Below are 128468 nucleotides of genomic sequence, written 5' to 3'. Positions count from 1 at the left end.
CTGAGCTGCCTATGTATTTCCTTCAAATCTTCTGTTTACCAACAGGCACCCCACATGGAGACTGGCAGAGGAGCTTTCCTCCCCTCAAAATAAAGGAAATCAGAGGAGTGGTGAAGGGTATAGATTCATAGATTCTAGGACTGGAAGGGACCTCGAGAGGTCATCGAGTCCAGTCCCCTGCCCGCATGGCAGGACCAAATACTGTCTAGACCATCCCTGATAGACATTTATCTAACCTACTCTTAAATATCTCCAGAGATGGAGATTCCACAACCTCCCTAGGCAATTTATTCCAGTGTTTAACCACCCTGACAGTTAGGAACTTTTTCCTAATGTCCAACCTAGACCTCCCTTGCTGCAGTTTAAGCCCATTGCTTCTTGTTCTATCCTCAGAGGCTAAGGTGAACAAGTTTTCTCCCTCCTCCTTATGACACCCTTTTAGATACCTGAAAACTGCTATCATGTCCCCTCTCAGTCTTCTCTTTTCCAAACTAAACAAACCCAATTCTTTCAGCCTTCCTTCATAGGTCATGTTCTCAAGACCTTTAATCATTCTTGTTGCTCTTCTCTGGACCCTTTCCAATTTCTCCACATCTTTCTTGAAATGCGGTGCCCAGAACTGGACACAATACTCCAGCTGAGGCCTAACCAGAGCAGAGTAGAGCGGAAGAATGACTTCTCGTGTCTTGCTCACAACACACCTGTTAATACATCCCAGAATCATGTTTGCTTTTTTTGCAACAGCATCACACTGTTGACTCATATTTAGCTTGTGGTCCACTATAACCCCTAGATCCCTTTCTGCCGTACTCCTTCCTAGACAGTCTCTTCCCATTCTGTATGTGTGAAACTGATTTTTTCTTCCTAAGTGGAGCACTTTGCATTTGTCTTTGTTAAACTTCATCCTGTTTAACTCAGACCATTTCTCCAATTTGTCCAGATCATTTTGAATTATGACCCTGTCCTCCAAAGCAGTTGCAATCCCTCCCAGTTTGGTATCATCCGCAAACTTAATAAGCGTACTTTCTATGCCAATATCTAAGTCCTTAATGAAGATATTGAACAGAGCCGGTCCCAAAACAGACCCCTGCGGAACCCCACTCGTTATGCCTTTCCAGCAGGATTGGGAACCATTAATAACAACTCTCTGAGTACGGTTATCCAGCCAGTTATGCACCCACCTTATAGTAGCCCCATCTAAATTGTATTTGCCTAGTTTGTCGATAAGAATATCATGTGAGACCGTATCAAATGCCTTACTAAAGTCTAGGTATACCACATCCACAGCTTCTCCCTTATCCACAAGACTCGTTATCCTATCAAAGAAAGCTATCAGATTGGTTTGACATGATTTGTTCTTTACAAATCCATGCTGGCTGTTCCCTATCACCTTACCACCTTCCAAGTGTTTGCAGATGATTTCCTTAATTACTTGCTCCATTATCTTCCCTGGCACAGAAGTTAAACTAACTGGTCTGTAGTTTCCTGGGTTGTTTTTATTTCCCTTTTTATAGATGGGCACTATATTATATAAAGGGTCCCAAAGCCACAGAAATGGCGTGTGGGGGAGGGAGGGAGTAGAGCCAGTGCAGCATTATACACCTTCTCCCTGAATCTGAGATGTGTCTCCATGCAAACACTGTAGGTCTGGAGCAACCTGGATTTTGTTGGGCATAGGTGGTGAGGCACTGGAGAGCACCAGCTGTCTGGTGGCATGCTGTCCTCCAAATCTGGTGCATTTCCAAGCATAAATCTATGCATGATTTAATGCTGCTAGTTGCAGCCTTAACTCCCTTTCCCAGCTTTTGACCCCTTACCAAACTGTAGGGGGTGATACCTAAAGGAGGGCGCATCTGACAGCACAGCTCCTGACAGGGCTGAGCTGTTTGGGCAAAGGAGGTACAGAACAGAGGTTCCAAAATTTCCAGGGATGGATCTGGATTTCCTCATTGATCCTCTGGTTCTGCATGGTTAGAAGGCCGTGCTCTCTGCCCTCTCTGTGTGGCCCAAGCCCCTCTTTTAGAGAGGAGAATGCTGCAGAAACTGAGTTATTCCAAAAGTTGTGGAATTTTCAGAGCACATTGACTTTTCTGTGAGTTTTTCCACAGGTGGGGAGAATATAGCCCAATATTTTTATGACATTCCCAGATGCCTTGGCGCACATCTAGGAATGGCATCACCGCCTCTGCTGGTTCCCAGTGCATTAATGCCATGATTTCCTTTGTGAAAATGCCCCTTTTTGAGACAGTACTTCCAGGAGTGATGGCATCCAAAATGGTGGTACCTTTAGGTGCAGAATGGGGAAAAATAAGACCTGTCCATGGACCTCCAAACACCTCCAGATCCAGTTACCTCATGTGCACTCCCCTATGTTGTCCCATCTCTAACAATTATCTAGATATCTTTTAACATTTAAGGTCTGTTGTATTTTTTAAAGTAAACATGACATATGAACAGCCATGGCTTATATAATGACAAGGTAGTAAAGCAGTTTATATTATCGTATAAAGATGCATTGAGGCTTGTAGTACAGTCCCTCTGCACCCTCCTTTGGCTGCAGTGCAGTCTCTTCACACCCCCATCCAGCACAGCCTGTGGTTTTGTGGATAGGTGCTGGGTTTGTAAAAGTTGTGTAGGGGGCCAGGAGTCAGAGGGTGAAGCCTTCAGTGGGGGTATAAGGAGCAGAGACCCCTATACTTGGTAAGGCCTGGCAGAGGGGCAGCTGGGCCAAATTTGAGTGTCATTGTGACCATTTGCACCAGATCTCAGTGCCAGTCAGATTTGGTCCAGTCAGGCAGGTAACCACGGCTGGGGATGGGCCCGCTTTCCCCATGAGTCCACATAACCTGGCTCCTATGGCTTTATGCCACAGTCTAGTCCTTTATGTCCAGTGATTTAAGCACAAGAACTCCTGAGTCCTAACCCTGACTTCTTCTGTGGCCTTGGGCAAGTCATTTAACCTGTGTGCCTCAGTTTTGCCATCTGTAAAATGGCAGATAATAATACTTATTTACCTACCTCATATAGGTTTTATGAGGATTAATTAATGTGGGCCAAATCCTGTTGTACTTACTCTTCTCTTTTATTAGGCAAAACCCCCATTGATAGTCAATGGGAATTCTGCCAGTGTAAGGACTGTAGGATTTAGACCTTATGTAATGTTTGTAAAGCACGTTTGACAGGTGCTCTGTAAGTGCTAAGTATTATTATTATTATTTTATTAGCACTGTAAAATGTAGCTCATTTTATGAGGTATCTTAAGCACAAGCACTCTCGGCAATGCACTTCAAGTTTCATTTCCAATGGGCTCAATCTCATGTCAGTCATCCATTAGACGGTTCAGATTGAGTCCTTCCCTCAGCCCACTGTCCTCAGCACATTTTCATTAGCGCATAGCCATTTTATTTGGGCTTTATTCAGTTTTATAGGATTAGGTCCACAGTGAGTAACAGTTACTCACAGTGTACCAACAACCATCAGATTAAATGATCAACCCTAAATAAATCATTTTGGTACATTAAAAATGAAGTTGTTATAAATTAATTGTCACAGGATCAATGTCTCTTGCTTGACCTAGATCTTTATCTTCCATGAAGTGCCGTTCCATTTTGCCTTTGCTTTAGTGCCTCATCCAAGCCCACTGAGACCCTTGATTTGCACCACATCAGCAGACCATTATCCTGTGACACTGTTCTGTTCCACTGTCATCTCTTGCATTTAATTTAATTGCATAGGTTTTTTTTAAATCAGATTTCTTCCCCTACTGAATTCTGGGAATTTTGCCACTGTGTTCAGTGTGAACAGGTTCAGACCTTTATTTTTAGAAGTTCTTTACAGGCTGTGATGACACAAACTTTTAAAAGGAACATGTTTGATGTAAACCATACATTTATCTTGACTGTTTCCTGTGGCAGACTAGTTTAGATTGGAACCTTTGCTTGGAATTTCATTGTAATAATAATCACTGTGGCTAATTTAATTTTTCTTTGTTCACAAGTTGAATGTAATAATTTTTGAAATTTGTTCATGTATCATGTTGTTAGATGTATTGATGGAAGAATAAGGGGAAATGTCTACTAATATGGTATCTTATATTGTAATGGATTACAGTAAAAAAAGTTACTAAACCATTCAGGTAAAATATGTATTTGACAGGTTTTTGTCAGACTTGCCATCACGTGGTCTTCATAATCAGGTGTACACTTCCTAACATATGCTAGTTTTTTTGGGTGGTTTCCCTGTATTTTTTAACTGACCCGTATATGCTCTTACAGCACTGTCCAGCTGCATTTTATAAATTGAAATAAATAAAATGAAGAGTTTTCAAAGTAATGTGCAAAATGTACATACACACTCCCATGCACCCATGTAGATTTTGCAGGAAAACTTTGAAATCTCATCTCATTATTTTACCCTCAAAACACATTTAAATTAATTTTAAAACAAATATTTCTGAGAGTTTGGGGACAAAATTCACTACTTTCAAATCCAGAAACATAGTCAAGTGTTTTCTAATGCTTTTAAAATAATTATCAAGAAGCTTTGTGTGAGAAGTGGATATTTTCTTTCTAGCTATGAGTAGCAGATATTTACTATTGGCATTTCATTCGTATATTCTTAGGAATGGATAGGGTGATTTTCCTACTTATAAACCAGGTTTGGGGATTTTACCACTATCTCCACCAATCTGGAGTCCTGGCTAGCAATTCCTACTTAACTGACAGAAACACTCACTTCACTCATGAAGCAGAACTTTTCCCTTTGAACATCTCGTGACTGACTCCAGTGAATTCTTTCCATGATAAATTGCTTAAAGAAACTTGAACAATTAACTCCCTACAGTTCTTTATCATTACAAATCCATCCACAACACACCATTGGGGAAAGGAAGGAAAAAATGATCTCACCTAATATAACTAAGGCCACCACCTACAATATGGCAGGCCTTCAGATTGGTGGGGGTAGGGACTTTCGGGATCCTGTTTTACAGGCAGGAAAATTCCATTTCTCATTATCTCCTGAAACCAATCTGGGACAACAGGCCTTTTACTTCAGTGTTCATATCCAATGAGCGAGAGACCAGGTCAGTACATCTACTGAAGGTAATGTCTGACAAGGGACTGGGGAGACTTCTGTGTTGCCAGTTGATAGATCTTGCCTACAAAGGTTGACTCGCTTTCTGCCAGTCACATGAAGACACCCTCAGTGGAATGAGCATTGACTGGTAACTGTGGCCTCTAAAGCAGTTTCATCACACCCCATAAGTAGGGACTTGTGTAAATTTAAAAAAAAAAATTATTTTATTTTTAGAAAATTAATGACAATGCAAATGGCAAAGTATTGAATTTCACTGAGTTTGTACAGAATGAATTTAACATTAGTCAGTTCAAAGGATGAAATGAATTTTACAAGTTAATTTAATCAATTTTACAACTAAAATGTATTCCATCCTAGAAACTGACTAACGTTAACTTGTAGAATTCATTCCATCCTTGGAATTGACTAATGTTCAGTTTGGGAGCATTTTCACAATTTCGGTGCCCTCTATGAAATTGTGGTTTACACAGGGCCCAATCCATAAGGCACTGGTGTGTCTGGAGCTGCCAGAGGCAGAATGGAGACTGGGCTGTCTGCTGAAGCTACCAGCCAGGAGCCCCTCCATGAGAAAAATTCTGCTTTGTGATCAGCCCAGCTGGGCAGTGGAGAATGCTCCACCCCTCTCCTGGTTCAGACTCAGAAAGAAGGAGGGGGGCATGATGAGAAATATTGTGGAAACTGGGTAACCGTTTTTACTTTGTAGAAACATACTAAATAAAGGGCATTCCTGGTCCTAACCATTTTCTAACAATAATGACTGTTTATGGAGCCAAATCTCACAGGTCCTACTTACTCCTTACAGAGGGCCTGATCCACACACATGTGGCCCTGTATGCATGGATCACACCCCTCCCCTGAGCGAGTGTGTGTGGGGGGGTTCTCACCCCCTCTCCATACCAACCTCCATCCCCTCTATTCTCCCCCCCCCCCAGTCTTTCAGAGAGCACTCTGTGCATCTGGGAATCTACACAGTGGGTGGGCTGGTGTATCATCTGTCCCTCGCCCTCCCAGTGGACCCTGTAGGAATCAGGGCAGAAAGAGAAGACAGCTCCCAACTGTGTTATCTTTCTAAAAGTTCCTCCTCTATGGTGTAGGCCATTAAAAGAGTTCCCCAGGCAGTCATCAGATGCAGAAGTGCTGGCTCTGGCTACATGGCTCCAGTAAAGCTAAATGGCCAAAAAACATGGTGCCAAAGACACTCAGCAAAAAAACCGAGGAGTCCTTGTGGCACCTTAGAGACTAACATTTATTTGGACATAAGCTTTCGTGGGCTATAACCCACTTCATCAAACTCTGCAGAAAAAACCCTGGCCACCATTGTATCTTGAGGGATTTCAGGATTTGCAGATTGGTACTGCAGCCTATTAAATGGGCTGAAAAGACTGGACTCTCCCCCCCACCCCCCCAACAGAATAATCAGGGAGAAAGCTCTTCCTCCCATTGGTTTTACTCCAGGCTGAGGCAACTGGGCCCTAATTTATGGCCCAATTTATGAATTCAGGAATTACTCAAGTGAATAGCAAGATTAGAGCCAACCCTATGAGAGAAGAGTGAGTAGGGACTTCAGTATTTGGCCCACAGAGATTACTTCTGATCTGCTATATTTACAGGAAATTCAAGGTAATTCAAAATACCCGCTCATGTTATTAATTAGTAACTGTATATGTTCATTTTTACAAATAAGTTGAGAGAGTCTGAATTAAGTATTTACTTACCACACCTTTGAGTCCATCTATAAGCAATACATAATAGGAAAAACAAGACTCTCTGTGAGACCCAGCCGGAGCCCTCAACCTCCCCACACGCCAACCCTCTGCCCCAGCCCTGAGCCCCCTCCCACACTCCAAAACCCTTGGCCCCACCCCCACCACATGGATTTTGTTATGTGCACCAATATGGAGGTGATGTGTCCATATTGGTGCACATAACAAAATTCATTCTGCACATGTGTGGGAAAAATTAGAAGGAACTCTGCTGCACAGTTCTCTTTTTTAGTTCTATAGCTAGATTAAAATAATCTGGACGAAAACAAAAGGAAACCACTGTCCATAGTAAACCCTTAAGGGAGACGTGTAGAATGGGTAGAAAAAATAAAGAGGTCTCTTTGTAAGACCTGTACATATCCAGCTGCAAAAAACAATGACAGATCTGTAACAGAGTATCAAACCACAGTACTGGAAACCCCCTGCAGCACTAGTGGAGGAAAGCAAGAATGTTGTTGGTTTAGCATAGTTGATAGAATAGTAGCACACCATGAAATTTGTCCAAGCCATGCTAATTTAAGAGCAAGTGCTGGCTGTCACAGACTGCAACATCTTGGCATAAAACAGTATAGTCAAAAGCATATCCCTAAGTCTGAATTTATTCTTCATTTATCAAACTTTATTTGATGCATATATTTATTTATTAAGGTTAGAACTATGATCTCTGCTGCTAAAAATATAAATATTCATTATAAAATAATAATATACAACTTTGTTTTGGCACTTGCTATCAGATAATTGCTGAATATGTAGCACCTTCCATAGAGTTTGTAAACATGTTGACTTGTTAAGGTTGACAGGCTATAATTAGGCTTGAGAGAATTCATTTTTTTTTTTTTTAATTTTGATGGATAATATTGATGTTTATTTTTAAGCATTTTCCAACTTTTATCGATTTAAATGTTCACAGTTGTGCAAAATTATGGGGTTTAAACTTTTTTTTTATTTGTATCCATTTACATTTTCACAGTTGTTGGAAATTATGGAGGGGTGTCAGACAATACGGCGGTCAGGAAAGTAATTATTTAATGACAGTAGATGTTGAGATTCAAAAAATTAAAGCTTGTAAACGTTAAAACACAAATTGTCAACATCCCATGTCAAAATATATAAACTAAGTATCCTTAAATCAAACTAATACATTCTCAGGCAGCATTTTTCTTACTTGCCTATCTGTAAACTTCAATTATTATTGATGGACATTTTTTCTTGTTGGTTTGTGTCATACAGTGAAATTTATGTTTACCAACTGTGATGTCTAATTAAAATATGACCATGCAAATCATTATTGCTACCACTGTTATATAATTGCAACGAATCTTATACAAAGTGTAACAATTGGCAGAACGGGTTAAGCACCATGCAGGCTATATGACCCAAAGCCAACCATTAAAGACATGTTAGAAAGTATAAACAACAAGGAGTACTTGTGGCACCTTAGAGACTAACAAATTTATTTGGGCATAAGCTTTTGTGGGCTAAAGCCCACTTCATCAGATGCATGCAGTGGAAAATACAGTAGCAAAATATATATATACAGAGAACATGAAAAAATGGGTGTTGCCATACCAACTCTAACGAGACTAATCAATTAAGGTGGGCTATTATCAGCAGTAGAAAAAAAAACTTTTGTAGTGATAATCAGGATGGCCCATTTCAAACAGTTGACAAGAAGGTGTGAGTAACAGTAGGGGAAAAATTATGTGAATGGTAATTAGGGCCATTCCCTGCTAGATAGGCTAGAACTTTGAAGTGCAAACCTGTATTGTTAAAGAATTAGAGGTGATACTAATTGTGTGTGTTTACTTATATCTTGTTTAATAATTACCCATGTAAACAGACAGTTCCTGTCTGTCACTATAGCTATTGATTCAGAGATCAAACGGGAATATTAACATTTAGCTGAATCTTGAATGCAATAATGTCATTGTCTATATGTCTCTTTAAAGTTTGTGATAGACTGCCTAATGGATCAACTATCTTATGTTAATCCATGTAGTTAATTACTGGTGAGGTTTAGGAAACAGAAGGTTACATCAAAAGCCTATTGTTCACCTAGGACTGTATGGTCAAGTGGCTTGGGTCCTGATCCTGTCATCTCAGATTCTACTTGAGGCTTCATGCAGGGAAAGCTTAAGCCATAAGGACTGAGATCCCAGTCCTGATTGGACCATCCTGAATATAAACATTAGACTATAACCTATGAACAATTTTTGAAAGAACTCTTTGCAACTACACAGCTCACCATCTCTGCTATGAATCTGAATCTCAAGAATTGTACTCAGTCTGTATGTATACTGATCTTTTAACCAATTCTGTCTCCCTTTTCTTTTTTAACAAATTTTAGTTTAGTTAATAAGAATTGGCTGTAAGCGTATATTTGGGTAAGATCTGGAATATTCATTAACCTGGGAGGTAATGTGTCTGATCCTTTGGGATTGGTAGAACTTTTTTATATGATGAATAAGATTTTCAGTAATCCTCATCATATTTGACTTGGGTGTCTGGGTGGAGGCCTGAGGCTGGGTTACTTTAAGTGAACTGTGTTGTTGGCTTCTGGGTAACCAGTGAGGTATTATAGAAGCTGTTTTGTGCTGGCTTGGTAAATCTAGATATTGGAATATCCACCAGCTTTGGGGATTGTCTGCCCCATTCTTTGCAGTTCACCCTAATTGAGTGACCTCAGTTGGCTCCCCTGGGACCCCAGTCACACCAACATTTACTGGTAAAAGAAACGAACAATTGGCCAAATTTTGCTTTCATTTACACTGTTGTAAATCCAAATCAGATCTCTTCAAGGAATTTGAGATTTACACTGGTCTAAATACAAGAATTTGACCCCCAGCTTTTAGCAGTTTTTAAAGATGTCCTCTGCCAGTGAGAGGGGGAATAAATAAGGAATATTTATTACACATAAAAGGGGGAAAGTATTGAATGAAGAAAAAACTTTTTTGGGGAGGTGGAGTTTGGGATGGATGAAACAGGAAAGAGAGGATGAATATTTTAAAGGCCCCAATGTTCATGGGAGTCCAATATTTATGAGCTTAGAACAGTTCAGAAATCTCTTATAACCTCAAGGATTACAATTTATTAGCCAATTGCAACAAAAATGGAACAAAAATATTTTATAAAGTAATAACACTTCAAGAAATACCATTATACTTTGGGTGGTTGATGGCATATATGTTGAAAGCATAGCAGAGGTATGCCAGCATTTATAAATGTGTTGTTTATATTACAGGTGGACAAGAACCAACATCATAGATATGAACACCTTTGAATTTTGAGGTGTTCATAATCCCCACCTATGCACAAATGTTGTAAATGACCTTTATTTTCATAATGGACAGAATCAGAACCCCAAATCAAACATGCTCACAATTCAGGGGTGTTTGAAAGCTGGACTGTAAATTGTGTGGCATGGGCCTGAATGTGATTTGCATATTAGATACTGAAACTGTAAAAATAAAAAATAAATTTGCTTTGTTTTAGGAGTTAGAAAGTTTTCAGCCAACCATTTTTTCATAATACACACAAATATGCCTAGATGATTCTTGGAAGAAGAGCACATTGAAAATAGGATTGTCTAATTTTCCTTCTTGCTTCCTAGCTTTCTTTCACAAACATGTTTTCAAAGATAAACCAAATTAACATATTCCCAATTACTATTGGTAGTCTGTTTTGTTTTTTCACATTCAGAAGTAGAATAACATAACACAGACTCTCAACTAACTGGGAAATTGTCACCATTAATTTTCATGAACGTTAGATGCTAGCAAGCTTTGCCAGATCAGATCACAGTCTTCTCTTTTGTTTCCAAGTCACCAGTGGATCTTCCTCAAGGCATATTGCAGTGAGATTAATAAAAGTACTCCTGGATCATTCTATTGGGTGAAGAGTCAACGGACTAGCAGATGAACCAACTCTCTCCCTCCAGGACACCAAGCCATGTGGAGGCAGATGAGACAGAATTATTTTGCCTTTTAGCCTACAAATTGAAGATGCCTGATCACTAGCAGATGTTGTCAAGGATGAGGCTTGTGAAGCAATTAAAGAAGAGATGTCAGCACCTGAGGCAGAATCTAATGGTTGCAACAGAAGAATTCTGTGTTTGCCCTGGAATGGGGTGATGGCAGCATATTGCAAAGATAATCATAACAGAACATCTTGACAATATCATATGTCAACCTCGAGGCAAAATGCCCTAAATTCTGCCCTTAAATGAAAGATCCTGCTGTGCAGTTGTAGCACATGCTGCTCACTGTCAACCCTATTTCTTATTCAAAGGGCTGGTCCACACTAACCCCCCAGTTCGAACTAAGATACGCAACTTCAGCTACGTGAATAACGTAGCTGAAGTCGAAGTACCTTAGTTCGAACTACAAAGTACTTACCGCGGGTCCACACGCGGCAGGCAGGCTCCCCCATCGACTCCGCATACTCCTCTCGCGGAGCAGGAGTAACAGCGTCAACGGCGAGCACTTCCGGGATCGATTTATCGCGTCTAGACAGAAGATTGATTGCTTACCGCCGAACCCGGAGGTAAGTATAGATCAAGAGTTTTAGAATCACCCTCTTCTACCAGAACATAACTCTTAACTTTTTGTTTGATTTCTCATTTCATCTGATGTAAGAATCCAAATCTCAAGCAGAATTTGACTGCATTATTACACCTTCACCTTACGTATGCTATCTTAGCATACATGCAACAGGCCACAGGTGGCACTTGACCAGAATTCATCACCGAATTTCATCCGTTTTGTTGGACCATTAGCTTCCCTGGCCCGAGTACTGATGGGGAGCATGATGGGAATGATCACTCCCACTGATCTCATATTTACCCACCTTTGTAAAGCATAGAGACATCCTCAGAAAGGTGCTACACAAAGGTTCAAGACTGCAACGTGCTGAATGCCTTCCATGTACCTAGGATCTTATCATGAACTCCCTTTACGTACTCAGCACCTGGCAGGTCTAGGCCCTTAGCAAAGAGTATTATTAGAAAATAGAGAAGTAAGAAATGTGTTTACATTTTCAGCAGAGTTGGGAGCAGGTTACTGTACCTGATTGGGGGAGGAGGGTGTCTACAGGATTCTATGCCCTGAGAGGGAGCAGAGGGTTGGTGAGCAGTTATGCTTCCATAGTATTGATTCACCTGAGGATCATTAAAGTTTTCCTTTTCATCCCATTTTATAGATGGGTAACTGAGGCACAGAAAGGAAGTGACTTACTCAAACCCAGCCTAGAAGTCCTGGACCACAGCTTTATCTTCTAGGCCCCTGGCCACCCAAAAAGGCAGAGCAGCACCCATGAGTCCTAGCACCTAGCTCTACCCACTAGGCCCCCTGACACCCCCAGACCAGAACCCAGGAGTCCTAGCACCTAGCTCTACCCACTAGGCCCCCTGACACCTCCAGACCAGAACCCAGGAGTCCTAGCACCTAGCTCTACCCACTAGGCCCCCTGACACCTCCAGACCAGAACCCAGGAGTCCTAGCACCTAGCTCTACCCACTAGGCCCCCTGACACCCCCAGACCAGAACCCAGGAGTCCTAGCACCTAGCTCTACCCACTAGGCCCCCTGACACCTCCAGACCAGAACCCAGGAGTCCTAGCACCTAGCTCTACCCACTAGGCCCCCTGACACACCCAGACACAGCAGAGCACCGAGGAGTCCTGGCTCCCAGCCCCCACGACCCTCCGGCTGCCCCTTCCCCTTCCGGGCCGGGCCACTCAGCAGACCAGTCCCCTCCCCCTCCATTTCGCAATCCGCTAGTGAGCCCCGCCCCATCCACTCTTCCTCTGCCCCCTCCCGCTCGCCCGCGCACCGCCCTAGTCCCTTCCCTTGATTGGCCGCGAGTTTGGTGACGTCGGCGGTCAGGGCCGGGTTCGGGCTATCGTGGCTTCAGGCTCGCTCGGCCTCAGACAGGTTCCTCCGCGGCGCGTCCCTGCGGGGTGTCGGAGCGCGGCGGCGCCCGCGGTGTCCCTCCGCCGCCGGGCCGGGATGCCGAAGCGCTCCTGCCCCTTCGGGGACACGGCCCCGCTGCAGCTGAAAACCCGCGTGGGGCTGCGGGAGCTGAGCCGGGGCGCCCTGGGCGAGAAGTACCGGCGGGAGCTCTTCGGTGAGGGCGCGGGGCCTGGCGGGGTGCGGGGAGGCGGCGGGGACCGCGCGGGGCGGGTTATAGCGCCCCCACGGCTGCCCCGGGCGGGAGTCCCCGGGGGGCGGGGCGGGCTTGTGTTGCTCCGGGCAGGCGGGGATTGCGGGGCCTGGGTCTGGCTCGGGGGGCGGCGGCCCCCGCTCGTCCCGCTCGGGCTGGGTTTGTGAGGTTGGAGGACAGCGCCATGGCGGGAGTGATGGGGGCGTCAGGCGGTAACTCCCTGATGGCAGCCGATGTTGAGAGTCAAAAAGTCACAGCGTTATAACCCCCGAAACACGCGCTGTCAACGTCACCTGGCAACACCTTCCTGGGAACTCCGCCCCGCAACCGCGCTTTTCTTCCCCCGCCCCGCCCTACATTGCAGCTGTCCAGGGAAGCGAAATCGACACTGACCCTTTACAAACTCCTCCTTCCAGGCCTAGGATGAGTTCCTAGTGTGCCCCTCTATCGGGCTGTCCTTAACGTGCCCCTCTTCTTCCCATCCCTGTTGCTGTCTCCCAGAGAAGACCAAGGAGCTACTCTTCCGAGGGGCCCAGGCCTACATGGATAGCATGTGGAAGGGAAACACAGCAGGGACCTGCACAGTCGCCGACTTTCCAGGGGCACTTAAAGATGCGCGGGAAACTTGTACAAGGGACAGTTGGAACGGACAAATGCTCATTGGGCAAGATGGAAAACTACTGAGGCATTCCCAAGCAATGGAGAAGAGTAAGTGGCATCTAGCTAATTATTTGTTACATCAGCAGGTATCTGCAATATCGTTGATGGATCAGCAGCATAGGGAAGTGGACTTCATTAGTCTCCTTCAGTGAATGCACAGAACATACCTTTTTCTACTAGAGTTGCTTAGCTATTGCTAATGAAATGTTTAGTAGATGTCATGTAGCTCCCTTTTTGTTTAAAATATAATTGAGTTAAGAACTGAGATCCTCATAATCAGTTTATAAATTAAATATAATCTGCTTGATAACCTAGGTGTGGCATGCCACAAGTCTGTCTTTAATGAAACTTAATAGGTGGGCTATGTTTTGTGCTGACACCCCCAGACCAGAACAATAATGCACTTTAGCTGTCAAAGTTTCCAACACCACCAATGCAATTGCAGTCATAACGTCAATATGGAGGTAATATACTCTCCTGAACCTTGTAGAACTTTAAACATCTGATGCTCAAATCTTCTGTCCTGGTATACGAATCTAAAAACGTATTTCTAAAACAGCTCCACCAGCGGGAGTTTCCAAAGCTTGTTCCTCCTGCATAAGAACTGTTGACATCAAAGAAGCTTGCACACAGTGTGATCGTTTCGTATGCCAGAGTTGCAGCAAACTCTGCAAGTGCTGTAATGCTGTTGCCTGTTCCTTGTGTTCGATTATTGAGTAAGTGCCTCATGCAGCTTTTTAGAATCTACTGTTTCAATAAGGGAAAGGATGCAGTATGCATCAGATTGTGATGGTCCATTCATATGCTGTGCCTTCACATACTGTATCTCCGGGGTGGGCAAACTATGGCCCGCGGGACCGTCCCAGTCCGGCCCCCGAGCTCCTGGCCTGGGAGGCTAGCCCCCGGCCCCTCCCCTGCTGTCCCCCTGCCCCCGCAGCCTCAGCTCGCTCGCTCCGCCGCTGGCACAGTGCTTTGGGCAGCGGGACTGTGAGCTCCTGGGGCAGTGCAGCTGCAGAGCCCGGCCTGACCCGGTGCTCTGTGCAGCGTGGTGGCGGCGGTAGCGCGGCCTGGCTCCAGGCGGGCGGTGCGGCTGTAGCGCTGCCAGCCACCGGTACTCCAGGCAGCGCGGTAAGGGGGCAGGGAGCAAGGGGGGTTGGATAGAGGGCAGGGGAGTTTGGGGTGGTGGTCAGGGGGCGGGGGTGTGGATGGTGGTCGGGGGGGGGGAAACAAGGGGTTGAATGGGGGCAGGGGTCCTGGGGGCAGTCAGGAAGGAGGGTGGGGTTGGATGGGGCAGGGGTTCCAGGGGCAGTCAGGGGACAGGGAGAAGGGGTGGTTGGATGGGGCAGGGGTCCTGGTGGGGCCGTCAGGAATGAGAGGAGGGGTTAGATGGGGCAGCGGGGGACTGGGGGCAGTCAGGGGACAGGGAGCGGGGGTGTGTGGATGGGGCAGGGGTCCCAAAGAGGCCATCAGGGAACGGGGGGGTTGGATGGGGCAGGAGTCCCGGGGGGGGGGGCAGATAAGAGGTGGGGGCCGGGCCACGACCCCCTCCCCTAACCGGCCCTCCATACAATTTACGAAACCCGATGCGGCCCTCAGGCCAAAAACTTTGCCCGCCCCTGCTGTATCTTCATGTTGTACGCAAGTGATCCTGAAACTTTCAGGGGGCATGTAGTTTTGTCATTAAACTATCTGAAATAGGAAAGGATATTGTGTATGACGTAATCTACTCTGACTGTAAGTGACTCAGCTTTCTATCCCAATGTTCTGGGAGGTGAGAAATGCATGTCTCATCTCATAGCTCTATAGAGCTGATAGAGGGAATACATACTTGTGAAGTAGCTGGAAAGAATTTACAGCACCATTAGTGTTGCTCTAATGCAGTGGCTCTCAAACTGTGGATTGGGACCCCATTTTAATGGGGTCGCTAGGGCTAGCTTAGACTTGCTGGGGCACTGGGCTGAACGCCAAGCCCTATCGCCCGGGGCCAAAGCCTGAGGGTTTCAGCCCTGGGTGGTAGGGCTCAGGTTACAACCCCCCCACCGCCTGGGGCTGAAGCCCTTGAGCTTCAGCTTTTGCCCCCCTGCAGGGGGGGCTTGGGTGGGATCAGCCTTCTGTCCCCCTGCCGGGGTCATGTAGTAATTTTTGTTGTCAGAAGGGGGTCGCAGTGCAATGAAGTTTGAGAACCCCTGATCTAATGTAGAGAAATGGTGTAAGTCTTAGTTCTTTCAGAAGTCTTTTGTTTATAGTGAGTTTTGAAGAAAGGAGGGGAAGCTTTATACTGTGTCGAAAATAGCATACACTCAATTGACATGTGACTGTTTGTTTCTCTTCTAGTTACAGTGATACTGGCGAGCAAGTTCTCTGCAATGGCTGCTCAATGTTTGAAGCCTGAAACTCTTAATGAACTATCAATACATCTTTATGGCTAAGATATCAAGTGCCATGAAGAACATGTTTATATCTGGATATCTGACCCTTCTAGTATGTGGAATTAACAATGGGATTTCTATGCATTTTTATGTGATATTTTTTTAATACTGTAGCTAAATAAACTTTTGTATATGTTTCGAAGAGACTTCTGAATTACTGATGCTGTTATCTGAGGCTACAGTTACCTTCAAGGACTATCTTGAGCTGGGTTCTACTGGCACAGATGAGCATATTTCCCAGCACTAACACATTTTGTGTCTGTTCAGTGGTTGCTATCTTTGGATACTGATTTATGGGTCAAAATAATATCAATTGATGGTAGTGCTTTTTCATAGGGGGATGGCATTGTTCTAGACACACAACCTTTCATCTGCGAGGTCTAAGCTCAGGTACTTGTCCTAGGTCACCCACAGGGCCGGTGCAAGGAAGTTTCGCGCCCTAGGCGAAACTTCCACCTTGCGCTGCCCCCCCCCCCCCGCGGCAGCTCCCCCCCTCTGCCCTGAGGGGGGCCCCCCCCAGCAGATTCCCTCCCCCCCCGGGAGCCGTGCAGCAGGTCCCCACCCCAGCTCACCTCTGCTCCGCCTCCTCCCCGAGCACGCCGCCCCCGCTCTAATTCTCCTCCCCTCTCCTCCAAACAGCCAATTGGCACCGCAAGCCTGGGACGCGGGAGAAGTGGAACTGCGACCATGCGCTCGGGAAGGGGGCGTAGCAGAGATGAGCTGGGGTGGGGAGCTGCCGAGGGGGGGGGGTGCCTTGGCGGGAGCTGCCGCAGGGCTCCCCACCCCAGCTCACCTCTGCTACGCCCCCTCCCCGAGCACGCCGCCCCTGCCGGCAATGACAATAATTGCTTGGAGCGGCCGCTGTGCTGGGAGAGGGAGTCTGAGCCGCACGTGTCAGCGCGCCGCTGGCAGCCCAGCCCAGGAATGCTGTAAAAAAAAAAAAAATTGGGGGCACCGCTTTTTGGCACCCCCAAATCTTGGCGCCCTAGGCAACCGCCTAGTTGCCTTAATGGTAGCACTGGCCCTGGTCACATAGCTCAAAGCAGAGAAGGGAGTAGAATTTGACTCCCAATATGATCTGACTTGTAAACATTCTCTCCCAAACACATTATTGGCTGCCTGAATCCTCATGGTTCCTTCTACCATAACCTTGATCTAGAAAAGATGCATACATCGTACCCTCCTTTGGAGTACACATCAGAAATCTAATTATTCAATAAGCAGCTTTGTATGTAACTATATCTGGACATTAAGCTTTCAGAGTTGCTGAAAGCCTTTCCACGCTGCAGTCTTTCGCTGACACGTGTAGCTACATACTGCAGTGTGGGCGCAGCTCGCTTTTCACTGCTGACACCAGTGTGTAGTGTAGCCTGTGTTGCCTTCTAGCTTCATTTCACCCCACTGAGTTGGCCTCACAGAATTCACCTTTTCAAAACAAAAAAGTAGATGGTTAAGATAAAGGAGATCACACATGGTAGTAACCTAAGTTTCTTGTCCCTGAGACCCTTAATGTGCAGTAAAGAAAGGGTATCTGGAAGTAAGTGAAATGCTGACCCTTTGTCTTTCACAGAAAACAAACTCCTTCCCCTGCTGTGTGATGTAGGAAAATTGTAATGTGTTCTTTAAAGGGCGTGGGTAAGCTGGCGGGAACATGTGCTGTTGACCTGCTGGCCCCATGGAGCTCAGGACAAGTAATACAGCCTTGGAGACTATTCTACTGTTGAGGACCATCACTGGAAACTGCAATGCAGCCTTACAGCTGAGGAATGGGGCAGAGCCTCAATGTAGCCAGCTTGGAATACTTGTAGTACATAAGTGAACCCCGCATTCTCTTTGGCAGGGGCAAACCCATCATAGAATGAGTGGAGAACTTGGAGATTTTCTTTTCTACAGGCCCCTTGTGCAGGCTTTCACATGGGAGTGGCTAATCAAGCCCTATCTCAGGAAAAATGGTGTATAAAGGGAAAATCTGGTTATGCTGTACATTGATTTCTTTGGGATTGTTCAGCAAGTTTGCAGGGCACACTGCTTTGGATATTGTGTTAACTGCTTCTCACTTATGCTGAAGCAAATCAGTTATCCTACTATAAACAATTACAAGCACAGTTCAAAGGCTTCAGAAAATTTTAACATGGTTCATTGGATAGTAAATAAGAGCCTTAATTCAAATGGCAGGGGTGGTTTAGGATGGTTTCTGTGCTTTTTCTTGCAAGCTGTCCTTTGAATTTTATATTTTGTGGTAGCGGAGATGGACCAAGTGACCTAACAGATCATTTATTTTTCTAGATTCTGCGATACTGTAAAGATCGACTACTTCTGTTGTACAGCATTTTGTACCTTTTGCATTGTGTAGAGGTCAGTGTGTTAAAGTGGCTCAGATATCCTACAAACAAGCTGCATAGCACTTTAATTTCTGTATTGTAATGCCATTTGTGTTGCTAGCTCTAGCAATTTTAACATGAATTTTGCAATCTTTGGTGTTTTTTCTTAGGGCTCCAGCTCCTGGCGTCCGATGATTATGTGAGAACCTCAGCTTTTTTTTTTTTTTTTTTTTTTTTTTTTTGAAGCAAGTTTCTTGCCCCCATGATTGCAGAAAAAAACTTGGAAAAGTGACTGTTAAAGGCTCAAAAACTTGAAAAACAAATGAAAAGACTGAAATGTATTATTTTTAAAATCTCATGATTTTGGGGGGCATTTTTGAATGCTAATTCTTGAGGTTGCAATGCTGATTTTAAATGTATTTTATTTGTTCTTCTCTTCAGTTCAGTTATATATATAATTTTTTTTTTCTGTTCCACATTTAATAGTGTAAATTTTTCATCCCTACCCAGTGTCAATTTAAACTGGTGGTGTAGGTTGCTTGGTTTTATATAGTGGTAATATTTACTTTGTGTATGGATTTGTGCATTTGCTTTCAGCTATTTCCATAATTCTATTTTTATTCAAATGCAATGGTTGGAACTAGAAACCTATTACTGCTGGTTGGTGTTTGTACTTATTTTTGTAATCTTTTAATTTCTTCCTTTTATTCATCCTCTCAGAGGAATGCCAATGCAGGTGCTAGGCCAGCTCCTCAGTTGGTAAAACAGCATAGCTACATTAAAATCAGTGGAGCTATGCCAGCTTATACCAGATGAGAATCTGGCCCACTATGAATGGAATAGACTTTTTTTCACTGAAATATTAAACATGTTCAAATACACCTGTTGATCTGTCATAAATAAATAGGCTATTTCAACAACATTTGGTAGCAGTAAGATGTTTAAAAATGCTCCCATTATTTTCAGACCACTTAATGACTTAAGCCCTGATTCTTTAATGTGATCTAAGTGGATCTAGCCTTGCGCTCACCCCATTGACTGCAGTGGGGTTCCCTGCAAGCACAAAGGTCCAGCCACACTTCTTGATTGGAAGATTGGGGCCTATGATTTAAATTTTAAAAAGTTTCCAATATTTGAATAAATAGACGTGCATAATAGCAAATGCCCACTGTGCTAAAACTAGTTTTAGAATATAGCCACAAGGTGGCATTGCCTTGCAAGTTTTGCATAAATTCTTAATCAATATTCTGTTTTGTTTTGTTTTTCTCAAATTGTGGCAGCTGGATGGAGGCAATCAAGTCATGATTGGGTCAACAGTCTTAGTTTGTAAAAACATGCTTTTACAAAACCTACAGTAAGACCAATAGAAAGGGTTCCAGGAACTTAAAAAAATAAAAATAAATAAATAAAGTCAGTGGGGAGATAGTTATTTAGCAAACATTCCTCTGCAGTATTAACTTTGAGGGGACTACTCGTGTAAATAACTTTAAGCACATGCTTAGGTATTTTGCTGGATAAGGCTGGAGTGCTCATGTTAAAATTTTAATATGCTGTCATTTGTCCTAGCCCATGCTAGTTCCATTTTATAAGCCTGTTGTGCCCACTCTCTTACAAGCAGATTACTCATGTGCTACGGTTTTGATTTCTTTCCATAATACTAAGATAGTTTAAAGCCACAAATTAGACTCAGAAGTAGAGCTGGACAGGAAATGGTTTTCCCATTCTATGATCATCTTTGAGATTTCAATTCCCCCCCCCCCCCCCCCCGTTTTGTATCAAGATAAAACAGATCTTTTGAAAATTTTCAGAACAAAAGAAAGAAATGGTAGAGATGATTTCGCACCCCACCCCATCCCAGAATAGTCAGAGCAAGGACTTAGATGCAAGTCTTCCATATTCCATTTGAGTGCTCTAACTACCAGGCTACGGGCTATTCTGAGGAGAGAGCTCTCTCTCTGAGTGAGTGTGAGAGAGAAATTCCACCTGGTGCCTAATTCATGTTGGACTAATAGTATAAGGAATTGAAACATAGGAAAAATGATTCTTTCAAGTGTGACTATCCTAGTGTACATTCAAACTGAGATATTGTGATATTGTGCAAGACGATTATTTAAAAAAAATAATCTGGTTGTTGTCTTATAAACCACCTTTGTTCTGAAGATGAGTAAACTTCTTTCCAGGTGGTGATAGTTGTCAGTGTTACTGCTAATAGAGCTGCATGAAGAAACTTATTCTATTCAGTATTGGACAGATTTTCACAAGAGCTCAGCACCCAACATGCAGAACTCTTCAAATCTGGACATGCCTGTCTCAATGGAAGCTATTGTGTGCTGAGCTCTTGTGAAAATCTGGTCCTGACTGTAAGATAAAAACTGAGGCAGATAATCACCGTTTTTTTAAATACACACACGGACATTAATTTTCTCTATTGTTCAGACAGCTTTGGAAATATCCAGCAGATGTGTGGGAACTGGAATTAGCCCAAGAGCCTTAGATCTTTAGTAGTTTGGTGAAAGGTGTTTGTTGTTGTTGGGGAGAAGAGGGTGTGTGCCTGTCTGTGTGGTTTTTTGTTTTTAAACACCAAACCATTCAGAGTGATGACTGTGGTATTTCATGTTACTGAGAGAGAGTTTGCACCAGCACTAGAACCTATCTTCATGTCCTCAATCTATATTTAAACCTACCTCCAGCAGTCTTTAGTCTGGTTTGCTTAGCTGTGGGTACGTTCTTGGTAGTGGTTTATGTCTACTGAGAAATTTGCCGTTACTTACTGTTCTTATAAAATAGTACAAATTCTTATTCCATCCAGAATTTAGTGAGATACTCTTTCCAGTAACTCAATCAGCATTATTGTATTATAGTGCATCTTTTGTAGGCTGCATAGCAACTGAGAGCTCTGTAGCTGAATTGATGCTGGTACAAACCCAAAGGGCCAGATCTTCAGCTGCTGTAACTAAGTGCAAATACACACTGAGTCAATGGAGCTATGTTATTTTATACCAGCTGAGGCTCGGACTCTGTTTTGGCATAAAGCTCTGATGTCATCATAATTTGTTTAATGATAACAATGGGCTTGGCTGCCTACACATCACAAACCCTTACCCTGAAGAGTTTACAGTCTAAAAGGTCAGACAGAAGAAGCTAGGCTACATTGGAAAATCCAGGGATAGGGACGACAGTAGATTTTTGAAGTGGTAAACTCACTTCTTCTATCAAAGATGGTTGGATGGTTAATGCATGCTGTGATGTTTTAAATATCCAGGGTAAAATCCTGGCCTCGTTAAAGTCAATTGGAATTCTGCTAGTGTTTTCCTGGGGCCAGGATAATCACCCCTAAAATGTATATACCAGGATTCTACAGGAACTTCATCTACTCAGGGTGTAGTTCTATATAGTTGTTGTACAGCACAAAGCAATGCTACACAACAGTTTGGCCCAGGCAGGAAAGAATACTGTATCCAGCTGCCTTGGAAGGAGGAAGACCACGCTCTCTTGATCAAATTCTAACACACCTGCTCCTGCAATGAAGTGCCATGTGAACTTTTGAGACAGCAAGTGTGGAGACCCTCCATTTTACATGCTATTGAACAGTCAGTATCCTCATTGGCACCTTGCCCCCTTGTTCAAGGGCACTGGCTCAGCACAGACCTAAAGCGAAGGTGTATTGTGTTCGCTCTCTAATAATTCCACAGGGGCTGATTGACAACAGATCTGGATTTGACACCATGAAGGGGTTTGCCCCCACTGACATCACCAGTCTCTGCTGTGGGAGCAAAGATCAGCACTCCAATAGCTCTGCCCCAAGGCAGGTAGGACTGACAGGCCTGATGACAGATGCATGCTATCTGGCCCAGCAAGCCAGGCCTTGTGGTGTTTCAACTGCTGGGCCTCTGGTTTACCTCTGCTCATGTGGGGGGGAGGAGGGCTCGAAGAAAACACAGCTCTTACTGCCTCCTTTCTCTGTTCTCTTTGGGGTGGGAGGGCAGAAATGGCTCCTCTGTAAGTAGCCACATGAAGAGGGGACCTGCACAGTTAAGAGAATAGTAGTTGGGGTGGGGAGAGGAGAGAGCATGGACCAGACAAGATGGAGAGAGAGAGAGTGTGTGTGTGTGTTTTCTCAGTGAGAAATGAGTCAAAAGAAGAAAAAATACCAGTATAAAACATTTAATATTATTGAGAAAACTGAGGGAAAACAGGCAAAGACAAAGAAAGTTTTTAACACAACATTAATAAGTAACAGTTGGCTGGTCCATGTTTCTCTTCCAGTCCTCTGTATACAGGCAACACACAATGGGCCAGATCTGACTACATGGCAGCGGCAGCAGCAGCTCTGGGGAGCAGGGAAAGGAACTCATACAGGCAGGGGTAACTTTCATCTGCCAGTATGAGCTCCTTTCCCTGCTTCCCAGAGTGGGCCTCACGCTGTGGAGGGAAGGCAGATGGTGGGGCCAATGCCTGCCCTCTTGTGGGTTTGGTGTGGGGGGTTTTTGTTTTTGTTTTTTGCCAGATGGGGAGTTTGAGGCCACTTTGCACTGTCATAGCATCTCTTGGTGGCAGCTCTCAGCTGCTAGAGGCTTCCACCAGGGTCTGCACCCGCAGAAGCCAGCCTAAATATTGTTATATACACACACATGCTGTGGGTCTATACATCTGAATTCATGCTACTGTGGCTGTACTCCAGGAAAATATACCTGTGTATTTGGGACTGTAACTTTGGTGTATCTGGACCTGCAGTCTTAATCCCTCTTGCAACTGATATGTTTCCTCACTGACTTTTTTTCCTTTCCTGGAGCCTGCGGGTACACTGAAATTATTATTATGGAAAGGTTGCTTACGAGCACAGGGCTGTTGGCATCTGTTCTTTTTAAAGAAAACCTGAGTGACAGATTTTTAGATAGGAGAACCCCAGACAGTGCTATGGACATTGCAGCCGAGAGAGGGTAGGTCAAATCAGAGTGCTGCAGATTTCAAAAATGTCCTTGTAAAAATAATGACCTGCCCTGTTTTGACTTCTCTACTGCTAGGTGAGGAAAAGGAGTGCTGAGTAGTCACGCTTCAAGCAAGGTGGTTTTATTCACAACTGCATTTTAAAAATACACATTAGATGCTGCATTGCTATTTTTTATTTAGGGATTGTCTAATGCTATAGTTAAGGTGAATTTATTATGCTGGATTCCAAATCCATATATTGGGCATTCAGCAGCTAAACTTCTTATACATCAAAGATCCTGGACGAAAGATGTTTCCAACAGCATTAAACTTATTAGCCGTGTTGCTGTGTAAATGTACTGTTTGGTTAGGATGAGATATGGATACCTTCACTCTATTCACAGTGGACAATAACTAGCCTCAGTGCATCTGAATTCCTTTGAAATCAATGGGATCACTCCACCTGCATAAATAAACCCATTGTTCCTGTTCTCAAGCTCTAGCCTCTGCCTTATTTTCATGCTTTTCCCTCTAGTCGTCTTCTCCAGTTGCACCAAATGACCTTACAGGTCTCCTTCAAATCCTCTGATACCTCCCTCAGCTTGGACTCACCCTAACCTCTGCAGTGCCATCCCTTTTTACTATAGTGCCTACATTTTACTCTTCACATTTTGCTAATTTTTATATCTAAAAATGAATGAGGGTTGTTTGTGGCAACTGAATCATATGACAATGCCTATTGCATCCTTCCCTTGCTCTGCATTTTTATTATTCCAGTTTATAAAAATGCACCTGTTGTGATTTCTCTGCCCATGTACAAGTGCTATGAAGCCATGTGTGGGAGCAACATTAACTAATGAACTTTGCTACCCTAGAAAGGCTTCAACCTGAACCTCAAATCCCCTTTACACTTCAAGCCAGAATGAAGAGAAAGGCCTTGCAACTGTACCTCAGGAGTCAAACTTGCACTCTGTTGGACCAACAGGGCCGGCTCCAGGCACCAGCTTAACAAGCAGGTGCTTGGGGCGGCCAAGGGAGAGGGGCGGCAGGTCCCTCACTCCCTCTAGGAGCGAAGGACCTGCCGCTGAACTGCCGCCACCGATCGCGGCTTTTTTTTTTTTTTTGCGCTTGGGGCGGCAGAAATGCTGGAGCCGGCCCTGTGGACCAAGGTCAGAAGCTAAATTTCAGAACATGGGGCCCATTCACTGAGAATACCTTGCCTCACACAGCTAGGGACCTCCTGAAATACAATGAAAAAAGTGGTCTTCTCAGGTATATGGAATCCAAAAATTGTTTAAGGCTTAGAGATCAAATTGTTATTTACAAGTGTAGTAAGAAAGCACTGAAGCCCATGCAATCCATGTAGCACACATGTAATAAGCTTCATGTATGAATCCCCACTAACCAAGCTGGCAGCCACAATCTGTGCTAGGTGAAGTTTCTAAGTAGCCTTCAGTATTAGATACAAGAAAAGAATATGGAAGGATTCGAGGCTGGAGGTGACAAAACTGGAAAAACCTACCTCTCAAAGGAAAAGTTGCAAAAATGAGCCAAGCAAAGATGGGTGCTGCCTGGTTGCTCCTATCATGGCAGCTAGCTAAACATCCAGAAGCAGGCAAGGATCATACTGGAGCGCAAATCCCAATAAAAAGCAACCATAGTCCTTCAGTTGAAAATACCATGGGTGATATCTGTATCTCTTCTGTTCATTTCCCTTATCAGATCAGGATCAAATCTGTATTATTCAGATTCAACAGCAGCTAACTAGCTCCCATCTAAATCAGATGATCCAGATAAAGTGTCTATTAGATTATAAAATGCTAGAGGCAGCAGTCTGTCTTCCTACTGCTAAGTGCTCTCTGCCCCCCTGACTCTCAATAAACTATACATCCTCTTCCAGTATATGTGAGGGAGCTAAATACACCAGGAAAATACTCTGAATATAAAGGCAATTAAGCATGTTTGGAAATTGAATGGAACAGTATCCCTTAATTAAAACAGACGTAGTGTACATGAAATAAGTTGAGTAATACAACAATATGTATAGGATGAATGAGTCCAACACAATTAGACATTAGTTTGTACTTCTAGAAGCAGAATGAAGCAAGGTATACATATGACCTTTTCTCTCCATCAGATTTTCATGTCCACTCTAATCTATTCCACAAGGCAGTACACAAATCACTTCAATTTTGAGACATAAACAGCAGAGAGAGCAATAATGTATTAATACCCTGATTCAGCAAAGCACTTGGGCATGTGCTTAAAAATCAGGGCCTAAGACAAGAAGTTTGATATCCCTCCTCCCCCGTTTTCTTTAATCATTAAACTGAATGGAGATTTTATTGTAATTGTTGGCTTAGATTTCAAAATAGTCTAGGAGATTTAGACACTAATTTCAATGGAAGAGGTGTCTAAGTCCCAGACTGCTTTGAAAAATCACAACCATTATTATTTTGTTGAGAGCTGATAATTTGCTCAGTGCTGCACAAGAACAGAGCAGAAGCCACTCCTGCCACAAGGATCTGACAGAAAAGGCTAAATGCAGCACCAACCCCCTAAGCAAAAAATGCAGAATGTTGCAAAAAATAGTTCAGCTTTAGGGAGCTAGACATAATTTAGAAGTAACAAAAAATCATAACAGATGAGGTAAGGGCTTCCTTGTTCCTGTGAAGAACCTGACACACTTCTGTAGTCAGAGGCAATACAATAATTAACTCTTGTAAGGCAAGTGAATCGTGCTTAAACAAATGCATGGACTACCATAAACACACCTGGTCAATGAAAATGGATACAACATAGTACCTGCTCTGAAAAGCTTACAATCATCTACTTCAGACAAGAATTCAAGCACAATACATGGGATGAACATGTCAAATGCAACACGATGTTGCAATATAGTCAATGAGGAGATTGACATATGAAGGCTTCATGAAAAATGGGATTTGAAGGCAGAGAGGGGTGACACTTAGCACATTGGAGATTGTTCCATGCATAGAGTAGAGCATGAAGAATTTACAAAACCGAGAGTTGGAGGAAGAGCTGATGAGCAATAAGGAGAAGATACAGAGGACCATAGGGAGCGCTGGTGGAGTGGAAGATGAAATCTGAGCAGAGTTCTGAAGCACTGTGAAAATGACAAGGAGGGATTCTCATACTCAGAGACTCTGCTAGGCTGGAAGTCAGCAACTGATGGGTTAGTCACACCCATAAAACCAGAGACACAGCAGTCCATGGAGAAGAGTGAGGGAGTGGAGTATAGTAATGAAATGGTTGCTCTCTGACAGAGCAACTAGTCATCAGTTCATAAGAATGCAACACATATACCATTAGACTGAGCTAAGAAATGTCTGCACCCAGCAACATTTGGGATAATAGGCTGCTTATTCACTATAGGCGCTATGTGTCCTTTTCACAATTAACCTCCCTGTTATTAAAGAAGTTGATCTAAAAGGGACAAACTTGCTTGTTTGCAATATACACCACCCGGGGTGGGGGGGGGGGGAGAGAGGGGAAGCAAAATCTTTCTGCACAGACTGATTTCCTCAAATGAGCTTTAGTGATACACTGCTGTGAAACCTACAATGAGGTGGACCCTTCATCCTACATCCCTGCTTGTGGGGCAGAAATTTGCTTAACATATGTACCCAGTTCTTGTTAAGTTTGGCATGGGCAAGCAAAGGGCAGGATCCTCAGTCAGAGAAAAATATTCAGAATTGTTAATAGTACAAGTCTCGTAGTTACTTCTTAAAATAAATACATGTAAGCAATTCAAAGTGGCAACAAAAGGAAAATGTGTTCCAAGATAAAGCAAAAGTCACAGAGTTTAGGTAATCATGAGCTTTAGCCTTGAACCTTTAAAAGTCATGATATTCAATTTGGGGAGGAAGACATCTTGGATTCAGGTTCAAGCAGCAGGTGAGCTGTTTTCACTCTGGTTGGGAAAGGGGCAGTACCTGTGAAATGTGTGGAACCTAAGTATTTGTAAGATGAGAATGTATTGGAGGGGAGGAATGGGGCATTTAAGGGAGCTACTTTTCTCTCTGAGGTGCCAGTCTATAAAGTTTTGGGTGTTTGGAGACCTTCTAAATGCTGCAAGTGCCCACAGAACACAATCCTTTTTGCCCATGTTTGAAGGGAATACACTTTGGCATACACTAATGGAATATGCTGTGGTTTTCAGTTTGCCGGTAGGAGAGTAAAAAATGTGGTTTGCGTGACCCACTGGTTTCTGCCTGATCTAAAATTTATCCAACCCCGTGACATAGGCAGAAGCAAGGACAATGCATGCCTGCTTCCTTGCCAGCATTCTGAAGACCTGGTCTTGTCCTGGCTGTTGTCCTGGGGTAGGTAGAGGCCTCTGCTTCTCATTTGTAGTTGCAGTTTTTTCTCCCCCGTTTTTACTACAGTGGTTCCCAGTCTGTGGTCTGTGAACCACTGGTGGTCTGGAGAGAGCTGTTTATTACTTATTACTTGTATTACCATAGCACCTAAGTCATGGATCAGGACTATGCCGCACAAACAACAAAAAGACAGCCTCTAGCCCAAGGAGCTTACAGTCTAAGATGAGCCAACAGATGGATACAGAGAGATCGGAGATATAAGGAAACGATGAGACAGTATTGGTCAGCATGATAGGAAGTGGTCTCAACCCACCAACAGCTGAATCGTTGTCAAGCTTTTTGTAGGCATCGCTGCAAAGGAGAGTTTTAAGAAGGGGTTTTGTAGACGTTTATGGTGAGTCCCTCCAAAGCACGTGGGGCAGCATGGGAGCCTGTTTGCAAATTTAACAAATGGGAGATGGAGGTTGGCCTCATGTGCCAATTGGAAGCAAAAGTTGACACCCTGATTCTAAACGAAAGACGATAGATAGGGTGAGGATAGGCCATAAAGGGGCTTGAAAGTGAAGACAAGTAGTTATGTCTGATGTGATAGAGAAGGGATGTAAAGAGAGGGTGACGTGGACAAAGTGAAGGGCTAGGAAAATAATCTTTGTGACAGCATTCTGAATAGATATGACCATGGAAAGTAGCATTTGTGAAAGCCGAAGAGAAGGATGTTACAGTAGTTGAGATGATAAAAGCCTGGATGAGAGTTTTAACTGCGTAGAAGGATGTATTTTAGGGCTGGTTTACACTACCGCTTAAGTCAATGTAACGTACATTGCTCAGGGGTGTGAAACCCCCCCCCCCCCCCCGAGTGATGCAAGTTACATTGACTTAAGCGCTGTCCACACCGGCGTTACATTGGTGCGAGACACTCTCCCGCCAGCATAGCTTCCGTCTCGTGCGGAGGTGGAGTAATTATTCTGACTGGAGAGCATTCTCCTCTCAACAGAGTGTGTCTTCACCAGATGCGCTGCAGCAGCATCAGTGCAGCTACGCCGATGTAGCGCTCTAGCGTAGACTTGTCCTTTGAGACGTTATGCAGAAAGAATCTGCAAGACTATCTTGGATGTGGGGACCTAGAGAGAGGGCAGAGTCAAAGATGGGCCTACCAGGCGGGATGACAGGGTGTTGTCCACAGTGATTGACATGCAACTGACTCGCCTTGTCTTCATCTACTAAATCATAATGAAAGTTAAAAGATGTTACATTTCCATGTAAGCAAGTGTAATTGCTGTAGGGATGTTGCACAATCAGAGGCAAGATGGATGGTGTAATTGCAAATGGGAGGGGATATGATCCATGAGACACTCTATTAAGATGCGGACCGTACTGTGAAAAAAAATTGGTGACTTTTACTCTGTTAACACTGGCTTCATTAGTTGGTTCTTACTGATTTGCAGGGTTTTGTTGTTGTTCCGCTAAGTGGCATTTTGTGTGGTGGTATTGAGACAGAATCTATCGCCGCGGCAAACTGGCAAAACACCCGAGCACGACATAATTTTCCTCTGGAGCATCTGAGATGGATTACATTGTTTTGCTGACTCTATGTTGCTGTATTTGAAAGGCAAGGTCTCCCTTTGGGAGGTTTAACAAATAGAAGTTATTGCAACCTATATTAGGATGAATTATATATATGTTGGCTCAGAACTTGTCACAACTTGTGGAATCATAAAATTGTAGGACTGGAAGGGACCTTCAGAGAATTGTAGGACTGGAAGGGACCTTGAAAGACCTTCTAATCCGGCACCCTGACCTGCTCTTAAAAATCTCCAATGATGGAGATTCCACAACCTTCCTATTCCAATTTATTCCAGTGCTAACTATCCTGACAGTTAGGAAGGTTTTCCTAAGTTTTTCCCAAACCTAAACCTCCCTTGCTTCAATTTAAGCCCATTGCTTCTTGTCCTATCCTCAGAAGTTAACTAGTACAATTTTTCTCCCTCCTTGTAACAACCTTTTATGTACTTGAAAACTTATGCCCACACACACTCAGTTTTCTCTTCTCCAGACTAAACAACCCCATTTTTTTCAATCTTCCCTCCTATGTTGTTTTCTAGACCTTTAATCATTTTTGTTGCTCTTCTCTGGACTTTCTCCAATTTGTCCACATCTTTCCTGAAATGTGGCACCCAAAACTGGACACAATACTCCAGTTGAGGTGGAATCAGTGTGGAGTAGAGCAGAATTGCTTCTTGTGTCATGCTTACACTCCAGTTAATACAGCCCAGAATGTTTGATTTTTTTACAATAGTGTTATACTGTTGACTCATATTTAGCTTGTGATCCACTATGACTCCCAGATCCCTTTCTGCAGTACTCCTTCCTAGGCAGTCATTTCCCATTTTGTATGTGTGCAACTGACTCTTCCTTCCTAGTGGAGGAGTACTTTGCATTTGTCATTATTGAATTTCATCCTATTTTCTTCAGACTATTTCTCCAATTTGTCTAGATCATTTTGAATTTTAATCCTATCCTCCAAACCATTTATAACCCCTAACAGCTTGGTATAGTCCACAACCTTTATAAGTGTACTTTCTATAGCATTATCTAAATCATTGATGAAGATATTGAACAGAACTGGACCCAGAACTGATCCTTGCAGGACCCCATGTGATATGCCCTTCCAGCTTGACTGTGAATCACTGATAACTACTCTCTGGGAACAGTTTTCCAACCAGTTATGCACCGCCTTATAGTAGCTCCATCTAGGTTTTATTTGCCTAGTTTGTTTATGAGAAGGTCTTGCGAGACAGTATCAAAAGCCTTACTGAAGTCAAGATGTACCACATCTACTGCTTCCTCCACATCCACAAGGCTTGTTACCCTGTCAAAGAAAGATATTAGGTTGGTTTGACATTTGTTCTTGACACATCCATACTGAGTTACTTATCACCTTATCTTCTAGATGTTTGCAAATTGATTGCTTAATTATTTGCACCATTATCTTTCCAGGTACTGAAGTTAAGCTGACTGGTCTGTAATTCCCCAGGTTGACCTTATTCCCCTTTTTATATATTGGCACTATATTTGCCCTTTTCCAGTCCTCTGGAATCTCTTCCATCATCCATGACTTTTCGAAGATAATTGCTAATGGCTCAGATATCTCCTCAGTCAGCTCCTTGAGTATTCTAGGATGTATTTCATCAGGCCCTGGTGACTTGAAGACAGCTAACTTGCTAAGTAATTTTTAAACTTAGCCCTATTTGGTCTTGGTGTGCTGGTTGGATCCATTTCTTAACCCAAACCTAGGCACAGGTTCAAGAGCAATAGGACTGTAAGGTGTGTTATATCAGACAAATGGGGCATGCTGTCTGGCACAGATTGAAGGCATCCCTCTGAAAGGAAACAGACCCCACTCTGCCCCCCAACATTTCATGTGACCACACAGACACATGCTGATGCTCCTAGCCCACCTTGATGCTTAATAATCATTGCTTAGGTGGGTGAAAAAGACTACAAAGGCTTACACTCCCTGGTAAGAACTTGAGCTTTGGTGGACAGTAAACTCTCTCAGGAATTACAGCCCTTTACTTAAACCAAACAGATCTGGTTTGGGTGTTTAGTTGCTTATTGCACAGCTGCAGCATCCATGGTTAGCTTCAAATTGATTGTGTTTAAAACAATACAGTATGTTTTTCCAGCACTTAAAAGGAGAGAGAATACCCCTTTTAACAGGAGCCCCTGGAGTCAATGAATACTGGCCTCCTGTATCTCTGACTCAGGTGACTGGGGCAGGAAATAAAGATTTAGCAACACTCCTGCATGTCACACCTTTATTCTACTCCAGCCCTTTCTTGTTCAGAGAGCTCAGGTGTCCTGATCCTGCAGACTTTTAATGATTAGTCCCATTGACATCAGTGACAGCTCACGGACTGAACATGGCAAAGTGAGTCCCTTCCTTTTTCATCCCCACTAGAGAAGATCTTCCAGTGCCGAATGAATTATTTCTTTAACAATCTACTGCTGAAAACACCTGTTACTAAACCAGCAGCAAAAGGAAGGAGTGTAGGGAAGGCAAATTCTACTCAGAGGTGGAGTGCTTTAGAGTTTGGATCAGGGAACAATGGAGAGAAATTTGAGAACAGCTTTCACATTTCTCTGAATCCATAAAGATCCTATCAAAAGAAATAAGCACCTACCGTGTTTAAGCAATTTTTATTTAAGTATTTAGAGGGAAACTTCCATATCATAAGTAAAAATACTAGCGTTGAACCTTGTGTACAAAAAAAAAGTCACGGTGAGGGGCTCTCTGTGCTGGACCACAGTAGTTTATCGTGGAAAGGGGAAGTGAGGGTATCTGCAACACACTCTCTTCCAAATTAAAAAAATAAATGCTAATTAACTGCAGTACATTTCATCATTTTTATACAGTCAAGTGAATGAAAACAAAAAGCAATCTAAAAAAATGCAACCTACAATGGAATAAAGTCATTCGGGCAGGAGAGGCAGAATAAGACTGTTTTTACGAAAGTTACAAAGAAACATGATACAACCAAAAAAAGGGGATGGGGGAATTCTCACTAAGATTAAAAACAAAATATATTCACGTGAACACCCTATTACTCAAACACAGAGGAAGTTTCAACCTAGTTTTTTTTTCTTATACACGGGAAACACTGTTAAAGTGCTTCTTCAAGAGTCAGAAGGCACCACTGACAGTTGCCTGATACCTTGAATGCACACTGAAGAGTGAGGAAATTGTCTGGCATGATGCAAACAGTAATTGTTTATGTATCTTTATACAACTTCTCTTTAAAAAAAAGCAGCAACAAGTCATTACTTCAGTGCCAAAATTTACTTCTGTTTGGTTGATTCATTCATCCAGATGAATTTCTCCCTTAGAGCTGTGTGTGGCTTTTTATACACTGTACAAAGTGGGGCAATTCTGCAGTATAGCATTTTAGATTAGACTGGTAATCAGACTGTTTTCTAAGTTTTGAGCAGCCGATCCTGTTAAATACTCCTAAATTCTAGACAAATGGAATAATTAAATGCACTATCTTGAATGGAATACTCATCTGTGCGATGTAGAAATGGACTAGATTCCACAGAATTCAATTTGATACATAATGTCTTGTAGCAGATGTTATAACAAAATAACTTGCTTTTTGAACTACCTCACTGAGGCCATTAATGCTGTTCCTATAGTTGATTTTCTGGAGTAGGATGACACTTCATTGCTGTCCAAAGTGAGTTTGAACCTTTAACTCTCCAGAGTTTGTTCACTTTGTTGCTTATATTATTGCACTAGCTACTAAAGTCTTTATAGCTTCCTAAATAAATCTAATTGTTCAGAGTGCAGATTCTATATTTAGATAATGAACTGTATGAAATAAATAAAATAAGGGGATTTTTCTGGTCAGAGTTGCTGATATGTTGAATATCTTAATTATTTCTAATGTAAACCGTTTTGGTGCGTATTCTTAAAAACCTAGTCATTCAGCATAAAAGTTTGACTTAAACAAATCCATTCTTAAATGTTTTCTTCTCAAAAATGCATCAGAGAATTGTTTTAAATACAGAATCTGTGAGGCTTCCGACAAATTCATGTAAATTGTAGTACAAACATAGTTTGTAATTCAGATACTATAGACAGTTTTCTAGTGTCCATTGAAGTAAGGTCCCCAAAATGTAGTCTGTTTTGTTTCTGAATGGGAAAAAAGGCAAAACATTAAGCTGTTCCACTGGCTGAATAGGAGAACTGAGGAAAATGAGGTCTTCTCTCATTATCTACACAATCCATACTGTCATCTGCAAAGAGAAAAATAAATTTTACATACACTGAATAATGCCACCTACATTTTGATTTTAAACAGAGTAGAGATTAATGATTTTCATGTCTTGGAACACATGCATTGTAGCTTCCCCCATACACCCCAAACTAAAAATATAGCTAAAGCTAGTAACAGAAAGGCATCAAACTTAAGACCTGCCTTGACTCTTTTTATTTAATGTGAGTCACAGAAGAAGTTAATTTTCAGCACAGAGATGTAGCTGTGTTGGTGTCCATTTAACACTGCTGGAAGTTGTATGGCTGAATCCATATTCACTGTACTGAATTTTCACCCCTCCGGGTCTAGTGGTACAAAGTGAATGCTACGTTACCATGGAAATAAGAGTATACTTAAAATAAAAAAGCACATTAGCCATTATGCAACAAGTGTTTGTTAATATACATGATGTGTGTGCATATGCATTTCTAAGCTTATGAATATTGCTGGTTGGAAATTTTCCAACGGAATGTTTTTCTGTTGGAAAATGCCAATTCGTTGAAAATGAAATGTTTTGTGGAAACTTGTCAATTTGAACATTATTTTGCTTGGAAAAGAGCCAATGCAAAGTGTTCTGACATTTTCAGAATGAAGCATTTTGCTTTATTATTTTGAAACAACTTTTTAAAATTTTATTTTATATCAATTTTTGTAAAATGTCAAAATTAGAACAAAACTTTCTGATTTTACAAAACTAAACATTTCAACTGACCTGAAATTAATTTTTTTTTCAGAATTTCATTTTGTAAGATATTCCATATATTTTCTTTTAGTTCCATTTCAGAACAGAAACCAAATTTTGAACTGTCAGAACTCCCCACGACAAAAAATCCAGCTTCTACTCAGTTCTGTTTATGACGTTCTATGCCTGTGAAAGGCACTAGACTGGAATTCTCTAGTTAGCTATGGAGTGGGTACACACTTCCCCAAAACACTAGACTGGAGAGACCACCAGTAGGGGTTGAGAGGGCAATTCAGTTTCTATGCCCGGTCAATAGTTTTTGGCATTTACGAGGACAGGGACTCAGACCACCAGATCGAATCACAGCTCACTGAGCAGCCACTGGATAACAACTTTCTGGTACTATCAATTAGAGATGGGCCCAGGGTGCAAAATTCAGTTCCAGATTTGTAAACATCCCAAAGCTGGAGCTGGGATTTTGGTATGGACCCATCATTGCCACCTTCCCGGATTTGAATAGGCAAATTAACAGTGAAAAGCTGCATATTGGTTTACTAACACCATGATCAAGTATAATCATACAGTTTAATTACTGTATATGAAGAAACCCAGATGAATCTGAACAGACATTTCTTTGATCTTTTCTATAAGGCCAGATAACGCTACTGAATATTATCTTGGGGTGGGTCTAAAAGGAAAGTGAGAAATATTTAGAAAACTTTACCTTGGTCAGGTGGAGTGATTGTAATCATCTGTGCTGTAAATTCTTCATCAAAATACCTTGTGTCTGTTTCAGATGTAACTTGTGGTTTAAATGGAGGTATAAGCTGAAAGACGCAAAAATACTTCAAGCTTATAGTTTATTGAAATACATTCTTTATAGGTTGGCTTTGAATTTCAGCTATAAACCACAGTGACTTTTCCTATACTGCTAGTAAAATCCTGGCTCATAGGAAACACACAAATACAATACAAAATGTGCATTTGCTGTTTATGGGATGTGAAAGGCTTTATTTCTAAATCGTGTTTGCAGTAGAAAGAGTTGTGAGCCGTTGATGCTACTTCAAGCAATAAATAAATAGCTGATATTTACAGTTAAGAAATTAATAGTCTGTTTTTAAAAAATAATATACAAACTATAGGCCTTATCCCCTCTGCTTTAGGCATGGGAGAGGGGCAAAAGGAGCGGAAAGCCTGCCTAATTGCCCAAAATTGTTCAGGGGGAGGGGAGCTGTACTTCAGTGGCATCACAGCTCCCTCGTATCCCATGGAAACAACTTGATATAAACTCTGCACTTCTGGAGCTCTGAAGGTTTAAGGGAAACGGTCATGGTCAGTGGAGAGCTTCTTACATTGCATCCTTCTCTGGCTAAACCATGAGTAGCACTAATAAGACCCTACGCTGTGCTGTTGAACTCTCTTGGGTGTGAGGGGTAGAAATCAGCCCCGTGTAAGCAGGGAGTCTGGCAGTAGGACTCTAAGTAAACTGAGCTGCTTGAGTGGGGTGGGAGAGGAGGGAGCATGGGAAGTAGCACATCCACCATGCTGGTCTTATGCAGATGCAGCGTTCCAAAGGATTTTGTAATGTGCAGTTTTGGAAGGCAGTGTATCTGGTAGGCAAACCTTGTTCTGTTTCCCGCTGCATTATACAGCAGAAACTTAGAGTGAAATCACATTCTGTAGCCCTTCCACAGAGGACATGATGTTGGGCATCAATTCACCCACCACTGGGGATAAATCTGGCAGTCGTAATAGCAACTACACTACACTAGGCAACACAACAATTGGGGAATGGGATCAAGAAAGCATATTGTATCCCACTGAAACTGCAGGGAAAAGGTTAGCTAGGCAGAACATTAAATCACTCAGGCCTGGTCTACAATTAAAAGATAGATCTACATAGCTATGGTGCTCAGAGGCATGAAAAATCCACACCGTGAGCGCTGTAGCTATGCTGACCTAGTCACTGGTGTAGGCACAACAAGGTCAAACAACATAAGGACGGCCGCACCGGGTGAGACCAATGGTCCATCTAGCAGAGTATCCTGTCTTCCGACAGTTGCCAATGTCAGGTGCTTCATAGGGAATCCACAGAACAGGCAATCATCAAGTGATCCATCTCCTGTCGTTCAGTCCCAGCATCTGGCAATCAGAGGCTTAGGGACACCCAGAGCATTGGGTTGTATTCCTGACCATCTTGGCTAATAGCCTTTGATGGACTTATCCTCCATCAACTTGTCTAATTCTTTTTTGAACCCAATTATAATTATGGCTTTCACAACATCCCCTAGCAATGAGTTCCACAGGTTCACTCTGAGTTATGTAAAGTGCTACTTCCTTTTGTTTGTTTTAAACCTGCTGCCTATTAATTTCATTGGGTGACCCCTGGCTACTGTGTTACGTGAAAGGGGAAATAACACTTCCTTAGTTGCTACTGCAATACATACAATAAATAATATTAGGCCCCTTTAATTTTATTTCAGATTAGATTTAAAATTAAAGACAAAAATATGATCCACAGAGATCGAATCTGGCGATACTTCAAAGAAAAAACCTGAGAGGTTTAGAACCAACAATTCAACGTTATGGGAAGTGAGAATACAACTGTTTTAAAAATGGCCCTTATTATAAATACCTAATACAGTTACAAGATGCAAACAATATACATATTTTAAGCCTAAATTTTAAAAACTAACTAGTCATTTTGGGTGCCCAATGATACCTTGAAGGAGTCTGAGGATCAGATAAGTACTCAGCAGTTTCAGAAATTCAGGCCCCTTTAAGAGGTCTCAATCATAGGACTGGAAGGGACCTTGAGAGGTCATCTAGTCCAGTCCCCTGCACTCATGGCAGGACTAAGTATTATCTAGACCATTCCTGACAGATGTTTGTCTAACCTGCTCTTAAAAATCTCCAATGATTGAGATTCCACAACCTCCCCAGGCAATTTATTCCAGTGCGTAACCACCCTGGCAGGAAGTTTTTCCTAATGTCCAACCGAAACCTCCCTTGCTGCAATTTAAGCCCATTGCTTCTTGTCCTATCCTCAGAGGTTAAGAAGAAGAATTTTTCTCCCTCCTCCTTGTAACAACCTTTTATGTACTTGAAAACTGTTATGTCCCCTCTCAGTCTTCTCTTCTCCAGACTAAACAAACCCAATTTTTTCAATCTTCCCTCATAGGTCATGCTTTCTAGACCTTTAATCATTTTTGTTGCTCTTCTCTGGACTTTCTCCAATTTGTCCACATCTTTCCTGAGATGTGATGCCCAGAACTGAACACAATACCCCAGCTTTTAATAGATTGGCACTATATTTGCCCTTTTCCAGTCATCTGGAATCTCTCCCATCTTCCATGACTTTTCAAAGATAATCGCTAGTGGCTCAGATAGCTCAGATATCAATGTTAAGTACCCCAAATTATTGGACACTATTGAAAATGTAGGCTTTATAGTCTATATGTTATTAGAGGTACAGTACAATAGAAGGGAGCTCCATTTCATAAGATAACAATCCTATTCTCAAGTGATTCCAATCAGTATATTTTTTTGTGAGGATAAGCATCCTTTCTCCCCGATACTGAACCCCCAATATTCTGATCATCCATAAGGCAGTTTCTCCTCCGTCTAAGCAATAGCTTGGCCCTTTCTGTGTGTTCGTTCTATCCATAACCCATTTAGCTAATGGTGGTTTTGGCACACATGCTGCTCCCAGTCACTCTCGAAATTGTCTGCGGCACTGAGTCTCGGAATGCGTGAGTGATTAAGGGCTCGGGCACTGCAGCAGAAACCTAAACTCTATGCTAGCGAATGACTAGGAACCGCAGAAGGAAACAGAAAACAAGTATAAGAGGTGTTCTAGATTATTTTTTACAAAATGTTTGTAAAATACAATCTAAGACAGGGTGAGCTGCACCTACAAAATGAGGGAAATATTTTTGTCTATGGTCAGGTTTGGATTATTGAACTGGGAGGGGAAATGGGAGACTGTAGCAAGAAGCTGTGAGGTTAGTTTTATTAAGTGGATTTGTCATGTTACTGAACAGCTCTCACTGCAGTAGCTCAGCAGACTATGGTTGAGAGGTGCCACTTGTAGCGTAATGCTGCTGCATGCCAGCATGAGATACGTGGACTTAAGCTGCTTACTAGCCAAGAGAAACTGGTGAGAAGATGCAATTAAAATATCAACATTTACATAGAGTTTGTGGAAGGATGAAGTATTGCCCAGTTAAAATGCAGCCTTCTCCAAGGACAAACGGCAAAGATTTTCCGCAGGGATATTCTGATAAAGATTTTAAATTTCTGTGACTAGACAAACTCAGTCACGCCAAACTCCCTGTTGTTCAAAGCAAGGTCGTGTCTCCCAGGCTCAATTACACAGAAAATGTCCTTGTTCATACAAAACCTCAATTATGTAAACTTATTCAACATTTCCCAATGACACTGGGGAATCATGTCTGTCCCAGAGATTCATGTAGACTAATAGCATATTTCACTCACTATGGGGTGATATTCTATCACTTTCAGAAGGCCCTCCAGGCCACTTAAACCTGTCTCTTTGGCCTGCGCAGAGTGGGTATTTCTACAGTAGATAATGTCTTAGATCCAATTTCTGATTTGCCTGCTTGCTAGAAATGGGCCAAAGAGGTTGGGTTTTGGTTTTGCAAAAACTATGTCAGAGGTAGTCTTGATCCAGGTACTATTTTCTCCAAGGCAGCAAATGTCTGGAGGGATTGGGAAAAAATATCGAAGTTTTTGGCCCATCACCACTCTCTATAAGCTTCATGAAGATCATATTAAAAACAATATTCTTTACACTGAACTGTGTAAACTCTGCAGTCAGAATGCTGGCATGCAGAAGTCCAAGACCTGATAAATTTACTGCAGACATTCTACATGTGGCAGTCTCCTTTGATATCTGTTCTTAAAAAGGATATTGTCAAGGCTAGTAGATCTAAAATCAGACCTTCCAGACAGCTCTTTGTTTCCTGGCAGATGCACAAAAGGCAAATAAATGACTTGCTATCCCTCCAATTTGTTTGGCTGCCTTAGTCTGGTGAGCAGACAGGGTATGGAATATACACAACTCCTATTCTCTCAAGAATTGAGATACTTGTAAATTTCAGAACTCTGCTTTCTGACAAGAATAGGGCAGGCAGAATGAGAGGCGCCCAGTAAAACATGCATGTGTGATCATGAATTAATACAGTTCTAGGCTGTATTAATTCTGCTTTTTACAGATCCAGACTAACATGGCTACCCCTCTGATACAGTTCTAGGGTTTGTTTTCCACTTGCCCAGCAGAAGAGTTCGAGTTCTGTCAGTTACAAGCCTTTCTTTAGGGGAAATGACAGATTTTCCAGGAGCAGAAGGGCAGAGTTATATTGTAAGTATTAAAATGTGTATATTTACAACAGGTTAAAATTTTAGCCTGGCAACCTGGACGGTGTCCTTTAAAAGGATCAATGTATGCTGAATGATGCATAGGTATTCAAGTGTGAAGCGTACAATGCTGAAATATTTCATCAGTATTCAGATGCATCTCTCTCCCTTCTGTAAAATGATATAAAGGGGCAACATCTTTCCTAATACAAGAGTTTTCTAGTATTAGGAACGTGCGTGTCATATTACACTTTGTTTGCTGTATCTTTTGCGTTCTCCAGGGGACTATTCGACATCTTCATAACTTTATCAACAAGGAGAGAGGGAAGTTTTGGAAGGAGAAGATAGGGTACCCTTTGTACTCCAAATACAATAGGAAAGCCAACAATGTTAATCTCTATTGGTATGATATGGAAACTGCTAACATATTATGATGTTAGTTATACTAAAAGGAATCCAACAGCTAAAACCCTGAACAGATCATACATTTCTATTAATTAATAAGAGACTTTCAGGTTAAAAAGAAATTATTATTTATGCCTATTGGGGCCCAAAGTTGGCTCTAGCACTTTACAAAACCAAGGGAAAATATGACTCTTGCCTCCTAATTAAATTAGCTCTGATATGATGCAGGGAAAATAAGACAGTACGGAGGGCAAAGAGGGATAACACGAATAAGGTCACACAGTTACTCAACAGCTAGTACATGGCATGATGAAGTTGTTTCTCTTTTTATCACTAAATAGATGTCTGAGTTCCATGTGGGTGTCATGACAAAAGTGTTTGTGAGGAGGGACTTGAATGAGTGGAGGGAAATGCTCGGAAGAGGTAATCAAGGCAACGTGGAAAATGGCTCTAAGATAATGGAGGAGGAAGTGATTGAGGTCGACATCACTGACAGAGTAGTGGTTATGCCAGTCACATAGCAGCAGGTCAGTCTCTCTGACTCTAGGGGCTCCTGTTAGAGAACATGGGGGCGGGGCTTCAGAAAAGTAGGTGACAAACCATGAATTCAGATACTTAAAATTGTCCTTCCCTTCTTCGTCACAAACCCCTTATTAGAACTCAACTAACTTTAAAAAAAAAAAATCCAAGTTTTACTTCTCTGTGTTTATGCTATTTGTCTGATCTAGTCTATTTGCATTATTCAAACAGAGAGAAATGCAAAAAGCAAAAAACAGTTTCACTATTATTTCTGGTTAGTTTCATGTTCAGATTCTCAGGCACTGGTTCAATGAGCCAGTTTCTGGGCTTCAAGCATCTTAGGGGTATCACTGGTTAAAGAGAAAACTGTTTCAACTATAATTAAAACAAAATTCATGGAAACCAGTTTTGTAAAAGCTTGCGTTCACAAAAAACTAATATTTTGAGCCATTTTTGACTTAACAGAATCTCGTTTACTCTTATTATTGATTTAAATATGTTTTCTTTAGCAGGAATTTTTTAGTTAGAAATAAAGAACTATATTGGTGTAAGAACTATAACAATTCTGGCTTAGAAAAGCTGATTCAGAAATGTAGCAAACCTTTTTTATGAAGTAATCTTCAATAGCCAATGTAGGGACCACCTTAAACATATTCAGTTTCTCCACAAACCCACTTTACATCAGAGGAATTATTATAAGTACCTTTTTCTCATATACGTCTTGCCAAACAATGCCAGAAAAAAATTTGTGTTGCATAATCTCCTTTGCGTCATCAGAGCCACCACCTAACCTGTTTTGGGGCAAAAAAAACCATTTGAGCATATGTAGTTTTCAAATAAGGTTATTACTGAGAAGTGAGGAAGTCATGGGTTATATGGTTAAGTAACCAACAGTTTATCAGTTTCAGGTCTGAGAATGAGCCTTTACCTTGATGCATTTGTTTCGTGTACTAAGACTCATGAATACCGTTTGATTGTCCATTTCAGACTTCAACATGCTTTCAAAACCTCTAGTGGAACTATTTTTAAGAGATAAATTATTGATACAGAAAAAGATGCATCTAAAATTTGTGCTTCAAAAGATCTGACCTCAAAATGAAGTTCTATTATGTGACTTTAAAAGTGGGCTTCTCCTACGCAACATCTCTGCTCTAATTCATATTTGTTTTAGTGGGAAAAGTAAGTTATTACTTTTAGTATGCAGAGCTTGTGCATGCCTATGGGAGAGTGAGCTGGATTCTAGTCCTTCTTGTGCATTAAGTTTTACTGTGTTCCAATGAGAAGTCCAATCAGTTACACCTGGCAACTAGGAAAAGGGAATGAGGTTTGCTCAGGTGTAAATTAAGGCTAAAATCTGAAAATAATGGGAGTTATACCATAGAAATGAAGAAAGGCAGAATTTGACCTGCACAACCCTAATAATTTGTTGGAAGCATAACTTACAGGCCATCAAAAAACTCTTTGTGGAAATATTTGATATGATTCATAGATTCCAAGGCCAGAAGGGACCACTGTGATCATCTAATCTGACCTCCTGTATAATACAGGTCATAGAACTTCCCCAAAATAATTCCTAGATCAGACCTTTTCGAAAAACATCCAATCTTGATTTAAAAATTGCCAGTAATGGGGAATGCACCATGACCCTTGGTAAATTGTTCCAGTGATTAATTACTCTCACTGTTAAGAAGCTGTTATGGAAGATAATGAAACACAAACATAGAACCCCATGTTGCCATTTTAGTCAACTTTCAGAGAAGAGCTGAAGCTTAAAAATACATTTTGTAACAAGAGTTGAGTGAGCCCTGACTGAGCTAGCCAGCCTTCCTTCTAACTCTGTTACAAGGAGTAGTCACTTCTCAGTGTGCTGGGATATTTTCTTGGAAGCCCAACTCATCTTAACGACCAACAGTGAAAGACACAAGGTTTTTAAAAGAAACTGAATTATGCAACCTGATGTAAACGTAAATTATAAGACGACACTTGGTGCTATGATATCACAAATAAATAATAATATCAAGTTGTACACAAACAGTACCCTCCTTCCTGGATTCAGGGAAACACAATGGGTTTTCTATTGATTTAAATTATATCGAGATGGGGCACTTTTATTACGATAGAGTCTTCACACAGACATGACCCAACATAATTACAGGTATAAATTAAAACAACTTAGTTATTTTTGTTCCAGTTAACGTGTAGAGAAGCCCTGAGTCAACAGGAGTTTGAACTTTATTATATGGGTGAAATGCTTTCTCTTAAAGACTGAGCCACATTATCCAAACACCACAAAAAGCATGTTCTTCTGGAACAAAACACACAGAGATCAACAGGCTTCTCGCTCACCTATCACCTTCAGACAGGTGATAGATGAAATTCACAGATATTAAGGCTGGAAGGTACCATTACAATCATTATGATCATCTAGTCTGACCTCCTGCATATGGCGCCCACCACCATAATTTCTGAGCACCTCATCAACTTTAATGTTTTTATCCTCCCAAACACCCCTGTGTAGTAGGGAACTACTATTATCCCCATTTTACAGATGAGAAGCTGAGCCACAGAGCGGCTAAGTGACTTGCCCAGTCACACAGGAAATCTGGTAGAGCTGGGAACTGAACTCACTACTACAAGTCCCAGGCTAGCACCTTACCACTGGGCCACACTTCCCCTTATAACACAAGCCACAACACAATTTCACTCTGCAATTCTTGAAATCCTAACTATGGGTATAAATAAGACTATAAAAGCAATACACCATTAAAAGTTTACAGCGAGATATTACAACGATTAAATGAGAACAGAGACCTAGAAAAAACTATAGTCTAAATCAGGGTGAATAAAAATCAGTTTTTAAAAAAAATAAAACAAAAAAATCAGATTTTTTTTTATTTAAATTGGATTTTTTTGATAAAATGCTTTTTGAGGAAAAAACTAAAGATAAAGATACATTATAGATCAAAGATATCTCATCATGGAATAGGGATTATAAATTCTAATTCTATAGTATGAGACAATATATTCATGTAATGTTTAAGATAAATTTTGTAAATGAATTCCAATAGTTCATGGATTAGGGACCCAATTTTATGCGGTTCCAGGGGCTTCTGTATAGATTATTTAGGTTAATCTTTCTATCTACCCAATAGGACTCAGTGCTCAGTCTAGAAGATACCATCAGAGATGCTTAGTTTTGCAGTTCTCAAACTGTGGATTTATGTATCGAGAGATAACATTCTTGTTAACAGCAAAAATGATTTTAAATAAATAATATAGAGAGGTGAGAAATAACAGACGTCAACCCTATAGTCCCTCTGCAAATTTGTGTACACAGAGTCAATCCCTTACCTCTCTCTAAAAGTGAAAAGTTTCAAAAAGTTCAATGAATAGAAGATTGTTGGGGGCAGAATAGATCTGGACAAGGAGAAGAAGTCTGGAGATAAATGTGAGAAGGGAGGGACAGGCAGTGGAAACAAAAGTGAAACTGTTTGAGCAGCATATTCCAGAAGTCTTGAGGTTTTTCTGAGTGTAGCCTTCATTGATTTGAGATCTACCATACCATTCTCTCACTAGAAGGGAAAACCTATAATGGCAGCAGGCCATAAAAGAGACCCAGTTTGGGAATATTTTAATCAAGTTCCTCTACCTGTGGGCAAGACAGGGATGCGTCCAAAATGCAAACAGTGCAACAAAGAAGTGCAAGGCCTGGTTGCCCGAATGAAACAACATCATGAGAAGTCTTCCTTCTCAGGAGGAAGCTGCGTTGACGATGATGAAAGGAAGATGTCTGAACATGCAGGATCTTCAGATTGGTAAACTTTTTTATTTCATACTTCTTTCTTAAGGACTGCCTGTCTTCCTTCTGGACTATTCTTGAATTCTCATGTTTGAGCAAAAACTATAGTTGTTACTCTATGGTACTATCATTTTAGATGCAGTTGTGATAAAAAATAGATCGCTGAAATAGGCAGATCTTCCTGTTACAATTTCACCTTTAAAGTAGTACTGAGTGTCAGTGAATGCAATGGGTAATACTAAATGAGCAGTATGGTAATAATAATTAAATAACTGCATTGACTTATTTTGTTTAGGGGAATCCATCCTCATCATACAGGATTCTGAAAACTATCCACCTTCAAGATCACCATCATTTTCTATAGTTTCAGAGTTATCTGCCAGTGATAGTGTTTCAGTCACATCATATATGTCACATAGCCACAGTATATCACCTGTAGCAAAAAGAAAAAAAACCCTCCATCATCCAGAAACAACCATAGATAAGTTTGTGATAAGAAACAGCAGATTACAAAAAGAGGTAATTGATGAAAAAATTGCCCAGTTTATTTATGCAACAAACTCTCCTTTCCGTATGATTGAGAACCCACACTTCATAAACATGGTTCAGTCATTAAGACCAGGATACAGTCCACCCAACAGAGCAGATGTTGCATGCAAATTGCTGGATAAAGTGTATGAAAGAGAAATTGAGCAGTGTGCAAAAGGTCTAGGAGGGTGAAACTGTTAACCTGAGTCTTGATGGGTGGAGCAATGTCCACAATGGTCCTGTTGTATGTGCTTGTGTGACAACAGAAGAAGGGAGTGTCTTCCTTATAGAAACAATTGATACATCAGGAAATGCACACACAGCAGAATACTTACAAGAAGTAGTAGTAAAAGCTATAACAAACTGTGAAAAAATATTCAAATGTCTAGTACGCAGTTTGGTCACAGACAATGCTGCACATATATCCAAGATGAGAAGAAATTTAGAAGAGAGTGAAGAGAATTCCAAGCTAATAACATAAGGTTGCAGTGCTCATTTGCTGCACCTCCTAGCCAAAGACTTTAGTGTTCCAGAAATAAAGGCTAATGTTGTTGAAATTGCAAAATACTTCTGTAACAACCACTTTGCAGCAGCTGCTCTGAAAAGAGTGGGAGGAACCAAGCTAACTCTCCCACAAGACGTGCGATGGAACTCGGTAGTGGACTGTTTTGAGCACATATCAAGAACATCTTTAATTGGATGACAGTTTATGAACAAAATCGTGAAAAAATAGATGGCACTCTCAACATTGGGCTTAAGAGAAATGTTGAACACGTGCTGAGTACTCTGAAGCCTATTTCTGTAGCTCTGAACAAAATGCAGGGAAATAGCTGTTTTATTGCTGACGCTGTTGAAATTTGGAAGGAACTGAGTGAGATCTTAAAAAGAAATATGCAATGACAGAGTTAAATTACAAGCAATAAAAAAATGAATGGGACAAGCACTATCTCCTGCTCATTTTCTTGCAAATATTCTCAATACTCGGTACCAGGATCAAACCTTAACTGCTGAAGAAGAGGAGTTGGCTATGACACGGACATCCAGCAATCATCCCTCCTTAATGCCAACTATAATAAACTTCAGAGCTAAGGGTGAACCATTCAAGAAATATATGTTTACTGATGATGTTTTAAAGAAAAAGTCACACCAGTGAACTGGTGGAAGTCACTTAAGCACTTGGATTCAGAGACTGTTGAAGTGATAATCTCACTTTTAACAGCAGTAGCTTCTTCTGCTGGTGTAGAAAGAATATTTTCTTCTTTTGGACTAATTCCTTCCAAATTGAGAAATCGTTTGGGACCTGAAAAAGCAGGAAAGCTTGTTTTTCTTTTCCAGATTATGAACAAACAGGGAAATGAAGGTGAAGACGACTGAGTTAGCTACAGAAGCCAATATTTTAAGTTTCTCATGTTGACCAGGCTGACAGTCGATTTAATTTTTGTTTTGTTTTTTTAAATATTTCATTTAACTATTTTAGTTAAAAACAATTTTAACAAAAACAAACCTGATTTTAAAAAACATGAATGTTTAACTAAATTCAAAAATCCATATGCTTGTTTTGTTAAAATACTATATGTTTGCTTTTGAAGAAAATAATCCAGAATACATAATGTTGTTTTAGTTAAATAAAACAATTTAAATGTCTCTGTCAGTCAGCCCCCAGACTACTGCACTGGGCAGCACAGCATGGGGAGTTCAAAAGAGACAAATTATCATAAGGAAGGTGTTTAGAAAAACCATGAAACGTGCATTCTCTGAACTTATAAAACTACATGCAGCCTGGAAGTTATTTTAATGATCTGACTGCAAATATCTGTGCTCCAGAAGTGAAAGATAGACAGCTATCATTCTGAAGAGAAACCAAGCGCAAATACAGTAATCATTCTGCATACCTAAATCACTGACAGGGTTATAATTAGGGCCCTACCAATTTCACGGCAGTGAAAAATGTGTCATGGACCATGAAATAAGCCCTTCCCCATGAAATCTGATCTCACCTTTGCTGCTGGGAGTGCCCCAGTCAGGGGGCTCCTAGATGCGAGTCCCTGCTGGGCTGGGTAGGGACAGGACTTGTCCTTCCCTAGCATGGCAGCTCGGGGTGGGGAAAGGGGAAGATCAGACCCACTTCCAGGTACCTTTTGGATTGGGACCCCAAAGGTTACAACACCTAAAATTTCAGATGTAAACAGCTGAAAACATGAAATTGACCAATTTTAAAACCCTCTGCGAAATTGATCAAAATGATTGTGAATTGGTAGGGCTCTAGTTATAAAGAAACACAATAAAAAAGCTTACTGAATCATGGATAGGCAGTGTCATCTCAGCTAAGTCATCGATATAAGGGTTTAAACAATGCTGAGCACCCATTTCCATTCACAGTTTTAAAAAATATATAGTACTAGTTCTTCATTTTAACAACCTCAACTCCACTGCAGCATGGTTCTGATCCAGAAAAGCATTTAAGCATGTACTTAACTTTAAACATGCGAGTAGTCCCACTGATAGTGAGCTTGTGCTTAAATACTTTCTGGGCCAAGACCACACAAGATGGGATACAATGAGACTATCATCATCTGGAAGGTCTTTTACACCATTAACCACTAGGTTCTTGATTGTCTTCTGCTGGTTGCTCATTTGGGGTCTTCCCCAGTTACATTTTATCCAGCAGACTCTTAAATCACTTTATTCTCCAGTTGGTCTCCACTTATTTCCAATATATACTGTTATGCTAAAATATTTAGCAACTCCAAAATCTTCAACACAATATTTTAATATTCCCCTGCAGGGCTTTCAAGACATAACTCATTGTTATTAAAATCCTTATCAGTCACCACAATAGATATTCCCTAAGGTCCACCTTGCGTATAGGAAGATCTAATCATTGCTAGCACCAGGCTGATGTAGGTGTTAAATGGCACACTTTGTTCCTTCCAAATGCTCTTCGTTTCACTTGAATGCTGCAGAGAAGAATGACATTTTGGCAGGAGGCTTTCATTTTGTGGAACCCAAGGAGCAGAATTCCTTCCATTTCCAGTTTGTATTGTTGCTAGAATCCACTGCTTCACAAGTGTCTCCAATTCCTATGTAGTCCCAAATCAACACTAACTTAAGCCACCTTTCATTACTAGGTCTTACAGTGATCCCTCTGACTTTATGATAAAGACCACATCCTCAATACACCTAAGATTACAGAATCTGCTTCCTTCCATTCAAATTCTACCATTCCAACCCTGAAAAGCACTCTACACATACTGGTTAAACAAATGCATTAAACACACTGAAGTGCTGTGGAACTCTTTTGCCTACATTTTAACACACAAGGTGGGTGAGGTAATATCTTTTATTGGACCAGCTTCTGTTGGTGAGAGGGACAGGTTTTTGAGTTACACAGAGATCTTTTTCAGGTCTGGGAAAGGTACTGAGAGCATCACAGCTAAATACAAGAATAGATAGTTTAGCATAAGTAATTAGAATAATATGTGGGAAGGGACCTTCAAGGTGAAGTGGTCCATTAACACCCCTGTAGTCATAGGACAAAAAGGGGGGTCAGTGGGTTACGGATTGTTATAATAAGCCACAAATCCAGTGTCTTTATCAAGACCATGATTTTTAGTGTCTAGTAAAATTATGAATTTAAGCTCCCAGGCTCATCTTTTGAAAGTGTTGTGCAGGTTTCCTTTGAGGAAGAGAACTACTAAGTTAGATACAGAACGATCGCTTTGTCAAAAATGTTCACCCACAGGTGATAGGGTGTTTTTGACCTTTATCATTTTCCTCTGAGAATTCATTTGAGAGGTGTAGTGATTGTCTAGTTTCACTCACATAGTTGTTATTGGGGCATTTATAGTGCACTGGATGAGGTACACCACATGTTGCGTGGGATCCATGGATCTTGAAAGATGTGTTGTGGGGGGTGTTGATCATTGTAGCAGTGGAGATAGAACAACAGATGCAAAACTTGCAGACCTATCAGGGTCCGGTGCATCCTGATCTGTGGGGAGCTTCCTGGTGCTGATGAGCTTGGATAGGATGGGGAATTGTGTGAAGGCCAGAAGAGAGGATGCTGGCTCCTGCAGCTGGCAGTCTCATGATGACACAAAGTTCTAGCAATCATGTGACTTCACGGGGGGGAGGAAGGGGGAGAAGGAGAAGACTTCAAAACAGTTTCCTGTAGCCTAGTGGAAGAGGCACAAAATTGCAAGCCCAGAGACTATGAGTTCTAATCCTGGCTCTTCCACTGACCGCTGTTAGTATTTCGGTGCCCTTACAAAACCTCATTATTAAACAAGGTTTTAGGCTATTAGATAGGAAAACCGAGAGACTTATAGACCAATCAGCCTAATTTTAATACCTGGAAAGATCCTGGAACAAATTATTAAATAATCTGTAAGCAGCTAGAGATAATAGGGTGATAAGTAATAGCCAACATTGATTTGTCAAGGACAAATCATGCCAAACCAACCTAATTTCCTTCTTTGACAGAGTTATTGGCTTAGTGGATATAGGGGGAAAACAGCAGACATGATACAGCTTGATTTTATTAAGGATTTTGGACACAGTCCCACGTGACAAACTAGGGAAATCTGGTCTAGATGAAATTACTATAAAATGGGCGCACAACTGTTTAAAAAAATAAATAAAATAAAAAACCCACCATACTCAATGAGTAGTTATCAGTAGTTCACTGTCAAACTAGAAGGGCATATCTAGTGGGATCCCTGAGAAGTAAGTCTTGGGTCCGGTACTATTCAATATTTTCATTAATGACTTGGATAATGGAATGGAGAGTATGCTTATAAAATTTCCAGATGACACCGAGCGAGGAGGGGTTGCAAGCACTTTGGAGTACAAGATTAGAATTCAAAACGACCTTAACAAATTGGAGAATTGGTCTGAAATCAACAAGATGAAATTCAATAAAAGACAGGTGCAAATTACTACACTTAGGAAGAAAAAAATCAAATGCACAAATACAAAATGGGGAATAACTGGCTAGGTGGCAGTACTGCAGAAAAAGATCTAGGGGTTATAATGGATCACAAACTGAGTATGAACCAAAAATGTGATGCAGCTGCAAAAAAGGCTAATATTCTGGGGAGTATTAACAGAAGAAGTGTCATATCTAAGACACAGGAGGTATTTGTTCTGCTCTACTTGGTAAGGCTGCAGCTGGAGTAGTGTGTCCAGTTCTAGGCACCACACTTTAGAAAAGATGTGGACAAACTGGAGACAGTCCAGAGGAGAGCAACAAAAATGAGAAAAGGTTTAAAAAAGCTGACCTGAGGAAAGGTAAAAAACCTGGGAATGTTACGTCTTAAATAAAGAAGGCTGAGGGAGGAACCTGATAGTCTTCAAAAATGGTAAAGGGCTGTTCTAAAGAGGACTGTGATCAATTGTTCTCATGTCCACTGAAAGTAGGCAAGAAGTAATTGGCTTAATCTGCAACAAAGGAGATTTAGGTTAGATATTAGGAAAAACTTTCTAACTATAAAAGGTAGTTAAGTACTGGACCATGTTACCAAGGGAGGCTGAATCCCTGTTGTTGGAGGTTTTAAGAAAAGATTAGACAAACACCTGTCAATGATGATCTAGGGTATACTTGGTCCTGACTCCATGCAGGGGACTGGACTAGATGACCTCTCAAGGTCCCTTCCAGCCCTCCATTTCCATGATTCATGCTGCTATTTTAGGGTAGGTGACTATTACTCACCCCTTTCACCCATAAGATATCTGAGAGCTTGCAGAAGGTCACCTCCGGGACAGCTGGGAATAGAACCCATGTGTGGAAAACATGGGAAATGTCTATTATTTTTAGAAAATTGTGTGTGACTTCATTTACCCACTTGTACTGCTACCTACTTAGTTCCAGGGGATTAAGTTCTTTCCAGAGACCCTAACAATGGTACTGGTCCATTGTTAGGCCTTGTCTACACTACGAGAGTACTTCGATTTTAGTTAATTCGACTATGTGGAATCGATATTACTAAGTCGAACGTGTGTGTCCACACTAAGGACAGTAATTCGACTTTGTGAGACTTTGTGAGTCCACACTAACAGGGCAAGCGTCGACATTGGAAGCGGTGCACTGTGGGCAGCTATCCCACAGTTCCCGCAGTCCCCGCTGCCCATTGGAATTCTGGGTCGAGCCCCAAATGCCTTCTGGGTAAAAAAATGTGTCGAGGGTGCTTTTGGGCGCCTGTCGTCATCCGTCCGTCACTCACGCCCTCCCTCCCTCCCTCCCTGAAAGCGCCGGTGGGAAATCAGTTCGCGCGCTTTTCTGATTACTGACAGCGCGGACGCCACAGCAGTGCGAGCATGGATCCCGCTGCGACCATCGCTGCAGTTGTGGCAGTTCTCAACGCCTCGCAGCTTCTCCTCCACCTGTACCAGAGGCAGCTGCAGATCAATCATGAGAGGAGGCTACGGCACCACCGTGACGGCATGAAGTCGGACACTAGCTCCGACCTCTCTGAGAACATGAGACCCAGCGCCCAGGACATCTCGCTGTCACTGGGTCTTGTTGATACTGTTGAACGGCGATTCTGGGCCCGTGAAACAAGCACAGAATGGTGGGACCACATAGTGCTGCAGGTCTGGGATGAATCCCAGTGGCTGCGCAACTTTCGCATGCGGAAGGGGACTTTCCTCGAACTGTGTGAGTTGCTGTCCCCTGCCCTGAAGCGAAAGGACACCCGGATGCGGGCAGCCCTGACTGTCCAGAAGCGAGTGGCCATAGCCCTCTGGAAGCTCGCAACGCCAGACAGCTACCGGTCCGTCGCTAACCACTTTGGTGTGGGCAAGTCTACCGTGGGGGTTGCTGTTATGCAAGTAGCCAGGGCAATCGTCAAGCTACTGCTATCTAAGGTAGTGACCCTGGGAAACGTGGAGCTCATCAGAGATGGCTTTGCCGAGATGGGATTCCCAAACTGCGGTGGGGCTATAGATGGGACTCACATCCCTATCCTGGCACCGGACCAACAGGCCAGCCAGTACATCAACAGAAAGGGGTACTTTTCCATGGTGCTGCAAGCACTGGTGGACCATCGGGGACGTTTTACCAATATCTACGTTGGATGGCCTGGCAAGGTTCATGACGCTAGGGTGTTCAGGAACTCTGGTCTGTATAGACGGCTGCAGGAAGGTCTTTACTTCCCGGACCACAAAGTAACTGTTGGGGATGTGGAGACGCCTACAGTCATCCTCGGGGACCCTGCATACCCGCTAATGCCCTGGCTCATGAAGCCCTACACTGGCGCACTGGACTCAGGGAAAGAACTATTCAACTACCGGCTCAGCAAGTGCAGAATGGTGGTGGAGTGTGCTTTTGGCCGTCTCAAGGGGAGATGGAGAAGCCTACTCACTCGCTGTGATCTCAGCGAGACCAATATCCCCATTGTGATAGCTGCTTGCTGTGTGCTCCACAATTTGTGTGAGAGCAAGGGGGAGACCTTTATGGCGGGGTGGGAGCTTGAGGCAAATAGCCTGGCTTCTGATTACGTCCAGCCAGACAGCCGGGCGATTAGAAGATCCCAGCGGGACGCGCTGTGCATCAGGGAGGCTTTGAAAGCCAGGTTCCTGACTGAGCAGGGTCTCCAGTGACTGTTCACTTTGTGGACACAGATACTGAACCTGCCCCCGTTTCTTTACCCAGTTACTGTTGACTATCCTTCCAAGTTACATACCCCCTTCCCCACCTTCCCAACAAATAAAATCTGTTCCGTTTTGTTACTGAACAAGGTTCTCTTTCTTACTGTTTTCGCGGGAATGTTTTAAACCGGGGACGCAGACTGTGGCGGGGGGCTGGTTTATTGTTTTGATGCAAATGATGCTTCTAAACTCCGGGAATGACAGGCTCCGCAGTGCTGGATTGGTTGTTTCAACGCAGCCTGCCAGCAGTCCTGGGCGGGACTGCATGTATGTGTCGGCCAAGTGACTTTCTGGCAGGGGGCGGAGGGTAACAGATCCCCTGCTGCGTGGCTCTGTGATCCAGGATAAGGACCGCGGCAGAAGATCTGTAACTGCCCTCCCCCGCCACAAAGTCACAGATCAACCCCCTCGCACCCCAGAACATGAAAACCGCCTCCCAGACTGACCAGGGTAACTGGTGACTGTACTGTGTATGTGTCCTGATGCTGGACCTGCCCCCGCCTCTGTAGCCTGCTACAGGTGACTGTCCTGTCCAAGTAACAAACCCCTTCCCCCCCTTCAGACAGAATCCCCTCTAAAAGACACTCTCGGAAACAGTACTTAACAGAAACAGATGTTTTATTATGAACCGCACATGAAAAGGGGGGGAGGAAACTTGGACGTGGGCTATTGTGAGATGGGTAGGAAAGGGCTTTTCAAACTTTGGAACGAGAGCCTTCCATTGCTGCAGCAGTGTGCAGGGGCCGACTGAAAGTTTTAACGGCCCTTGCCGCCCCTCCTTCTTTGGACTTTTGGTGAGGGGGGTGTGGGACTTGGTGGCGGGGGAGGGCGGTTAGAGATAGACAGCAGCAGGGCTCTGTCCTCCTGCCTCCGGTCTTGCAGAACATCCACTAGGCGCCGGAGCGTCTCCGTTTGCTCCCTCATTAGTCCAAGCAGGGTTCGAGTAGCCTGCTGGTCCTCCTGGCGCCACCTCTCCTCCCGTTCCATGACTGCTCTGTGCATTTGTGACAAGTTCTCCCTCCACTGTGTCGTCTGGGCTGCCTGCTCTCGTGAGCACTCCATAAGTTCATAAAACATGTCTTCACGCGTCTTTCTCTTCCTTCTCCTAATCTGCGCTAGCCTCTGGGAGTGTGATGCCAGGCTGGGTTGGGAGACAGTCGCAGATGTGTCTGTGGGAATGGGAAAAAGGGAGTAAATTCCTGAGACAGATAAATGAAGTTGCTAACAAAGAACATAGTCTTTCTCTGTGAACAACACCATGCACTGGACCTTTCACATGCGCACACAGGACAAGGTCGAATTTTCGGCCCTCGCCTTCAGTGCCTGGGGTCTTGCAGTTGCGATCAGAGAAGCGTGGCAGGACACCTCTACTTTTGTTGCAGGAAAACATGGTAAGCCGTAGACTTGTGGCAGCTTAAAAATGTAATAGTAGCACTGGGCTCCTTTCGCACTGAATGCAAGGCCACTCTCTGCTGGCAGCAATCAGGGAAGCATGAGCTCTGCCCCTGTCCCACCACCTCGCGGCTGTCCCCGGGAAAGATCACTGTATGCTGCCCCTCTGCCGCCTCCACCGCGTGGCTGTAAAGCAGTCCCAATACTAACATTCCCCTCCCTAATTTAAAGCAGGGCGTCATGTGCGATATAACTCTAATGAGGATCTCGGAGAGCGAGAGGGGAAGAATGCTTCGGGAGACCATGCAGAGGCCAGGGCCGTATGCCGCCATGCTGTGCCGTGCCATGATCCCAGACTACTTACTGGACTCATGGCGTGGGAACGTGTGTTACCACGGTGGACCAGTTATGTTAAAATTACATGTTTAGATGTTTAAAGCACTCACTGCTTGATCCTTCCCCTGATTCGGTGTCCGGGGTAACGGCTGTGGATGGTTGGTAGGGGATCTCGGTAAGGGTGATGAAGAGCTCCTGGCTGTCGGGGAAATCAGTGGTGCAAGCGCTGTCGACTGCCTCGTCCTCCTCATCTCCTTCCTCATCTTCCCCGTCCGCTAACATTTCCGACGAGGAACCGGCCGTGGACAGTATCCCATCCTCTGAGTCCACGGTCACTGGTGGGGTAGTGGTGGCGGCCGCACCTAGGATGGAATGCAGTGCCTCGTAGAAACGTGATGTGTGGGGCTGGGATCCGGAGCGTCGGTTTGCCTCTTTGGTTTTTTGGTAGCCTTGTCTCAGCTCCTTGATTTTCACGCGGCACTGCGTTGCATCCCGGCTGTATCCTCTCTCTGCCATGGCTTTAGAGATCTTCTCGTAGATCTTTGCATTCCTTCTTTTGGAGCGCAGCTCTGAAAGCACGGACTCATCGCCCCACACAGCGATGAGATCCAAGACTTCCCGATCAGTCCATGCTGGGGCCCTCTTTCTATTAGATTGCACGGCCATCTCTGCTGGAGAGCTCTGCATCGTTGCCAGTGCTGCTGAGCTCTCCACGCTGTCCAAACAGAAAATGAGATTCAAACTGCCCAGACAGGAAAAGGAATTCAAATTTTCCCGGGGCTTTTCCTGTGTGGCTGGTCAGAGCATCCGAGCTCGAAGTGCTGTCCAGAGCGTCAACAGAGTGGTGCACTGTGGGATAGCTCCCGGAGCTATTACCGTCGATTTCCATCCACACCTAGCCTAATTCGATATTGCCATGTCGAATTTAGCGCTACTCCTCTCGTTTTCGAGGAGTACAGAAGTCGAATTTAAGACAGCTCTATGTCGAATTAAATAGCTTCGTGGTGTGGACGGGTGCGGGGTTAATTCGATGTAACGGCGCTAAATTCGATATAAACTCCTAGTGTAGACCAGGCCTTAGATGCAAATGATAGAAACGTCAATAATATAGCAGAACTGTTTAATAAATATTCCTGTTCTGTATTTGGGTGGAAAAACAGCTGATATAGTTATATCATATGATAATACTCTTTCCATTCCACTAGCATCTCAGGAGGAACTTAAACAGCAGCTACTAAAGTTAGACATTTTAAAATAATCAGATCTGGATAATTCGCATCCAAGAGTTGTAAAAGAGCTGGCTGAGGAGTTCACTGGACCAATAATGTTCATTTTCAGTAAGTCTTGGAACACTGGGGAAACGTCAGAAAACTGGAAGAAAACAAATGTTGTGCCAGTATTTGAAAAGGGTAAATGGGATGACCCAAGTGATTATAGGCCTGTCAGTTTGACATGGATCCCAGGCAAGATAATGAAGCGGCTGATATGGGACTCGGTTAATAAGGAATTTCAGGAGGGTAATATAATTAATACCAATCAACATGGGTTTATGGAAAATAGATACTGTCTAACTTGATATCACTTTTAGATGAGATTAGAAGTTTTATTGATAAAAATAACAGAGTTAGTGCAATATACTTGGACTTCTATAATGTGTTTGACTTGGTACCACAAGACATTTTGATTAAAAAACTAGAACAGTATAAAATTAACATGGCACACGTTAAATAGATTAAAAGCTTGCTAACTGATAGGTCTCAAACAATATAACTGTAAACAAGGAATCACTATTGAGCAGGTGGTCCTCTAGGGATTGGTTCTTGGTCCTATGCTATTTAACATTTTCATCAGTGACCTGGAATAAACATAAAATCATCACTGGAAAAGTTTGTAGATATCACAAAAATTGGGAGAGTGGTAAATAATGAAGAGGACAGGTCACTCATAGAGAGCAATTTGGATCACTTGGTAAACTGGGCACAAGCAAACAATGTGTGTTTTAATAGGCTAAATGTAAATGTATACACCTAGGAACAAAGAGTGAGGGTCATACTTACAGGATGGGGGACTCTATACTGTACCGGGAAGCAGTGACTCTGAAAAAAGATTTGGGGGGCGTGATGGATAATCAGCTGAACGTGAGCTCACAATGCAATTCTGTGGCCAACAAAAGCTAATGCAATCCTTGAATGCTATAAAGGGGTTGGCCACCACCCGATCTCCCCCTCATCGCCTGAGGTTGCCCTCCAGCTCCCTGCCTCTGTTTTCCCCCTCTTTAGGGCTCCTTAACCAAACTCAAGATAGTCCAAAGGAAATTAAAACATTTCCATCTGGGGTCCAATTTATTCAGTTCTCAGGTATACACTGGTCCTCCAGGCACCAGTTCAGTGCCTCCCCCCCTAGCTGGGGGGTTCCCAGCTCTTTTCCCCAGAGCTGGGCATAGTTCAGTCTCTGCAAGAGCCAATGTTGTTCCCTGCAGCTGCTGTTTCCTCAAGCCAGCTACAGATTCTCAGGTTTCTGTTTCCTGAGCATCTCCCAGCTTACTGCAGCCAGCTGCTGCTCTCACACAGGTGTACCTCCTTTAGTAATCAGGGTTGGCTAGCCCCAGGCTCTCCAGGCATTAAGGGGTGAGCCACTTTGTTACAGATACATAAAAAAAGAATCCTGAGTGGGAGTAAAGAGGTTATTTTACCTCTATTTGGAACTGGTGTGACTGCTGCTGGAATACTGTGTCCAATTCTGGTGTCCACAATTCGAGAAGGATGTTGATAAGTTGGAGAGGGTTTGGAGAAGAGCCATGAGACTGATTAATGGATTAGAAAACATGCCTTATGGCGAAAGACTCAAGGTGCTCAGTCTATTTAGATTAACAAAGAGAAGGTTAATGGGTGACTTGATTACAATCTAAGTCAGAGCCTCATAAGCAGACTAAGCAATTGCTTAGGGCCCTCAGCAGCTCAAGGGGGTCTCTTATTCAGTTTTTATTATAAGAACATGCTCATTTTAGAATGGGGAAGACAAAAATATTCCTGCTTGGGGCCCCCAATGGGACAGCACTGCCAATAAGTACTCACAAGGGGAACAAATATTTACTAATGAGCTAGTCAGTCTAGGAGAGAAAAATAAACAACATGATCCAATGGCTCAAAATTGAAGCTAGACAAATTCAGACTGGAAATATGGCATAATTTTTTTAAAACAGAGTAATTAACCATTGGAACAAGGGTCACGGTGGATTCTCCATCACTGAAAATTTTTTCAAGATTGGATTTTTTTCTAAAAGATCTGCTTTGGGAATTATTTTGGGGAAGTTCTACGGCCTGAGTTATGCAGGAGATCAGACTACATGATAGTCCCTTCTGGTCTTTGAATCTATGAAAAAAACCAATTATCAACCTGTACTGTTACTGTTGTTCTTAGAGATGAGATGCAGACATACATTCCACATAGGTGTGCACCCACTCTCCACTGGTTATGTAAGGGTAGCGTCGGCCAGACCCCCTCAGTTCCTTCAAATGTCAAGAGTATAAAGGCTGGTGTAGAGGCGACAGAGAGTGGGTTGTGGAATACACATCTTCATCACATCTCAAAGAACAGTTACAATATAGGCAAGTAAATGTTTTCCTTCTTTGAGTAGATGCAGCTATGTTCTATGTAGGCAGCTCACAAGCAGCACTCTTGGATGACTTTACAGATGGAGCGCTGTTTCTTAATGTACCGAGAACAAGCAACTTGGGTAGGGATCCCTCTTAGGAATGGCCCCCACACCCGATGGCCAATGCTTGAGCCTTGGTTAGGGCATCACACAGGGAAGCCAACTACTCTAACTCTAAACTAAACCTAAGATACTTCTAACTATTATCTAGAGGAAAACAAAAAACTCAACTTTCAGTCTGTTTTCTGAGAGGTGAAAACACCTCACTGAGCTCCAATGCTAGCCGCAGGTGGTGAGAAGGAGCTGAGAAGGTTGGGGTGGTGGCACCCTTATACTGCCAGGGGAGGAAGTAGGACCACAGGGTACGGCTAGGCAAAGTTCTCTGGCTTCAGAGCGTGTACACACACACACACACACACACACACAACACATCTGCATCTTCTCGATGAACTCTCCTTCTATTAAGGAAACAGAGCGGGCACCTGAATGTCTGGCTTGGAATGAGACAGTCGTTAAAGACTAACAAGTCAGCAGAATGACAGAACAAAGGAGTAGCTGCAACATAGATGAAGCCAGTTCTCTTCATATCCCCGGAGGAGGAGGAGGAGGAGAAAATCCCCAAAAGGGGAACGAAGGAGCCAAGGTCTTACTGCTAACATTTAAAACCCCTGAGGCTGAGAAATTTGAGAGAGAGGAACAAAGACTTTTTTTTGAGAGACATGGAACCTTTTTCACTGCTGGACTGGCTGAGCTGAAGGATGGTGGCTTCAGGGGTCTGAAAGAAGACTATGTTCTGGAGGAGAAAGGGAGAGGAAGGATCCTGGACTCCTTTGAAGACTCTGACCACATCCCAAAGAATGCTCAAGAGCGGTGAGGAAAGTGAAGCAGGAAATGGCATACTGGTGTTTATTATTTTTCAGGGATCTGCATAGCTCTTGTGCAGTCTAAAGTAAGAACATAAGAACATAAGAAAGGCCGTACTGGGTCAGACCAAAGGTCCATCTAGCCCAGTATCTGTCTACCGACAGTGGCCAATGCCAGGTGCCCCAGAGGGAGTGAACCTAACAGGCAATGATCAAGTGATCTCTCTCCTGCCATCCATCTCCATCCTCTGACGAACAGAGGCTAGGGACACCATTCTTACCCATCCTGGCTAATAGCCATTTATGGACTTAGCCACCATGAATTTATCCAGTCCCCTTTTAAACATTGTTATAGTCCTAGCCTTCACAACCTCCTCAGGTAAGGAGTTCCACAAGTTGACTGTGCGCTGCGTGAAGAAGAACTTCCTTTTATTTGTTTTAAACCTGCTGCCTATTAATTTCATTTGGTGACCCCTAGTTCTTGTATTATGGGAATAAGTAAATAACTTTTCCTTATCCACTTTCTCAACATCACTCATGATTTTATATACCTCTATCATGTCCCCCCTTAGTCTTCTCTTTTCCAAACTGAAGAGTCCTAGCCTCTTTAATCTTTCCTCATATGGGACCCTCTCTAAACCCTTAATCATTTTAGTTGCTCTTTTCTGAACCTTTTCTAGTGCTAGAATATCTTTTTTGAGGTGAGGAGACCACATCTGTACACAGTATTCGAGATGTGGGCGAACCATGGATTTATATAAGGGCAATAATATATTCTCAGTCTTATTCTCTATCCCCTTTTTAATGATTCCTAACATCCTGTTTGCTTTTTTGACCGCCTCTGCACACTGCGTGGACATCTTTAGAGAACTATCCACGATGACGCCAAGATCTTTTTCCTGACTCGTTGTAGCTAAATTAGCCCCCATCATGTTGTATGTATAGTTGGGGTTATTTTTTCCAATGTGCATTACTTTACATTTATCCACATTAAATTTCATTTGCCATTTTGTTGCCCAATCACTTAGTTTTGTGAGATCTTTTTGAAGTTCTTCACAATCTGCTTTGGTCTTAACTATCTTGAGTAGTTTAGTATCATCTGCAAACTTTGCCACCTCACTGTTTACCCCTTTCTCCAGATCATTTATGAATAAATTGAATAGGATAGGTCCTAGGACTGACCCTTGGGGAACACCACTAGTTACCCCTCTCCATTCTGAGAATTTACCATTAATTCCTACCCTTTGTTCCCTGTCCTTTAGCCAGTTCTCAATCCATGAAAGGACCTTCCCTTTTATCCCATGACAGCTTAATTTACGTAAGAGCCTTTGGTGAGGGACCTTGTCAAAGGCTTTCTGGAAATCTAAGTACACTATGTCCACCGGATCCCCCTTGTCCACATGTTTGTTGACCCCTTCAAAGAACTCTAATAGATTAGTAAGACACGACTTCCCTTTACAGAAACCATGTTGACTATTGCTCAAGAGTTTATGTTTTTCTATGTGTCTGACAATTTTGTTCTTTACTATTGTTTCAACTAATTTGCCCGGTACCGACGTTAGACTTACCGGTCTGTAATTGCCGGGATCACCCCTAGAGCCCTTTTTAAATATTGGCGTTACATTAGCTAACTTCCAGTCATTGGGTACCGAAGCCGATTTAAAGGACAGGTTACAAACCTTAGTTAATAGTTCCGCAACTTCACATTTGAGTTCTTTCAGAACTCTTGGGTGAATGCCATCTGGTCCCGGTGACTTGTTAATGTTGAGTTTATCAATTAATTCCAAAACCTCCTCTAGTGATACTTCAATCTGTGACAGTTCCTCAGATTTGTCACCTACAAAAGCCAGCTCAGGTTTGGGAATCTCCCTAACATCCTCAGCCGTGAAGACTGAAGCAAAGAATCCATTTAGTTTCTCCGCAATGACTTTATCATCTTTAAGCGCTCCTTTTGTATTTTCATCGTCAAGGGGCCCCACTGGTTGTTTAGCAGGCTTCCTGCTTCTGATGTACTTAAAAAACATTTTGTTATTACCTTTGGAGTTTTTGGCTAGCCGTTCTTCAAACTCCTCTTTGGCTTTTCTTATTACACTCTTGCACTTAAGTTGGCAGTGTTTGTGCTCCTTTCTATTTGCCTCACTAGGATTTGACTTCCACTTTTTAAAGGAAGTCTTTTTATCTCTCACTGCTTCTTTTACATGGTTGTTAAGCCACGGTGGCTCTTTTTTAGTTCTTTTACTGTTTTTCTTAATTTGGGGTATACATTGAAGTTGAGCCTCTATTATGGTGTCTTTAAAAAGGGCCCACGCAACTTGCAGGGATTTCACTTTAGTCACTGTACCTTTTAACTTTTGTCTAACTAACCCCCTCATTTTTGTATAGTTCCCCCTTTTGAAATTAAAGGCCACAGTGTTGGGCAGTTGAGGTGTTCTTCCCACCACAGAGATGTTGAATGCTATTGTATTATGGTCACTATTTCCAAGCGGTCCCGCTATAGTTACCTCTTGGACCAGCTCCTGCGCTCCACTCAGGATTAAATCTAGAGTCGCCTCTCCCCTTGTGGGTTCCCGTACCAGCTGCTCCATGAAGCAGTCATTTAAAGTATCGAGAAATTTTATCTCTGCATTTCGTCCTGAAGTGAAATGTTCCCAGTCAATATGGGGATAATTGAAATCCCCCACTATTATTGGGTTCTTAATTTTGATAGCCTCTCTAATTTCCCTTAGCATTTCATCATCACTATTACTGTCCTGGTCAGGTGGTCGATAATAGATCCCTAATGTTATATTTTTACTAGAGCATGAAATTTCTATCCATAGAGACTCTATGGAACCTGTGGATTCGCTTAAGATTTTTACTTCATTTGAATCTACACTTTCTTTAACATATAGTGCCACTCCTCCCCCTGCACGGCCTGTTCTGTCCTTCCGATATATTTTGTACCCCGGAATGATTGTGTCCCATTGATTGCTCTCAGTCCACCAGGTTTCTGTGATGCCTATTATATCTATATCCTCCTTTATCACAAGGCACTCTAGTTCACCCATCTTATTATTTAGACTTCTGGCATTTGTGTACAAGCACTTTAAAAACTTGTCCCTGTTTATTAGCCTGCCTTTTTCTGATGTGCCAGATTCTTTTTTATGTGGCTGTTTATCATCTGATCCGGCCCTTACATTATACTTTTCAGTCCTCTGCTCCTGACTATAACCTGGAGATTCTCTATCATCAGACTCTCCCCTAAGAGAAGTCTGTGTCCGATCCACACGCTCCTCTGCAGCAGTCGGCTTTCCCCCATCTCCTAGTTTAAAAATTGCTCTACAACCTTTTTAATGTTTAGTGCCAGCAGTCTGGTTCCACTTTGGTTTAGGTGGAGCCCATCTCTCCTGTATAGGCTCCTCCCATCCCAGAAGTTTCCCCAGTTCCTAATGAACGTGAACCCCTCCTCTCTACACCATCGTCTCATCCACGCATTGAGACTCTGAAGCTCTGCCTGCCTACCTGGCCCTGCGCGTGGAACTGGGAGCATTTCTGAAAATGCCACCATAGAGGTCCTGGATTTCAGTCTCTTCCCTAGCAGCCTAAATTTGGCTTCCAGGACATCTCTCCTACCCTTCCCTATGTCATTGGTACCTACATGTACCACGACCACCGGCTCCTCCCCAGCACTACACATAAGTCTATCTAGATGCCTCGAGAGATCCGCAACCTTCGCACCAGGCAGGCAAGTCACCATACGGTTCTCCCGGTCATCACAGACCCAGCTATCTACATTTCTAATAATCGAATCTCCCATTACTAACACCTGCCTTTTCCTAGAAACTGGAGTTCCCTCCCCCGGAGAGGCAACCTCAGTGCGAGAGGCAACCCCAGAACCATCTGGAAGGAGGGTCCCAACTACGGGAAAGTTTCCCTCTGCTCCCATTGACTGCTCTACTTCCCTGGGCCCTTCTTCCTCCTTAACAGCACAGGTGCTGTCTAAGCGGAGGTGGGACAATTCTACAGTGTCCCGGAAAGCCTCATCAACATACCTCTCTGCCTCTCTCAGCTCCTCCAGTTCCGCCACCCTGGCCTCCAAAGTCCGTACATGGTCTCTGAGGGCCAGGAGCTCCTTGCACCGACTGCACACATACGCCACCCGCCCACAGGGCAGGTAATCATACATGCAACAGTCGGTGCAATAAACTGGATAGCCCCCACTCTGCTGCTGGGCTTCTGCCTGCATTGTATCCTAGTTAGTGAAAGGGTGGTTTACAGAAGGGAGTTTTGGAATGTGGTTTGGTTTATAGGTTTTAGGGGGGGGCCACGGGGATGGGGTTACGGCTGGCGAGGGACTCCCACTCCCTTCCCACTCCCCTTCTAAACTCCCTTGCGAAACTCCCTGTTAGCAGCCCCTGGTCGCAAAGCTCCCTGGTCGCTTGTGCATGGCTTTATAAAGCCCTGGCCTGAGTGAATGCCCCGCCCACTGATTAAGGCTCAGCCAATTACCAGAGGCTTCGAGCTTTCAAACCTGCCTCCAACTGCCAGCCAGAGCACACGGTCCCTCAAACAACCAAACAAACAAACACAAGCTCAGCACACAGCAAGTAACCCCCAAACACAAACAAACAAACACACACTACATAAATTGTTTTAGATATCCTTCTCCAAAGTCTGTGTCTACTGGCTTCACTGCCACATGTCCCTGAAGGGATAAACTATAAACCAGTGTGCGCATAAGAGGAGTAAGGCTTTGCTTAAGCCACTGGGAGATCTGGAGGGTTCAGCTGTGGGGTCCCACTTCTAAAAAAGGATACCTGACAGAGTCTGGGACCAGGAAGCATTCCAGAGGCAAGAGCCAGACATAATGGCGGAAGCCTACTGTGACTCACGGAAGCTTGAAAGTACACAGGCCCAATGTGTGGGTTCAAACACACCAGCCTAGTGAGTGTTCAGCAAAGGGTTGCTTGACCAGGGCTGTGACACCAGGTCTCAGAGATCCAAATTTCAGCGACTTTTCCACACAAGTCTTTCAGGAGGAACACGGCAAATTACATGCTTCTGTAACCTACACTAATATTGCATGATCCTGTGTCACCCTCTAGGAGCTGGACCACATATAGGAATGTACGACGTGATACTGCTTTGATACTAAGAGACATGGCTCCTTTGCTCAAATAATATAGGGCCATACTTCATCCACAGGTCCCAGGTTCAGTTCCCTGCAGATGACCCAAACAGAGTCATTGTTACATCTGCCTATTCTGTCTGTAAGCACTAGGCCACAGTCTGATCCCAGAGCTGGGCAGAGAAACCAAGAATTCTGACGGCCATTGTTCCACAGCTGTCTCTCAAATATTTATGTCATGTATATTTGTGTAAAGTAACTAGCAGTGTGCATGTCATGCCTCCTGGTATTGGCTAGTCCACAGAGAACAACAGCATCCTTTCTGCCTCCCTGCTTATTCCTATAGCTGACACTGAAGATATCTATGTTCTATGGCAGAGGTTCTCAAACTGTGGTCCGCGGATAGTTCCTTCTAAAGGTGCACACCTGGGTGGCCGCACACAAGAAAATGAAGGGCCACCCACCCAATTAGTGGAGCCGCGCAGGCGTGGCTCCACTTATTAGGTACCTGGACCCTGGAGAAGATGCACATGTAAGGTGAGGTGGTGGCCTTGGGGGGAATAAGGGGTAGGTGGGAGGGGGCAGTGGGGTGAAAGAGGGGATGGGGGGAATTTGGGATGTGCAGGGCTGCGGCGGCCAGAGAAAGAGGTGACTTTCCCCAGCTCCAGGGTCGGAGCTGCTGGGGAGAGACCCCCCACCTTCCCAGCCCCAGCTCGGGGGCTGCCGTGGCAGGGGAGAGAAGGCGCATCCATCACTTTAGAAAGGTAAGACTGCTGATATTAAAATAAGAGTTGTGTGCTTTTATTTGTAGAACAAAAAAAAAGGTTAATTATTATTAAGTGTTTTTTATATAGTGCTTTTATCCAAAGCGCTTTACAATAGTTAGCTAATGGTACAAACAACATTTGGAAAGATCATTAAGTGGTCCGCCGAGACCCTCAGCAATTTTCAAGTGGTACACGGAAAAAAAAGTTTGAGAACCACTGTCCTATGGATCAGAAGGTTGTACATTCAAACCCTGCTGATGATGATTCGTGTGGAGTGAAAACATATACAACCGTAAAGTTAGCATAAGAACCTTGGAGTAATAATTGGAACTATTTTATACTGCAAAACACTGCATCTAGAAGTGAATTGAATGTTGTGTTAATATTTATTTTATTGTTTGTATTTTGGTTAAGAGGAGCTGCTCCGTTAAGGGGGTGTGGCAGACAGAGAAGCTTGAAGGAAATTTTGCCCGTGTTTCCAGAGATTGGAAGAGGCTGCCTGCATAAGCTACGGAAAGGTAAGAACTTGATCTAAGATGCAAACTTTTCTGGAAAGCAGCCTCATTCTCACAGGTGCAATGTTAGTATTTAATAGCGATTGTATTCCTCAGAGTATTACTAATAAACTATAGAATCTCTCATTTGTAGGTTACCGGTTTGGATCCTACCCAGCTCAGAAGGGATTAAAAATTGTTCCCATCTGATGGATGTTTGGAAGCCCCTGCATGAGTATGGCAAGTCCCAGTTCCTAATATCACCATTACGCTTTGAACTAGATTGATCCCTTGCAGGGCCTGGTTCTTACTAAGTGTTTGTACCTACCACAATGGGGTCCCGAACTAAGTGGGGTCCTCCAGCTAAAGCTCCTGCAGGGGGGGCCAGTCACCTTGCTATACATTTGTGAGACTTGGCAAGACTAATGTCACATGCACACAGGAGTCTGGGCATGGGAAGTTCAAAATCAATCAATCTATCAAAGGACAGACCAAAAAAACCACGCCTTAAAAAAAAATGCAAGTCTCAATTTCAGGGTCAATCTCAGTTTTCTGGGGACAGACATGTTATTTTTGTATGTGTGGGATTGGCAATGGTGCAATTGGTTGTAAGCAGGGCTAGGTCACTGTGGGAAGGTCAAATGTCCTTTGTAATCCTGCGCTATTATACTGCTTGTTGTGTATGAAGTCTTTCACTTGTGGTTATCATTAAAAAACCAACAAGAAGGGAGCAGAGAAAGAGGGCCAACTACACAGCACAGATAACACCATCTACCCACTAAGTTGCGGAGCAGCGCTGCTAACAGCCCACTGATTCAACATGGAACTAAGAAACAGAAAATAAAATTGTAGATGTGAAAGCAGTCACTGTAGAGCATGCAAAAGTCATGTTCACTGTGATCTAGAATGGGTTATATGGTTTGTTTGGGCTACAGCCTTCTGTACAATACAATGGCAGCCAGGGTATTTTGCAATTCTGCTTCTCTGTTGCTGCATTTGCTTCCTGTTTCCATTTGGAGTACCCAATCTGTATCAACATTTAAAACAATAAAGAAGAAACCAGTTTGTTGGACCTTTCAACTACTATTAGTTCCTGATAAATCTGCAATGTTTAAAGGGACACTGTCATTAAAAAAAATAAACAATAAAATTACACTTTTATCTCAAACACTGAAAGAAATTAGAGGGGAAAACATCTTTTCCCTTTTCATTTGTGTACATAGGGCTTGTCTACACTGGCACTTTACAGCGCTGCAACTTACTCGCTCAGGGGTGTGAAAAAACACCCCACTGAGTGCAGCAAATTTCAGCGCTTCAAAGCGCCAGTGTAGACAGTGCACCAGTGCTGGTAGCTATGCCCCTCATGGAGGTGGGTTTTTTAGAGCGCTGGGAGAGCTCTCCCCCAGTGCTCTGCCACGACAGCGCTTTAACGTTGCCAGTGTAGACTAGCCCTTAGTGAAAATGACAATATACAAAGTGTGGTTGAATGCACAATTTGCTCTGATTGTGTGGGTCTTTCCAACAGCAACATTGGAGAGAAACTATTTTTAACTCAAACCACAAGGAGTCTGGTGGCACCTTAAAGACTAACAGATTTATTTGGGCATAAGCTTTCGTGGGTAAAAACCTCACTTCTTTGGATGCATTTTAACTCATTTTCTGAAATCAACTGGACAGGCATATGTGTTCTTTCTGGTTTAGTACCTCAGCTGATTGTGCCCCTGTGTTTGTTTTGATGTGGTGGACCCAAAGAAGAAATGCAACCACAGCTATCATCAGAAAACCAAAGCAATTAAAATGTTTGATTTTTAAATAATGGTCTCACCTTTGCTTAGGATCCTTCTTCAGCAAACCTGACAGAAGAGATTTTGCTTCAGGTGACAAAGTGCGTGGAAACCTAATCTCCTCCATGAGGATAAGTTCAAAGAGCTTCTCATGGTCCTGATTGTAGAAAGGGAGCCGGCCACACATCATTTCATACATTACGACTCCTAAGCCCCACCAGTCCACTGCACGACCATAGTCATTATCTTCCAGCACCTGCAGAAACGTAGAGAACAGCTTTAGTACGTATTCCTATGCTGTGAACATGCAGGGAATTCAAGTGACAGGACTTATACTATTATATTCATTTTCATGCATTTCACAACTCTGCAGGCACAGCATATTTGCTGCAGCTGAGAGAGCAGGTCCCGTTGCAGACAACGGACACTAATGCACACCAATGATTTATCAACAGGGAACGCTCTAGGCAAGCAAGAGGGAAAGAAGGCTAGAGAGAGATGGCACTCCCCCCCCACACACACATTACTTCCATGATATGCATAACCTTCTAATGCCTAGAGGCTGAGAACCCAAGTCTGTTCTCAGATTACAAAACCAGCTGTTAAATCCTAACTTATTCATTAGAAACCATTCCAAATGGGGCCCCATTTTAAAAACAGGATGCCATTTGGGGAGCAGGAGAGGACTGATTAACCTGTTGCTCCAAAGCTACAATCATATCTGTTCCCTCTCCATGTCAACTTGTACATTTTCTTTATTCTCACCAGAAAAGCTATGCTGCAACCCATGAAAAACTGCTTGCAAGTTTTAGAAGAATTGCTGATCTGAATTAAACTGTAAGGACCAAAGATTCAAAATAGCTCAGTTCTCTTTTGCACTTCTGGCCTTTATGTTGCCCTAAATGGGAGCCATGTGCTTTTGAAAATCTGGCCCTAAATCTTTTCAATTTGCAGTCCCTTTACTATACACACACAGATGTTCAGGAAAAAAAACTGTCTCTCTCTCAGTGGAGAAAATCTACTATTACAATTTTCTTTTACTTAATTGTATCCCCAGGTTTGGGTTGGGTTACATGATATCTGATAGCTTTACTCTCCTTACAGTTCTGCACTTTACTGCTTATCACTGGTACGAGGTAAAAGCACTGTTTGTTCATTCTTTAGTGCCGTGCAGTGTCAGTGCCTACCCAGTTTACAGAACTGCACTTCAGAACCATTTATGCTCAGAAATAAAAGTCTTCATTGGGAATCCGGACCAAAGAGCCAACGGACTAACTTCCATGGGAGCAGGATCTGGCGCTTTATGAATTAATTATTAAGATCCTGTGGATAAATAGAAAGATCAAGATTTTCTTTGTAAAAAATTGTTTGTGTTCTCTCTATATATATTCACTAATTATTTAGTACTCTGCCTTAAAAATTATCTGAACCAGAAAAAAGTCCTGCAGTAAAAATCCAAAGGCTGTCAGGTATTAGATTACCCCGCACAGGTCTATTTACAGCATCTCTTGCTGTATGATTCACACCAAACGACAGCTGGTTCTACAGCTGCCCCATATATGTATAAGACCAACACAGCTGCTTGTCTGCCAGGATTCCAGGAGCCAGCCTCATCCTTTATGAGGAATCACAGGCTCTAACTTCATAGGAGATATTGTGTGATAATGCAGTTAGCCATATTTCTGAGCCACGCCCTTTCACTAAGCACTTCCTGTTAATTCTAAACCACTTAGGTTACTTAAAATAAAGTAGATACATTGCTGCTAGATACACAATAGGAATAATTTTTTTTTTTAAGCCAAGATCAAGTCCTACAAAATCAGGCCTTCTAAAACGCAACAATGATAATTTGGCCAAGATACTAAAAGAACACTAGTTATCTCTAGTTATCATTCAGATTACTAACCAGAACCCTGAATTTCTTACCTCCATACAGCACAGAACAAGAACCAATCCTTATTTTTAAAAGTAAAAAATCCTTCTCACAAACACCACATTATATTAATGTTTATACAAAACAGAACAATGATTTAGTCTTACTTTAAATATGTTCACAACTGAGAAGAGAAAAAATAATATATAAGTAGCATGAAAGGTATTTATATCCCCAAGATTTATTGCAATGTGCATGGTAACTGGGAAGCAATAGGTAACAAGGTCATTTAACTTAAATTAAGTGGATGGTCAGTTCATAACAGTTCTTGGCAGCTGTGTGATGGAATTTACAAGAGAAGACACAACAGCTGTAAACAGGATAGTCATCAATATATCTGACACATCAAAGCTGATGCAGTTCAGACACTGCCATCCATGCACAAGATTCCAATACGAACCTAAAAACAACTATCCAACAACTGTATAAACACACTCTTATGCTGGATTCAAGTTACAAACAGAGAGAAGAAGAAGAGACCCCTACTTTTAAGGATACATGACCTTAAACATACAGAATACTCATTCACGCACCATTTCCAGATTTTCTGCATGCTATCAGCCAGATGACAAAAGCCTTCAGAATTTAACACTCCAACCCACAGCTGGGATTTGCAATGAAGGGAGTGAGCTAGGTTAGTCAAAAGGATTTGTCCTTCTATGTTACGGTTAAGCCAGATCATTATAAATATTAAACGAAAATATTAGAGGTAAAATGATTGAAGGGTAATCCATATAGAGACATTCCATGGCTGCTTCACACACATTCCGCATCAGGAAAAAATTCAAAAGTTAAATAATCTCCAATGAGGTTTGCCCAGTCTTTCACTAGCCCACAAAATCCGCGGTTATAATCAGAGACTAAAGTTTAACATTGCTTTTAAAAGGGACAATGGCAGATTTAAAGCCATATTTGTAAACAACAAACTGCCTTAGCTGTTTACTGATAACTCTTTGTGTCAGTGGTTCTCAAACTATGGACCACTGATGATTCACAAGGAGCTTCTGGTTGTCCATGAGAGCTGGCAGGCATCCTGAGGCTGCCTCCATCTCCTTGCTTCAAGCTACTTTGACAGGTGCCCAGGTTCTTCATTTCAATGAAGCGGCTGGATGCCTGTACAAAGAGCTGGAAAAAATGAACACAGCTGCCTTCCCTGCCACTGCTGTGTAGGAGGAGAATATAAACAGAAGCCTCCAGAAAGGACAAGAGCCATCAGTGGAACAAAACAAAAACAGAAGTAATGTTTCCCAATGTTTTCCACATAATCAATTTCTGTACTTGTGCCTTACGCTGCTATAACTGAAAGACTGTTTACTTTGTGCATTTCACCTAACTTGAACAAAGAGTGAAATGGAGCCATGGTTTCATTTTCATGCTGTTGTGCCCTAGCACAGTGCTCCACTGTCTAGATTGCAAACAGTTCAGGGGAAATGTTTAAAATTTTTTAAAGAGGAAAGTCATGTAAACATTTCTGCTAATTATGTTCTGCAACATTTCTTTAGTACAAAGAAATGAAAAATTTTGAACACAGATTATCTGTCTGTATTGTTCCTTCCAGAAAAGGATAGTACGCTATTCACCTTGGGGAATATATATATAGTTCTATAATGGTACGGGCTAGCTGCACCTCTGTCCCCTACCTAGTCTCTCTGAGTGTAGTCCCTCAGGTGTCAGACCTTGTGCCTTTACCAATCCCAGGCCCGAACTCCGCTGTTCTACCTCTAATTAGACTGGGCCTTAGACCATCAACCCTGTGTATCAATCATGCGTACCCAGCAAGTCTGAGTGAGCTCTGACAACCTGCAGTTCTTCCCTTTGGGAAGACAGTGACAAAACAGCTTTCCTAAAGGATGGTTTATTTTGCAGAAGGAATAAAGCATTTAGAGCAAAAGAGAGGGTCACTCACCTTGTGCAGTAACTGAGGTTCTTCAAGATGTGTCCCCCTGTGGGTGCTCCATTTCAGGTGACTGGGCGCCCCGTGCCTCTAGTCAGAGAACTTTGACAGCAGTACCCGGTTGGGCTGCACATGGGCTCTCTCCGTCTCGCACCTGTAGCGGCGGTTAACTAGCGCTAGGTGGCCAACCCCTACCTCAGTTCCTTCTCAACTGCAGAGGACCTTGCAAAAACTCCAAAGTAGAGGGGAGGAAGATGGGTAGTGGAGCACCCACAGAGACATACATCTCGAAGAACCTCAGTTACTGCATGAGGTGAGCAACCCTCGCTTCTTCTTCGAGTGCTGTCCTTATGGGTGTTCCACTTCAGGTGACTGTAGAGCAGTGCCCCTCAGTGGAAAGGAGGGGCTTCAGAGTTGGATCTGTGATCGATGATAGGACTGTGAGTCCTAATAAAGTGTCAGATGTCGAATTTTGCTCGATTGTGTAGTGCTGAATGAATGTGTGGGCTGAGGACCAAGTGGCTGCTTTACATATGTCCGTAATAGGCACAGCATTAAGGAAGGCTACCGACGTGGAGAGCGACCTGATAGAATGCGTTCTAACCCCCGGTGGGGGTTGCAGTTTGTCTTGGCTGTAGCAGAGATGAATGCACTCTGCAATCCATTTGGAGAGTCTCTCCTTAGATATAGCTTCTCCTTTAGATCTCTGTGTAGTCGACAGAAACCGTTTTGGTGCCTACCTGAATGGTTTAGTCCTTTTGAGATAAAAGGCAAGTGCCCTTCTGACATCTAGAGAATGAAGTGCCGCTTCTTGCCTGTTCTTATGAAGCTTAGGGAAGAATGCAGGAAGATTGATAGGTTAGTTGAGGTGGAACACAGAGGGTACACTAGGTAGAAATTTAGGATGCAATCTTAGAGTGACCTTGTTCTTGAAAATTCTCCTATGCGTCTTGTGGATGTGATGGTGACAAGGAAGGCTACTTTCATTGAAAGGTGTAATAATGAACATGCAGCCTAGGGTTCAAACAGAGGCCTGGTGGCCCAGTAGTTGGAGGCAAGTCCTGGAAGATGTTTGTGGACTGTTCACTGTAGCATTCATCAGATACACTAGAGTGACAAATCTGTGTGACAGTAGGGAAGCTTTCGCCGCTAACAAGTTCTAATGAGCCCCAATGAATTATAGTTCTTGTACTGGTGTCACTGTTGACTTTTGAATGTTTATTTGGAGACCGAGTTTTGTAAAGAGTGACGTCGTCTTTTGTATGGCTTCTTCCCAAGTGGGGGCTTTGAGCAGACAGTCATCTAAATATGGGTATATCATGACCCCTTGATTGCATAGATTGGCCACTGCTAGAACTCTGGAAAAAACTCGAGGGGCTGTGGAGAGGCCAAAGAGCAGTTCCTTGTACTAATAGTGATCTTGTCCCAAAACAAACTGGAGGAACCACCTGTGTGATGGATGTCTGGCGACATGAAAGTATGAGTCTTGCAGGTCAAGGGCTGAAAACCAGTCCCCTCATGGGATTACTGTTGCTAAAGTAATCATCCTGATAAATGTGTTTTGACAAATTTGTTTACGTTTCTCAGATCAAGAATGGGCCTCCAACCCCCGGTCTTTTTCTAGGTTAAGAAATAATGGGAATAAAGGCCCTTCCCTCTGTGTTGTACCGATACTGGTTCTACTGCACCCAAGTACAGAAGATGGTCTACCTCCTGCCTCAGAAGGTGCTCGTTAGGGTAGGTGGGGGGAATGGAGGTGAACTGGATGGACTAACTGGTGGTGATAATTTCCAGCACCCATTTGTCTGAAGTAATAATTTGCCATGCTGGGCAGAATGGTGTCAAATGGTCTGTAAAGGGATGGTTGGTAGAAAGAGGTTTCAGCAACTGGAATTGGGGGAGGTCTCTCGGACCATCAACCAAACCATCAAATTTGATGTTTCGGTCCAGGTTGTTGCGATGCAGGAGATTGAGATGGGAGTGGCCTACATCTTGTGGCTCTTTGCCTCCGCCTCTGGGCGTCATACTGCCTCTGCGGTTGTGTGTAAGGCACTGGTCTTGAGTGTTGTGATGGGTAATATATGCCCTGTTTTCATTTTTGTGCAGGTGTGTAGATGCCTAAAGACCAAAGATTTGCTTTAGAATCTTTCAATGCATGGAAGGACTCGTTGGTCTTACCTGCAAATAATTTTGGACCTTCAAAGGGAAGATCCTCTCTGGTGGATTGCACCTCCTTTGGGAATCCAGACAGGAGGAGCCAAGAGGCACATTGCATTACTATGGCAGTTGCAATAGATCTTGCCACTGTGTTTGCTGAGTCTAAGGATGCCTGCAGATCTGTTCTTGCCAGGAGATGGCCTTCAGAAATGACTGACCTAAATTGCTCCTTTTTGTCTTTAGGGATAAAGTCAATACATTCAAACAGTTTGGAGTATTTTGTGTGATTGTATTTCGCCATCAAGGCTTCATAGTTGGCTATTCTGAACTACAATGTTGCTGATGAATAGGCCTGGCAACCAAAAAGATGCAATGTTTTCCACTCTGGTCCTCGAATAGTGTTGTCTGCCCTGCTCATTGACAGCTTCTATGAGTTTGGCTGGGGATGTAAAAATAGAATTCTAGGTCCTTCAATGTGACGCAACACTTCTTATCCGCCCTCTTACTAGTAGGGGGGATTATTGTGGGTGTCTGGCAGCTGGTCTTGGCAGAATCCATGAGTGCCTCATTATAGGAAGGGCTATTTTGCAGGAGGCTGACGTGTGTAATATGTCCACCAACTTGTACTGGGACACAGCAACCTCTTCTAGGGGGATTTGAAGCGTGTCTGCAATTCTTTTAAACAGCCCCTGAAATTGCTTTAAATCGTCTCCGTTGTAGGCAGCAGAGGCATGATAGTCTCATCTGGAGAGGAGCAGGAGGTGTTAGTTGCAGAAGTGGCCTCCTAATCTAGAGCCTCCTCTGTTCCTCAAGTCTCCTCAGGGAGCTCATGGGGGCCCCTCCTGTGACGCTGATGGGGAGTGTCTCTGCCTTTCCCTGGAGGTACTGGGAGGCTTGTAGTAATGTTGTCTACGGATCCCAATACGGCCACTGTGGCAGGAATGACATTGGTGGGGGCATCCATGGATGTCAATACTACCCCTGGGTGCCAGCTCTGGAGCGGTGTCCTGGCTGTTCCTAAAGATCTGGTCTGTCGATTCCCTGGATGGGTGAAGAGTGGTGTGAGGAATAAACATCTCCCTCCTCATCGTCCTCCTTCTCCCTGGAAAAAGGAGAGGCAGATCTGTTTGTTTGTCTGTGTAACGGTGCTGAATGTACTGGTGCTATATCAGTACCGAGAAGAGGTGATTCTGGTGCTGCAGCAACCACTAAGTCCTTATGTCAGAAAAACTGTTGCGTTCCAAGAGACCTCCGTACCAAAGATGGAATCTGTAATTGTTGCAGTGCCGGGAATTGTTGTGGTACCAGGAGGTGTTGCGCCACCAGGAGAATTGGTGCTGATCGTGTCTGTACAGAAGAACGTAAAGTAGACTTTGGTACCGCTGTCTCTGCACTATGTGCCAGAGGGCCAGGAGATGGCGCCATAAGCTGAGGCACTGCAGAGGTGCTCAGTACCGAGTGTTTAGTTGCTGCAGTCGGTGTCATGGTAGAAGGGGTAGTCTTGTCTCTGCCATCCTTCTGAGAGCCTGCCCGCTTAGGGTCTTTGGCTTTAGTGTTACTGGAAGATCCTGCTGACTCGTAGGTACTTAACCATGGCGTGATTCGTACTGATAATATGGAGAGTTGGAGAACACTTCTTTTTCAAGGCTCCTTTCATAAGAGAAGTGGTAGCTCTCTTCTTCGTCCTTTTTCTGGGAGACAGGTCCTTCCCGTGCAGAGTCAGTGAGGGAAGTCTGTCATAAGCCGAGATGTGCGACCGGGAGTTTTGTGATCCCGGGTCGGAGGCTGGGTGGAGAGATTTCTCCATGAGGATGAGTTTAAGGCCCCTCGCTTTGGCAATGAAAGCACTTCTGAGATACATGCATTTCCCCCAAGCAGTAGACACACTAGGAATGTCCATCCGAGACTGGAATTGCCTCTCGGCAGGAGAGGCAACGTTTAAAGCCTGGAGACCCTGGCATTTACGGGTAAAATTATCCCTGAGAGGGATGAATGAAAACAAAGTAAAATATATTTTTTTTAAATGGAGAGAAAAAAGAAAAGGGAAAGGGATAGGAAACGAATTCTACCTAACTATTCAATCTACTACACTATACAGCTAATCCTAAATTTAAAGGTAAGTCGTACAGAGGCACTGCCGAAGCTCTGACTCGGACCAAGGGCGGTTGAGACGGCACTGACAGGGGGTTGGCAGCTAGTTAACTGCCGCTACAGGCACAATACAAGGAGAGTGCATGTGCAGCCCAAATGGGTACTGCTGTCAAAATGCTCCGACTAGAGGCACAGGGGCGCACAAGCACCCACAGGGACATCACTTGAAAAAGAACAGATTTTAGAATATCAGTCTATCTTACCTAAAGCCTTACCATCCTCTGATGGTAACCTAAGAGGGTAACTTCTTCAGATATCCCCTTTGGGTACCTATCCCTCAATCTGGTTCCCCTGGACCAACTTCCTCCTAACCACCACTCCCTGCATTCCTCAAGTTTTCCATTTCAACCCTGCCACAGTCCTTTTGATCTTCTGCTTTCCAGGACTAGTCCTGTCCTGGAGTTGTCTCTAAATGTCTCTCAAGTGTTTGCCGAGAAGTGGCTTGTCTTGAGCCATGCTATTCCCCAGCCTGCTTGTTCTTTCTTACAGACCCCTATTAAATTAGACCAATATATTCACACAGGGAGCATCCCAATAACCACATCAACAGACAGCGTTCATAAATTATTATATAGAGCAGTTCCACATCCATCACAAATATTACTCATTTAATTTTTAAAAGGATTTGAAGTAGATTCAATATATTTTTCTATAGCTATTTAATTTTAAAATTTTAATATAAAAATACACCCTGCTATATAATTATAACTTTTATATACTCCAGGAAGTGAACTGTACTTCTCCTCTTAAAGGTGCACAGATTAAAGAAAATAACCTATGTGTAAACATTTAACATTTCTCTATACTAAAGAAATTTTGCAGAACAAGGAATAAAAAGGTTTTTATCTATGTCATAAAATAAAATATACACATTTTTACAAATAAAGCGTAGTTAGTACAGGAAATTTTTAATAACAACTCTGCTATCTCAAGAATGGCATTTATTTAAGAATATAGTTAGGTACAATAGGTGTAATAAAGGTACCTCTGGTGCAAGATATTCTGGAGTGCCACAGAAAGTCTTCATTGTTGCTCCATCCTTGATACCTTCTTTGCATAGCCCAAAGTCTGTTATTTTTATGTGTCCATCTTTATCCAGCATAAGATTTTCCAACTTAGATAAAAATCCAAAGTAAAATGGTCATTAGATACACAATCCATACACATGAGTGAGTTTGTAAGATACTTGGATTTCTGCAGGTTATTCTTTTCAGCCCTGTTCACCCTGGGATAAGAATTATACTAGCTACCAAAGCACGTATCATGTAAATATACATTTATATCATTTCCCTTAGGGATAACTTCAAAAAAGTAACTTGAGATCATTGAGCAGTTGACATACATATAGTGAGAATATAGAAAATAGTCATACTACATCTAAGCTTCTTAAATGTTATAGCAGCAAAGAGTCCCGTGGCACCTTATAGACTAACAGACGTATTGGAGCATGAGCTTTCGTGGGTGAATACCCACTTCGTTGGATGCACTTTGTATTCACCCACGAAAGCTCATGCTCCAATACGTCTGTTAGTCTATAACAGGGGTCGGCAACGTTCGGCACGCGGCTCGCCAGGGTAAGCACCCTGGCGGGCCGGGCCAGTTTTATTTACCTGCTGACGCGGCAGGTTCGGCCGATCGCGGCCACCACTGGCCGCGGTTCTCCGTCCCGGGCCAATGGGGGCGGCGAGAAGCCGCGGCCAGCACATCGCTTGCCCGCGCCGCTTCTCGCCGCCCCCATTGGCCCGGGACGGCGAACCGCGGCCAGTGGGGGCCGCGATCGGCCGAACCTGCCGCGTCAGCAGGTAAATAAAACTGGCCCGGCCCGCCAGGGTGCTTACCCTGGCGAGCCGCGTGCCGAACGTTGCCGACCCCTGGTCTATAAGGTGCCACAGGACTCTTTGCTGCTTTTACAGATCCAGACTAACACGGCTACCCCTCTGATACGCAAATGTTATAGTCAGCAAAAGCACAAATTTAAAAACAACAAAGAAACTACTTTGCCCCTGCTTTTACTTAGAGCATCTTTCATAGGCCATTTCAGTACTAACAGAGGCTAGCAGCAGTGACAAAAACAATTAATCAATTTAAAGCTAAGGGATCAATTTACAATACCACACTGTGCATGGTAAATATGCTGTAAATTTACTCAAAATTTGGCAATTATCTAAAAACTGAGAGAATGCTGGCACTACCCATTTCTGATGGAACTACCCATAGTTCATGAAAATAAGTTCTATATGCTGACAGAACTTATGATATAGGGTGGGGTTTTCAAAGGAGCCTCAGAGAGACAGGTGCTTAACTCCTACTGAATTTCATAACAGCTTGAATATTCATGGATTCCAAGGCCAAAAGGGACCATTGTGATCATCTAGTCTGACTACCTATATAACACAGGCCATAGAACTTCCCCAAATAATTTGTAAGCCAGATCTTTTAGAAAAAAACATCCAATCTTGATTTTAAAATTGTCAGTGACGGAGAATCCACCATGAACCTTGGTAAGGTTCTCCAATGGTTAATTACTCTCACTGTTAAAAAATTTACATCTTATTTCCAGACTGAATTTGTCTAGCTTCAATTTACAGCCATTGGATTTTGTTATAGCTTTCTCTGCTAGATTGAAGAGCCCATTATTAAATATTTGTTCGCTGTGTAGACACTTATAGACTGTAATCAAGTCAGCCCTTAACCTTCTCTTTGGTAAATTAACTAGATTGAGCTCCCTGAGTCTGTCGCTATACGGCATGTTTTCTAAACCTTGAATCATTCTCGTGGCTCTTCTCTGAACTCTCTCCAGTTTATCCACATCCCTATATACCTAGCACCTTTCATCTAGATAGCTCCTAAAATTAACTGTGGACTGAAAGTATAGTAATAGCACTTCTCATACACTTCTGGTGAGGGAATGCAGCCATCATTCTTAATGAGAAAGAACACAAAAGTTTGTATGATTCATTTTTCCTCCCAAACAGAAAAGGGAAAACTTAGCCAGTTTTAACTGCAAGTGAAAAATAGGGCAAGGGAGCAGAATGTTCACACAGTTTGAATTTGTACATAGAGTGGGAAATTGACCAGACACCACAAATACCCTCCATTGCTTATAAGAACTACCAGGGTCTTTTTCATAATAAAGTGGTCAATTCTTTAATTACATATCCATGTGGAGATGCATCCCCAATAACAGAGTGGCCCTTCATATTCTACCAAGGCACAGGTTCCATACACTCGGAGGGAATCAATCCCAAAAGTACACTTTCTGCAGCACCTTGTACTTGTACTCAAGTGCTTAGTTTGAGATCTTATAACAATCACGGCCGACAATAATATAGCTGTAATATTTCTTTTATAACAAAGTTTGGTGGATAGGTTTATTGTATTTCAGTATAATCAGCTTCTGTGACTTTAAGAACTGTAACAGTCCAAACCCATTTTTAATAGCCTATGAAATTAACAGTCTTCTAAGTACCTTTAAATCTCTATAAACCACATTCTTCTCTGAATGCAGGTAATCCAGTGCTGATACAATCTCAGCTCCATAAAATCGAGCCCGGTCTTCAGAAAAGACACGCTCTCTTGACAGATGGAAAAACAACTACAACAGCAAGAATTTATTACATTTAGAATGCACATACTTCTGAGTTATGTACTATACTTTATAGACAATCCTGCCTGGAATCAGAATTAATCCAGAAAGGAACCTTTTCTCCCTGACACAGCTATGCTCAGAAACATTCTAAAAGCTGCACCATAAATTAAATGATTAAACATAAATGTAATAATATATTTCAAATTCACAGCTGCTCTATTTGACAATTTGATGTACTGTTAATTTTTGTCAGTATATATAAACAACTAAGACAAATCAAAACATTTTCTTAGCTAGTTACTTATTAAACCAGATTTTTATTGCATGACTTTAAAAGCAGGAGATTCCTTATTTGACGTAAATTGGATTTCTCTTCTTCTGAAATGTCTAACAGCATGCGTTTTCATTTACAGCTCTGTCCTCAAAGTACTGTGTTCTTTGAAATTATATACAAAAAGCTTCAATGGTGTAGAGAAACTAGAAAGCAGCATCACAGTGTACAAACCTCCTGCACCAATAAAAGACAGATTTGAAGATATTAGTGTAATTTTGTTAATTAGGGACTCATCCCTGAAAACCCTTACTTATGTATGTAGTCTTAACTCATGCGAACAGCCCCACTGATGTAGGACTACTCATGTGAGTTAGGACTACGTATATGAGTAAGTTAATGAGGGCTCAAAGCCAGAAAACCCTAACGTGAAACTGAATAAAAAAAATACAGGAAAATCCCAAAGCCTTTTAACGTGGTTTCCTTACCTCTCCTCCATTAGCATACTCCATAACAAAACACAAACGATCATGTGTCTGAAAGGAATACTTTAAAGCCTGAAACAAATTTAAACAAAGACTTAGCAGAGATCCCACATCAAGGTTTACAAAAGTGCTTTCAGCGAAGTTTTAGAAACAGGGATAGAGATAAAATACATTATATTGTAACAATATAGCAATATTTTATAGAAATTTCTCTCTGATAGGTTCTTCACCAGCACTTCAACACTGATCCCATGGTGGTTTTACTAAAACAACATATAGGTCAGATATGGGAGTTTAACTAACGTAGGGATCAATTCTGGAAAAACACACATGGATAACACTTGCAAAAATTGTCAAAAAGAGTTATAGTACTATTGGACTGTTATATCTCTGTCCCTTCTGCTTTCTCTACTGCTCCAGGCTGACAGCCAGCCAGGGGATTGAGAAATTCTGTCAATATGCATTTACCATCAATTCACAAAAAACAGAACAGGCAGGGAGAGTGATGAAATGTCATGAAGTGCCTTCATCCACTTGTATCATGTGCATCCCTGCATCACACGTCCCACCAGCTTGTTTGCCACACCCTTGGATTTATTTTGTTAGGGTCATGACCAAGGCTTACAGCTGGGTTTTCAAGCCAGGCAGTTGCAGCCCTTTGCTTTGCAGATATATTTTGATTTATGCAAGCATACAATTATATACAAACAACCATGTCAATCTGCATTACTAGGTGGCACATTTGAATCAATAACATTCTGGTGGAGTTTGTGGTTTGTCAACTCTGACAGTATGCCGTAATAAAAAGTAAACAAACATATACTGTTCTGTGTCCAGTCTATGGCATATTTTCAAAAGTGACTAATGATTCTGGGGGCCCAAACTGAGACACCATAAAGCGCTGCGCATCTACCCTCTGAAAATCAGGATCTTTGAAAACGTCACAAGTTGTGCACCCCAAAAATCAAAGTACCCCAAAACACTAGTTACGGTTAAAAACCTAGACCTGTGAGACTTGTTTTATCATCATGATAATGAGGAGGACAGCCGTAGCTGTCACAATGCTGAATTTGCTTACCAGATGTTCTAAAAAAGGAGGAACACTTACTGTTAAGAATGGATGCCTAGAATTCTGTAAAACGCGGTTTTCTGTCAGCGTGTGCGCTACTTCATCCTGCAATGCCCCCCAGAGAAAGTTATCAATGCAATCGCTAAAGAACAAGAGTTCCATTAAAAACAACAAATAAGTAGTCACTTACACAGGGTAAATTACAACTCTGAGGTCACTCTCTAGAAGCTAGAGGGTTACACCAGGGGTGAATTGGGCCCAGAATGTTCTAATTTACTCACCTTTGCAACAATAACTTCCTTCTTCAAGATTTTCATAGCATAATATCGTCCAGTTGCTTTTTCTTTAACTAGAATGACCTTCCCAAAAGTGCCTTTTCCCAGTAGTTTAAGGTATTCAAACTCATTCATGGTCTGTTAAAGATATTTAAGTTAAAAATAGGTCATGACCAACTTCATAATACATGTAAATAGTGTCTAAAGTGGATGAAGTGACCGTTTTGGTCAGTTAAAATGATGCGTATACCGTTTATGATTTGCTTCTAGAGAGTTAAAATCAGAAACTAGTTCTTCAGAAAGAATGATTGTTACACTTCCAAGGATATGACACTTCAAACCCACTGAATTGCTTATTAAAAGAAAAAATCCCTCCTCTATTTAACTGAGAATTTCTTCACGTGAAATAGGTAAGAGCCAAAATAGGTGTTTTGGCCACGCAGCCTGTGTCAGTGAGCAAGCTTGGGAAGGCCACCCACATCTCATTCTAAAGATCTGTCAGTCCGATTCTCGCTCTGAGGTTTTGACATGAGAATAAGTCTCCCCATATTTATGGGGAATCAGCCTTGCTGTGACCCTTGGAACGGTGCCAGAAAATGTGCAGAAACCACATTGCACACAGACTATCTTTCTCTTTCTTGTTTGTTTTTCTATTAGAAAAGGCGGAGGGAAAATAGGAAAGGGTTGGTCTCGAGGATCCTATTCCAGCATCTTCAAGGGGCAGTGCCAAGGGGGCGACAGAAGGTCTGTGTATCCAGGGGCTCACAAGTTCCTTGCTAGAAAGGATTAAGAGATGCTCCTGCTAACAGCTTTCTTACTCCCTGGCTGAAAGCATGACAAACTCTACTTCCACACTGCATGCTCTGCTAGGACTGCTTTAGTTCACTTTGAACTGCATTAACAAAAGCAAGACTGTCCTTTTGGTTGTGTGGGACAATTGGTTTCAGGATCTAAACAGGGATAGTCAATTTTCTTTGTCAAGGTCAAAATGTCTTGGTCAAGATATAGTCAAGGTCCAGACTCCAGAGAAAATCATTCAAAAACAACAACAATAATGATAATAAGAAGTAAATAAAAAGATTTTGGGGTCCGTTCAAATGCGTCTGGCAGTCTGGATTTAGCCCATGAACCACCTATTGACTACCCCTGATCTAAACAGTCATTCAGACCGATTCTTGCTCAGAGTGAATCAGCTCACCATAGCTGAGAAACTCTCCACCACCTCCATGGCACATTGGCTAAGCTAGTGAGGTCCTTTTAAAATTCACCTGCAGCATCCTATTGGAATCCTCCGGCAAGATGCTAAGGGCCCAATTAGTAGGGGTCATATTAAACTGATGGCAGCCGTGGTTCAGAGTGGCATATGGGTAGTTGCCCAGGTTGGTATAAATGTAATTTTGTAGCATAACGAAGCGTCAAAGCCTATGGTGCATGTTCATTAATGATGCAATTTGACAGGCATGATCCTTTTGCTGTCCATTGTTTTGGTTCATTTTCCCAAAACACAGGCACAACTCTGGGAACAAATGAAAGAAAGAGAGAGGCAAGGGCATAGAAAAAAGCCTTACTATAATTTACAGGGTAGGATCTTCTCAGAAACAAATATAGTGTTATGGGGGGGGGGGGGGGGAGAGGGAAAGTGGGTCTTAATGGCTGCCTCTGGCTTGCATTCAATACACCTAATAGTGCTCCTTCCCTTATAATTATTCAGGATCTAAAGGATTACTGGCTGACAGCTGACGCTGGACTCAAAGCTTGGAGCTGTGGCATCAGCTAGGTGTGCACATGTAACAAGGTTCCCTTTAAAAATACTGATCCTGCTATACTAACTTACCACTTTATGTTTTGGTTTTGTCATAGAAACTTCCATTTCTTCAGCACCTGAATTATCACTAGGGGAACCAGATCTAAAATCCATCATTTCCTCCTCCTGTTTCTTAAGGCTGTCTGCTACTGTTTGGATGGCTTTTGTCCATTCTTCCCTGAGAAAATGTAAGCAATGACATTTGTTATTCATGACCTCAGATTACCATCTGCCTCGGCAAGAGTCACAAAAGAATAAAGCGTGATTATCTGATAATGTCAAACCAATTCAATGAATGGTGAAAAATCCCATGTGTTTTTAGACATAAAAGTTGGTGTTCAAAAGAACACTTTTAATGTATATATCCATTATTACAGCTATTAATTGTTTTAGAAACAGGAGATGACTCAAGTCCCTGCAATATGAATACAATAACGACGACCTTCAATATATAGCACAATTTCTAAAATGCACATTCAATCTTTAGGGCAACACATCGTCTAAGGATACACACATTACATCTCAAAATTAGGCCTGCCAAAGCCAAAAAGCTACAAGGCACCTCCACAGCACAGAGCTATTTAACACACCCTCGCTTTTTCACAGTACGTTGTAACAAAAATATGCAAGAGTTTGACACATAGTGACAACTCATCACACACACATGCCATTTTTTAAATGAATATATGTTTTCCACTACCAGATAACACTGCCCAGGGTTCTTGGGCTGTCAGAGAAGACACTAAATGTGTTGCAATGCTTGTATACAATACAGCTGTAGCGTTTAACAAAATATCTCTGCTTTTGTTGGTTCTCTCCCTGCTTTGGGATTTCCCCCCTCCCCCCTAAAAAATAGTATTTTTGATCTTAGATGCAGGTACTAGGTTACAGAAAAGTGTCCACAATTGTTTCAGCAATGCATGCTCTACTACTGCCTCTCTATTCCTTTGGAGACAACTCCAATTGCAGTGAAAGTGTCTTCTGGGGAATTTCACATTGTAGGAAGCTACTGGAGTGAATGTTCTTGCCATTCTGGTTCATTTCAATGAAAGTCTACCAAAACAACAACTCGCATACAAACAATAGCTTATTTTAAATTTGTAACTATGTCAGGTATTTTCCCTCATCCCTACTCCCAACTTGCTAGAAAGGCCAAAACAAAAAATAAAGTGGATTAAGTTTGGGTATCGGCAGATTGACAAAAGTGGTAATTAGCAGTGAAGGAAAAAGTGTTGGGTTTTTTTGGTGAACCTTAAGAGGTTTCTACTGAGCACTTACCTACATTAGAAAAATGGATTGCGATTCAGTTGGTTTATTAACTTACCTCAGTCTAGCCACAACCTTTTTCCTACCCTGGACAAACTGCAGTGCCTTCTACTTCAAATAAGCAGGTGAAGGTGTACTCAGGTAAAAAGCCTATCCTTCACCTTGACCTGCTCTGTCAAGTTAAAAGGTGTTGCAATATATAGACACTAGGAAAAAGGTCATGATTAGAAGAGGTTAATTAACACACCCTGGCCTGCAGACAAGCCCTTAGGAGATGAGCTCGCTATGTCCCTAATACACCCAAACTCTTGATACCAATGGACAAGAGCCAAAAAATGGAAGTTAGATATTCTAAATGGCTGTGAAAAGCCCTGCAAACCTATTGGACAGGCCCACTTCTTTGTCCTTAAAATAAAATTTGCACTTGGTAAGCAGTATTCACTGACTGAAGCCAGGATAGAGCTGAAAACAGGAACATGCTTCCTTTTAAACTGTTTCCATAGACTTCATTTTCTAGATGTATTTACAGCACAATTCCTGACAAAGAACAGAATGAAGCCAAAGGAAACACCACTGAAAAGCTGATGAATTTCAGAAATCTTTGCTGAATGAAACTGCTTCACCAATTAACATCAACACCCACATTTTAGCAACCTATTTAGTCAATATTGAAACAGCTACATGTGAAATGTTCTGTGATTAACATAATAATAAATACTGCACGGAATATCCAATTTACAAAAGATTTTCAAAAGTATTTGGCATTGGCCTAACTCTGCTCCCACTAAGTCAGAGGTAAAAAAACTCCCAGTAACTACAATTGGAGCAGAGAGAGACCAATGCTGAACACTTTGGAAAATCCCACCCTACAGCTAGACAGGGAAAAGTAATTAATACATTTAATTCTAAAATTCTGGAGTGACTCTGCACCACAGGCTCCCATTATTACATTGATATTTCTTCAAAAGTTCTTCCTAATAAGAAGCAAGTGTTAAAAATATTTAAAATGCAGATACTGCTGTGTCCACTTCATCGTAACATACCAAGGGTCACATTTTTCAAATACGCCTCCACAACTGCACCTGCAAATATGCACTAGAGTGAACACGCTACAGTAAGTAGTTTACAGGCAGACACACAGAATTTGGGGAGATATGTTTCCCAGGTGCATTTTTGAAGGGCCGTTGAAAAAATTAGCTTTAGAAGTACATCTTTCAAAACAGCTGAACTTCAATTTGAAAAATAAAATAGGAAAAAACAAATACAAGGTCCAGGCAAGACAGAGTATCTGGCATAAAAGTCTAATTAAAACTATAGCAGCTACACTGGCAATACCTTGTACACCCCTCACTCTCGCCCTGCAGTACCTTGAATTTTTCACTGTCTGAATAATACAGTTGTCCTATCTAGTTTCTTTAGGCAAATTATGTCCAGTTTAGTATTCTCTGTCTGGAGAATATCTGCCTATCCTCAAAGAGATGTGGAGTGAAGTTAGCAAAACCTGTGGATTTTGTCCAGGCAACCTTAACTTGCACAATCAACCCTTTCTCAGAAGCTCCTCAGACACTGGAGTCTTGAGGTGAGGCCCTTGAGATGCCAAGAGGTGGGAAAGCAGGTCACATTTGCACACGGAATAACAGTTTCTGAACAAAGGCACAGATTTTTCTTCAACATCAGGAATGCCTGCCTTTATGCCCCACCTCTAAACATTAAAAATAACCATTACAAAGAAAACATCCTTCCTCCATTTGTGTTCACATTTCTCCATTTCCCTCTTAAAAGCAGCTTTTGGGTTTAAAGGATAAAAGGATGTTCAAAAGCTACATCTCCTTGTAAGTCTAATTTTAGCTCTCTTTTATTGATTGTGGGTGAAATGCCATTGACTTCACTGGGGCCAGGATTTCACCCTTAGATCCTGTCTACACTGGCGGAGGCATGTAGGCTACGTGTAGCTAGAAGCCACAGTGAAAGGCAGGCTGTGTCCACACTCACTGCAGTGTATAGTTACACGAGGCAGAGAAAGGCTCTGGGAGTGGGGAAAGGTTCCAAATCCCTGCTGACGGAGCCTTTCCCCAGGCACTGCAGCAGGAAAAGGCTCCAACAGCAGGATGCTACACTGCTAAAAATGGCAGTGTTGATATGGAAAGCACTGCTTGGGCATGCAGAGCACCACATACAGTATATACCTTGGGGTTCAGGCGTGTAGGGCACTCTACTCTATTCACCTAAGCCGTCTACACTGCTATTTATACCCATGCTAGCTGGGCGTGCAGTGAGTGTATAATACAGGCCAACGCAAGTGTAGATGTACCTTTAGACTATCTCCCAAACGTATGTTGCAGAGATGACTAGTATGAGCAGTCCCAGGCTGTGATGCAGCCAGGGTGGATTTGATTTAAATCAAATTGATTTAAATCACTAGTCAGGAAGACTCGATTTAATCATGGTTTTCTACATAAAAGTGTATTCTTGTTGGTTGTTATAACCTTAATACATATTCTTCACAACTCAGAGATGGATGTAGGTTTCATTTTTAGAAGGTCCACACTATACATTTTTAAACCATGATTTATTTTGAAAACTTTTCAGATTAGTTTTACAGCTATATCAGAAAATGAACGATTGTTTGGTTATTTCATCTACCAAAAGTAATTGAAGCAGATATTTATGAAGTCACTGGGAGGCGAACTATCTCCAATTCAACAGGTTAATCATTAATATTTGGAGGATTTTCTTGCCAGGCTGTATTAGGAGGAGAACATCACCAGACAGACATTTACATTGTTTTATTTAACTAAAACAACGTTAAGTATTCTGGATTTTTTTCTTCAACAGCAAACATAGAATATTTTAACAAAACAAGCATATGTCCCTCGCTTCTCACATTTATCTCCAGACTTCTTCTCCTTGTCCAGATCTATTCAGCCCCCAACAATCTTCTACTCATTGAACTTTTGGAAACTTTGCACTTTTAGATTGAGGTAAGGGATTGACTCTGTCTACACAAATTTGCAGAGGGACAATAGAGTTGAGGTCTGTTATTTCTCACCTCTCTATATTATTTATTTATTTATTTAAAAACATTTTTGCTGTTAACAAGCATGTTACCTCACAAATCCACAGTTTGAGAACTGCAAAACTAAGCATCTCTGATGGTATCTTCTAGACTGAGCACTGAGTCCCATTGGGTAGATAGAAAGATTAACCTAAATAATCTATACAGAAGCCCCTGGAACCCTATAAGATTGGGTCCCTAATCCATGAACTATTGGAACTCATTTACAAAACTTTTCTTAAACATTATATGAATATATTGTCTAATACTATAGAATTAGAATTTATAATCCCTATTCCATTATGAGATATCTTTGAGCTATAATGTATCTTAATTAAAACTATCTTTAGATAGGTTTTTTCCCTCAAAAAGCATTTTATCAAAAAAATCCAATTTAAATTTAAAAAATCCAATTTTTATCTACCCTGGATGCAGCCTAATTGGTTGGGAGGGACAAAAATAAGACTGAAATGCAATCTCCCTGAAATGAAGGTGTCTCAGTCACTTTGGGGGCCATTTGCTACAAAGCAATAAAAGAAAACACATAATTTACTTTTCTTTGCTTTAGTTTGTTTTCATCCTCCCCATGTCATCATAACAGAATCATAAGCTACAAATATGACACCAACTCGAATCAATGAATGAAAGACTAAGTAGAAAATAAGCTAAGAGAACCAGGTAAAAATGTGCTGAGCTTACAGACAAATATTGTGCCTGTGTCATACATAGGGAGGACTGGGATTTTAAATACCCCACAATGATACCAGAATAATCTAAATTCAACAGCTGAACTGCAATTTAAATATTTAAACAGCCAGTTGCTGTAAATAGCTACGCTGGGATTCTGTTCTCTCAGGAGGTAAGAGATCAATTCTCCACTAGTCAGAGTACAGGATACATTCTTTAGCTCTGTTTCCTTCAACAGCTGAAATACAAGTCTCCTGCAGCAGCACAGTACTTCTCTGTCATCACTTTTATCATCTTATTTACATAACCCATTAGCAGGTGGCAGCAATACAATTAACTTGTTCCTTAAAAAGGTGTCCTCAAAAAGGGTCAGTAGGCTGAGACAGCTCAACTCTGCTGGGGTCTTTGTTTTGCTTTGTGCTGACCTCTCCCCAGTAATCTCAAGGTGGGAGAACCTTTAATTTCTTATGTGATGAGAGCCCGGAAATCAACAACTAGTATGGGGCCTGGTTTTCAGAAAATGCTGAGCACCCACCCTCTGAAAAATCAAGCCAAAGGCCTCTCAGGTTGGACCACCCCAAAACTGTGACATCCATTATCATTTGTGCTTTTGAAAACGTAAACCTATTAGAGTCTAGACCTATGTCACCTGAGAAATCAGAGCTTTTGCAAGGACTGCACTAATAGCGCTGAACATTCACATCTGCTTTTGCAAGTAGTTTATGTATTAAATATGAATGAAACATACCGCTCCTCTGGAGTCTCCACATGAAACGTTCTTTCAATTACTGTAGTCCACTGGAGGCATCTAATGATGAATGTGTTTGGTTTAGGTCGTTCTGTCTTCATCAGCTGGCATTCTACCACAATCAAGGAAGAAAAAGTCATGGTACATAAGCAGGTTTAAATAATCATTTGTCTTTATTCTTATCTAGCAAACTGTTGCAATTAATCAGCCACAGAAATCTCTAAGTACTTCTTTAGGAGACATAAGACAGTTTGCTATGCTGATGAAACCAATAAATAGCTCAGTAGATAGTCATTTAAGCTTTGCTTGAATCAAGTTCTATTTAGAAAGCCTTCACAGCTGACCAGCCGTACAGTGTAATGCCACTAAAGAGATCCAAACTCAGGTCCCACATTCCCCTGATCGTCAGGAGCAGAGCACATGACGGGGCAGTTCACAATGGGTCTGATTATGGCATCCACTGAGGTTAATGGCAAAGCCCTCATCAACTTCAGTCACACAGGACTTTGAAGAAGTTAGCAGAGTGTGTTTGCAGTGCTTCTTCTACAAAGACCCGTGTGGCTAACAGAAAGATCAACAAAAGTCTCTGGAGGAAAGCACCTCCAGTCCTCATTACCTTATTATAAAGGGCAGATCACAGAGGGGCATTCTGAAAAGGACCTTCTTAGCTTAAAAAACCACTCAGACAATGGATGTGCAGACACCCATGTTAACTCTGGTGACAGCTTTCACCCCTGCAGATACTGCAACACAATCTAAACTAACAATTCCACAGAAGTACGGATCATTTCATAACATCCAGAAACCATAAAGTGGACTCCTTATACCATCATTCACACACAGCACTTTCTTCACAAAATTATTTCTGCATCTCTTAGAAATGAAGTGGTCCTTTTTTTCTTTCTTTCCAAGCCACATTTAGTATTTTATGGACATTCCTCATGGGACCTCCAAAGGTAATAACAAAATGTTTTTTAAGTACATCAGAAGCAGGAAGCCTGCTAAACAACCAGTGGGGCCCCTTGATGATCGAGATACAAAAGAAGCACTTAAAGACGATAAAGTCATTGCGGAGAAACTAAATGGATTCTTGGCTTCAGTCTTCATGGCTGAGGATGTTAGGGAGATTCCCAAACCTGAGCCGTCCTTTGTAGGTGACAAATCTGAGGAACTGTCACAGATTGAAGTGTCACTAGAGGAGGTTTTGGAATTAATTGATAAACTTAACATTAACAAGTCACCGGGACCAGATGGCATTCACCCAAGAGTTCTGAAAGAACTCAAATGTGAAGTTGCGGAACTATTAACTAAAGTTTGTAACCTGTCCTTTAAATCGGCTTCTGTACCCAATGACTGGAAGTTAGCTAATGTAACGCCAATATTTTAAAAGGGCTCTAGAGGTGATCCCGGCAATTACAGACCGGTAAGTCTAACGTCGGTACCAGGCAAATTAGTCAAAACAATAGTTAAGAATAAAATTGTCAGACACATAGAAAAACAAACTGTTGAGCAATAGTCAACATGGTTTCTGTAAAGGGAAATCGTGTCTTACTAATCTATTAGAGTTCTTTGAAGGGGTCAACAAACATGGACAACGGGGATCCAGTGGACATAGTGTACTTATATTTCCAGAAAGCCTTTGACAAGGTCCCTCACCAAAGGCTCTTATGTAAATTAAGCTGTCACAGGATAAAAGGGAAGGTCCTTTCATGGATTGAGAACTAGTTAAAAGACCGGGAACAAAGGGTAGGAATTAATGGTAAATTCTCAGAATGGAGAGGGGTAACTAGTGGTGTTCCCCAAGGGTCAGTCCTCGGACCGATCCTATTCAACTGGAGAAAGAGGTAAACAGTGAGGTGGCAAAATTTGCAGATGATACTAAACTGCTCAAGATAGTTAAGACCAAAGCAGACTGTGACGAACTTCAAAAAGATCTCACAAAACTAAGTGATTGGGCAACAAAATGGCAAATGAAATTTAATGTGGATAAATGTAAAGTAATGCACATTGGAAAAAATAACCCCAACTATACATACAATATGATGGGGGCTAATTTAGCTAAAACAAGTCAGGAAAAAGATCTTGGAGTCATCGTGGATAGTTCTCTGAAGATGTCCATGCAATGTGCAGAGGCGGTCAAAAAAGCAAACAGGATGTCAGGGATCATTAAAAAGGTGATAGAGAATAAGACTGAGAATATATTATTGCCCTTATATAAATCGATGGTACGCCCACATCTCGAATACTGCGTACAAATGTGGTCTCCTCATCTAAAAAAAGATATACTGGCACTAGAAAAGGTTCAGAAAAGGGCAACTAAAATGATTAGGGGTTTGGAACGGGTCCCATATGAGGAGAGATTAAAAAGGCTAGGACTCTTCAGTTTGGAAAAGAGGAGACTAAGGGGGGATATGATAGAGGTATATAAAATCATGAGTGATGTGGAGAAAGTGGATAAGGAAAAGTTATTTACTTATTCCCATAATACAAGAACTAGGGGTCACCAAATGAAATTAATAGGCAGCAGGTTTAAAACAAATACAAGGAAGTTCTTCTTCACGCAGCGCACAGTCAACTTGTGGAACGCCTTACCTGAGGAGGTTGTAAAGGCTAGAACTATAAAATAAATAACAGCATTTAAAAGAGAACTGGATAAATTCATGGTGGTTAAGTCCATTAACGGCTATTAGCCAGGATGGGTAAGGAATGGTGTCCCTAGCCTCTGTTTGTCAGAGGATGGAGATGGATGGCAGGAGAGAGATCACTTGATCATTGCCTGTTGGTCCACTCCCTCTGGGGCACCTGGCATTGGCCACTGTCGGTAGACAGGATACTGCGCTAGATGGACCTTTGGTCTGACCCGGTACGGCCGTTCTTATGTTCCTATGTTCTATGACAGACAGCTTTAAGATCCTTCAAATTTGGGGCTGACATTGATCCTCATTAATAGCAGAATAGCTGCTGTAAGCTGAACAAACTCAAATAAGTTCAGTTAAGTAGCGATTTTCAGGCTATTTTAAGACATTTTTTGTACCTAGTTTTCTGAATTGCATTCAGCAGAACTCTAATTATAATAGAGTTCCTCCTTCTAATGGAAACCTCTATTACCCAAATGAAAACAAAAAGGACCAAAGAAGAAGGAAAAAAAAGGGAAGAGTTTTTGAATGTAGCTGTTCTTGTTCCAGTATCAAGTCTCTTGCTCTGCGCTTTCTGAAAGCACTGCCTCACTATTATTTGGTCTTAAAGTTCTAAAATAAACTTCATAGTAAACAAAAGGTCCTATAAAAAAAGTCAAGACGACATCTCTACTTACTACTAAAGCTTCTACCAGATTCCACCTTCAGTAAGATACAATTTAGTAATGTGTACTGTCATTCTGGATACATTCTGTTCTTAAGAGTATACACTCTAGCATTGTTAGACAAATTTTATTATTGTGAAAACTTAGAGTGCCCCATTTTAAATTCAAGCCTTTAATTAGCACATTGTCTGTAAAATAAAATATTTACAGCCAGTGTATTTGGGTTCTGTATTTCTGGCAATATATTTCATGCCTCATTTGCTGCTGAAATTATAAGCTTTTCAACAAGTCATTTTGCATTTTTTAATCACAAGAAAATCTATTTTTTCTCTAATATCATGCTGAGGTTATACTGTGTCCTACTAAAGAACTGCAATAAGAAAAGAGAAAGTTTATTAATGAGTCATGGAAAGGTTTTCGTGTGATAAACAGCACTTCCTCATTCCCTAGAAAAACGAACTTTAAAGGATCACCACAAACAGATGCAGTTATGCTTTTATTATGCTGCACCCACCTCTACTGCATGTGTTCCTGTAGCTACCACCATCTTTTAAGGAACTGTAGTTTACACTGTATACTATGATAAGAGTTAGCGTGGTCCAGTGGATAGGACTGTGGACTGAGTTCTACCTCCAGCTCTGCAACTGACCTGTGGTGTGACCTTGGACAAGTCACTTTACCTCTCTTTGCCTGTTTCCCCTCCTATTTTTAGTCTGTCTTGTCTAGTTAGACTGTGTTCTCTTTGAGCAGGGACTATGTGTTTGAACACAATGAAGCACTGATCTTTGCTGAAGCCTCTAAATACTACTGTATAATACAAACAAATAATAATACCGGCTATAGCTAATGAGATTAAAAATTATGAGTTGTCTGCTATGTTTATCCTGAAGCTCAATATTATTTTTAAAAGACTATTAAATAAAAATTGTTTTTACAAGTATTTAGTCAACGTCCTTGTCATGGACCTGCTTGCTACACTACTTGATACTAGCTGAAAATATCTATTCATAGGTAAGGTAAATATTTCTGTAAGTCACCATAAAAACAAAAATTAACTACTTAACTTCAGCATAACAAACTATGCTACGCTTTTCAATACAGAGAACGAGACCAATTAAATATCAACACATTTCGTCTAAATCAGCACTGTCCATTGATATTTGTTAAGCTTGCTGATCCAGCAATCTTTAAAGCATGCAGCAAGATGAATAATAGAGATTTGTCAGTTAATAACCACTATAATTCAAGTATGTCACACAGAAGTGTTTTGTTTGGTGAACAATATGCTGTCTAATTACCCTGCTCAATCATAACAGCACATATCACAAAATGCAGAAATCTTTATTTTTAACTTGCATTACACTAAAGTACTGTACCATACAGATTTAAAAAAAAATAAATCAAGTTACTACCCAATTTCCTCCAGACATAGCTGAGTCTCCGGGACTTTATTTTATCAATGAACCCAGGAAATACCTCTTTAAATCGGACACAGTGCAATTTGTGGTATTTTACAAACTACTCAGGACAGGTTACCATTTTTTATGTGTCTGTACAGCACCATGCACACCTATACCACTGCATAAATAAAAAGTTATTACTGGCCCAATGATAAAAATGTGATCTCAATCATACGTAGTATGTTCTGCTATGAAAAAAAACCTCACACCTCCAATATCAGCTGAGGATCAGTCAGTCCTGTCAAATGGACCAATACCACTATTCCCCATTTGCAACAAAGTCTGTACTATAAACTGCAGCCTGTTTAAAAAAAATGATGTAAACTATTCTCAAGAACCTCTTGATTCTTTCTTGGCGTTTGGTCTTAAAATAAGTAGGACAGAGAAATTGTTTCTAACAGGAACAGACACCAAGGCATTCAAATGCAAATTACCATTTTGTATTTGAAAGACACTTAGTATTATCCTAGTGACTTTCTAAAATGTCACAATATTTGCTTCCCTAGCACTTAAGCTAAAAGCCAGATTATTTGTGATGAAGGTGTCAAACTCTGCTCCCTATTTAATGACATCACGTTTTAAACCAATAATGTCAAGGAAGAATCCTTCGCTCCCCACTATTTTTTTTTTAAATGAAAAAGAAAAAACTGAAAAGGACAGACAGTAAGAGGAGCAGTCTGGTGAAGAAGAGATGGTTTGAAAAGGCAAATAAGGAATGTTATGTCTCATACCAAGCCTTCTTTCTGTGCTACTGGATAGACCTAACCATATGATAGCAAGGTGCAAGTGAGAACAGAGTTCTGAATGCCACCTTATGCCCAGAGTCAGCAAGGTATTTAAATTCACTGGACCTGGAGATTGCTGATAAAGTCAAGTTATCTACTGGAATCTGATCATCTTGTGCAAAAGGTCCAGAACACTGATAATTCTTGGCCACAGATACACAGTCCTGCCCATAAAACTACTACTAGTTTAGTCGGGCGACTGCAGTTGTCATATACCCAATGCAACAAAACCTCATACTGAACATAGTCCACCCACATTTTGATGACAGGAAAAATAATCTGTTCCTTGTAGTAGGGTCTCTATTTTCATGTTAATTTTTTCTATACATTACCTCTTTCAGATGCATAATTTAAAGGAGGGTTTATAATCTAATATGGAGATGTGCGTGATAATCAGAGATTACCATCAATATGAATTCCACTAACCTAAGCTGTTTATAGCAATAGAACTTATTTGTTATTTGCCTGCATGATCTCTGGAATGTTTTACATTATTTCAGAAAAGTTCTGCATGAACACTTATTTGCTATAAGGTCTCTTATCTCACCTCTCTTGGTAGTGAAGGAAAAACAAAATAAATTACCAATAAAAGCAAAGATCCAATCCTGCAAATCTATTGGGGTTGCATACTCAGAAGGATTAGGCATTAGTTTTGATGGAATAAATTGAAATCACCAACAAGTATTTTATGGGAGAAAATTTCCAAACCGTATCCTTGAACTACACAAACAGATGAATGGACATTTCAAAATGTAAAGTAGGCAAAGGAAAAGCAGGATTTTTCTTTTTTCCTTTTTTAAATAAAGATAAGACTGATTTTACAGAAGCGGCTTTTCAGACAAGCTTTCATAGACAGTGATGGGATCAAAGCCCATTCCATCTGAAGCATGAGAGTCTAGAACTGATCCTAGGGTAGTGAGGGACTTGCAGATTGCAAAACTGTAGATGCAACTTATATTTCTGCACCTACTGTGCAGAAATGTGGTTAGTATCGGACCCACCGTCTTATTTATTCTTCCTCGGGGGGGGGGGAAAAAATCAAATTCTTCTCTAATACCATCTGCCACCTTCCTTCAGTGTGTTATTCTCACATGTGTAGCAGGAGGTGCGACTTATTCACAACAAAGCTTAAACACTCAATATTTGAGTTTTTGCATTTCATTACAAATATGAAAACGGCCCTATTTTCATTTAAAACCTTTTCTTCTTGAAGATTAAACCACTTTGAGTGAAAACTGAGCTGTTTTGTAATGGAAAACATGAAGATTTCCGGCAGCAGCAGAGTGTAATTTTTAGCAAGAGTAGTTTTGCCACGAAAAATCTGCAATTTCACAAGTTTTTGACAGAGAAATAGCCACCTTGTTGAATTTCACTAAATAGCAAACATTTGGAGTTGTAAAATTACTGAAAATAAATTGAAAAGTTTGTATGTAACACTCTGGGGCAAGCCTGTCCCCACTTTTGCTATTATCAACCTTCCCTGAGCCACTGCTAGCTGTGTATATCCCACTGACAGAGTGAAAATTGTATTTTGGGCCATGTTCTTCATCTGATACTTGCAAAGGAAGCCTGAGTTAACTTTATACATTTTGGCAGTCCCTTTACCCAACTACAAGCATGCTTCACAGACTACCAGACTCCAATCCAAGACAAATGAAAGTGGGCAATCTGATTTGGGGGGAGAGAGAGGTGTGAGCAGCCTCAGAGAGACAAGACTATAACATAACTGGGTCTCAAATGCCAACAGTATGCAGGTGATTCCCAGTTCTATTTGAAGTGCCAGAGACCAGTGCCTCAATGACAAGTAGTTGAACAAAAATAAATCTGAGCAAGATGGAAGAGATATTCTAGTCTATATAGCTTTTTATACCATGCTCATCATTGTAGTATCTGAAAGCCTTCCAGTAGTGCATTAAGCAATGTGACTACACATTGGTCACGTGTTTGTTCTCTCACTCTCTCCCCAGAAGGAGAAACATGTGCAGACGTGTGTTTTATTTTGGTAGGGTTTTTTTACAAAATAAATATGCCTGTTGCTATGTGTTTGTATTAGAGAAAGCGAGATCAAAGAAGTGTGCCTTGTACTTGGAGCGGAAAGGGTGAGGTTTCTGTCTCCCACACGGACAACCTTTACTCTCAATAATAAGAGTTCCACTGGGCCAAAAGAGCATAGTTGTCAACCATAGTCTTTGTCCCAGAGCTTTAGATGGTCTTTTAGGTATCCTGGGTCCAGGCCATGGAGCACTATGAATACAAGGACCATGCCCATGAACTTGATTTGAAGCCAGCAAAGAGAGTAGGACAGTTGTGATGTGTTCATGGTAGTTTCAACAACTAGCTCAAACTACAGTCACTACCTCAAGCAAAGAACTCTGCCCGTTGATCATCAAAATAGTTTGCAGTTTTGGGATCCTCTTGGGCGTGGTCTACACTGGGGGGGGGGGTTCGATCTAAGATACGCAACTTCAGCTATGAGAATAGCGTAGCTGAAGTCGACGTATCTTAGATCGAATTAAAATTACTTACTTCGCGTCCTCGTGGCGCTGGATCGACGGCCGCAGCTCCCCCGTCGACTTTGCTTCCACCTCTCGCACTGCTGGAGTTCAGCAGTCGACTGGAGAGCGATCGGGGATCGATTTATCGCATCTACACTACACGCGATAAATCGATCCCTGATAGATCGATCGCTATCCGCCGATCCGGCGGGTAGTGTAGACGTACCCTTGGACTCTTCATTGCCACTGTATTTCCAAATACCAGCAGCTGCTAAGAACACCTTTCCTCCACCTCCCTTATCTAGCCAGGATGCTACACCCTATGGTGGACCTGTGTCTGTCTGTAAGATGCTCTGATACCATGACACGAACTTGTTATACATGCCTAGACCAACAGGCTTGATCTGCCAAAAATCCTCAGAACTCTCAACTAAGGAATAAGTTAACCCCTTCAGAATGTGTTACGGAAGAAAAGCAGAAGAAAGAAGGCAACGCTCACCATTTTCAGACCTTAGCACTGACCCTTCCTAAATAATTACCATAAAAATACCGTTAGCAGCAACTTAATGAAGGTGTTAAAATTTTCTGGGTACATATCAAGTGCTTGAAAAGACAGTCTAGGGCTTTGTCTACACTACGCACCTTTTAGCAAACGGCTGTGCCACTACAGCCATGCCGCTAAAAGACACGCAGTGTAGCCGCTGGTTGTTGGCAGGAGAGAGCTCTCCCACTGACAAAAAACTTCAACCCCCAGCGAATGGCGGTAGCTTCTGCTGACAAAGCGCTGTTCACACCGGTGCCTTTCGTTGGCAAAACTTTTGTCTTTCGGGGGGGGGGGGGGGCGGGAGGGATGTTTTTTTACCACCTCTGAGCAACAAAAGTTAAATTGCCAGTGTAGACAAAGCCTAGGATTTAATGGCTTTCTGCTGCTTTCTTTACTTTGCTGACCTGTAAGGAGAAATCAGCATAAAGAGCGAAGCATCATAGGCTCTGTCATTGTTGAGGTGAAAATACTAATCAAATCTCTCCTGGGACTGGCTTGGCAAGACAAAAGGCCTCCTAACGCACTCTCCTGTCATTCTGGACTGATGCAACTTGTGATAACATGCTCGTTTTTTATTCCCAGCCTCATCGTACCTTAAAATATAACAAAATAAGTATCCAGACACCTGTTGGACACATGGGTACCAGGGCTGCCATGCGAATGGATGGCACAGAGCAATAATTCCCGAGACCTTCTTGTGTTTTAATAGGCCTCAGGATGCCCTAGAGGATATCTGATTGGAAATTCATTTTTGTACCTAATCTTTAAAAGGCATCTATCGCCTTCTAGATGTGCAAGCTCCCCCCTCAATGCCCACTGCTGCTCCTCAGGCAGAACTTCACTACCCAGCCTACCAGGCAGGGACGCTCAATGGACCACTGTTTATAACAAATGCTGCATGATTCCATTTGTAAAGCTGTGGGGAGTGAGGTAAAATGAAGGGCGGACTGCATATCGGCATGAGGAAGATAGACATTGAGAAAGAATAGCAGACAATACGATGGAACGGAAGACAAAATAGGGGAAGAACAGGTTAAAGAATATTTAAATAAGTCAGATGTATTCAAGTCGGCAGAGCCTGATGAAATTCATCATAGGGCACTTAAGGAACTAGCTGAAGCAATCTCAAAACCATTAGCTATTATCTTTGAGAACTCCTGGAGGACAGGTCAGGTCCCAGATGACTGGAGAAGGGCAAACATAGTACTTATATTTAAAAAGGGCAACAAGGAGGACTCAGGGAATTATAGACCAGTCAGTCTAACTTTGATACTGGGAAAGATACTGAAACAAATTAGTAAACAACCAATTGGTAAGCACCTGGAGGATAACAGGAATAGGATAAGGAATAGCCAGCATGGCTTTGTCAAGAACAAATCCTGCCAAACCACCCCAATTTCCTTCTTTGACAGGGAAACTAGGGAAATGTGCTCTAAATGAAATTACTATAAGGTGGGTGCACACCAGTTGAAAGACTGTCCTCAGAGAGTAGTTACCAATGGGTCACTGTCAAACTGGGAGAGTGACTCTAGTAGGGTTCCACAGGGGTCAGTCGTGGGTCCAGTATTATTCAACATTTTCATTAAATGACTTGGATAATGGAATTGAGCGTATGCTTATAAAATCTGCAGATGACACCTCGCTGGGAGGGGTTGCACACACTTTGGAGGGCAGGATTAGAATTCAAAACAATCTTGATAAAGTGGAGAATTGGTTTGAATTTAACAGGATGAAACTCAATAAGACAAGTGCAAAGTACCTCACTTAGGAAGGAAAAATCAAATGGGGAATAACAAGATAGATGGCAGTACTACGGAAACATCTGAGGATTATGGTGCATCACAAACTGAATGTGATGCAGCTGTGAAAAAAGGCCAAAATTCTGGGGTATATTAACAGGAGTATTGCATATAAGACCCAGGAGATAATTGTCCTGCTCTACTTGGCACTGGTGAGGCCTCAGTTGGAGTGCTGCGTCCAATTCTGGGGGCCACACCTTAGGAAAGATGTAGACAAATCGGAGAGAGTCTAGAAGAAAGCAACAAAAATGATAAAAAGGTTTAGCAAACCTGACCCGAGGAAAAGTTAAAAAATCCTGGGTGTTTAGGTTTCAGAAAAGAAGGTTGGAGGGTGGGGGGACCTGATAGTCTTCAAATATGTTCAGGGCTTTTATAATGAGGATGGTGATCAATTATTCTCCTTGTCCACTGAAGATGTGCAAAAAGTAATGGGTTTAATCTGCAGTAAGGGAGATTTAAGTTAGATATTAGGAAAAACTTTCTAACTACAAGGGTAGTTAAGCTCTGGAATAGGCTTCTAAGGGAGGTTGTGGAATCCCTACCATAGGAGATTTTTAAGAACAGGTTGGATAAACACCTGTCAGAGACAGTCTAGGTTTACTTGTCCCTGCCACAGCACAGGGGGCTGGACTTGGTGACTTCTCATGCTGCCTTTCCAGCCCTACGAGTCAACAGTGTGCTCTTGTTGCCAAGAAGGCTAACGGCATTTTGGGCTGTATAAGTAGGGGCATTGCCAGCAGATCGAGGAATGTGATCGTTCCCCTTTATTCGACATTGGCGAGGCCTCATCTGGAGTACTGTGTCCAGTTTTGGGCCCCACACTACAAGAAGGATGTGGAAAAATTGGAAAGAATCCAGCGGAGGGCAACAAAAATGATTAGGGGTCTGGAGCGCATGACTTATGAGGAGAGGCTGAGGGAACTGGGATTGTTTAGTCTCCAGAAGAGAAGAATGAGGGGGGATTTGATAGCTGCTTTCAACTACCTGAAGGGGGGTTCCAAAGAGGATGGAGCTCGGCTGTTCTCAGTGGTGGCAGATGACAGAACAAGGAGCAATGGTCTCAAGTTGCAGTGGGGGAGGTCTAGGTTGGATATTAGGAAACACTATTTCACTAGGAGGGTGGTGAAGCACTGGAATGCGTTACCTAGGGAGGTGGTGGAATCTCCTTCCTTGGAGGTTTTTAAGGCCCGGCTTGACAAAGCCCTGGCTGGGATGATTTAGTTGGGAATTGGTCCTGCTTTGAGCAGGGGGTTGGACTAGATGACCTCCTGAGGTCCCTTCCAACCCTGATATTCTATGATTCTACATTTCTACGACCATGGTAAAGAATGTCCAGGAGAAGGGAATTCTATTCAGTTTCTTCTGCCACACCCCTTGCTGGGGTGCTTGAGTGCAGTATCAGAGGCATAATTGGGGGTTCTTGTGTGTGGCAGCAGTAGGAAGAGGACCAATTTCTATTATCCCCTGAGCCCAGAAATTCTCTTGGTGCCCTGACACACAATTTTGATTTTAAAATTAAAAAAAAATTGAACATGTTCCATCAATTTCAGGGCCTGATCCCATGCCCGTTGAAGTAACTGGAAAGACTCCCATTGATTTCAACACACTTAGGACCATATCCAAACAGCAAACATGTAGTTTAGGGTTGAAAGCCCCGATTCTGCAACATTCTTAATCTTATACTACTGAACGGGATTAGTAATGTTTAAGTACCTTGCTGAATCAGGGCTTAAAAGTTAGCTATTTTTCCTACTGTACAAAATATAAGAAGAGTAAAGGTAAAAATAGTAAAAGAGTATTTTGTATTGTAACTATAAACAACAATTAGTAATTTCAAATAGAAAAGAGACTGAAAAATAACAGTGAATTACATAAAGTAAATGCAATCACACCTTTGCATTAATTATTTGTATTTCAAAGCTACAAATCAGATTAACACTGCAAAATCTAATATTGCATAAAATGAAAACTTTTTATGTTTTCATAGAACATGTGTCTTGAGCTGATTTTGATTTAACATGAAAGATATTGTGTATAAAGGCTATGCTTACAATAATTCTGTAAAACCCATACAGCAAGAATGAGAGTGCCTGTGAAAATGCTTACGAGCTACGGAGAAATTATTTAAAGGGGATTCCCGTTGGTCAACATCCTGCGGCCGCTCTTTGTAGCCAATGAACGTGCCATCGTTCTTCAACAGAAAATACCTTGGCCTCCATGTCTTTATATATTCTCCTGGAAAAAACAGAGCAGAAAAGACAGTAAAATATTCCATATATTCCATCCTAACTCCTCATGTTCCAGAATTCCAATGAGAACTACTTTAATATATTGATACTGTACATCCTCTTAATACAGAAGGCATTTTAATTCATTGTTTGTTCTGCTGCAAACAACGGAAAAATATAGGCATCAATTCAGATATTGACAGTGGATTTAACCATAAAATGGGACTTCATAAAAAGTAAATAGCTATATTTCCCCCATCTATGCCTATTTCATTCAAATTCTGCAACATCTGCCTTAAATGCAATTTAAAATTTAAAAATCAGAGCAGATGTCCTATGTATTATTTTTGCCATTGTCATTTTTCATACTGACACGTGGAGACATTTTTTTCATTTACATTTTGCAGCGCAAGTATTTTAAACAATGGTGGGTAATTTAGTAATTAGTCAACTGCTTTATCAAACCAACAATAATTTTTAGAGCATAAAAAGGCAATTCTCCACTTAAGTTACATAACATCACTCACTCATCTAAAAGAATGAAGCACAGGAGAGATCGCAATGTGAACGGTAAAAAAGTTCCAATGGTACTTCAAAGTGCTCGCTCTCTTTTCTGAAGAAAAACATTCCTACAGCATACCATGCCACTGGTCATACAAATGTTTTGCAGAGAGAGTGTATAGTTACACACAAACAATACAGCCACACACACAAACTCCTGGCAACAGAAGTAACAGTGACTACAAAGATCATATCTCTAATTATTTACCAGGGAAGCAGAGCGGTCTACTTGACAGGGCACTGGACTGGGATACAGAAAACATGGGTTCCATTCCCAGATCTACTACTGACCTGCTGTGTAACCTTGGGACTCCTGCCCCACCTATTCCGCCCCCAAAGCCCCGCCCCTTCCACTGAGGCCCCGCCCCATCCACACTTCCTTCCTCCCTCCCCCCGCCCCTTGCTCCCTGCTTTTCCCCTCCCACCTCCTCCCGGCCCAGGTCAGGAGGGACTTGCCTGCAGAGTCAGGGCTGGGAGCTGCAGCTACCCGATGAAGGTAGAAGGCAGCCCCAGCTCAGTAGGGGCTGGAGCGGGGGTGATGACCGGAGTCTCCCTGCCTACCCCACTCGCAGTAACCGGACTTTAGGTGTCTGGTCAGTAGATCTGACCGGACACTGCCAGGTCCCCTTTTCAATCGGACTTTCCAGGCTCCTGGCCACCCTAGGCATATCACCTCCCCTCACACTGCCTCTGTCTCCCTTCTCACTCTTTGCCTTTATCTGTTTAGACTGACAGCACCTAGCACAGTGGGGCCCAATCTCAGCATTGCATTGTGCCTAGAGGCCCCCAATCTTGGTGTTAAACAAATCCAGGGGCTCTGCTCCAAGAAGCTTTCTTCATCACTTGCAATTTGCTAATTTCATTCAGTTTCATTATAAAAAGCATGCAGGTGCACATCCACACAGGAAAGTTCACTGTAGCAAGATATGGTGATCCTTGCTGGTTGTCTGAAGGGTTTGCTCCCAAATTAAATAATAGACAAAAACAACAACAAAAAAAGGCACCACAGGTTATTGACCAAGGCTCCTTTATTCAACTCTCTTCCCATCCCCCACCCCACCACACCTCTCCTGCTGTTCTGCTTTCCACCCCAGGTGATTTCTTTCATGATGATGTGTACTCTGCCCCAGGAACTCCCCTACAGCTGCCTTGTCTCTTTCCCTCTCCCACCTCTCCTTCTGTAGTGCAGCCTCCCCCTGCTTCTCACACCAGCTGTGGTACCTCTTCCCTCTGCTCTGTCTCCAACCTTCTCTCCCATTTCTCGGGGACACGCACACAGCTGGCTGTCGCTGGTTGCCACAATGGCTTTTTTCACCTTTTATTCTAAAGCAAAAAAACTCAGGGTAAGTGGAGGAGAGGGTCTGCCCAAGACTTAAGGGATGATCTCCTCTGTGTATCGGGACTGTCTGAGAACATCTATTAGGACTGATACAAGTGTTATTGCAGATAGAAAAAAACAAAGACCCTTCATACAATCTAGTACAGGGGTATGCAACCTGTGGCACGTGTGCTAAAGGTGGCACACAAGCTGATTTTCAGTGGCATTCACACTGCCCGGGTCCTAGCCACTGGTCTAGGGGGCTCTGCATTTTAATTTAATTTTAAATGAAGCTTCTTAAACATTTTGAAAACCTTATTTACTTTACATACAATAGTTTAGTTATATAATATAGACATAGGAAGAGACCCTCTAAAAACGTTAAAATGTATTACGGGCACGCGAAACCTTAAATGAGAGTGAATAAATGAAGACTCAGCTCACCACTTCTGAAAGGTTGCCGACCCCTGATCTAGTATGTTTGCCCCAGTTGCAACAGGTTTAGAAATAGTCAGAGGTACCTTAGGAATTTCAGAGGAACTCATCCACAGGTGGTGTGATTTAACATTTACATTCAAGGTGTTACATATACTTTTTTTTTTTAATCTGAACTTTAACGTAACACTGGCAACTCTTGGGAATCAGTAATAGGCTATGGAGCCTTTCACTTCTAAGTCATCAGTTCAAATCCAGCCCAGGTCAGTAGTGTCCGAGAGTCATTACCATCAGGCTGTTTATGTACCTACTCTGAACTCAGAGCAGAATGAGCTGGCGGTCTCAGCTGAGATCTTTTAGACAGGGGTCTCACATGAAAAGAGCCACCATCAGGACTGGACAAGGCAGACTGGGAGCAGCTCGCCCAGCTCCTGTCTGGACTGCCACTGTTTTGTGACTTGCTCTCTAGGACTGTCAGGCTGGCACCATCTCCAGCACTGAAAACATTCTTCATTTACTAAAGCAAATGCAGCTACAGGTAATGAGCATCAAAATAACCAATATCCACTTACAAAGGGTAAATGCTTCAGCTTACCCTACGAAATAACCCTCACCCCCTCCCAACAATACATGGTATATTTAAAATAAAAACAGACAAGGAAATAAGTTTCAAATGTGGAGGACTAAGCCCCTAACAATTTTACGGTAGGTCAGTTTTCAGGATTAGAAATCTTGATGATATCCTTTAATGATGAAGTAGAGCAGTGGTTCTCAAACTTCTGTAGTGGTGACCCCTTTCACACAGCAAGCCTCTGAGTGCGACCCCCCCCTTATAAATTAAAAACACTTTTAAAAACATATTTAACACTATTATAAATGCTGGAGGTGAAGCAGGGTTTGGGGTGGAGGCTGACAGCTCATGACCCCCCAGGTCATAACTTCACCACCCCGAGGGGTCCCGACCCCCAGTTTGAGAATCCCTGAACTAGAGAAAGGGTCTAGTTCATCATTAAAGGGTTTAATTTAACTTAGTATCTTACAGTGTCTTGCTGAGGTGCCAAATTCCCTCAACTCCCACCAACTTCAGTGTCTTCAGTACCTGTCAAAATCTGACCCTCACTTAAAGCCAAAATTACAATAGTTTTACCCTGCAAATTCACTAAGAGTAAGAGTCTGATGTTACAATCTGCCCTTTGTGAGGAGTAGCATGTAGTTATGTCCCACGAAAGGACCAGAGAATGAATTCTGTCAATGACCCTCCCCTGTGGTCTCCCATTGCTCTGGGGAGGGAGGAAGTTACTTCACTTGTTTCATGGAGCAGCTCACTCCCAGCTATGCACCTAGCCAGTAACTCTAGCCAGTCCCCTCCCACTTGCACAGGACAGGGCTGGAGTGGAAGGGTCAGGCAAGAAGTAGCTGCTGCTTGTGACTCAGGCTGTGGTGGGAAGTACACTCTGTGGGAAGTGTACACAGAGCAGGGTACACTTGCTGAGCAGGGTCCAGCAAGGGATTTTTACTCTTCCTTTCTCTCTTCTACAAATGAGTGACAATCTGCCATAAACTCTTTATAGTCATTAAAGTTCTCAGAGGAAAGGTTTAATTTTAGAGGGAAAATTTTTTTTTTAAGTGAAATAGGAGCAGGATTTCACACAAAACTGCATTGAGTTGTTGCAACAAACATTTTACCTCCTCTTTCCCATTTTACATTTTATAATTTTATTTGATATTTAAATTTAATCACTCCAGTATTTTTGCCCTACAGCTTTATTCCACCAATAAATTCCAGGTAGAAATCCTTGAGGAATTAGGATTTTTGTTACCATCTTCTATACTCTTCTTTAGAATGGGACCTTCACTTATTCATCACTGTAGCTGGTTCTCTTTCCTGATTCACATTTCTAATTTGCAGACTAGTAGTAAATTTCTAAATTTTCTTAAATTTTATGCTTGGTCTATGTCAGGAGCTTAATAAATTGTTGGGTCTTTTTTTTTTTTTTTTTTTTTTTTTTTTTTACCAGGGCCAAGGATTACAACCAATCAGTAAATAATAATAAGTACAAAAACAAGATGCCGATGACCTGCAGCATTATGAAGCACATTGCAGTAACTATAGCATATGTGTCATTACATAACAGGCTCTGAAGTGACAGGATAAACCAGAAATGTAACCAATGGGCATGAAATTGACTTATCCGTGGTTATATGTGAAAGTGGTTAGAGAAGCTTAATTATACACTTAATCTATAGATTAATAAAATATCAGGAAGTCTGATCATTCATCTACAGAAACTCTGGAACACAAATTTGTAGATAAAAATCATGAATACATTTATGAAATTTCTGTTCTTGTTAAACAAGTTTAAATTTCTATGATCGGCAATAGCAACTGCTAAAAAATATAAACCTACTTTACCTGTGACAGCTGTCAAATTTTATCTCCCTATAGAAACCATTCTTAAGTATAGAACAGTAGAGATGTTATATGCAAAGGAGTTGGAACTTTAAAAATAAACACAATAAATACAAAAGTATGAAATGAGGTGAAGTTTTGCTTTTTTTTAAAACTATGTATGTAATTTTGCCTGTTTATTAGAATAGAAACTAACTACAATAGGATATTTGAATATCTGAAACAGAACTCTTAAGATTTTTGTTAAAACAGACAAGATACAGCAATGTCAAAATGCCTGGACAAACTTGATTTAAAAAAAATTAAACAGCCTTTCCTTCCACTCATGTTTGGAGTGTTGGACACTGGCATATTTGAAGTGTAAGCTGCCTTTTCTTTTTTTTTTAAACTTTTCTATGTCCTGATTTTATTTCTTTAAGACAATTGTAAGTAAAAAGATATCTGAAGTGGCTTATATTAGTCATGTTGCTGCACATCCAACAGTTTCAATACATAGAAAATTCAAAGCGCAAGAGATGCAGGATACTGCAAAAGTGTGTGTGAAAAAGAAAAATTAAAACTGCAGTTTTATTAGGTAACAGTAAAAAATAATAATGAAACACCATAGAAAACTGAACAATTTACAAAGCAAAACAGTTTTTCTTCTGTGATTCATTCATTGCTTGTGTAATGCCTTGGCAGTCGTCTTTGTTTTCAGTAACAGAATACTAACAGTGCAAAGAGAGAAAAGCAAAAGTATGTTTTATAAATCCTACATATAAAATGCTGGATTCAAATAAACTCATCTACAACTTGGTAGCTGAAAAAAATATGTAAAATCTTTATGCACCATTATGTTTATCCAAAGCAATTTTTGAACTGCAAAAATTCCCAAACTATACATTTCTGTAAATATACACAAAGATTGTTAGACCGATTTCATTTTGTTGCCTTGTCTCTGCCCCCCACATATAGCACATTAAAATCCTTAATATACACGTATGTAAATCTGTCTCATGCCAAAAACACTTTTCATTACAAGACGTACCGCAAAGCATACTTGCACTTTAATATTTCAAAAAGTTAAACATGAAACTCTTTTGGTTCATGAAAAGTTAACTCTACAGAGAATTTACAATAATGCAGGGTTATTTTTTTTCCCTCTCCTCCCCACAACAGTGTCTTACTGAATCTGGAGCTGTCTACCACTGATAAAGTGTCTAACATCAGAAACAGCTGCCACTCCCTGGGAAGCTTACAGGGTAAGTGGAGAATAATGAGCAGCAAGCACCAGCAGAACAAAAGAAAATCCATCTTTATTTACCAACTGCTGCATGCTTGTTGCTGCATCAAGCTCATTCAAAGCCAACACCACACCCTCTAATTCATAACAGACTGTATTTAAGCAGTCTTTGCTTAAAATATTTTAGCTCAACTCATGAACACAGAGGATTTTTTTTTTAAATAATTAGATTGACAAAGCAAGAATCCAACAAGTTTACAAAAAGTACAGGTTTGACTGTTAACTTTTTAGTGCCCCAAGCTAACTAGAACCTGCTTGGAAGCTTTGGGGAAAAAACAAGCCCCCAATTATATTAAATGTACTAGAGTGACTATCAGGAAACTATGGACAAATAATGTATTATGCATTCTGCTCTGAGCATCAAAAAGAAGCTTTATTAATGGACAAAATGAACACACCAAATATTACAGAGAAAATTGTAATGCACTCCTTGATTGTACACATTACTATCTGAGTGCAACATGAAAGTTATGCCAACTGCAGTACTAATGTTTCGCCAGTCAAAGAAACAGAATGACTCATTTATAAAACTTCAATGGAAGCAAAGAGTGGTCTGCATCCTGTCTGCCCAATAAGGGTTCAGCAAAACAGATGCCAGCTTCCTTAAAGATGTGAAGTTTTTAAAAGATGCCATCTCATGTGCACTGGTGTGACTGAAGAATGGGATGTGGATTTACAAGTAGTGTCTGCTGTTCAAGCAAATTCTGTCCATTCACTTTAAGATCAACTTTATTAAAACCAAGACAGATTATTTTGTTGAAAAGGGTTTGACAATCCTCCTTGTGTTGTTGTTGTTGGTTTTAAATAGAAGCAAGCAGTTTTCAGACAGTGAATTAGTTTCACATCACATGTATGTACATTTGATGCTTATAAATTAGAGAAGTCAGTTATGCCTAACAAAATGTGTTGTAATTTTTTTAATTTCTATTTTGTTTCCCTCATAGTTGATATGCCTCCTTTTTTCCCCCCTGAACAAACTGTCAAAACAGTATTTGGGTTTAGGGAGCTTGGGAAAAAAAATAAAACGTATGCTAATGTCTTTCCCAATATGCTCACTAAGAGGCGAGGACCTCTGGTTTGTCTGCCTATTCACAGGAGTACAGAAGGGGGCCAGTTCTTTGATTATTTTTGGGTCACACTCTGGATGTGTTCTCAGCCTTTGCCTCCAGCATACAGCTGCGCACACTTTGGCTGTGCCCTGAATCTCAATGAGCCAGCTCAGACTGCAGTCAAGGGTGCTCCCCAATAGGGAGGTCAAGCCTGAGTCAGCAGACTGTCTGCACCAGACTGGCGCTCCACAGCTTATCCCAGCTCTTTTTCCTTTCACTGACCATATATGGCAGTCCACTGTCACAACAAGCTAATTCAGTGCAAGGCAAATCTGCTCACTGCTTTATTCTTACTCATTTTCCGTGCAGCTGGATAGTAGTACATTACATTTAAGGCCCTACAGCAGCCTGCATGACAATGATTGACATTATTGCCAACAGGTTAAGAAGAAATGCCTCTGCCTCAAGTGTGGCTCTGATTATCCTAAAACTACTACTGTTTCTCACGGTCACACAAAGCTACAATATATGGCACCTGCTTAATTATCATATCTTCAGGGAATTTGAAGGGGGGGAGGGAAGCTGGAGGAGGGGCAAGGGGGAATGATTAAATGGTCTCGTGTTCAGAGCGGCACTTAAAAAAATCTTCACACTGTAGTCAAATAGAAGCCCATTAAAAACAACTGAACAGCAATTTATGTTCTGGTTTCACACATCTGTAGATTTAAAAAAAAAAAAAAAACAACCACATATCTCACATAGGGCCACATATCACAGCTACAAAACAATACGGGAATTATTTGGAGGAACTAGCAAAACAAGGTCACCGAGATTGCTTTAGAAGCTATATGTCTGTCTTTAAATATATGGACAGTGTAAATACAAACATTAATTACGGGACCAAAAGATGCTCTGAATCATAAAGCTAGCTTGTGTGCACACAGGATACCTATGAGACATAAAAATAAAGAACACAGAGAAACAGACATTGATTCTGACTTATTCAGGCATCATTTTCACATAAAAGCTGGACGGTTACTGATTTTTACATTTTATATACACACAAAGTTTTAAGCACACCCAAGTTCAAAACTAGGCATCATCCAACAAGCAACACCCTGATCTTGATCAGAATATCTATATTCTGTACCACAGCATTTCAATTTTACTTCATAGTATATTTGAAACACAGGGTTGGGTTTGTTTTTTTGTGGGGGTTTTTTGCAGCGTTTCGTTTAGAAGGTCAAAAATGTTGCCATCTTGCTTACAGTAATCAATTTAAGCAATGCCAGATATTCCCAAAGGAGTCCAAGAGAATTAATCAGCATACAAAACTCCTTACTCCTACCTTTGGCACAGCTTACTCAGGCTAGTCCTAACCTACAGCTGTCTCTAGTGAGAAAAGATGCAAATGAAGTTTCATTAAACACTGCAGTTTTAAGGATAGCTACATAAATTATAAGAAAGGATGCACTGAGCTCTTAAAGTATGGTAAAAACAATTAGAGTGAACTTTGTCTCCATTACACCATGGTGGAAGTAAAAGGGCTAAAAAGAAAGCTGTTAGAAGCCATGCAATGTAATTTTAAAACTTTTCCATAACACATTATGATCAGCAACTACAGCATTTTAAACACTAAAACATGCAAGTAAGTTGTGCCATAGCGTATTACGCTGTTTTTGACAAGTGCCTTTATGTATTTTAACATCAGAACAAAGGCCAGGGGCATCAAATTGAATTAAATGTATTTTGAACCATTGTTTTTCCAATAAAAAGCAACAGAGAGTCCTGTGGCACCTTTAAGACTAACAGATGTATTGGAGCATAAGCTTTCGTGGGTGAATGCCCACTTCGTCGGATGCATCCGATGAAGTGGGCATTCACCCACGAAAGCTTATGCTCCAATACATCAGTTAGTCTTAAAGGTGCCACAGGACTCTCTGTTGCTTTTTACAGATCCAGACTAACACGGCTACCCCTCTGATACTTGTTTTTTCAATGTTTTAGTTAGACTTTAAGGGAGAGATGTTCAAAAGCACTTAAGCAAACAAGCCCCACTGACATTTGAAAAGCCTCTTGATTTTTCAGAAGAGTTGCGCACCTACAACTTCACCATGACTTCAGCTGGATTTGTGGGTGATCAGCACTTTTCTAAATCAGGCCCCAAATACGTATAAACATAACCAAGGTTTGTGAAGGGTGTGACATAATCCCCAAACAGCATAATGAGAACTAGTAAAATAAATAAACTTTGTTGGCGTTTTTGGACACCCATGGATTTGTCTACACAAAGTCTAAAGGCCTTGGGTAGCCAGGAAGATTGACATATGCCATGCCTACACTGCAAACTTTTGCTGCCACAAGTTACCTTGACATAAAGCTGCCGCAGTTAGTATATGGCTTGTGCGTGTGCATACTTGGTTCCTTGAGTCTATGCTCCACGTACTCACCAGGAGTGCTTGTGTCAACTCACGGGGTGTGGTGCAACATGAGTAGTTAATCCAATGTGCAATTCACTACCATCCAGCACACTCTCTTTTGGGACGTTTTAGCAATGCATGATGGGGCAGAGACAAGTCACACAGGGGTGACTGGGAGCAATGGATCAACTTCCCAGCATTCAACTGGCTCCGCCCCATAATGTCATTTATATCCCATAATTTTCATGACTTTTTAAAAAAAAATCCCATGAACCTGCATGGCTCTCCGCGTTGTCCTCCATCTCAGACAGAAGCACTGAGCCTGCACAGCTCTGCACTACTGCAATAAGTATAGCAAACACAGGACACACAATCCTCCGGTATTTTCAGAGCTGCAAGAACAAACAAATCAACAGAGAACATGAGGATTTCTTGGAGGACAGATGGCTGTGAAACATAGTGAGAACCAATTCAAGACTGCTAGTGGCACTCACGGAGCAGCTGCAGACAGTGGTGCTTCTGGGCCTGAGAAACAAGCACTGACTGGTGGGTTCACATCGTAATGCAGGCCTCGGATGATGAGCAGTGGCTGCAGAACTTTCAGTTCTGCAAGGCCACATTCCCAGATCTGTGTGCTGAGCTTGCCCCAGCCCTCCAGCACGGGGACGCCAGAATGAGAGCTGCACTTACAGTGGAGAAGCAAGTTGCGCTCACACTGTGGAAACTTGCAATGCTGGATTGCTACTGGTCAGTGGGAAATCATTTTGGAGTTGGAAAATCCAGTGATGGGGCCGTTGTCATGCAAGTGTGCAGGGCCATTGATCATCTCCTGCTATGCAGGGCGAGGACTCTCAGCAATGTGCAGGGCATAGTGGATGGATTTGCAGCAATGGGGTTCCTGAATTGAGGTGGAGCAACAGATGGCGCACACATCCCTACTCTGGCACCAGACCACCTTGCCACAGAGTATAGCAGCAGAAAGGGCTACTTTTCTGTGGTTATGCAAGCATTCAGGGATCACTGGGGACCCTTCACTGACATTAGTGTTGGCTGGTCAGGGAAGGTGAATTACACTAGCATCTTTAAGAACACAGGACTGTTCAAAAAGCTGCAAGCAGGGACTTCCTTTCCTGAACAGTGGAAATGCCAACAGTGATCCTCAGGCACCGAGCATACCCTTTGCTCCCCTGATTCATGAAGCTGTACACTGGCCACCTTGACAGCAACAAAGAAAGATTCAACTACCAGCTCAGCAGATGCAGAATGACAGTTGAATGTGCTTTTGGTTGACTGAAGGGAAGCTGGTGTTGTTTACTCACAAGACTGGATCTCAGCGAAGAAAACATTCCAGTGGTTATAGCTGCTTGCTGCATCCTGCATAATAGCTGTGAAGCAAAGGGGGGGGGAAGTTGCCACTGGAGTGGAGGTGAAGCGGTGTCTGCTGTGTTTGAACAGCCAGACACAATACAGCTCAGTGAGGCTTTTAAAGATCCCTAACAGTGAGCCACAGTAATGCCTCCTGGTGTACTGTGCTCTACTGGCCCTGCTGTTTTGGGGCCTATTGGGAATTCTATATCCAAGAATATAACACTGCAAATGCACCTGGTTATTTTGTAGTGCATGCTGTACATTTTTTATTATTATACTGTGTTTGTCACTGATCCTATGAGTTGTGTCATACTGCACAATAGCAAGTATGTGGGTGCTTTCTGATCTGCTCGGCACTCTGCAGCATATGTTGTGAACTAATGAAGGTGAATTATTTTCCAAATAGAATTTTATTCAAAAACAAAATCAGTGCAAAGAAAAATCTCTGAAATTTAAAAGCAAATACATTAAAAACTTAATAAATTAATGGAACTGAACTTAACAAGAGAGAACATTCGTGTCCATTTTAGCAACTCATACAGCAACCGTGGCTTTCACAGGTCAGTCTATGTAAAGCTGTGGTTGTCCTTACTGTCTCCCAGCGTGGAGTGATAGGGAGAGGGATGCGACCCCTGATGCCATGTGCAGTGTTGAGGGGCAGCGTAGGGAGGTGCTGCAGTGGAGATCTCTCTGGACTGCAAAGGCAGGCAAGCCTGAACTTGTTGATCCTGTAGGTCCACAAAAGTCTACAGCATTTGTGTTTGCTGCCAGAGAAGCCCCATTGTTTCCTGACACACGTCCCTCTCCTTTTCCTGTTGGGACTCCCAGGCCCTTCTCCTGCCTGCTCTTTCCTTCTCCAGGCTGTCTGCAATATACAACCTCCAGGCCCTTTGCTCACGGTCTGATGCAGCACTGGCTTGCAGGATCTCATTGAACAGGTCATCCTGAGTCCTCCTCTTTCTTCTCCTCATCTTGCTCACATGTTCTGTGGGTGTGAAGGGGGAACCACCCCCCCAAGTCCGCAACAACAGCAGCTAAAGAATACACATTGTCAGTACAGTCACAACAGAAAGTGAAAGTTAAGACTCAGAACTCCCTTCCCTTGCTCCCCTGAAGTTTTAAACAAGACATGCTTATTGACGGTCTTCGGAGTGCTTGTGCATGGCACCACTCACAGCACCAGTAACGGTGAGTATGGCCCACCAGGGATGAGGGGAATGAGGAGGGAATTGCTCAGTGGCATGAAACCATGAGTGTAGGGCAATGGCACTGAATACTGGCACCATTTTCCACACACAGTGGTGATTTTAACTGATATCTCACTCCTGAGGGTAACAGAAGCAGAGAGAGCACAGCTGCAACTGGGCTCCCAAAGCTGCCCGGGCCCGTAAGTTGCTAGGCTGTTTACTGTGACGGAGCCTCCTGAAGTGATCGCCAACTGGCGTGGGAAAGTGTCCTACTGCAGAGGAAGAAATAAAGGATGCCATCCCTAGAAACCTCTGGGAGAGGACTGCGGAGCACCTCCATGCAAATCTCTCAGGAGGATTCAAGGAACATCCCTAAGTACATAAACAAACTGCTCTGCATGGCCCCCGCTGCCAAACTCTGTATGGGTATGACAAACAGGTAACTTTACCTCTCATTGTTGTACTGCTACCTCTTCTAGTACGAGTAAATAAATTAAAAGTTGATTGTTGTGTCCTGCTATGTTGGGTGCACCACCAGCACATCATTGTAATGGGAAATGCAATTACACACTTACCCAAGGTTCCTTCCCCTGTACCAGGCTTGCCTGTGCTTAACTGGCAGGACCGACTGGAGTGTGGTGGAGTCTCACACAGGTCCCAACTTGCAACAGAGCTGGATCCTCTGGTCGCATATCCCTCATCCTGCTCGTCTTCCTTCTCCATCTCCTCCTTGCTGTTCATGCCAAGGGCCTCTGACTCGGGATCCTCAGAGGTATTGATGTTGGCCTGCGGGGTGTTGGTTGGGCCTCTGCTAAGTATGGCATGCAGCTCCTTGTAAAAGTGGCATGTCTGCAGTTTAGCACCAGATTGACTGTTGGCCTCCCTGGCCTTTTGATAAGTCTGACGCAGTTCCTTCACTTTCATGCAGCACTGCTGTTGGTCCGTCACACTCTTCTCCTGCATCCCCTGTACAATCTGCTCGTACGTGTCAACGTCTCTACGTCTGATCCATAGCTGTGCCTGTAACACCTCCTCACCCCACAGGCCCAGGAAATCCAATATCGCCTGTCTACTCCAAGCAGGGGCATGTCTGGAGAGCGTAGCTGGCATGGTCAGCTGGGCAGCTGCACACAATGGAGAGCTGCTAGGTGTGCTCGCCAAGCTGGACAATCAGGAACAGGTATTTCAAAAATTTGTGGGGCTTGAAAGGTGGGACAGAGGGACCTTCCACTCTGCGTGACCCCTGGGTAGTGGCGTTCACAGCTGTGACCAGAGTGGTCAGTGTCGGGCATTGTGGGACAGCTGCTAGCGGACTGTTAGGGTGGACACAAGTAACACGGTGTCTACACTTGCACTGTATTGGCCTCAGTACATTGTCCAGAGCTCAGTGCTGCTTGGGAAGGTGGTGTTACTGTGTCAGTGGAAAAGGGTGTTTACGTCAGTGGGAGACAAATTTAAGTGTAGACACATGCACAACTAGGTCAACACGAGTCGGCTTACATGGACCTAAACTTTGTAGTGCAGACCAGGCCTAAGTTTCCATAACTCCTGGAATAAGTTGCAAGCAGCATTATCCTTAACATGAGTCTTGCACTTGTTTGAACTTTGAGTTTATTTAAAGAATATACCATATCTAGGATTGTTCTTCAATGAAATTCTGTTTAAAGATTCAGAGATTTGAGAGTGGGGACAGGTAAAATGCAAAAAGAAAAGCAAATACAAACCAAAGAAGCATCCCTATCACTGTATGAAAAACAAAAAATAAATCAAAAGGCATTATGCAAGTTTTAATTCCGCACACAATTTATATATTCTGTGCATTGAAGACATTCAGGACAAGCTCTATTAAATGAAATAAAAATTGATTCCTCTTTTCATATAAAAGTTAGTGGAGTCCAATACATAGAAATTAGAATTTTATGGTGCATTTAAACTCTTATGCACTTTGCAAACATTAATCCTCAAAACCACTGTGAGGAAAGTTAAATATTAGCAACCCAAAATTACAGGTGGGGAAAATGAGACAGAGGTGAATTGATTAAACGAAGGCCAGAAAGTGGGGGAGAGGGAGAGAGACTGTGTCACAGCTAGAATGAGGGCTCATGATTTCCTGGCTCACAGTCCTGGGCTCACAGCACAACATCCTGGCTTCACTCAAACGCAACAGAGACTTTGGAGAAAGTGAAAAGAAACAAACAAACAAACAAAAAAAGGACTTGAGAAGAACAGAAGGGGTTAACAATACCTTTAGGGAACAATAGTTTCACTGAAGCATGCATATGAATACATTTTAGAAACCTGCCATTTTGGAATAGAATGAAATGTTTGCATTCAGCACAACTGCCCAATAATCCTCTTGATAATGAAGATAAATGGGTTTATTCCACTCAGCAAATTAGAGGGAGATGAGAATAAAGGCTCGATCCTGCTATCCTTTGGGTTCTGGGTTCTAATCCTGGTTGACCCCCCCAGCTCCAAGTTGTCCTGAGCAATACAGATGTACATCGGAAAGTTATTTTTTGTTTTGTTTTTCAAAGTCAATGAAAAAGTTCAAACTAATTTACAAGTAACAGAATGGACACATTGAAGATACATCCAGTACCTCCAGAGTCTATTCCAAACACTCCACATATACATGTAAAAAAGCCAAGTTACAAAACAGGTCAGTGCTATACAGATGCAATACCTAGTCTGTAAGAAGCCACATCAGAAAAAGGATGGCCTTTTCCATAGACAAGGCAAAAACTGTACTCCCCTCCCCAATCCAACTCTCTCACGGTAAGTTTATAAAACCTCTGGAAGCGGATGGTGAGGCCAAGATAGTCCTGACTGACTCATTAACTTGACTATTTAAATGGCTTCCACGGGAAAATTTCAAGCAATTGCCAGCAAAAAATGTTAATGCTTGTTATTATCAGGTCATCCCTCCCCGCTTTCAGATGTGGTACTGTACAGATAAGAACAACAGCTCTCTTTCTAACTTGGATTGAGTCACTGCCCTGATGCTCAGTGAGGAACGCCCCATGGAAGATAAATAGTCGGCGTGCCCTGTTTGTTTCAGAGTTATGAGAAGTAAAAATACACACCAGTTGGTTAATGCATTATCAGTGCAAACTGATACGCCATCCCAGCCCCGGCCCTAGATTTATCAGTGCAAAGTGGCCCTAAAGGGGTAGCTGAGGATTCCTCCTATGGAGGATTTGGAGTCAGCCTGCTCAGGATCAGGGGAGCAGAAAAGGTGGCTTACAGCCATCCCCAATCTTGCTCTCCTCAGTCGTGCCAAGTGTAAACTCAGTGAAGCTGAGCATATGTGCCAGAAACCAGATTATCTACACTAATGTGATAGAACATATCATAGCTGCCTACAGACAGTTTCACTGGAATTCATACTTTTTTTAAAAAAAAACCACCAGCACCAATCAGTGCCCTTTTGTCAGTTTCAGCACAGAAACCACTGCCTGAATGGATGTGGAGAAACCTCTGAGGTGGCTTCTTTGGGCTGGGATGAGGTGTGTTGTCAGGGTAGCATAGGTCAGCTTTGTACCACTACTGCCCCAGGATTCTACCACAAAACAGAGGTCTTCCATCAGCCACCCTTCATAAGTACTAAATTAGAGTAATTTAGGATGAAATCCTGGCTCCACTGAAGTCAACAGCAAAACTCTGATAGACTTCAATGGGGCCAGGATTTAACTCAGTCTTGGGGGGAAAAAAATCTCTAATACTCAATAGCAAACATTACTGCATTTTTAGCGCACATAGTCTCCATTCTAACGAGAACATCAGCTTTATCCCTAACTGCTCAAAGTCCCAGCCGAGCAAACATCCCATTCACTCCCATGCAAATATATCGCTTACTAAAGCTACAGAATTTGAAATATAACTAATTCAGTGGACTGAACAACTGACTCTACACCAGTACAGTATTTATTAATGTTCATATTGCACTAACGGCTTAGAATGTTAAAGCAACTTTTGGTTAAATAAAGCAACCAGCTAAGGTGCCTGTCCAATTCCAGGGACAGTCAGGATTTTCAGTTGAAGATGCAGAAGCAAAATCTCAAGGGTGAAGGCAGAGGAGAGACAGGACATTTCTTATTTAAAATAAGATCACAGGCATTGCAATTAGGGCAATCCTATAGTAATGAGGATAGGCAGGGGGAGGAGAGAAATTCAGTGGTTCCACCCTCTAAAATTCCCCCCACTCCCAGGGGAAACAAAACAAAGAACAAGCTCCCTCACTCTCCACCCTCACAGCCCACCCCCACAATCTAGTAGGGCATCCAAAAGGGCACTTCCTCCACCATAAGGATGTACAGAGGTCAGGGTCTCTGCATGAGCGCCACCTCCAGAGCACCTGATATCCCACGTGCAGTGCGGCACATGCACATGATTCTCCTCCCCACAGCACACACACTCCTTCTACCCCCAGCATGAATCCAGGGAGCCCCCAGGGCTGATCAGGGTTTGTTTTTCCCCCAGAGAGATTTAACATGACAAAAATCACTTGCCTCGTCAGGATATATTTACCCTAATAACTGCATATTCTCCTATGAACATGAAAATGGCTCGTTAGCCAAGTCAGATACCTGTGCTTTAAACACGAGAGAACCAGGAAGCCATAAATAAAGCTGATGTGAACCTTTCCTGCTGAAGGTCATCTAGGGTAACACTCCTGCAGAAGGGCATCTGGGACAGCAGTCCTGCCTCAGGGAGTTTTTGCACAGGAAGGTACACACAAAATAACCCCATGATCCTGTTTTGCTTAGTGTACGTTTTGGACACACGGCAAAATCCCCCACCTCCCCAAACAGTCCCTGATCTGATACTGTCATCTCCCACTGCAGCTGCTAGGGGGTTTGCTGCTGCCACAGGGTCAAACCAAGAGAGGCCACCCTGACGATCCTGCTTCTGCCAGCAAGTTGGGTGGGGGAGGGGAGAAGCAAAGTCTGGCAGAGATCAGCCAAGATGTTCCGGCTGCTGTGACTCCGACTGGGATTAGCTGCCCCAGAAAGGATGCTGCTGATAAAACGACAGGATGGGGTGGGGGAGAGCGCTATGCTATCAGACCGGTGGGGTCTCTGCCAGTCTAGGATGCTGCCTCTTCTGCTGATGCCACCAATGGGGACAGGTAATGGTACTGCAGTATACCCTAAGCCTCAAAATCCCACACTTAGGACCACCATGGGTCACCAGAGCAAACAGTGGGGGGGAGGGAAGGAAGGGGTTGGCTGTTTTGTTTTTAAAAGTGGGCTTAGCACTGCTCCACATCCAGGGTTTCTTTCCCATCTCTGAAAGCTGCCAGTTTAGTCTGAGGCAATTTAAATAGCCTGACTATGTCTATGAGAAAACAAATGTCAAATGGGTTCCAATGCAAAGACTGTGGATGGAGTTTGAGAGCAGCTCATTTCTGCTCTCACCTACAACTTTGTAGGCCCCCAGAAGTGCTGCCAATTTCTGTAGTGGAAACTTACGAAAGATCAGCTCAGTTATGGAAGCCTCGGCCTGTCCTTTTGTTTAGTGACATTACAAATCTGGATTAAACTAAGATTTTAGTCCCCCCCGCAAAAGTAAATATTGTACAAGCCAAGTTTTAATTTGCATGGTCAGTATCAAACCTAAGGACAAGTGAGTTTATGCTCAACAGCAAATCTTCACTGTTCATTTCATCCTCACCATAGTAAGGAGGGTTGTTTTGGGTTTTGGGGGGGTATTTGTTTGTTTGCTTGTTTGTGGTTTTTTAAAAGGGCTACCTTCTTGCAAAATTGTATTTTTCAATATTAAGACATATTTGGCACGGAAGTCACAGGGGGGTAGAGATGGCAGAGAAAAAAAACCTTTTCAGTCTCTCCTTTAAAAAACAAAAATTAAACCACTGAAATCATTTTTGGTAACAAAATTGTATTTCGGTGAAACACTTTACTAAGCACCTAGCACACTTTTTGAGTGCTCTGTAAACAAAAACAACAACATCTGAGAAACTCTGCAGTCTCTCACTTCTCATCCTGCGCCCCTCACTATAGTACGCGAGCATCCAAGTTTAGCCACCTTCCCCTTTCTATGAGAAATGGATGTCCTCCCCCAAAGAACGACAAGCATTGAATCCTTTAACTACAGTGGCACTAATGGCTGAAACTATTACGAAGCCAAAATAAACGTCTCCAATATTATAAGCAAGTTTCCCATTAGCCTCAAATCAAGGGTTCTAAAACTCTCAGGTTATGGTGTAAAATTTGATTAAAGCAGCATATCTTATAAATTCACCTCCCTTTCTTTTCCTTATTAAAATTATTCCCCAGAATGCGATTTCCATGAAGAAATTAATCTAAAATTGACAGGAGTCTTATGAAAAGGGAATTTTTGAAAGCCTGCAGGGGACTCTTGCAGAAAGCCTAAAGGTAAAATCTATACTAGTTTATCACACAAAATCAGCTGCTCTGCAGATCAAGGCTCAAATTCCATGCTTCAGTTGGAATTCCTACAAAAAGGATACGTAAACAAATTGCTGCATTTTTAATTCTTTGCACTTATTTTTGACAAGAAACAGATTAACTAGAAAGATAGTTACTACTTTACAGTTACTACACTTAGTTCCTTGACAGGTATGCTTAACTCTTGAAGGTAAAATTGGGAAATTATAACAAGCATTTGATAAAAAGCAGCAGCCCCCCAAAAAAATCTTTGCAGTATTGCAATTGTGTGATTGTTTTAAAAGAACAGAGCCAGTATAATTCCCTTTTCCTCTTTACTGAAGTTTAATAAACATTTTCTCTGAGTTACCAATTTTAAGAAAATTGCTGGATAAACACTTGTGTTAACCCAGCGGAATGGCTCAGTGCCAAACGTAATGCCAAACTTCCCAGTTGCAAAATGAGCTGTTTTTACACACCAAAGTAACCACACAGCAGGCCTGTGGAGTCTGAAGACAGCTGACAGAGATGACTGTTGCTGTCCCCCCATTGCACCGACATCCATCCAAATACCAACATCTGCTGTGCTACAATTTACTTTTTACACAACATTTAGCAAAACAGTGCCTCTGACTGCAACATCATTAAGGAAGTAACAACAAATAAATCGCGAAGTCCCATCAGACAATTGTAAAATTAAAGCGTAGTTTGTCTTGCATATGCTGAGCTTTAGTTCAGATCTATTTGGACTTCAGAAATAATAAGCACTGGAATCTGTTTCCTTTTATTAAACACCCAAGCCAAAATTCCATAAATGGTGACATGCATAATCCATCATTACAGTGAAAATTACAGTTGAGGATATTGACTTGACTCAATAGACCAAAAAGCAGATGTCTGAGAGGCATCCTGGCCTGCCCAGTACAATCTCTGCAATCCAAACTACTGAAAGGATTACATTATGCCTTGAAGCAAGAGAAGTGTGCTTTTGTTTCAGGGCCCACTCCTTTTTAGGTGACCTGAGTGCATATTTGGGTTTGTGAAGCAAGGAATTAGCATTCCTAAAAACTAAAATAGTCCTCGCTTTAAATGCAGCATAAAGTGCAGGGCTAACGCAATCCAATCTGATCGCACAAGACCAAGATGGTATGGTGGGTTAACACACCAATCTTTTTAATTTTGTAGACCTGGGTTCAAATCTGGATTTAAGTTTCTAAGGCCATGTCTATACGAACAGCACTGCACCGTGTCTGATGAAGATGCTCTATGCCGACGGCAAAGAGTTCTCCCGTCGGCATAAAAAACCCGCCTCCATGAGCGGCATAAACTATGTTGGTGGGAGAAGCTCTCCAGCCGACACAACGCAGTACACACGATTGCTTATGTCGGTGTAACTTATGTCACTCAGGGGAGTGGAATATTCACACCCCTGAGTGACATAAGTTTTGCCGACATGGTCTATAGTGTAGACATAGCCTAAGTGAAAGCAAGGTTTGATGGTTTCAGTTTATTGCCCACAGACATCTGTTCACAACACAGAACACAATCTGACAACTGGCAGCCGCTGGTTAGCTGTCTTCCAGGATTGTGCTACCAGGGCCACTGCAAGTCAGATTGGTAGAGCACTGAAAGCCACAGCAGGGTGGGGAAGCTTAGAATGTCTGCCCTATGCTTGGCTATAGCCAATAGTGTTTGTCCCTCATTTTCATAGAGCACCAAAAAAAAGGGGGGGGGGGAGGGGGGGCAAAAAATTCTGTCAGTGAAATCCTCATTAGCATAAATTGAGACTTTTTAAAAATAAAAAAGCACCCAATTGCTAGAGATGTTTTATATTTTTCATTCAAAATATTTTTTCAATGAAATATTTGAATGGAAAATGGAAATTTCCACAGGAAACTCACTTTTGATTTATTTTGGGTTTTATAAAAAAAATTAAATTGAATGTGCTTGTTTTCAGCAGCAACAATATTTGGTTTTTTTCAGTTTTTGATAAAATCCTCAAAGCTTTTGAAGAAAAGTTGTTTTTCCATCAAAAAAATTCTCTCAGGAAGAAAAAACATTTCCCCGCCCAGCTCTAGGCAAAGTGTATTTGCCCACCTCACTAACCAAACACTCCACTGACGAGTGCAGCAAACTTGACAAAAAGCACCGAAGTCTCCATCACAAAGCACCCTATGTCAGCCTACAGAAGCCATACAGCTCTCTCACAGAATCATGGGGTTAGAACAGACCGCAAGGGTCATCTAGTCTAACCCCCTACCAAGATGCAGGGTTTATGTCATGTCTAAACCAGTGGTCCCCAAACTGTGGGGCATGCCCGGAGGAACATTTAGGGGGGCACACTATGGGGCTCAGGCCAGCCCCCACAGATAGGGAGTGCCATCCAGCCCCACTCTGGCCCCAGCCCAGCTCCAGCCCCCAGCCCAGCTATGGCCCCCAGCCATAGTGCCACTCTGCCCCCAGCCCAGCTCTGCCCTTATTTCCTCTCTGCCCCCAGCCCAGCTCCAGCCCCACTCCGACCCCTGCCCCGCCCCCCCCAGCCCAGTTCTGCCCTTATTCCCTCTCTGCCCCAGCCCAGCTCCAGACTCAGCCACAGCTCTACTCCGCCCCCAGCCCAACTCTGCCCTCATTCCCTCTCTACCCCCAGCCCAGCTCCAGCCTCAGCCCCACTCCGATCCCTGTCCTGCCCCCCAGCGCAGCTCCATTCCACCCCCTGCTCTGCCCCCAGCCCAGTTCTGCTCTTACTTCCTCTCCGCTCCCAGGCCAGCCCTGCCTCTAGCCTCAGCTCCTCCCACATTCCCACTTCAGCCCTGGCTCCTCCTTCAGCCCAAGCTCCTCTGCCGAGCCAACCGAGCTGTAATGGAGGAGGGGCCTGGACGGATTCCATTACTCGGGGGGAGCGGGACGTGACAAGGAAAGTTGGGGCACCACTGGTCTAAACCATCCAAGACAGATTCAAAACCCTATTAACTGCATTGTGAAGAGAAAACATCTTTTAGCAGATACCACTAAAACTTCAAATCATTTCACTAAGGCTTTGTCTACACTGGCAACTGAACGACAAAACTTTTGTCTCTTAGAGGTGTTAAAAAAAAACCACACACCCCAAAAGACAAAAGTTTTGTCGACGAAAAGCCACTGGTATGAACAGCGTTTTGTTGGCAGGAGCGCTCTCCTGCCAATAAAGCTAATGCCTCTTGCTGAGGGTCGTGTCACTAAAAGCTGCGTAGTGTAGACATAGCCGACGTTAAATCACTGCCATGGCAGCGCTTTAACGTGGCTGTGTAGTCACAGCTCCAGCGCTGGGAGAGAACCACCTCCGCAAGGGGAATAGCTACCAGCGCTGTCTACACTGCCACTTTACAGCGCTGAAACTTGCATAACTCACAGGGGTGTTTTTTCACACCCATGAGCAAAGAAAGTTTCAGCGCTGTAAGTGGCAGTGTAGACAAGGCCTTACTGTGGCTACTAACAACCTCTTCATCCACAAACCAGATACAACAGTTGGCACCCAGTGTTTATTTGTTACTGACATTAGTACAAAGTGTACCAGTCCTGAGGATACAAGAAATTCAGTCTAAGCACAAATCTTGCCCAGAATTTCTTCTGAGCAGAGATTTACAAAAATATAAAATATTATACAGAATTTCACAACAGGAGTTAAAGTCCATAGGAAACTTATCTAAAGATTCACTCTCTTGCGAACTTTAGGCTGAATCCCGGAGCTCAGAACTGAAACCCCGTATGTGTCCATTGATCCCTTGTTCCTGTTGACTTCTGTCAAGCAGATGCATGTCTTGTGCATATGCAAGTCATTTTATTTCCCAATCACTCTGCCCCACCCCCTTCAAGTGTTTTGCACATATTCTGACCTATCAACAAGTATTCTAATTGAGGAAGAAGGGTTTCTTCACAGCAATTTTATTACAGGGTATAAATGTTTTCTACCACCACCACTCACTTCTGAAAACAAATGAATACCTTAAACCCAGCAGCAGCAACAGAAGAGAGGATGAAAGGAGAGAGAGGGGCTAGATTACACAGAAGTTATTTTTGTCTACTTAAAGTGATGGGCACAGACAACTAAATATAGGATTTACCAAAGCAGGTGAAAAAGGAAGATGACATGAGCCACATGTTTAAAGGAGGTGCCAATACATGAGCTTCTCCACACCCCCAAAAAAGCACACACCTCAATTTGCATGTGCAAGATGCAATTTTACTCTCCAGCTCTTTATAACCTCCTTTGGATAAGTGGCAATACAAGCTTTATGCAGACAGATTTCCTGACTCTTACCTGTATGTGTATAAGTGCCTACATTTAGGCCTGGTCCACACTAACCCCCCACTTCGAACTAAGATACGCAACTTCAGCTATGTGAATAACGTAGCTGAAGTCGAAGTACCTTAGTTCGAACTTACCGCGGGTCCAGACGCGGCAGGTAGGCTCCCCCGTCGACTCCGCGTACTCCTCTCGCAGAGCAGGAGTACCGGCGTCGACAGCAAGCACTTCCGGGATCGATTGCTTACCGCCAGACCCGGAGGTAAGTATAGACGTACCCATACATACACACACCCAAACACAGAGTCACTGTAAAGGATCTGTGTTAAGCTTAGCAGAGTGTGAAACTTTTCCAATGGCATTAGATAGAAATTCTTTAAAAAGTATGTTTGCACACACATTTGGGTATAAGCTACTACCTGAATTCAAACATTAGGGAATGTTGTTGTTGTCACTGGTAACAACGTGAATGTAGTTTCTATGTAAATCCTGACTACTTATACCAAAGACAATTTCGCTGTTTTATATTTTGCTCAGATTACAGTCTATGCCACTTGAAAAGCCTGTGCGTATAACTACTGAATTATTCTGAATTCCACGTTTGGAGATACAAAATCCATTATTATAACTTTTTCTTTAAATCTACTTTCAGTGCTTAAATTAGTTTGTAAAACGTGCTGCATTGATAGTACCAGAGTCTGAAGCCTTCTATTTAATCACTGTGACTATGCCTGCAGGGCAAACATGAAAGCTAGCTCATGTACAGACACTTGGGTTCCCAGACTTTGTAATCAGTGGTCCAAACAACAACATTTAATAAGGAAGTTAATTGCAAGGTTTTATTTACAATACATTCAGACAGTGAGAGACAGAAAGACATACAGGGGAATACAGGCTGCAGTGATCAGCTCTGGGCTTATGCAAGAGCCCCATTCACATCAGCATTCAAACCAACTGCTACATTCTAACCTACTAAAGAATGGTCAGGAGGATTCTACATAGAATCATTCTATCCATCCATCCTGGGTGTTTATATGGCCCCTATTACCATAATATCCAAGTGCCTCACAATCTCTAAGACATTTATCCTCACAACGCCCCTGGGCAGCAAGGCAGTATTTTTCTCCCCATTTTGCAGACAGAGAACTGAGGCACACAAAGACAAAGTCCCTTGCTCAACGTAACACAGGAGGAAATCTGTGGCAGAGCAGGGAATTGAATCTAGGTCTCCTGGGTCCCAGGATAGTGCCCTAACCATGAGACCATCCGTTCACCCCTTTGTTTCACTCCCTTCTCCTATCAACCAACTGATGGAGACTACCTACTCCCTTTCGGCAATAAGAGTTGGGGAACTACTGCACACTTTGTGGGTCCCTTTCCTATTCCAGGCAAATTGAAAGGGGTGCAGCACACATGCCACCTGCACTGTGGGTGTGTGCACCTGCCTTTCATAGAACAGCTATCGCCACTTTACAGTGAGAGGAGCTTCTATTACAGTCAAGGTTCTGCCTGCTTTCAAAAAGTCCATCTCTCCCAGCTAGGTAAAGAAACTGGGGTCCCTGATCTTCAGCAGTAGCCTGCCGCTGGGTGAGGGGAATCACACACTAAGCATCTGAAATAAAGGAAATTCCACAGGAGGCAGCAAATTCCACATTTTAAAAATAATCAGTGAAACACACTACAGAGGTGTCAAGTATCAGAGGGGTAGCCGTGTTAGTCTGAATCTGTAAAAAGCAACAGAGGGTCCTGTGGCACCTTTAAGACTAACAGAAGTATTGGGAGCATAAGCTTTCGTGGGTAAGAACCTCACTTCTTGCATCTGAAGAAGTGAGGTTCTTACCCACGAAAGCTTATGCTCCCAATACTTCTGTTAGTCTTAAAGGTGCCACAGGACCCTCTGTTGCTTTTTACACTACAGAGGCAGGCACACGAAGCACGCATCCTCCAACCACCTTACCTCTCTTTTCCAGGTATTTTATTTAAAAAATAAATAAATGAATAAATAAAAAACCCACACCAATCCAGCTTACAAACTGATGAAGCTCCATACACAGATCCTGGCTTCAGATTTCAGGGTAGTGATGGAAGTCTCAGACCCAGCACCAGGTTCCTCCACAAATAGTGGACAGCACAAGCTAGCCCATCTCCCTCACCACATCTCAACCCCGTCCTCGTGTGGTCACCTTTCAGAAAAAGAGCATGGATCAACCTCTAATGTCCGTCCTGTCCTCAGCTACTTCACGGAGCGTCATCAAGAGAACAAGGTGTGATAGGGAGACCTACAGCAGCTGGCAGCATTACACTGAAGCCTCAGAACTGCTATCAAATGGCAGCAACTTTTGGTCACTATTATCCTGGAACAGTTTCAAAACTAGTGACCTAGAAATATCAAGGGTCCATTATCCTGTTACTGACCACCTAAACTAGCCTGTCTCCTTGCTGGAGGTGGGTCCTCTAAATCATAGTCAAGGAAAGGGAGATGTGTCTGTCATTCCAATACCACTGGGTCTTGTGGACAAGTGTTAGCATTTTCCACTGTGCCCAAGTGCTGGGCAGGACAGAAATGCTTGGATCAGTTCTGTCTCAGGCACAGGTGTGACATGTCAACCAGTGAGCCAAGCACAGCAGATGATCAGCCTCTGCCTCTACATCGTCATTTTGGGCTCCAGTTTATCCACAGAGACTGAAGGGACAGGTTCACTGACCAAAGGCCAACTCTCCTGCACTAGAACAGGTAATCTAGTGACCCTAACCTTTAAACCCCACTGATACAGCGTGAATCGAGACCATGTCTTGGATACAGCATTGGTGTAGTGGACAGCAGCAGCCACAGGAAGGCTTTTGTGGCTCCTTGATCTTCAGCCACCCAGTTGTGATGGACGTTAGAGTAGGCTCCCTGCTGCTCTAACTCAGCTGACGGCACAAAGTAACAGACTGCGTACATGCAGCTCACGAAGAGTAAAGCTCACTCCACCACACTGCCTCCCACCCACACCTCACCCCTGGAACTCCCTCTCCCTCCCCGTATGCCAGGAGGTCGGGAAAACAGCTGGCATCAGAGACATCTCTGTTCTCTGACAGCAGATAGTTCCCCGACACAGAAATTCCCTACTGGCTATCTCTGGCCATTTTAAGACCACTTTGCACCCTTACTGGACTAGAGAATTGGCCCCAGGTATTTAAAAGCATGAGGAAACTGTCTGTCCCAGCGACTGGACCCTGTTACACTAAACCAAAAAAAGTAATAATGTCTCTATGCTTGGTTACCCCCTGGACTTCTTCTCTTAAACATCCTGATTTTCTATTTATTTGAACACAACATACAGAATACTAGTAATGGAAAAAACCTGCTGACAACAGGGGGAATGACTTTTTTTTTTCTTTTTCTTGGATGGGACAGCGATCAGCATGGTTTCTGTCACAATGAATACTGGGCAGTATGAGTGCTCATCCAAATGGCTTTGGTCTGGAAATTAAGCCGCCCTTCTCACACACAGATTGGACTCAGCCCTGCATGAGATTCTCAGCTTTGGAGAGACTCCTCAAACACTTTAGCACTTGTACTTCCAGCCACAGCCAAGAAGTCCAGAGAGACAGCAAAAATCAAAGGGGGGGGAGGGGGAGAGAGAGAGACAATTAACCAAACTTTTTCAAACTCTCAGAAAATATTCAGGTCAAATTCGGGGAGACGGGGCTGGTTGGTTTATCAGTCTGTTTGGCCACCCTCATTTTATTCCTCTTAGCTCCAGTCTTTGGTTGGAAGGTATAAAAGCCAGCAGAATGATGAACACTCAATAAATCTCCTGTGTGTATAATGTTCAAACAAGTAGAAATAAAAATTCTGAGTTCTCCCATGCTTTATTTCACCACATGAATCTTGTGAGAAATGGTACGGCATAGTACATGGTCAGAGATATGTACAGACACTGAAGTGTGAATGCATGTTTACAACCACACATCCTGTTGTGTCATTCCATTTTTAAAATGATACACAGAAAGAGAAGTCTCCCGCACCATCAGGTCCTGCCATCATCACACCCAGTCTAGTCAGGCACTAAACAGATCTCTCTGAAACAAATCAGACAGTCCAGCTACAGTCTAGTACAGGGGTGGGCAAACTTTTTGGGCCGAGGGCCACATCCGGGTGGGGAAATTGTATGCAGCGCCGGGGCAGGGGATTGGGGTGCGGGAGTGCGGGTGTGGGAGGGGGTACTCCGTGAAGCCCTGATGAAATCAGTTGGATTGCACCGGTTGTAACCAAGAGCAAAAGATGACCCTCCGTCCTTCAGGAATGCCTGCCACCTCAGTATGCATTTACCTGGATCCTTTCAGCCCTGTGACTTCCACAGAAAATACACACTCTTCCTCAACCTGCTGGAACACGTTATTCTGCCTATCCCAACAACATGAAGAACAACATGAGGAACCAACATCATAATTAAAAGGAAGACGGTGTTGCTAAGGAATACCGAACATCTCCTCACAACAACTTAGGCTTTACTCAGGAGTTGAACTTCAGGGAAACAAAACAGTTTTCAGGGTCCCAGAAATAAAGTATAAAAGACAGAAAGAAAGAAAAAATTTTTAATTAAAAACAAATCATCCAGAGACATTCAACATATCTGCTCAGATTTAGTTTGCTAACTTAAAGTATGTCTATACTGCAATAAAAGACACCCCCCCCACCCCCCCAGTCGTGGCTGGCCAGGGTCAGCTGACTCAGGCTCACGGGGGTTGGGCTGCAGGGCTAAAAACTGCAGTGTAGACATTCAGGCTCGGGCTGGAGCCCGGGCTCTGAGACCCACACTCCTCATGGAGTTTCACAGCCCGAATTTCTACACCTCCACTTTTAGCTCTGCAGCCCGAGCCCCATGAGC

The 128468-nt window shown here is 42.4% G+C and overlaps 2 protein-coding genes across 2 annotated transcripts; one reads left to right on the top strand and one right to left on the bottom strand.

Annotated features, from left to right (window-relative positions):
- The first annotated feature begins 12855 nt into the window (after positions 1–12855).
- On the top strand, positions 12856–16249 carry SIVA1 (SIVA1 apoptosis inducing factor). Its single transcript, XM_065403590.1, has 4 exons — positions 12856–12982; positions 13520–13726; positions 14238–14394; positions 16013–16249. The coding sequence occupies exons 1-4, from the start codon at positions 12865–12867 to the stop codon at positions 16068–16070; spliced, it is 540 nt and encodes a 179-aa protein (XP_065259662.1). The 5' UTR covers positions 12856–12864; the 3' UTR covers positions 16071–16249.
- Positions 16250–31897: 15648 nt separating this feature from the next.
- Positions 31898–88369, bottom strand: AKT1 (AKT serine/threonine kinase 1). The gene is made up of 11 exons (XM_065404502.1): positions 88258–88369; positions 82532–82679; positions 80704–80835; positions 80462–80527; positions 79357–79425; positions 78478–78603; positions 75994–76122; positions 66915–67129; positions 41205–41292; positions 34923–35025; positions 31898–33496 (listed from the first exon to the last, which is right to left on the bottom strand). Exons 1-11 carry the CDS (start codon positions 88356–88358, stop codon positions 33417–33419), a joined length of 1257 nt encoding a protein of 418 aa, XP_065260574.1. The 5' UTR covers positions 88359–88369; the 3' UTR covers positions 31898–33416.
- Positions 88370–128468: the final 40099 nt, after the last annotated feature.

Source organism: Emys orbicularis, chromosome 4, assembly GCF_028017835.1.
Source record: "Emys orbicularis isolate rEmyOrb1 chromosome 4, rEmyOrb1.hap1, whole genome shotgun sequence".
Lineage (NCBI taxonomy): Eukaryota > Metazoa > Chordata > Testudines > Emydidae > Emys > Emys orbicularis.
The sequence above is the reverse complement of the archived record's forward strand: the minus strand, read 5'-3'. Positions and strand labels throughout refer to the sequence as shown.

Bases quoted from the DNA above. Each gene is read 5' to 3' on its own strand.
- SIVA1 (XM_065403590.1), top strand. From the start codon at position 12,865: ATGCCGAAGCGCTCCTGCCCCTTCGGGGACACGGCCCCGCTGCAGCTG. The intron at 12,983-13,519 runs GTGAGGGCGCGG...GCTGTCTCCCAG, and splicing joins GTACCGGCGGGAGCTCTTCG to AGAAGACCAAGGAGCTACTC. The intron at 13,727-14,237 runs GTAAGTGGCATC...TTTCTAAAACAG, and splicing joins TTCCCAAGCAATGGAGAAGA to CTCCACCAGCGGGAGTTTCC.
- AKT1 (XM_065404502.1), bottom strand. From the start codon at position 88,358: ATGAAGACAGAACGACCTAAACCAAACACATTCATCATTAGATGCCTC. The intron at 78,604-79,356 runs GTAAGGAAACCA...TTGCTGTTGTAG, and splicing joins AGTATGCTAATGGAGGAGAG to TTGTTTTTCCATCTGTCAAG. The intron at 41,293-66,914 runs GTGAGACCATTA...GCCCCAAAACAG, and splicing joins AAGAAGGATCCTAAGCAAAG to GTTAGGTGGTGGCTCTGATG.